Consider the following 123,500-nt stretch of genomic DNA (forward strand, 5'->3'; position numbering starts at 1 on the left):
CGAACTCCGACCCTGTAAAGGGCATGCCATTGCCTGTTACTACAGTGCGCGGTAGTCCGAACTGGCTGAAGAGCGTACGCAGCGTGTTTACCATGTTGCTTGACGTTGAACGCGCTAGTAGAATGGCCTCGATCCACTTGCTGTGGGAATCTACCACGATTAGCAACATTTTGTCTGATAGGTCCAGCAAATTCCAGGAGCAGACGGGCCCACTTTTATTCGGTTGCTGGCCAGTTCACTGGCTCACACCCTGGTGCCATTGGTAAAGCCTGGACACAGTTTGTGCATTGAGCGACAATTTGGCCTATGTCCATGTCAATCTCCGGCCACCAAAATTTAGACCGCACTACCTTCTTCAATTTTAACGTTCAATTTTAAGGCGCTTTAACATTAAGCATTAGTGACCATATGCCTATATTCTGTATAGTTCCGAGTCAACCAAAACAACACAGGAGAAACCGGAAACTTCTACATTTAGAAGAATTGATGAAAGCAGCTTATCAGAGTTTCGACGTCTTTGTGCTAGCACAGATTGGAGTAATATTTTAAGACAGGAGGATGCATGCCAATCGTACACAAATTTTATATCTACTATTCAAGAACACTATAATACTGCATTTCTGCAAGCAACGCACACAACTCATAGAAAATGAAGAAAGCCGTGGATTTCAAAACAACTATATGACCGCATAATGGAAAAGAACAGACTTTTTTCTCGTTTTGTGAGAACAAAATACACTGACTTTCTTTGTCAATTCAAAACGTTCTGCAATAAGTTAGGCACTGACATTAAAAAAGCAAGAAGTGATTATTACGTGAGAAAGTTCTCCGTGTGTGATGGCTCGAAGGGAACATGGAATACACGTAACGATCTTCTAGGTAAAAAAAGAACCAACACACCAGTCTCACTCCACATTCATGGTGCGATCTATGATGGCGCTGACCTAGCGAATGAATTAAATGGCATTTCTTATCTGTCTTTCCGCCAAAATCAACTGATGGTCCACATCAAGATGCCTCAGTCTATATAACCAGTAAACAAAGTAACTCCATGTTCTTGTTACCATGCACTGACTCAGAAATAATTACCATTATTCACTGCTTACGCAGTAATAGTGCTCCAGGTGTCGATGGCATAGCTCCAGTCCCGATCAAGAAAGTAGCAGATGCCATTGCGATACCATTAGCACATATAGTCAACCTAATGTTCACGACAGGCACATTTCCACATCAGTTGAAAATAGCTCGTTTCACTGCCATTCATAAAGGGGTGACATTAATGATTTAAATAATTATCGGCCGATCTCCATTCTTTCAGTTTTCTCTAAGATTGCGGAACTTGCAATCAACACACGTCTTTCTCAATATCTCGACAAAAACCATGTCATCTCCAAGCAACAGTACGGATTTCAAAAAACAAAACAACTGAGGCCGCCTTACTGGAAATCAAAGAAAAGCTAATAGAAAACATTGAAAATAAACTGCTAACAGTTGGCATATTCCTTGATATGAGGAAAGCGTTTGACTCGGTGAGCCATAAAATATTGCTCGAAAAAATGCTGTGTTATGGAATACGCGGCGTTCCTTTAACCTTATTTGCTAGCTACCTTGACAACCGATCTCAAACAACTATCATTAACGGTATTTCATCTGGGATCGGTCAGATTGTGTCTGGTGTGCCACAGGGCTCCGTTCTAGGACCAACGTTGTTCTTATTATATATTAATGATATCGTCAACCTTCGTCCAGCAGACAACATTATAATCTATGCAGACGATACTAACGTATTTTTTTCAGGGCAAGATAGTAATATTTTGCAAGCAGCCTCCAAAAGTTGGTTATCCCAATTGTCTGTTTGGTTAAAATCAAATAGGTTAGAACTTAATGTCAGGAAAACAAAGTACATACTGTTTAGAGCCAAAAATAAGGAAGTTCCGAACAACTTCCAAATTCACTTCGAACAAGCTCCGATAACTCGTGTCAGCTCTACAATGTTCCTTGGAGTCATTTCTGAAGAACATTTACTCTGGACAGATCATGTAAACTACGTTTGCACTCAAATGGCTCGCTCTGTTGGTATCCTAAATAAATTTCGCACAATACTGCCTCGAAAATTCAGACTACAAATTTATTTCTCTCTAGTCTTTTCGCATGTACAATATTGTTTGTTCATCTGGGGAATGACTACCTCAACCAATCTTGTGAAAGTACTGACTTTGCAAAAAAGAGCTGTACGAGCGATTGATAATTTACATTACAGTGAAAGCACGGGTCCTTCCTTCCTCAACCATAAACTGCTAACCATCATGGCCGCTTACCACAAGAAGCTTGCTGTTTATGTCAGAAACCTTATGAAAGGAAACTGGCAGACTTTTGAGAGCACATATTTAATTGCCCAGACAGCATACAGTCTTAGGCACCCTCAATACCACGCATCAAAATCCCGTACAAACTATGGGTTCCAAAAACTAACTCACATAATTCCTCATACATTAAACACCTACCCATACTTAACAGAATTGTCGCTACAAAATATGTCCGATGTCAGATTTAAGAAAACTGGTCACGAATATTTTTGTTATAGCTAATTGTGGTGTGTTTTTACCTAATCAGTTTTTGTCTTTGTTATGTTTTGCTCTTAGTTTTGTTGTGCTTAGCTCTATGCATGTCTGATCTCTGTTTCGTTGTCAATATATCCGCTGCTTTTCTAGTTTCTGTTACTTATGGAAATTTTGTACCATTGCCAAGTGGCACTTTGTTTATTTTTTTTCCATGGGGAGGGCAAGCCTCTGTCAGGCGCTACTAGGCGCCTTTAGCTTTCTCTTCCTTGTTTGCAGTCTCTGTACTGTCCAAAGAAAACCAATAAATGAAATGAAATGAAATGAAATGGTGCAGACGCCCTGCTGGGCTTCGTGCAGCATCATCAGCAATCTAGCGCGGGCCAGTTTGGGGATTACTACACGATGTCCACACAGTAGGAGGTCATCTTGAACAGATAACTCCTGCCGCTTTTTCAGACAGCCATCATTTCAGAGTTACCGGTGGAACATGCGTTGGGCCAACCCTCATGGACGTACCAGCATACAAGGGATAGTACCTCGTCCGCTGCTGTAAGTGACTGCACTTCGTTTATCGTGTTGGCCGACTGGTCCTACTGGTCGATGGCGTGGACAAACTCTGCATCGCCTTCCGGTGCAGTCTCGGTTTCCTGCAAGGCTTGAGGTAAACGGCTTAGGACGTCCGCGTTAACCATCGCTTATGGCATTTGCAAAGCAGCTTATATTTGTAAGCTCCCAGTAAGAGAGCCCATCTTTGTATTCTTGCGGCGGCCATGACTGGAGCCTGGCGATCCATTCGCAGAAGGCCAAGCAGAGGACGATGATCCAGGACCAGGGTGAACTCCCTGCCAGGTAGGTAGCCACGGTAACGTGAAACACCGTAGACGAGAGCTAAGGCTTCACGTTCTATCTGAGAATACTTCGTTTGAGCCGAAGTCAAGGTCCGGGACTGAAATGCGATGGGCCTGTTTTCTCCATTCATGCGATGGAACGGCTCCGCTCCTACCCCGTGAGGCGAAGCCTCGCATTAAAAAGTAGCTCGAGCTTTGGGTTGAAATACATTAACACAGTGCCTGCGCAAAGCACCTTTCTAGCCAGCTCGAATGCAGCTTGCTCTTTTTCGCTCCACGTCCACCTGGTTCCTCTCATCAGCAGCTTGTACAAAGGAGCAAGTAATGTGGACAGATTAGGGTGAAACTTTTTGTAGAACGTAATAAATGAAAGAAATGACGCAACTCTGCAACATTACGCGGAGAAGGGGCTAGTCTGATAGCATCGATGCTCTTCTCAACTAGATGCAACCAGTTTTTGTCAATGCGATGGACAAGATATTGTCACGTACTTGTTGACGAAGGGGGCTTTAATACCAAGTGCGAAGACAGACAAGGCCTCCCAAACTGGGACCTCACAAGCCCTACTTCGTCGTCGTCAGCTATGCGCCACCTGGAAATGCTAGGTGCCATTATTCCTCCCTTATGGAAAAGAGCGCTGTCGACGTAACGAAAAAAAACGAGCAACGTTCTGCAACTGAAGCGTTCCAAGACACCAACACGTCTGCGTCACCAAGTATAGTACGGCGTAAGCCCCAAAACGTGCACAGTATCAGAGCTGGGCTGTCGGTGTCAGGGTTGCGCAACTCCGTCCGGAATCACTTCATAGTTAAAGTTACTCACACGCCGTACCACTCTGTAAGGGCCAAAATAGTGGCAGAGCAGTTTCTCTCACAAGCCTTGGCGAAGAGCAGGAGTCCATACCCAGACTTCGTCACCGGGTTTGTAGTTAACCTGTCGGTGGCGATGGTTGTAACGGGGCTCATCGGTGCTCTGCTGTTGCCCGATGTGCACGCGGGCCAGCTGACTGGCTTCTTCAGCCCGTTGGGCAAATTGTTGAGCGTCTGGGTCGAGTTGGTCATCCTCTGGGCACGGGAGCATGGCATCAAGCATGCTCTGGACTTCACGTCCATACAAAAGGCGGAACGGTGTAAAGCGCGTATTTTCTTGCAGGGCGGTGTTGTAGTCGAAGGTGACATACGGCGGGACCTCATCTCAAGTTTTGTGTTGGACATCTACGTACATGGACAACATCTTCGCAAGGGTCCTGCTCAATCGCTCGGTCAAGCCATGGCTCTGTGGATGGTAGGCCGTGGTCTTGCGGTGCGTTGTGCAGCTCAGCCGAAAGATGTGGTCGATTAGCTGCGCTGTAAACGCTGTCCCTCTGTCGGTAATCACGTGCGAAGGGGCGCCATGTCGCAAGACGATGTTGTGCACGAAAAACTCCGCGACTTCGGAAGCTGTGCCACGAGGGATCGCTTTGGTCTCGGCGTAGCGAGTCAAATAGTCGGTAGCAACTATGATCCACTTGTTGCCGCTCTGCGACAAAGGGAAAGGGCCGAGGAGGTCCATGCCGATCTGGTCGAACGGAGCGCGAGGGGCTGTAACGGGATTGAGAAAACCGGCCGGCTTAAGTGGTGGCGTTTTCCGGCGCTGGCACTCTCGGCAGCTTTTAACGTAGCGTTTGACATCAGCAGAAAGTCCAGGCCAGTAGCACATGTTCCGGACTCTGGCGAGCGTACGTGATAAGCCCAAGTGGCGAGACGTAGCCTATTGTGGCAGGCGGAAAGAACGTCAGCTCGGAGATCGGCTGGAATGACGAGAAGGTAACGTCTATCATTGCCTCTCGAGTTCTTCTTGTACAAGAGACCTTGCCGCAAACAGAAGGAGCGAAGACGTCGAGAGAAGTGGCGAGGTATAGCAGTATCGCTACCTTTAAGTCCGTCAATGAGAGGGCGAAGGTCCGAGTCCGCCCTCTGCCAGGTCAGTAGGTCGGAGGCGGTGAGAGTACCAAGGAAGCCGCTGTCGTCATCGGGCGCTGCGTCGCCAGCACCAACTGGTGCACGCGACAGTGTGTCGGCGTCTTCGTGTCTGCGGCCGGACTTATAGACAACAGTAATGTCAAATTCCTGGAGCCGTAAACTCCAGCGTGCCAGACGTCCAGATTGGTCTCGCAGATTCGACAGCTAGCATAGGCAGTGGTGGTCGGTTACGACTTTGAATGGGCGGCCGTGTAGATAAGAGCGAAACTTCATGGTGGCCCACACGACCGCAAGACATTCTTTTTCAGACGCGGAGTAATTGCTCTCGGCGCGGGAGAGAGTACGGCTAGCAAAGGCGATAACCCTCTCAAGGCCCTCTTGGCGTTGAAGAAGGACCGCGCCAAGACCGATGTTACTGGAGTCGGTGTGGACTTCGGTATCGGCATCTTCGTCGAAGTGCGCAAGAACGGGAGGAGTTTGAAGGCGCTGGCGGAGCGTAGAGAAAGAGCTGTGTTGCTTTCTCGGTTTGTCTGTGGTCCAGACAAAGGAGGTGGTATTCCTGGTGAGGCGCGTCAGCGGGTCGGCAATCGTGGAAAAGTCTACAATAAAGCGCCGATAATACGCTCAGAAACCCAGGAAGCGCTGGACAGCTTTCTTGTCCCTTGGAACGGGAAAACGTGCGACGGAGGCAGTGTTTTCGGGGTCCGGCCGCACTCCCTCAGCGCTCACAACGTGACCCAGAAATTGGAGCTCTTCGTAACCGAAATGACACTTCTGGGGCTTCAGGGTAAAATCAGCCAAGCGGAGAGCGTCGAGGACAGCCAGCAGGCGCTGGAGATGTTGATCAAACGTTTTCGAAAAAACGACGACGTCGTCCAAGTAAACAAGACAGCTTTGCCACTTGAGGCCTGTGAGGACGGTGTCCATCATCCTTTGAAACGTAGCCGGGGCAGAGCACAAACCGAAAGGAAGCACTTCGAATTCATAGAGGCCATCTGGAGTCACAAAGACAGTTTTTTCATGGTCCCGCTCGCCTACTTCAATTTGCCAATAGCCGCTCTTCAAGTCAATAGATGAGAAGTACTTAGCGCACCATAATATATCCAGCGAGTCGTCAATGCGCGGCTACGGGTAGACGTCGTTTTTGGTCACACTTCAGCTTGCGATAGTCGACACAAAACTGGAGAGTGCCGTCCTTCTTCCTCACGAGGACAACAGGCGAAGACCACGGGCTTTGGGAAGTTTGGACAACGCCGTCGTCAAGCATTTCCTGGACCTGAGTTTGAATAACTGCCCGTTCTTTAGCAGAGACAGAATAAGGCTGCTGTCGTATAGGGCGAGCGTCGCCATAGGTGATGATGCGGTGCTGCGTGATGGTTTTTTGACGAAACTTCGAGGAGCAAGCGAAGCACGGCTTATATTCCTTCAGCAGCTGCTCCAAAGCCAGTCGTTGCTCCCAAGCCAGGTGGCAGTTTATGTCGACGTTTTCAAGGGAGGGTTCTTCAGTGCTGGCTGCCGCGGGCGCAAAACAAACAGGAATGTCGAGAACAGGTTCGGCAGAAGCGATAGCAGTTCCTGCAAAAAGGTGCCGGTATTCATTAGAAAAATTTGTGACCAGGACCGCAGACCAGTCACCACGAAGCGTCAGTAGACTGCGAGCGGCACAGATGCCTTGAGTAAGCAGGAGTGAACAGTTAGACTCGGCGACTGCTTCTGCGTCATGCAAGTCGTTGCAAGTGACTTCAACCAAAACACTGCTCCGTGGCGGCAACGTAACACTGTCTGCAGAAACACGAAGGGCGGCACTGCGGTGGCAAGTTTCGGCGAGGTGGGTCGCTTTACTGGTCGAAAAGGTGATGATTCGTTGGCGGAGGTCGATGACAGCACCATACTCCCGCAGAAAGTCAATGCCGATAATGAGATCGCGGGAGCAATTGCACAGAACTACACAACTGACGACGAACATAGATCCCTGAATCTGAACGCGAGCCGTGCAAATACCCTTTGGAGTAAGGAGATGACCACCGGCAGTACGGAGATGCACTACAGAACAAGGCGTAAGCACTTTTTTTAGAAGAGTCGCCAATTTATCACTCATAATTGAATAGTCGGCCCCGGTGTCCACTAATGCACTGACTCTGTGACCGTCGAGAAGAACAGGTATGTCCAAGGAAACGCAGCTGTCTCGGTCAGATGACGGCGCTATCTGTTCACGGTCGGAGCGTAGCGGCGGCGGCGGGAGGTCTTCAGCGCAGCGACTCCCAGCGACCTCGCCCCCGAAGGTCGCTGGTCTCAGTTTTCCCGGCGAGGGCTCGGCGAGCAACCCTGTACTGCTCGCGAGGAGCTGTGCGGGTTCGGGGAAGAGCGTCTCGGAGAAGATGAGCGCGGCTGATGCGGCGCACGGGCTGAAAGTCGCTGTTCCGCGAGGAAGTCTTCAATGGCTGGAGGCCGGTGGCCAAACCGGGGTCTGGGCGAATCGGCTCGAAATCCCTGCAGACCGAGGCGTCGATAAGAGCAATGGCGGTAGAGATGACCTGTTTCTCCGCAGTGAAACCAGAGCGGCCGGTTGTCAGCTGTGCGCCAGACATCGGCCTTCCGCAAGGGCGCTCGGTGACCGTCGAAATATTGCATGGGTGGCACTGAGGACCGCGGCTCAGGAGGTGTTACCGGAAACGATGGTGGCGAAACCGCAGCCGGGCGCCTCGCAATTTCAGCATAGGTGGGGCGGTGGCAGTCTCCTGGCAGAGGAGGTGTTTCGACAGCAGGAGCCCTGAATGCCTGTTGCACCTCCTCGCGAACAAGAGCAGGAATCGAACCGAGCGCAGGCTGCGAAGGGCTGCAAAATATCAGAACCTCTTCCCGCACGATGGTGCGAATGAGTTTGCGCAGATCGTCAGGGTGGCTCCCGCAGGCAGCAAACGATGCGGTGACAGCAGCAGCATGCACGGGCCGGTCGTAGGTCGCAGAACGTTGTTGCAGCCCCTTTTCCACCGTTGTCGCCTCTGTAAGGAATGCAGCAACGGTCAATGGTGGGCTGCGCACGAGGCCTGCGAAAAGCTGCTCTTTGACGCCACGCATCAAATGCCGGTGTTTATTTTCTTCAGGCATGGCCGGGTCAGCTCTTCTGAAGAGGCGCATCATGTCCTCGACGTACATCTGAACACTTTCGTTCGGCAGCTGGATGCGAGATTGTAGCGCACGCTCAGCTCGTTCGCGACGATGCACGCTTGTGTAGGCCTCCAGCACCTGACGACGGAACTCATGCCGCGAGATTAAAACGTCCTCTCGGTTTTCAAACCAGGTGCGAGCACCATCCTCGAGGCTGAAGTAAACGTTCCGGACTTTGGCTGCGTCGTCCCATTGGTTAAAAGCAGCTACGCGTTCAAAGTGAAGAAGCCAATCCTCCACATCCTCAAAAAGTTCCCCACGGAACGTCTTGGGAATCCGCGGAGTCTGCAAGGTGCAGTGGGATGGCGCGGCAGCGGCGGTTTGCAGAGGAGGAGGAGCGGCTGTCGCCATGGCGCCGCTCTCTAATGGTCCAACCTCCGAAGGCGGTCCCTGGATCCTCCGACTGAAGCGATGTACCGGGGCGTCAAGCGGTCAGGCATGACGGCTGCCTGGGGGGGGGGGGGGGGGGGGGTCTTTTGCATGGGCTCACGGGTACCCAGCACACTACACCAGACTGTAACGTACTTGTTGACGAAGGGGGCTTTAATACCAAGTGCGAAGACAGACCAGGCCTCACAAGCTGGGGCAGCAAAAGCGACAGATTCCACACGGCGCGAGCTCTACTTCGTCGTCGTCAGCTATGCGCCACCTGGCAATGCTAGTTGGCAATATGTTACTGCTTGCTCGGTGAAGCGACATTTGTCAGAGCGCAGCTTAATACCATGTTGCCTGAAGCGCTGCAGCACTGCTTTCAAGTTTGAATCATCTTGGCTCTTATCAGCTATCAGCACATCGCCAAGGTAGTCCTGAACGCCGGTTAACCCTTGGAGCACCGGTTCAATTTTCCACTAGACGGTTGCTGGCGACTACGAGATACAGAACTGTAGCCGATTGTATCAGTATAGCCAATTGTGAGTGTTAATGACGGTCAGATTCCGCGAAACTTCGCCTAGCGCGGCCTGGTTATAGGTATCCCGCAGGTGTAGTACAGTGAACCGTTCCGCTTCTGCTAAATTGGCAAACATATCGTCAATAACTGGTAGCGGGTATTGCTCAATCTCACACAATGGATTTAGTGTAGCTTTAAAATCTCCACAAATGCGCACCAAGCCGCCCTTCTTCATGACGGGAACAATGGGCATGGCCCATTCCGAATATGGCACTGGAGATATTATCCCCGCTTCCGCGAGCCTATCCAACTCCTGTGGCACTCGTGAAAGACATGAGAGCGCAAAACGGCAACACGTTCGAATAAGGGAACAGGACGAGCGCTGCACTTTCAACAGGATTTATTCAAAGAAGAACGTTTATCGAGCCTTTGCCCTTATCCGTGCTCTTGGTCGCAGACAATCACCTCTCACAGATATGCATCAAGAAACAGCATTTGACTGTGGCGAAGAACAACGGACGTGTCACTAATGCAACTATCACCTCTCTTCTTGATATAGAAGGCTTCCACAAGCTCACGTTCTGTCCGAGATAGGAGAGAACGTGAGCTTGCGGAAGCCTTCTATATCAAGAATAGAGGTGATATTTGCATTAGTGACACGTCCGTTGTTCTTCGCCACAGTCAAATGCTGTTTCTTGATGCATATCTGTGAGAGGCGATTGTCTGCGATCAAGAGAATGGATAAGCGCAAAGGCTATATAAGCGTTCTTCTTTGAATAAATCCTGTTGAAAGTGCAGCGCTCGTCCTGTTCCCTTACTCGTCCGTGTTGCCGTTTTGCGCTCTCATGTCTTTCACGAATATGCACCAACAAGCCCAGCTTCAAGTACTTCCTGTGACACTTTCTCTTTGTACGCTAAAGGAACCTTCCTTGCCTTGAAAAACTTCGGAGGCGCTCCGTTCTTGAGATGAACCTGGGCTGGCCAGCCTTTCAGGAGTCCGATGGTCTCGGTGAAAAGATCGGCGTAGTTGTTCATTAGTGCCAAAGCCGGTGGAGCGGCGGCTGGCGAAATTGCGCTGGCCTTGTTGTTCCCGTGTCATTCAGAGTCTGCAATAAATCCCGGACATAAAGACGGGGGCCTTTGCAGTTTAACACCAACAGGTTGCATTCAACTGTCGCTGCTTGATAAGGCACGTACAGGCGCGGCCACAAGCAAACGGAGCACGCTATTGCGTTTGAAGTGAAATCACTCTTTCTCCACTGGTAACGAAGAAGCGTTGTTTGTCTACAAGAAAGCCCACCAACCTCCTCTACCAGCATGCGCGTACCACTGCTAGAAATTTCGATTAGGTGACGCGTGATAAATATTCTAAGACAGTTGCGTGCTCCGTTTACTTTTGTCCGCGCCTGCACATGTTCATTACCCCAAGCACGGGCAGCTTCCCGAGATAGCCCGACAACTTTATCGGCGATTTCGCAAGCGGAGGCCATTCCTTACGATGCTTGTCATAAATAGCTTTTGAAATTACGCAGACTGGGGACCCAGAGTCAACGTCCATGTTTAGGTCAACGCCGTTCCATGTGAATGTTTTCTGAATGGGCGGTAGCAGTGTCTCCTTCGTGCGGAGAGATCAAATCTGCGATGTACTGCTATGACTCTCCTCCAATTCCTGCCGCGTTTGCTCTTCCATGATACCGGTTCTGTTAACGATGTCCGATGATGAGCAGATCCTGGCTATATTACCGTACTGTCTACATGTGAAACATTGCCGCCTGTTAAAGCGACACGCTGCCGTCTTGTGGCCATAGTTCCCGCAGCACTGGCATTGCTTTTGTGGCCGGAACTTCAGCTTTTCGCTCTTTCGTTGGCGCCCACGAGTTATATTGAAGACGTTAGCATCCTGAGCCTGTCCGGTTATGCCCCGTGAATAATGTTTGGCTCTTTCTGCAGCTAGCGCGAGAGCCTCGGCTTCCTTCAGCGACAGGTCCTTTTTCGCCAGAAGCTGCTTTTGCAAACTTTTTCGATCTGACGCCGCACACGATGCGGTCTCTGATCATTCTGTCTAGCATAGAAAAAAAATGCACTTCTGTGCTATTTGTCGTACAGCTACAATAAATTCACGAAGACATAACTTCACCAGCGAAAGAACGAGACACGAGGAGAAGAAGAACACAGGACAATTCACAAACGTATTCCTCTTCTTTCTAATAGCGGTTGAATAACTTGAAACTTTCGGCTATTCCGTTTGGTGTAGGATCATAGTAGCTGTTCAGTCTTGACCACCTCATCGTAGGTCAGCGAACTTGTTTTTGCTGGCGCTACTTTGCTGCATAAAGCCGCCATGGTGGCTCAGCAGTTACGGTGCTCGGCTGCTGACCCGAAAGACGCGGGTTCTATCCCGGCCGCGGCAGCCGAACTTCGATGGAGGCGAAATTCTAGACGCCCGTGTACTGTGCGATGTCCGTGCAAGGTAATGAACCCCAGGTGCTCGAAATTTCCGGAGCCCTTCACTACGGCGTCTCTCATAGCCCGGCTCGCTTTGGGACGTCAAACCCCGGAAACCAAGCAACCAACTTTACTGCATAAACTTCAACTGTCTTTGTCCCAAGGGCGGCTACGAGAAAGACCCTTTTCTTTGCGTCAACTGTGATTTCATTGACCTCCATGTACGCTTCAACTTTCACTAGGTAAGCTTGCCACATATCTTCTTCATCGTCGAAGTCCGGTAGCCTGTGACCCATGTGTGGCGCTGTCTTGGGCCGATGCTCCTGCTTCAGCCAGGTCGCCACTGTTGTAAAGGCGTTGTCGGTGGACAAGCCGCTCCCGGTCGATGCATCAGACAGCTAGCCAGGCCGGAGATTGACGCTTTATTCTCGAATCAAGGGGTATTATATAGCCAGAGGGGCAAGGGAAAGAGGGCAAGAAAGAATGAAAGATCGGTGTCGTCATCGGTTCATAGTTCGTGGTTTATCGCTTCTGCTATCAGCAGCACTTTTGTTTGAGCAAAGAGGATCAAGAGCACATAAACAATCTTAAAACGACACGAACTAAACCTCCAAAAGTTTGTGTCAGTCGCCACTCTTGACCAATGCATCGGTGACCGAATGGTTTGTCCACACGCCTTGCATATGGAAGGTGCGGGGTTCGACCCCCAGTGCTGCCGGGTACCGGCTGGTAATACAAGTAAAAGTTTTCCGGTGGACTCCCAGGTAGCACATGACAGCGGGCCAATATTGGAATATTGTTGGCAAAGCATGGCCCTAAGTAGGCCCCGGGTTCCCAATGAGTTTCCAATATTGTCTGAACCACTCACTGCCGCATCCAATGATGGCCCTGGTTGTCCATCGCTTTCCCAATACTGGCTGTGGCATTACAAAATCCTGGCTATCGTGGGCCAGGTTAGCCAGAATTTTCCCACTCTTTGCCATTGTCGGTTGTGCCATCACAAAATCCTGGATATCATGGGCCAGGTTAGCCAGAATTTTCACGCTTTTTGCCATTGTCGGTTGTGCCATCTTAAAATCATGGCTATCACGGGCCATGTTAGCCATAGTTCTCCCACTGTTTGCCAGATTTGGCTATGCTATTTAAGAAAACTGTCTATTTTATTCATTTATTTATTTATTCAGTGTACCTAGAGCGCCCTGAGAGGCATTATTGTAGGGGGCAAGTACATTAACAGTAAATTTCAATACAGCAAAATAAAACAACAGAATAAAGAAGCTACAGACAAATGTTAGGAACTTCCAATTTTGACAACGGCTTTCTGATTACACCCGAGACGCCTTCAACAAAAATCAAATAAGTTTCATTTGATTAAATTTTTGGAATAAAGATAATCACTTTTTTTTTATTCGCTCTAGGAATTCACTCCCGCAGTGCGCAGCTGGTGTCTGCTTCATGGAGATCTCGATACAAACGTAATAGATTAGTGCAAGTGCGTTCGGTAAACCGAAATTGTGCGCAGTTTTGGCAACGTCCAGACACGAAGCAGTCGCCTTGTAATTTCGAATCATGCGTTGCGCGCGTGAAATATTAGGCGGGTGCATCATAAACGCACGCGGACACGTGCTAAGCGATTCCTACGCTTCCCTACGTCGTGTGCTGTGATCGCGCCTTTCCCGTGTTTTCTGATTTGCTATTTACTTCCTTTTAAGCAAATTGTAGCGCTGGAAATTGCTGTTTTTGTCCGTTTTATTCTTCTGTTGAGTAATTTGTAACAGGGGCTATATAGCTCTTGCTCACGTCTTTGCATATTTACTCGCAAGTTTTTTTTTTCTTTCGAACATCACCTTTATTGATGAAAGCCATCGAAAGTAGTTGCGAACCAGAATTCAACATGCCTTTGTTTGTTTTTGCTTTTTTTGCGCGAAACTTCCACACGAACAAAGAATTTCAGGATTCTTCGACGACCAGCGAATAAATCGACTGACAAATGGCGTTAGACGCATGTTAACCTAGCTGTAGGGTACATGAAACTATGAAAGAGCGCGCATTCTGCTTGGATTTTTTTTTGCTTTATATTTTTGTTATTATGTGGTAACATTTTAAGCCATCTTGAACTAACAGAAACCACATCATACGGCCCCGCAAAATACGCGAGTGTTTGAAGTTGTTTTGGCGAAATTGGGACGTTAAACCCCATAAACCAAACCAAACCAAACCATCTTGAAGCTCCAAGCTTTTCACTTCAAAGTTTTTATGCTTTTCCTGCGGATTTACAACAATACTTTGACGCTTCCGTATTTCCCATCCACTTGTTTCTTGTAGATATTGCCTTTTGTACTGCCTGTGACCATGTGACTCATTTTTCGAAAATTGCAAACATTTTTCACGAATTTTGGCCCCCTTCCCTCTCTCTCTCAAGTCCAATATCTCCCCACCTGTTCTCCCGGCCGCGCTTTTTTCCAGGTAGCGGGCTGACCACCAACCCCGCGAAGGGCTATTTTTTCTTTTTGAATGTCACTATCTCGAAGCTGTTTTTCCTCGCGCGCAGCTACGCGCTTCGCCGTTCGTGCATCCTTCCACGATCTCCGTTTCTTCACCTTTCCGCTCGAGGACTTTTCTCGGAACCACAAAACCTGTGTAAAGGAAAATGACTCTCTCCCCTCCAGCCAACCTAACCAAAAAGATGGCGCTGACCCAACCCCCCCCCCACCCCCCAAAGGCAGATTAGGAAAGAATTTTTCTACGACAACTCAAGAGGCAGTGCCCTACTTTTTGAAGCTAGGTCAGGGTGTCTTAGAACGCGCAGCTACAAAAAGAAATTAAACGAAGAAGATGACACATGTGCAGTGTGTGGTAGATCTGTGGAAGCAATTGAACACCTCATAATCAAATGTGATGGTATTCATCCGGATGTCGATGCAGGCACAGTGACTCTTCCTGAGGCCTTAGGGTTTAAAGATAACAATGGTAATGTAAATAAATCTGCAGTGGAAGTTAGCAAAAAGCGATTGGAAGATTGGTGGCTGAAAAGCAGAGATGTGGCATAAGGTTAGAAGTGTAGGAAACCGTAGGGAAAGATGATGGCGAATCTTAATCAGAATTGCCAACACAGTAAACAAAAAATAATAAATAAAGAAAAGCTGAGCATGGTGGCAATCGCCACCACCCCGTTTCAAAGGGTACGCTTCTATCCATCCATCCACCATCGTCTCCCCTGCTCGTCTTGGAACCGCGCGAAGCTTCACAATAACACATCCTTCACTGCATGGCGGAGCCCAACCACGTGCACAACCAACGCGACGAAAATGCATGCTCACTCGAGCTAGCACCTTTCACAGTCTGTGCACGCGAGAGTAGGGTGCCTCGATGACAGCACCGCCGTTCGCATCGAGGCACCCTACGCGAAAGCCGATAAGGGCGCCCCTCGCGGCAAAAAGCGGAGAGCTGGCGGGAGACGCGCACCGTGAGGCTGTCCGAGCGTGCGTGTGTTTCAGTCCGTCGCAGCGTCGGTCGCCCATTGCGTTGGCAACATGTCGCGTTCTAACATCAATTGCTGCGTTGTAAATTGCAACAGCAGCTACGCGAAGTCACCTGGAACAAGTTTTTTTAGGTTTCCAAGCAAGCCGTACGAAGCGAAGAGACGGGAACGCTGGGTTACTCTTGTCCGTCGGCAAAAGTGAGTCGCATCGCCATCCTAGCAAACGTTCGTCGGCATGTATTGTTCCGTTCATTTGTTCATGACTCAGGATGCTGTGGTGACTCCCTTTACATACTTCATCAGATGCAATGCATTATTTTCATACTCAAATGCGGTGTTGTAATGAGGTCGCCTGTTGTTCGCCGTAAACTTTTGCCTCAGCAAGGCTGTAAACATTATCCGTTGAGCTTAGGATATGCGATTTTTGTACTTATTAGTGTGCGCTTGTGGCACGTAGCCTTAGGTTGCCTGCTGTGTTAAGCTTTGAGAACATTTTTTGTTGTTATTGCCCCGCTATCGTAGCTCAGGGATTCGCCGCTCGACTACTGCCACGATAACGCGGGTTTGCCCCCCTCTGCATTTTGATGGAGGCGAAGCGCTAAACGCGTTTGGTACGCGATGTCAGTTTAAGTTCTCTTGCCCTAGGTGGTCTAAATTATTCAGGAGTCCACCACTGCGGCGTCCCCCTTAGTCGCTTCGGGGCGTCAAACCACGCAGTTTACAATTCTGAACACACAGAGATTTTTTTTTTAAATCCGCATCAAAGACGGCGCAGACTGGCAACCTACTCCTTACACAAGAATCTGCAGCAAACACTTTGTGGGCGGTGTGAAGGCAAATGAAGAAGGACATCCAGCCTACTACCTCTCCATATTTCCTGTTACGTACAAGGCGGCACCTGGGCCACTCTCTGAAGACCGCTATGCGAGGTTAAAGGGTTCCAATTACCGTAAAAGGTCTTTGCTCACAGTTATTGAAGATATTCATGATATTTCATGTGATGCATTCATCTGTAATTTGAGAAGATGAACATTGGAATTTTCGTTTATTTTGCAAAAATACTGTTGTTGCACCAGGAAAAGAAGAAGACAAGGACAACGGATGCTGCGGGACAAGCAGGCTGCTGAAGCGGTAATGAATTTATTAATTTCTGTGAGGGATGAAGCCTGTCAGGCGGTTATTGTGAATATTTTTTTGATCACCTATGTTTTCTGTGCAGCAAAAGTTGAACAATGGTCATTTACTCATTCATTCAATAGGGTGCTAATGTTCAAGAAAACTTTGCGCAGAATAACACAAGACGGAAGGGAGAAACACGTACACACACGAGCGCAATGGAGGCCATAGTTCCGGACACTCAAGCTGCTTGCGGTGGCAGCGGTCTTGTGGCTTTTGACAGCAGTGAAGAGGCTCAGTGTGATTCTGACCTTCGACGTGTTCACGTAAGAAATATGGCATATTCTGCGTCAGGGGCGGGTTTAAAGGCTGGGTCTTGATTTTGATTAGTAATTGTGTTTTAATTTATTGTTTCCAGGTGTCAACAATGACAGAAGATGGACACTCGTCCTTCAGCAGTGAAGTCACGTTCATTTCTGAGCTGGCGGACGGGCATGCCTCATGTTACATTAGCCATAAGGAGGTGTGCACTACAAGCGTGGGCAGTTTTTATACGGTTTTTACTGACAAAAGCTGTGGCCCTTTGTATAAAAAACCTATTTTTGCTGGTCACAGCTCACTTTCCAAAGATGAAGACAAGCTTCATGCTTTAACAGCTGTTAGTTTCAATGTTTTTGCTCTTTTTAGCGTTTTGCCACCCATGAGAAGGGCTGTGAGCTAGTTGTGTACTGAGAACAAACTTCTGCTATTTCTGATGAAGTTAAGGCATTGCATGCCATTTACTGGTCTTAGAGCACTTTTTAATGTACACAGAACTACCGCAGCACGCATTTTCAAGGCAATCCTTGTGAATTTGAATGCGGCTACAAAAAGTTGGGTTTACTGGCCATCACAAACCGTTATTCAGTCAATAATGCCACCCGCATTCAAGGAGCACTACCCGAGTTGTAGAGTAATAATTGACTGCACAGACCTTGAAACTGAAATCTCACATGGAGTGGAAAAACAGAACCTATGGTATTCACATTACAAAAGCAGGCATACCATCAAATATGTAAATGGTATTGCACCCAATGGACTCGTAACTTTCGTGTCAAGAGGATTCGGAGGGCGAACAACAGAATCAGTAGCAAGTTTTTAGTCTGGATTACTGTCACTTCTAGAGCTAGGCGACCTGGTCTTAGCAGACAAGGGTTTCCTGGCATAAAGACAGGTGTCGGTGCCCATAAAGCGACATTGGTAATGCCACCATTTGCTAGTAGCCAGCAGTTCACTGAGTCAGAGGTAAACGCCACATACGAGACTGCCTCTGTGTGAATACATGTCGAGAGGGTCATTCAGCGGCTGAAAATATTTGATATTGCCACGTATCATTGTAGTGTTTGTTCGTTCACGCTCAAGGCTGCAGGAAAGGGCTGTTATCATTTTTGTTCGTGACGCGAGAAGCGACCAGTCTAATCTCGATTGATCGCAGCCATGAAAGGCTGCATCTAGGTTTTTCCAGATTACTGTAGATGATCTTGCCCTGCTATCTTGAAGTTTCTTTGCCATCTTTAAATTGAGCGATGCCGCGAGCGGCGGGCATTCGTAGTTCGACGACCGCCGAGCACGCCTGTTGCTTACGCCGCCGCCGAGTGATTCAGTTCTTTTGAGGGCGCAAGTCAGCCCAAATAAAGAGCTTCGTTTGAAAGTCTTTCCTGCTGTCTTCCTGACCGCTGGACTGCCGTCACTACAACGTGACATCTGGTGGAGGTGCTGGGTACATTCCCCGGTACTGCCCATACAGGAGAATGGGCATCCGAGGGTTCCCTTACGACGCCTCACGACCCCGACCCGGCCAGCGACCAGCCGAAATCTAGGAGTTCTTGCGTCGGGAAGAATACTCAACGCCCAGCCGACTATCACGTTCCCCGTCGCCATCGTCACCGCGCTTCGTATCTCCTACCTGAGGCTACGCAGTGCGTGGACGCTTCCCCAGCCCCCGAAGGTTAAACTGAATAAAGCAGCCTCTGAGGTTGCTTCTGAGCGCAAGAACTAAGATCCTCCATCGACGAAAACAGAATACCATACCCCTACGACGACGACGACCCCTACGAAGACGACGACCCCTACGAAGACGACGACCCCTACGAAGACGACGACCCCTACGACGACGACGACCCCTACGACGACCCCTACGACGACGACGACCCCTACGACGACGACGATCCCTACGACGACAAATACGACGACAAAAACTACGGCAACACCGACGACAACACCGACGACGACACGGCCAGACTTGAAGCTTTTACCGCTGCCCTTACACCTTATCAGGAATGCTAAAGGTCTCTAAGTTCTCGAAACATTCTCCGTGTTTAAGTTCATTCTAAAGCATCGAGACGATGCTTCTTTGAAAGGGGGGTAATGCCACGTATCATTGTAGTGTTTGTTCGTTCACGCTCAAGGCTGCAGGAAAGGGCTGTTATCATTTTTGTTCGTGACGCGAGAAGCGACCAGTCTAATCTCGATTGATCGCAGCCATGAAAGGCTGCATCTAGGTTTTTCCAGATTACTGTAGATGATCTTGCCCTGCTATCTTGAAGTTTCTTTGCCATCTTTAAATTGAGCGATGCCGCGAGCGGCGGGCATTCGTAGTTCGACGACCGCCGAGCACGCCTGTTGCTTACGCCGCCGCCGAGTGATTCAGTTCTTTTGAGGGCGCAAGTCAGCCCAAATAAAGAGCTTCGTTTGAAAGTCTTTCCTGCTGTCTTCCTGACCGCTGGACTGCCGTCACTACAACGTGACAATATCACACATGAGGTTCCATGCTAATTCACTGCTTATGCTGATGCAATCTTGCATATGATAGCTGTAATAACCAATTTGAAGAGTTCTATGTTTGCAAAAGACAGCATTGGGTGAAAAAATTGCCGTGCACATGATATATGAACTGTATTTATTGTGCAACCTACATAAATGTAATTTGGTACAAAACTGCTTGGTTTCAGCCCTTTCACATACGTGCACTCATGCACATTTTTTATTTCACAGTCCATATTTGCCTCATAGGCCTGCGCATTCATGCAACACCTTTAAAAAGTGCTGAAAATAAAAACTCCTCAGCTTTGGCAGTGCGGACAGCAAGGGGTCGTTGTCTTTTTTTCACAGGTATCATTAGCGCATCCGCGCTAGAGTACACATAAAAGTGCACACTTCGAGCCCAAGCACATGCATACAGAGCTGAACTTGTGTGAAGTATTGATGACTGCTTCGTAGGGAGATGTCTTCATCACCACACAAATAATTCAACATATGCTTGTTTCTCAGCGTGGTGCTTCTGCGGCTGTGTGGGCACTTAATTTCAAGCAGGATGGTATCTCCGTCCTTGTCCCTGAAAAAAAAATATGTGTGCTCTGAGCAAAATAAATTTTTCAAACAGCTTACCTAAATATGCCGTCAGGTGAGCATGCCAGCCAAGGCTCCTCGGGGCACACAACTAAACCAAACTCGGCTACCCTCACGTCATACCGTTTTTCAAATGCTGCACGAGCTTTTGGCTACATTGCCACTTGATACCGCACAGAGGGACCACTGAAGGACACCTCCGTTACCATGCGCTAGGCGCGGTCAGGAAGGCACTCGTCGCGGCAGGTCAGGATCCTATGTGCCTAAAGGAAGTTTTAGCAGTGATAATAAATACCGTCTCAGTATTGTGAAAACTTTTTTTCTCTGCTTTGAAAATAAAGATCTGTCGCACTTTTGTTGCGGTGATTCTGGGAAACCTTTTGGTTCCCCAGAGAGCTCTGTTCACACGTGTTTGTTCACACAAAGTGACGACATCCTCTGGTAGAATTGCTACGTATTTTTGGTACACCTGCAGCAGACGGCCAGGCAACCTACACAGAGTATGTCAAGAAGAGCTTGGTGGAATTTTTGCAAGTTTATGCAATGTATAGGTCATTTCACTCTGCTCAAAGGGTGGACTGCCTCTACAATTAAAAGCACTGGTCTGACATGCACGCAAAGAGAATACTGACCTCTCAATGAAATTGATCCTCTTCAGAATGAGCCTGCCCTCATGCAGCTCAGAAGAAAAGCAGTCAATTTTCTGGTAGGTTCTTTCCCACTCAAATAGGTGTAATGAGCGGGACTGCGCAGAAAGAGCTTGTAGGGGCTTAGGGGATAAGCTCTGGAAATCAGCGCGAAGGCATCCACTAGTGGGCAGTTTATGCTGCCGAAGAACTTCAGGACATGGGTGGCTGGAACACTCTTCGCACGCACTGAAACATGAAAACAGGGTCATTAATAACTGCCCTATAATCCGGCAATCTTATAAACATTTTCAGTAAGATGAGCGTTGTGAAGGTTCCCTACCTTTTTCTTTCAGAGTGTCTCCAATTAGTAAATATTTGGGATAATATTTTTTGGGCGAAGGCACACCCCACGCTCGTGGACGGCTTGTTTTGCTGTCGCACGTGGTGGTGTGTACAAACAGCGCGGCAGCAGCAGCATGTTTGCACTTCCCGGCCACTCCTGCTTGACAGTCGCAACTGGCCGCTAGCACGCTTCGGTTTTTGTCAACCTGGAAAATTTAATTTTTCTTGGAGCTCTGAACAATATTTTTGTTCAGCAATTTTACCTGAATGGTCACGCACCGCGCCGGAGCATTCAGCCGAGTCTGCGGCACGCACTTTGCGGTAATTTCTGACCCATCTGCTTGCAGCCACTCCCGCACATCGAACACATGACAGCTTCAAGAAGCAGCCGTCCTTTGCGCACGTTTGCACCACGAAAGAAGCTATCCAGATGTTTCAGTTCGCTGAAACCTGCTGTAATTATCGTAGGTACGCCGCTTGACATGGTGCTTGCGGGCTGCTGCTGCTGAAAAGCATGCATACGCGCACAACGCAAACGCTCACAGACGACAAAAAAGGCGTGAATACCCACAATGAGCTACGCTAAATTATAAATTCAGGAAATAGCGACACACGGATGCAAAAATAGAATTCCGGCACATGACAGCATTCCCAAATCTCCCCTGTCCGTACGTGAGATGGACGCACTTCTCCCTCCACAGTTTATCTGGCGGCCGCTAGGTAGCGCTGCTTGTTCACGGACAGATTAGGCGGAAATGTAGTTGAGCAGCGACTCCCGGGTTTGATCTATGCGGACGATATTGTACTGTTAGCAGATAGCCAGGAAGATTTACAAACTTTGGTTAATTGCTGTGGAGACGAAGGAGACGCTCTAGGATTCAGTTTTAGCGCAACTAAATCAGGTGTGATGATTTTTAACGATACAACTGATCAGGTGCTTACAATACAAGGCCACGAAATACCCAAAGTGGCCGAATACAAATACCTCGGGATATGGCTAAACGAAGGGCAGATATACACGGAAAAGCATGAACAGGCTCTTAGGGCAAAAGGACGAAGAGACGCCGGGATAATGAAACATAGGGCATTATGGGGGTACAACAAATATGAAGTACTCAGAGGTATTTGGAAAGGAATAATGGTGCCGGGACTTACTTTCGGCAATGCGGTTCTGTGCTTAAGGGCAGAAGTTCAGTCGAGCTTAGACGTAAATCAGAGAGCTGTTGGAAAATTAGCACTAGGTGCCCACGGCAAAACCACAAACGAGGCAGTACAAGGGGATATGGGCTGGGCATCGTTCGAGGCACGGGAAGCTAAGAGTAAAATACTATATGAAGAACGCCTGAGGAAATTGGACGATAACAGATGGGCAGCTAAGGTATTTAAATATTTATACAGAAAGAACGTTGACTCACAGTGGCGGAAAAGAACTAGAAAACTAACTAGTAAGTATGCCGGTCATGAGGACGGAGAAAGAAAGAGCATTAAACGACAGGTTAAAAACGCGGAAGTTAAAAATGGGATGAATTAAATGGAAAAGAAACATAGTGTAGAACTATATCGATTCTGGAAAAGGCAGATCAGGAAAGAATTTTTCTATGATAACTCAAGAGGCAGTGCCCTACTTTTTGAAGCTAGATCAGGGTGTCTTAGAACGCGCAGCTACAAAAAGAAATTTAACGAAGAAGATGACACATGTGCAGTGTGTGGTATATCTGTGGAAACAATTGAACACATCATAATCAAATGTGATGATATCCATCCGGATGTCGATGCAGGCACAGTCACTCTTTCTGAGGCCCTAGGGTTTAAAGATAACAATGGTCATGTAAATAAATCTGCAGTGGAAGTCAGCAAAAATCGATTGGAGGATTGGTGGCTGAAAAGCAGAGATGTGGCATAAGGTTAGAATTGTAAGAAACCGTAGGCAAAGGTGATGGAGAATCTTAATGAGAATTGCCAACACAGTGAACAAAAAAAAAATAATAAATAAAGAAAAATGAGCATGGTGGCAATTGCCACCACCCCGTTTCAAAGGGGGCGCTCCTATCCATCCATCCATCCATCCATCCATCCATCCATCCATCCATCCATCCATCCATCCATCCATCCATCCATCCATCCATCCATCCATCCATCCATCCATCCATCCATCCATCCATCCATCCATCCATCCATCCATCCATCCATCCATCCATCCATCCATCCATCCATCCATCCATCCATCCATCCATCCATCCATCCATCCATCCATCCATCCATCCATCCATCCATCCATCCATCCATCCATCCATCCATCCATCCATCCATCCATCCATCCATCCATCCATCCATCCATCCATCCATCCATCCATCCATCCATCCATCCATCCATCCATCCATCCATCCATCCATCCATCCATCCATCCATCCATCCATCCATCCATCCATCCATCCATCCATCCATCCATCCATCCATCCATCCATCCATCCATCCATCCATCCATCCATCCATCCATCCATCCATCCATCCATCCATCCATCCATCCATCCATCCATCCATCCATCCATCCATCCATCCATCCATCCATCCATCCATCCATCCATCCATCCATCCATCCATCCATCCATCCATCCATCCATCCATCCATCCATCCATCCATCCATCCATCCATCCATCCATCCATCCATCCATCCATCCATCCATCCATCCATCCATCCATCCATCCATCCATCCATCCATCCATCCATCCATCCATCCATCCATCCATCCATCCATCCATCCATCCATCCATCCATCCATCCATCCATCCATCCATCCATCCATCCATCCATCCATCCATCCATCCATCCATCCATCCATCCATCCATCCATCCATCCATCCATCCATCCATCCATCCATCCATCCATCCATCCATCCATCCATCCATCCATCCATCCATCCATCCATCCATCCATCCATCCATCCATCCATCCATCCATCCATCCATCCATCCATCCATCCATCCATCCATCCATCCATCCATCCATCCATCCATCCATCCATCCATCCATCCATCCATCCATCCATCCATCCATCCATCCATCCATCCATCCATCCATCCATCCATCCATCCATCCATCCATCCATCCATCCATCCATCCATCCATCCATCCATCCATCCATCCATCCATCCATCCATCCATCCATCCATCCATCCATCCATCCATCCATCCATCCATCCATCCATCCATCCATCCATCCATCCATCCATCCATCCATCCATCCATCCATCCATCCATCCATCCATCCATCCATCCATCCATCCATCCATCCATCCATCCATCCATCCATCCATCCATCCATCCATCCATCCATCCATCCATCCATCCATCCATCCATCCATCCATCCATCCATCCATCCATCCATCCATCCATCCATCCATCCATCCATCCATCCATCCATCCATCCATCCATCCATCCATCCATCCATCCATCCATCCATCCATCCATCCATCCATCCATCCATCCATCCATCCATCCATCCATCCATCCATCCATCCATCCATCCATCCATCCATCCATCCATCCATCCATCCATCCATCCATCCATCCATCCATCCATCCATCCATCCATCCATCCATCCATCCATCCATCCATCCATCCATCCATCCATCCATCCATCCATCCATCCATCCATCCATCCATCCATCCATCCATCCATCCATCCATCCATCCATCCATCCATCCATCCATCCATCCATCCATCCATCCATCCATCCATCCATCCATCCATCCATCCATCCATCCATCCATCCATCCATCCATCCATCCATCCATCCATCCATCCATCCATCCATCCATCCATCCATCCATCCATCCATCCATCCATCCATCCATCCATCCATCCATCCATCCATCCATCCATCCATCCATCCATCCATCCATCCATCCATCCATCCATCCATCCATCCATCCATCCATCCATCCATCCATCCATCCATCCATCCATCCATCCATCCATCCATCCATCCATCCATCCATCCATCCATCCATCCATCCATCCATCCATCCATCCATCCATCCATCCATCCATCCATCCATCCATCCATCCATCCATCCATCCATCCATCCATCCATCCATCCATCCATCCATCCATCCATCCATCCATCCATCCATCCATCCATCCATCCATCCATCCATCCATCCATCCATCCATCCATCCATCCATCCATCCATCCATCCATCCATCCATCCATCCATCCATCCATCCATCCATCCATCCATCCATCCATCCATCCATCCATCCATCCATCCATCCATCCATCCATCCATCCATCCATCCATCCATCCATCCATCCATCCATCCATCCATCCATCCATCCATCCATCCATCCATCCATCCATCCATCCATCCATCCATCCATCCATCCATCCATCCATCCATCCATCCATCCATCCATCCATCCATCCATCCATCCATCCATCCATCCATCCATCCATCCATCCATCCATCCATCCATCCATCCATCCATCCATCCATCCATCCATCCATCCATCCATCCATCCATCCATCCATCCATCCATCCATCCATCCATCCATCCATCCATCCATCCATCCATCCATCCATCCATCCATCCATCCATCCATCCATCCATCCATCCATCCATCCATCCATCCATCCATCCATCCATCCATCCATCCATCCATCCATCCATCCATCCATCCATCCATCCATCCATCCATCCATCCATCCATCCATCCATCCATCCATCCATCCATCCATCCATCCATCCATCCATCCATCCATCCATCCATCCATCCATCCATCCATCCATCCATCCATCCATCCATCCATCCATCCATCCATCCATCCATCCATCCATCCATCCATCCATCCATCCATCCATCCATCCATCCATCCATCCATCCATCCATCCATCCATCCATCCATCCATCCATCCATCCATCCATCCATCCATCCATCCATCCATCCATCCATCCATCCATCCATCCATCCATCCATCCATCCATCCATCCATCCATCCATCCATCCATCCATCCATCCATCCATCCATCCATCCATCCATCCATCCATCCATCCATCCATCCATCCATCCATCCATCCATCCATCCATCCATCCATCATCCATCCATCCATCCATCCATCCATCCATCCATCCATCCATCCATCCATCCATCCATCCATCCATCCATCCATCCATCCATCCATCCATCCATCCATCCATCCATCCATCCATCCATCCATCCATCCATCCATCCATCCATCCATCCATCCATCCATCCATCCATCCATCCATCCATCCATCCATCCATCCATCCATCCATCCATCCATCCATCCATCCATCCATCCATCCATCCATCCATCCATCCATCCATCCATCCATCCATCCATCCATCCATCCATCCATCCATCCATCCATCCATCCATCCATCCATCCATCCATCCATCCATCCATCCATCCATCCATCCATCCATCCATCCATCCATCCATCCATCCATCCATCCATCCATCCATCCATCCATCCATCCATCCATCCATCCATCCATCCATCCATCCATCCATATCCATCCATCCATCCATCCATCCATCCATCCATCCATCCATCCATCCATCCATCCATCCATCCATCCATCCATCCATCCATCCATCCATCCATCCATCCATCCATCATCATCCATCCATCCATCCATCCATCCATCCATCTCCATCCATCCATCCATCCATCCATCCATCCATCCATCCATCCATCCATCCATCCATCCATCCATCCATCCATCCATCCATCCATCCATCATCATCCATCCATCCATCCATCCATCCATCCATCCATCCATCCATCCATCCATCCATCCATCCATCCATCCATCCATCCATCCATCCATCCATCCATCCATCCATCCATCCATCCATCCATCCATCCATCCATCCATCCATCCATCCATCCATCCATCCATCCATCCATCCATCCATCCATCCATCCATCCATCCATCCATCCATCCATCCATCATCCATCCATCCATCCATCCATCCATCCATCCATCCATCCATCCATCCATCCATCCATCCATCCATCCATCCATCCATCCATCCATCCATCCATCCATCCATCCATCCATCCATCCATCCATCCATCCATCCATCCATCCATCCATCCATCCATCCATCCATCCATCCATCCATCCATCCATCCATCCATCCATCCATCCATCCATCCATCCATCCATCCATCCATCCATCCATCCATCCATCCATCATCCATCCATCCATCCATCCATCCATCCATCCATCCATCCATCCATCCATCCATCCATCCATCCATCCATCCATCCATCCATCCATCCATCCATCCATCCATCCATCCATCCATCCATCCATCATCCATCCATCCATCCATCCATCCATCCATCCATCCATCCATCCATCCATCCATCCATCCATCCATCCATCCATCCATCCATCCATCCATCCATCCATCCATCCATCCATCCATCCATCCATCCATCCATCCATCCATCCATCCATCCATCCATCCATCCATCCATCCATCCATCCATCCATCCATCCATCCATCCATCCATCCATCCATCCATCCATCCATCCATCCATCATCCATCCATCCATCCATCCATCCATCCATCCATCCATCCATCCATCCATCCATCCATCCATCCATCCATCCATCCATCCATCCATCCATCCATCCATCCATCCATCCATCCATCCATCCATCCATCCATCCATCCATCCATCCATCCATCCATCCATCCATCCATCCATCCATCCATCCATCCATCCATCCATCCATCCATCCATCCATCCATCCATCCATCCATCCATCCATCCATCCATCCATCCATCCATCCATCCATCCATCCATCCATCCATCCATCCATCCATCCATCCATCCATCCATCCATCCATCCATCCATCCATCCATCCATCCATCCATCCATCCATCCATCCATCCATCCATCCATCCATCCATCCATCCATCCATCCATCCATCCATCCATCCATCCATCCACATCCATCCATCCATCCATCCATCCATCCATCCATCCATCCATCCATCCATCCATCCATCCATCCATCCATCCATCCATCCATCCATCCATCCATCCATCCATCCATCCATCCATCCATCCATCCATCCATCCATCCATCCATCCATCCATCCATCCATCCATCCATCCATCCATCCATCCATCCATCCATCCATCCATCCATCCATCCATCCATCCATCCATCCATCCATCCATCCATCCATCCATCCATCCATCCATCCATCCATCCATCCATCCATCCATCCATCCATCCATCCATCCATCCATCCATCCATCCATCCATCCATCCATCCATCCATCCATCCATCCATCCATCCATCCATCCATCCATCCATCCATCCATCCATCCATCCATCCATCCATCCATCCATCCATCCATCCATCCATCCATCCATCCATCCATCCATCCATCCATCCATCCATCCATCCATCCATCCATCCATCCATCCATCCATCCATCCATCCATCCATCCATCCATCCATCCATCCATCCATCCATCCATCCATCCATCCATCCATCCATCCATCCATCCATCCATCCATCCATCCATCCATCCATCCATCCATCCATCCATCCATCCATCCATCCATCCATCCATCCATCCATCCATCCATCCATCCATCCATCCATCCATCCATCCATCCATCCATCCATCCATCCATCCATCCATCCATCCATCCATCCATCCATCCATCCATCCATCCATCCATCCATCCATCCATCCATCCATCCATCCATCCATCCATCCATCCATCCATCCATCCATCCATCCATCCATCCATCCATCCATCCATCCATCCATCCATCCATCCATCCATCCATCCATCCATCCATCCATCCATCCATCCATCCATCCATCCATCCATCCATCCATCCATCCATCCATCCATCCATCCATCCATCCATCCATCCATCCATCCATCCATCCATCCATCCATCCATCCATCCATCCATCCATCCATCCATCCATCCATCCATCCATCCATCCATCCATCCATCCATCCATCCATCCATCCATCCATCCATCCATCCATCCATCCATCCATCCATCCATCCATCCATCCATCCATCCATCCATCCATCCATCCATCCATCCATCCATCCATCCATCCATCCATCCATCCATCCATCCATCCATCCATCCATCCATCCATCCATCCATCCATCCATCCATCCATCCATCCATCCATCCATCCATCCATCCATCCATCCATCCATCCATCCATCCATCCATCCATCCATCCATCCATCCATCCATCCATCCATCCATCCATCCATCCATCCATCCATCCATCCATCCATCCATCCATCCATCCATCCATCCATCCATCCATCCATCCATCCATCCATCCATCCATCCATCCATCCATCCATCCATCCATCCATCCATCCATCCATCCATCCATCCATCCATCCATCCATCCATCCATCCATCCATCCATCCATCCATCCATCCATCCATCCATCCATCCATCCATCCATCCATCCATCCATCCATCCATCCATCCATCCATCCATCCATCCATCCATCCATCCATCCATCCATCCATCCATCCATCCATCCATCCATCCATCCATCCATCCATCCATCCATCCATCCATCCATCCATCCATCCATCCATCCATCCATCCATCCATCCATCCATCCATCCATCCATCCATCCATCCATCCATCCATCCATCCATCCATCCATCCATCCATCCATCCATCCATCCATCCATCCATCCATCCATCCATCCATCCATCCATCCATCCATCCATCCATCCATCCATCCATCCATCCATCCATCCATCCATCCATCCATCCATCCATCCATCCATCCATCCATCCATCCATCCATCCATCCATCCATCCATCCATCCATCCATCCATCCATCCATCCATCCATCCATCCATCCATCCATCCATCCATCCATCCATCCATCCATCCATCCATCCATCCATCCATCCATCCATCCATCCATCCATCCATCCATCCATCCATCCATCCATCCATCCATCCATCCATCCATCCATCCATCCATCCATCCATCCATCCATCCATCCATCCATCCATCCATCCATCCATCCATCCATCCATCCATCCATCCATCCATCCATCCATCCATCCATCCATCCATCCATCCATCCATCCATCCATCCATCCATCCATCCATCCATCCATCCATCCATCCATCCATCCATCCATCCATCCATCCATCCATCCATCCATCCATCCATCCATCCATCCATCCATCCATCCATCCATCCATCCATCCATCCATCCATCCATCCATCCATCCATCCATCCATCCATCCATCCATCCATCCATCCATCCATCCATCCATCCATCCATCCATCCATCCATCCATCCATCCATCCATCCATCCATCCATCCATCCATCCATCCATCCATCCATCCATCCATCCATCCATCCATCCATCCATCCATCCATCCATCCATCCATCCATCCATCCATCCATCCATCCATCCATCCATCCATCCATCCATCCATCCATCCATCCATCCATCCATCCATCCATCCATCCATCCATCCATCCATCCATCCATCCATCCATCCATCCATCCATCCATCCATCCATCCATCCATCCATCCATCCATCCATCCATCCATCCATCCATCCATCCATCCATCCATCCATCCATCCATCCATCCATCCATCCATCCATCCATCCATCCATCCATCCATCCATCCATCCATCCATCCATCCATCCATCCATCCATCCATCCATCCATCCATCCATCCATCCATCCATCCATCCATCCATCCATCCATCCATCCATCCATCCATCCATCCATCCATCCATCCATCCATCCATCCATCCATCCATCCATCCATCCATCCATCCATCCATCCATCCATCCATCCATCCATCCATCCATCCATCCATCCATCCATCCATCCATCCATCCATCCATCCATCCATCCATCCATCCATCCATCCATCCATCCATCCATCCATCCATCCATCCATCCATCCATCCATCCATCCATCCATCCATCCATCCATCCATCCATCCATCCATCCATCCATCCATCCATCCATCCATCCATCCATCCATCCATCCATCCATCCATCCATCCATCCATCCATCCATCCATCCATCCATCCATCCATCCATCCATCCATCCATCCATCCATCCATCCATCCATCCATCCATCCATCCATCCATCCATCCATCCATCCATCCATCCATCCATCCATCCATCCATCCATCCATCCATCCATCCATCCATCCATCCATCCATCCATCCATCCATCCATCCATCCATCCATCCATCCATCCATCCATCCATCCATCCATCCATCCATCCATCCATCCATCCATCCATCCATCCATCCATCCATCCATCCATCCATCCATCCATCCATCCATCCATCCATCCATCCATCCATCCATCCATCCATCCATCCATCCATCCATCCATCCATCCATCCATCCATCCATCCATCCATCCATCCATCCATCCATCCATCCATCCATCCATCCATCCATCCATCCATCCATCCATCCATCCATCCATCCATCCATCCATCCATCCATCCATCCATCCAGTGCTGCCGCCTGGGTAACTGCACGGAGCCTATAGGTGTGCGCTGAGGCTAGCAGTATCTAGACACAGCTGACGTCCAGCCAATATTCAGGCTTCGAGGCAGCTTGGAGAATGTGGCTGCGTCCTCGCTCGTCGGCTTCTACGGCTACGATGACACTGCGGGTGCTTCGAAGCGGAACTCCCTGTTGTAACAGCTCGGAAGGGCGGACAAAGTTGCAGGTTGGTTCCGGGTTGAGGGTATAGAAGATGTTGGCACAAACAACGTCCATAGCCTGGTAAAAGGGGTAGCCCAGCCAGTCCCCGGCATTGTGCTGCATTTCTGGTGCCGGAACACGCTCAAACGAGAAAGACTTTGTCAAATGCTGTCGCGGCGGCATGAGCTGAGTGCACGCTTGGACGCCCGGTAGGCCTTCCACCTCTTTGCGGACGGCATGAATGTGGAGTCGCTGCAGCGCGCGGCACCAGTTCATGAGGAGCTTGAAGAACGCGACGCTTACAGGTGTGGCTGCGACTTCGATGTACATTTCTTCCAAGCTCAGTTGCGACGACGCTGTTCCGACGCCCATCTGCCCAGCGGCTTTGTCCAGCCAAGATTCATAGAAGCGTTCCTCGTGGAGAGTCCATTCGAGCTTCCGCACCACTGCAAGGTTCAATGCGAGCAACTCAATCAACGGTACGGGCTCGACAACGCAGCCCACAATGCTCAATTCTAGGAGGTTGTTGCAGGTTTCGACGAAGCCAAGGATGGCTCTAGATGGAAGGACTAGGCAGTTGGTGAAGTGTAGTACTTGCACGTGGCGGGACAGACGATACCGAGGGAATTCGTCCAGGGTCCGCTTGTCCGTGTCAATGGCGAACGTCAATGTGCGGGCGTGTCTGGGCTGCAGGACTGCGCTCTTGAGGCTGGGAGCTGCTTGGGCAAAGGAAAGCAGGGAGGCTCCATCGAGGAAGCAGAATATGTCGTCCCATATCACTTCAGGCAAACACTGGATGCACGCCATGACACAAGGCAAGAGTGGTGTCCCGAGGAAGTTCTTGCCACCAGGGCCCTTCGCACGCACAAGGTGGATGAAATAGTTCGCAGCGACGACCGGCTTTCGTCTATGATATGGTTGGGAGAAAAATGTCAAACAGGAAGGAGTCCGCACATTCGAATGACAACTTGCACTCTCATCGAACGCTAATATTGCTGCGAAAAGAACGCGATGACTGCAGTGCAGGAGAGTGACTATCTGGGCTAGAAGTCTCAGGTTTTATAGCGTCCAAGCAGGTGGGAAGGATCCGATGAGAGAGGAGAGTGAGAAAGCACGTGGAGAGGAGGAACAAAGGGCTCATCCAGACAGGACTCGAGGAGGCAACCCTAAATTCCCCCAGAGACCCACTAGCCAGTGCCTCTACAGGTACCCGTGTCGTCGCAGTTGATCCCCGAAAGTGAAATCGCAGCTGACTGGAAGGTGCCTCCGCGAAATGGGGTTAACTGCGACGTCATGACAGTCTGTCTACGCCACGGTTTCGAGAACTTCCCTTGAGGAGTATTTGCAGCAATTTTTTTTTGTATGAGAAAGCTGGTTCTGGTAGTCACCTGCAGGCGTTAAGCCTTGCCCACTGAACTAAGCATCGATGTTTCAAAGACCGTGAGCTTGTTATGCGATCTTATCTTGGAACCAGCTTAGAGAAGCTTCCAACTAAACAGCAGCACATTTTAGCTCTTCAGCTAGTGCAATGAAAAAAGAAACATGGCCTCTTTCAATAGTAGATATTGTCCGGGTTCTACACATACACTCTAAGAACTGCTACTCCTTCATTAAGAGTAAAAGAGCCTCGCTACTCCTGCAGGTCTCAATCTACTCTCTCTACAAACGAGAAAGAGTGAAAGGTCCTGTTCACTCCTCTTGACAAAAGAGTAAAATGGCATTTCCACTCCTGCGTACTTCAAGGGAGTTCAGTGCTTGTTTTACTCCTCCGCCCTTACGGCCATACATTCGTAAGGGCGCGCTAGCTTCTCGGGGCCGGCCTGCCAGCCTGGATGCCGGCGTCAGAAAAATGCACTGGTATTGTTTGTTCACGACCAAAGCTCTGGGATAGAGTATCATTAGCCAATGTCGAGTTGTTGGTAGAAGCGATAACAGCCATACAAATTTCCTCCCATAGCCGCTTTGCTGCTGCTCTGGAGTTCGCCTGGCCTCTGCTATAGCTCCGCTCCTGAAGGGGTCGCGGAAACCGAGCATATATTTATTTCCCTATGACGCGGGGTTCAGAGTAAAACGGTGCCGAGGGTAGCACCTAAGTGCTGGCCAGTTTCGAAGCGCATTCAGCTACAGCATCTATGTGAAATCAGCTAGGTTTAGCGACGACAAGGGCAGCCAGCGAGCAGCGCACAGTTCGTCGCCCGCGGCGACCGCGGGCGGCGTCGTTGCCGAAAGCTCGGCTCGCTCAATGATTCGCTCCGTAGCTTGCGAATCGCGCACGCAAGGCTGGAAAATCGAGCAGCGACTGGCCTGCGATTGAGCGAGCCTTTATGCCCACGTTTGCAGCACAGGTGAACAAATTTAGCACACATGTATGCATGGAATATCGGCTGCGTTGCGGCGATTCTTAAGCTCGTCCTCGACGCCATCATCACCGTTCGGGTCGACCCGAGCATATCTTTATTTCACTACGAGACATAGTTCACAATAAAACGTACTTACAATGCAAAGAGTAGCACCTCAGCGCTAGCCAGTTTCGAAGCGCTCTCAGCTCTGGCATCGAAGTGAAACATCCTAGGCTTAGCTACGAATACGGCAGCCAGGGAGCAGGCCGAAGCTCGTCGCGCGGCGCGCTCGCGAGCAGCGTCATTGCTGAAAGCTCGGCTCGCTCACAGATTGGCTCAGAAACTTGCGAATTGTACTCGCAAGGCTGGTAAATCGAGCAGCTAGCGGCTGGCCTGCGACTGAGCGCACGTTCGCAGTACAGGTGAACAACAATTAGCGCACGAATGCTTGGGATACCGGCTGCGTTGCGGCCACGTTAAGGCGATTCTTAAGCTCGTCCTCGACGCCATCGTCACCGTACGTGACACACAGGCTGAGAACTTGAATTCGAGTACGTGCTAAAGTAAGCTGCTCGTATTTCTCGGAACAATCTGAACTCGAAAAGACAGTTGCTTCTGTCGGCTTCCATGCATGTGGGCTCTTGATAGTGAAAGTACACTCGAACAGGATGCGGCGAGTGCGGGCCGCTGTTGCATATAAGCTAAAGTGTGAAGCAAGTATCGTCGTAGTTCCGTAACGCAGTTGATATCAGAGTAATCCGCTTGTACGGGTCACATTTAAGCTCTGTTTCATGTCTCCGTCGAGCATGCCAGTGTCGCGTTGAGTAATGCATCGCAGCAGCTCTTTGTCCTACCGCTCGCGTCGAACATATCCTTGATATGGACCAGTTTGCGATACGGTGCGTTTCTTTGCGTTTTTTGTCGCATTTAAGGGATTTTCGCTGCCGTCAATCGAAATTGCATTCCGTCAACAGCGTCGTCTGCGCCGTCGTCTGCTAGGACACCCGGGGATGGGCTCACAGGATCGCAGCTTCTACAAACGACATGTCAGCAAAAGTATCTAAAAGCGCTTTGGTATTCGCATTTAATAAAGAAATAAAATGAAAAAATATAATTTGTTTTTGTTGCGAACACAATTCAAATATTAGTAATAAAAAAAGCGCATTTGTAGGTTTTTTCAACGAAGCAAAACTGCAGCCGTCGTCACGTTTTGTGTTATTTGGGTTTTCGTAGCATTGTTTGAGTGCTCGTGCGGTGGACGTGTATGAAGAACACAAGTGTGTTTTGGAAACCAACGACGAGAATTACGCCCTGTCAACACTGGTGATTTTGAACGGGTAAAGCCGTGAAGAAAGGTAGCGCTACGACTTCTTGTCATCTGGAGAGGCAACGAAGAAGAATGTGCGGTTTTGCTAAGCCTTGATGAGCCGTCTGAACGGTGAGTCCCGTGTACGTTTCTTTACTTCTGATCTCTATTCGCACGCGTTATTAGTGTGCGCCTATATAGGGATGGCAGTGCAGGCAGTCTGAGTGCGGTTGCCTCAGCTATAATGCGTTAAGGCCGATTCACACGACGGTCCGTTCGCCCGCGGCCCGCGCACTACGTATTCAGGCGCGCTGTCGGCCGCGGCCACCAGTTATCACAACAGAGTTATGCGGTCGCTTGCTAGCGCTGCGAAAAACAACAGACAATGTTTACTACATTCCAATAGCAAAGATTTGTGCTACGTAGGAGAGGATGATGAGCGTGCAGTGCCACGTTAGAGAGCGCTCTTGCTAGGCCAGCTGCGGACAGACAAGGGAACTGACAACGGTCGAGTTGCCTCGCGGCTGGTGACCGTCGGATTGATTTGTGCTACTTAGAAGATGACGATGAGCGGCAGTGCCGCGCGACAGAGCACTCGCGCTAGGCCAGCTGCTAACAGACAGTGCTCAGTGTGTGTACTCGTCGGATTAGTGCTTACGCCTTAATATTTGTCATACAATTTTTTCGGGGACAATGATCGCGTGTAAAAGGCTGGGGCATATCCCTTGCCTAGTCATTTGTAAATTTTTATCTGTGCTTCCCCATGGAACAGAATTTGACACAGTATTATGTCAAAGTTAGATCGTTCTTGCGTCTGCCCTGAGGTGTAGGTGTCGATGCTTCCTCGCCTTCAGATTTTGAGAACTGTTTCGGATGCAACTGCGCACTTATTTAGGATTTCAAGCTTTTTGCTATATCCCTCGTTTGTGCGGCCCGCTTTCAAGTCGTTCGCTATATCGGTGATGGTTTGTTATTGATTTTCACTTTCTCTTATTTATTCTTGGTTGACTGCCACCAGCTGTGCTGCCGGCGATTCTCCGCGCTCGGAACTATTCCCAGGCACGAGACCCTACCCACAGACCTCCCTGCACCACACTCACCAGTTTTCTTAGGTATTTTTTTCCCTTGCTCTTACTTGCATTGCCACTAGGCAGTTTTTATTTCTGTGCAGATTTGTTAAATGCAATACCAATTTTCGTTTCATGCTGTGATGTGAGATATCGTGCTTCTTGCTAATGAATGCATGCCTTTTCCATCCTCTCGTCATTTGTGCAAAGCAGACGGGTCTACTGGTCGCTACGTTCAATTTAAAAATACCTTCGGTGCTGCTCCAAAGCACCCTAGTAGTAATAATTAAATCCTGTGCATGCTATATTCGAATAGTTACGCTCTTTTCATCATGCATAAAAATAGTGGTATTCCAGCCTGCTCATCTTTCTATGCGGTTGTGACAGTCATGTAAATCTACTGAAAAAATGTATATCTGTGCATCACATACAATCTGTTCATTTCTTTTGTCATGGGCCATCTCATTGCTTTTTGTGTTCCTATGTGAATACCTTATTCTAATTTATGAAGCAGTAGACAATTTCTTCTCTTGTCATTCATGACATTGTTACGGCCACTGACAACAGTTGCTCTGACATATTTATTTGCAGTTGCCAGCTGCCAGTATCTACTGGGCCATTCGTGCTTCCAGCTTTTGGCTGTGCTATCTCTCCTCAGCTGTTTGTGGTAGGTATTGTTTTCCAGTGATGCATACCTTACCTGCCTATTTAGAAAAATTTCGTAGACATAGACTCACAGCCGGGTTTAGAAATGCATGCAGAGCTCTACGTGCACTTAGCAGCAGTACCTCCCTGTATAATCACATGAATCTGATCCTGAATTACATGAATGTAATTACACGATCTGTATGAAATAGTCGCTCATGAAGCTTTTGACTGCTGCTGTTAACATAATGGAATTTACACTGCTTCAGGTGGAGTGACTATTTCACACATGTTGCCTCTTATGCATATGTGCCCTCTGAAAGGGCGAACATATTCCTTTATCCCTTTAAAAAACATTGTGTTCTATCATGATGCTTTACCGGTATTTCCGGTGTATAGACCAAAATGCCACTCAGTATTGTAACATGAAGCGGGAACTCAGTTTGTCCAATGTTTTAGAGGTAACATGAAGCGGGAACTGAGTTTGTCCAGTGTTTTAGGGGTCCTAAAACATTGGACCAACACAGTTCCCACTCGAGTTATTGATCACTTCGCTCTCGCCCTACCATAAGCTTGCCGTCCAGGTTGGACAAATTGATAGAGCGACTGCTCCAGTGAAGTGGTGGTTCTGAGTTCGAACACCGGACCAGGACGAATCTTTCTTTAACTACGAAGTTTCTGTGAAATCTGTATTGCTTTCCTTTGTAGCCGTTTGGCTGTGCTCGAGTGGATGTCAATGAGTAATTACTCCTTATTACAGATCTTTTGTCAACGCCAAACTGATTCAGTAGCAACAAATAGTAGAAGGGTAAAAGCATGCTGCTCCCAAAAATTCGTTAAGCATGTTATAAAATGTATGCTGTATTGTTTTAACTGCTGCAAAGAAATAACGGTGATGTTAGATGCCCAGCCCCTATTAGGTAAACATAGCTCGCAACTAACACAGTGGATAGAAAAGAAATATGGACTTCAACCCTCACGACGACCCTCACCCCAGTAAAACAAAAAGTGCCAGTGTTGCCATACTTGAGAGCTTTGCTCTTTAAAATTGCAGTAGACTGCTACTCAAAGTTGACAAAAAAATGCGTCTCGTTTTCTGCATGTGCATTCCATAGTGCTGGTGCCTTTTTCACTGGCCATTGACATTCAGTCGCATGATGTGCAACCCGCTCCTCGAGTTGATTTTGTTTGTCTTGTGAACCTACCGTCAAAATCAGTGCAGGATAATGCTTCCCCAGTTGATCTGCAGTTAACCTTGTCCTTTGCCAGCTGCTGTCACCCTTTCTCCACAGAGAAGGGCGGTGGGAGTCCAAGCCAGGTGGAGTTGAAATATTTGACTAGTAGTGGACAGGGATCCTGCGGTTTGTTGAGGACACAGGCAAATTGGAGACTTATGGAAGAATTTTTTTACCAGCCAAAAAAGACGCATACACAAGAGAGAACCGCACAGGACTAGGGCTGGTAAAAGCCGTAGTCCTCTGTGGTGTTCTCTTGTGTATGCGTGTTCCTTGGCGGGTAAAAAAATTCCTCCGTAAGTCTCCAATTTGCCGGTGTCCTCCACAGATTGGTGGATCCCTGTCTGTTACTAGTCAAATTTCACTACTCCACCTGGATTGGACTCCCACTGCCCTTCTCAAACTTTTGAAATCCTGTTGCCCTAGCATATCATCAGCTGTCGGTTGTATTACTTTCGCTTCAGTGAAATTTGACGTGTAGCGGACAGGGATCCTAGAATTTGTGGAGTACACAGGCAAACTGGAGACTTATAGAAGAATTTTTTTACCAGCCAAGGAAGACACATACACAAGATTCGTTGTCTGTGTTTCACAACTGAAAGTTCTAAATACGTGCAAAAGTGTATCGTGCATTCGCACGTATTTTGAAAACTCAATTTTTGCAGCGTTAGGTTTTCGGAATTGGAGCTGTAGCATTGCTGCCAAAGAATCCCGCTCGTTAACAAAGCGCACACTTATTTGCTAGGTATATATTCCGTATACCGCAACCAGTACACGTCACTGTTTGGAAGGTTCTGTCGCGAAATTTCTGATTGTGCAAGGTAGCTTTTCTTTTAAATTCAAGCGCTCTCTATTTGCTTTTTCCTGTGCATATTCATCGGTCGTTTCAATTCGGAAGCATTGGTGCTGCAAGACGTGCATACGGAAGCTACATTTGTGCACAAAGCTCCTGAATTTTTGAAAGCGCAGCTCTGACAGTTCTCGTTGTCATAAATAAGTACAAAGCAGCCTAATCTTTTTGGACACACCATTTCATGCTCTTAGCTGTTTCTGAGAAACAGGCTGCCTTTTTTTCTGTTTTTGGTGTGAAACATTCCTAACAACTTCTTTCTTTCTCCATGCACAGATAGTCTATGCATACACGGGCAGCTTGATTGCAATATTTAGGGCAATATTTATAACAGGTGCAGTGAGCCTTGGTGCATGTGGACAGAAATTAAGCTAGGGTGGGGTGGGGTATTTTCGCACAGGGTAATGTTATGCGGAGGGTCTGGCGTATTGAAACCGAGTCTTTCTGAGCTCTTATTAGACGTCCCAGCACCAGTCCCAGTCCCAGCATTCGTATACATACAATTGTTGCATAGTATTTGTCTCCAATCGCTAAATAATTACAACCAGATTTCTTTTCTTCCCTGTTTCAATAGCATAGCAATTGCTATGACATCAATGTTCAGTATAGGTTATGGAAGGCACAAAAAAGCTACGATATCGCTACTTCATCGTTTTAATTAGTTACAATGCTAAAGCCAGCCTGCCTTAAGAGTCTGAATCACAATGAATGACGAAGCCGCAATTATATTGCAGTTTTCCTCATGCCTCCCCTGGCTTATACTGACCTTTGATGCCATTGCCATTGCTCAGTTTTTAAAGGTGAAGCAGGAGAGAGAAGATATTTAATTACAAATTATTTAGCAGTCATAGGCGAATACTGTGTGGTTATCCGTGCATAGTAATGCCTTATGCATCATTAAAAACAAAAAAAAAATGTGCAACTGAAATTTGCTCGGCTGCTGACCCAAAAGACGTGGGTTTGATCCCGGCCGCGGCGGCTGGAATTTCTTTGGAGGAGAAATTCTAGAGGCCCGTGTACTGTGCGATGTCAGTGCACGTTAAAGAACCCCAGGTGGTCGAAATTTCCGGAGCCCTTCACTACGGCGTCTCTCATAGCCTGGGTCGCTTTGGGATGTTAAACCCCATAAACCAACCCAAACCAAACTGAAATTTGTTGTCTGCCTCTTTGAGATGAAAAATTTTGAATTTTTCCTTCACTATTTTAGAGCATGAAATTCAGTTAATGGTATCTGAGAAACAGGAATTGCAACAGCCATTTATCTTCAGCAAGAAAACTGTCATTGGTTTAAGTGTTTTCCCGATTCAAGGTTACCCTGAATAACACCATCTGTCGGGCTAGTTGGTTGCGATCCATATGTATTAGCAGCGCGAACACAACACAGGAAGAAGGAGAAGAAGGTAAAGAGCGCTGAACTTCCAACTTTTATTTGAGCAAAAATTGAACCCGCACTTTTATACACATACCAGGTAAAATCCCACCAGGGGGGTAATCAAGGCGTGCTATCGAATTGGGACCAACACGATGTCCAGGGCATCAAAATGATATCTACTATCACACTATACAAAGACTTCCATGAAAAGCACGAATGACATGCGGAAAAAAAAAACAAGACAATGTAAAAAACAGGGTTGAGTGTGCGCAAATGGAAAAAATGGAAAAACAGGGTTGAGGGCGCGAATTTTGCTAAAAGAAGAAAAAAAACATGAGAAGGCGGGACACGGTAACAACGTAAGCGATGCGAAGGGATGAGCGCCAACAATTAACACGGCTAGAACTAAAATGCAGTGTGCCCCTAAAAGCCAGGTAAAATCAGGTAAAACCAGAGGGAAAGGTGATTTCTTTTTCAGATAATGAGATGGAAGGGGTGCTTACGCAACCTTCTTTGAGCCCTGAGATGTAGGTAGCTTCAATGATTTCGCATGTTAGTTGGTTTTTATGTTTCTTTAAGACGGTTGCTTTCTTAAAATGAGGAATGCACTTCTTTTGGCTGTCACATACGCTGCAATGGGCGGGCAGGTTCCTCAACGGCGCCCCAGTTAGATCGTTCCTATGTTCCATTAACCTTTCGTTTAAGCATCTTCCTGTTTGGCCTATGTACGCCTTACCGCAAGCTAAAGGTATAGAGTATACAACACCCTCCGCACAAGGCACAAAAGGATCTCGGTGCCTGGTTGTGCAGCTACTATTCTTTTTCTTTTTATTAACTTTGTTGCACAGGCTTGACAGGCGCAGAGGGGCTGAAAAGACTACGTCTACGCCTGCTTTTCTGCCAATTTTCTTCAGATTATGCGAGATTTGGTGCAGGTATGGCAGAACGGCGACCTTTTTGTTCCGCTGTCACGTATCATCCGGGGCTTCACATTCATGCTTCATACTTATCAGGACTTTTTTTGCAACAGACGAAAGGAGAGATTGCGGGTATCCTGATTGCGTCAGCCTCAGCACTTGGCTCGAAAAACTGTCCTGCAACCTGTGTTCACAAGATTTTGTGAGTGCGTTCTTAAAAGTTGACTTCACGATGTTCCTTTTTACAAGTTTTGAATGGGCTGAATCGTAGGGTAGGATGGGCTTATTGGCTCTTGGTTCAAATAACCAGCACACATGGTCCTCTCCGAAAAACAACTTTAACTCTAAAAACCGCATGGCGTTTTGTTCTGGGAATTCATGAGTAACTTCAAGAGGTGATATAGTATTAGAAAAAGTGTGGAGGACTTGAGTTGCTTCTGTTTTAAAGGCTTCAGTGTCGCAATCTAAGAGGACCAGGAAGTCATCGACGTACCGGAAAATTTTTAGAACGCTTGAAGACTCAAGCTTGTCCTTCAAGGATCTGTCATGCATAGCGAGGAAAAGGTCGCTCAAAATGAGGGCGATGCATGACCCTATACATATGCCTTGCTTTTGTATGAATCTCGAACCGTTCCACTCTGCCACTGTTGATTTTAGGTAAGCGCATAGCAATTCAATGAAGCCATCCGCAGAAACGCCACACTGCGGCCTTCCAAAATGAGTGTGGCGTTTCTGCGGATGGCTTCATTGAATTGCTATGCGCTTACCTAAAATCAACAGTGGCAGAGTGGAACGGTTCGAGATTCATACAAAAGTAAGGCATATGTATAGGGTCATGCATCGCCCCCATTTTGAGCGACCTTTTCCTCGCTATGCATGACAGATCCTTGAAGGACAAGCCTGGGTCTTCAAGCGTTCTAAAAATTTTCCGGTACGTCGATGACTTCCTGGTCCTCTTAGATTGCGACACTGAAGCCTTTAAAACAGAAGCAACTCAAGTCCTCCACACTTTTTCTAATACTATATCACCTCTTGAAGTTACTCATGAATTTCCAGAACAAAACGCCATGCGGTTTTTAGAGTTAAAGTTGTTTTTCGGAGAGGACCATGTGTGCTGGTTATTTGAACCAAGAGCCAATAAGCCCATCCTACCCTACGATTCAGCCCATTCAAAACTTGTAAAAAGGAACATCGTGAAGTCAACTTTTAAGAACGCACTCACAAAATCTTGTGAACACAGGTTGCAGGACAGTTTTTCGAGCCAAGTGCTGAGGCTGACGCAATCAGGATAACCGCAATCTCTCCTTTCGTCTGTTGCAAAAAAAGTCCTGATAAGTATGAAGCATGAATGTGAAGCCCCGGATGATACGTGACAGCGGAACAAAAAGGTCGCCGTTCTGCCATACCTGCACCAAATCTCGCATAATCTGAAGAAAATTGGCAGAAAAGCAGGCGTAGACGTAGTCTTTTCAGCCCCTCTGCGCCTGTCAAGCCTGTGCAACAAAGTTAATAAAAAGAAAAAGAATAGTAGCTGTACAACCGGGCACCGAGATCCTTTTGTGCCTTGTGCGGAGGGTGTTGTATACTCTATACCTTTAGCTTGCGGTAAGGCGTACATAGGCCAAACAGGAAGATGCTTAAACGAAAGGTTAATAGAACATAGGAACGATCTAACTGGGGCGCCGTTGAGGAACCTGCCCGCCCATTGCAGCGTATGTGACAGCCAAAAGAAGTGCATTCCTCATTTTAAGAGAGCAACCGTCTTAAAGAAACATAAAAACCAACTAACACGCGAAATCATTGAAGCTACCTACATCTCAGGGCTCAAAGAAGGTTGCGTAAGCACCCCTTCCATCTCATTATCTGAAAAAGAAATCACCTTTCCCTCTGGTTTTACCTGATTTTACCTGGCTTTTAGGGGCACACTGCATTTTAGTTCTAGCCGTGTTAATTGTTGGCGCTCATCCCTTCGCATCGCTTACGTTGTTACCGTGTCTCGCCTTCTCATGTTTTTTTTTTTCTTCTTTTAGCAAAATTCGCGCCCTCAACCCTGTTTTTACTTTTTTACCGTGTTCTTGCCTTCTCATGGTTTTAGCAAAATTCGCGCCCTCAACCCTGTTTTTCCATTTGCGCACACTCAACCCTGTTTTTACTTTTTTACCGTGTTCTTGCCTTCTCATGGTTCTAGCAAAATTCGCGCCCTCAACCCTGTTTTTCCATTTTTCCATTTGCGCACACTCAACCCTGTTCTTTACATTGTCTTGTTTTTTTTTTCCGCATGTCATTCGCGCTTTTCATGGAAGTCTTTGTATAGTGCGATAGTAGTTATCTTTTTGATGCCCTGGACATCGTGTTGGTCCGAATTCGATAGCACGCCTTGGTTACCCCCCTGGTGGGATTTTACCTGGTATGTGTATAAAAGTGCGGGTTCAATTTTTGCTCAAATAAAAGTTGGAAGTTCAGCGCTCTTTACCTTCTTCTCCTTCTTCCTGTGTGGTGTTCGCGCTGCTGATACATAAGGTTACCCTATATTTTAAACTGCACAATGTATTACGTGACAAGAAACCGTCAAGCACAATAGGTGTGGTTTTAGAAATGACTGGAAGTGATAAGGGAATACATTTACTTAGAGCAGGCAGTGACCGCTGATCCGGATCATGAAGGGTAATAACTAGAGGAATATGGATGGGGCGGAGTGCATATAGGCAGGTTCTCTCAGATCATGAATGGCAGTTTTCAATACCCCTCAAGAGAAAAGTATACAATAGCTGTATCCTACCGGTATTCACCTATGGGGCAGAAACGTGGAGGCTAACGAAGAGGGTTCAGCTTAAGTTAAGGACAACGCAACGAGCTATGGAAATAAAAATGATAGGTGTAACGTTAAGAGATCGGAAGCGGGCGGAGTGGGTGAGGGAACAAACGCGGGTTGAAGACATCCTAGTCGAAATCAGGAGAAAAAAGGGTGCTTGGGCAGGGCATGTAAGACGAAGGCAAGATAATCGCTGGTCCTTAAGGGTAACGGAGTGGATTCCAAGAGAAGGCAAACGTAGCAGGAAGCAGCAAAAAGTTCCATGGGCGGAGGTTTGCAGGAACACGGTGGACATAGCTGGCGAAGGACAGGGTTAATTGGAGAACATCGGAGAGGCCTTTGCCCTGCAGTGGGCGTAGTCAGGCTGATCATGATACTTGCAGAAGAGGTTGCTCATGTTAAAATTTTCATTTGGTAAATATGTGCTTGTTTTACATGCACACAGCTTTTGAAAGGACTAGCATAGTGATAATTGTATTGGGCTTCATAAAATTGTAGCTCTGAATGAAGGTTTGCAATGAAAGGTGTCTGCACTTGGTAACAATATAGGTACACACTAGTGGCGACATGACACACACGATCAGTACATTCTAGTTGTATTCTTTCTTTTTTTTCATGGGGTTATATGCAGGATAGTATGAAAAGGGCATTGGAATTGACTCTTACTTGCATTATTTTCATTCATGTTTGCAGGCACCCGGAGAAATGCACGCATAGCCAAAGCTCCTTCACTCAGCCGAGCAAGCTACGGCATCATCCAGCATCTTAGTTTCTTTTGAGCGCTTACAGCTCACTGCGGTGGATTTGGTAGATGGGTTTACTTTGCTTTTGGCAGTGTTCTTGGCATTTAATGTCAAGTACACCCCAAAAACAAAGCGGGCTTGTCTGCTGCTTGAGACACTAATGGGGCTTGATCCTAGCGAGTGCCTCCCGAGCGTGTTTTGGGCAGCCACAGCAATCACAGCAATGACTTGAGAAATAAAAGTTATCAGTGTTGTACATTTGTGTCATTATTTCTTGAACCATTGTTATTCCCAACGCAGACAGAGCACCATACTAATGTGCAAACTGTAGTGTAGCCATAAAGTAGTTGTATGAGCAAAAATTATAATCCCTTTTGCTCATTACTCTTTTGTAGATGTAGCGCAGGTGGATCCTGCAAAACATATGACCAACTTGCTCTGAAGAATATGTGAAATAAAAAAATTAGTAGGATACATTGAAAACACGTGAAACTCCTTTTGAAGGAGTAAAATAAGATCTGGGCTGATACTCCTTGAAGGAGTATAGTCACTCTAACAAACGGAGTCCTGGAACTCTACCTGAAAGAGTAGTAGGATGCTGTTTCAATGTGGTAGCTTTACTCCCTCGGAGGAGTGCCTGTACTCTATTGCAGGAGTAGTACAGTACTCCTTGAGTAGGTGTTGGATCACTCTTTGTCCAGAGGGAGTAATTTTATTCTGGAAAAAGGAGTGGAATATGGGACAAGCGAATACTCCTTCAAAGTGTGTTCTGGGCACTCCTCTGCACTCCTTTAGTTCTAAGAGTGTATGAAGAAGACAGAATGAAAGCATACCTTGTAATCCTTCTCTCATGCGGCTCAGACTTCACTGCACGAGGCGCACGTGGGTGCAGCTTTACTTTGCGGGGCGACCCCTCTCCCCTGCGGGGCAGTCGGAAGCGATAGGAAGGCATTCTCTGCGTGCAGAAGTAACAATACTGACAACCCATTTCAGGTGACTCACCTTACTGTCCCATGTGCAGGGACCTTCCTGCTTTTTCTTTCTTCTATTTCTCTCTCTCGCTCTCTGCCTAAGAAAACTAGGAACCACACCCGAATATCGGTGACTTGACATGTTCAGACAGAGATTATGTGCTCACTGGCTGCTTTTCTCCCAAGAAAGTGCGGAATAAAGGTGACCAAGAACCTACGCTTATGTACCAGCTCCTCAGTGCGTCTACAGCCCGCGCTTTTTTTTCCGAAGCTCAAGATTTCGGTGCCGAAGATTCAAGGCAGTATTTTAGGCACGAGAGATGCAGGGGCTATTAGGGGGTCATTCTTGGAAGAGCGGAAGTTGGGCTTCGGCCAGCCCGCTTTGAACATGTATGCTTGAAAATTTTCCGCTGAAAACTTGTATCGAGAGTGGTTTTTCTGTTTGTAGTTTTTGGGGTCTCTATAGGCGCCGGCTACCGCGCCCTCCGTCCTATCCCCCCATACACCTGATACATGGAATAAATTATGGGTACGATTTAAACCGCGAAGGTCAGGCTGATAGCCAGGGAATGGGTCATCATCAAGCAGGCAGAAAGAGGCCGTGCTAAAGGATGAACAAAAAAATCTCCATCTATTGCGCTTCTGCATTGAAAAAATGAAAATGGTTTATTTTTTTAGGAAAGCAAACTGTGCAGTAATTGTCTCACATGTCGGTGGCAAATTCCTGCTTGAACGTTCTGTATGTTCCCAGCACTGATTCCGTCCGTATCCCTGTTTCCCACACATTACTCTCCGTTTTTTTAACCTTTTTTTTCTTAATCGATAATTCTTGTTTTTCCCCTGCACTGCACATATTTCGTTCACAATTTTCTAATCCGCTTTCTCCGATGTATGTACAAGTAACTGCAAGATTTCCTAGTCCTTTGCTTTTCCCTCATTTCAAGGTGCGAACACGTAGTGACGCCCCCTAGCAGTCCACCAGAATAACCTGTTAGGCTTACTTCCGGGAACAGTTGAAAAAAAACGCCGGTTTTGCCCAGTGAGACCAGGCGTGCGTGACCAATCTATGGACATGCCTGTCGCGAAGTGCGTTGTCAGCACTGCACCTAATAAGCTTTCTTTCTTTCTTTCTTTCTTTCTTTCTTTCTTCCTTCCTTTCTTTCTTTCTTTCTTTCTTTCTTTCTTTCTTTCTTTCTTTCTTTCTTTCTTTCTTTCTTTCTTTCTTTCTTCCTTTCTTTCTTTCTTTCTTTCTTTCTCTCTTTCTTTCTCTTTTCTCTCTTTCTTTCGTTCTTTCTCTCTTTCTTTCTTTCTTCCTTTCTTTCCTTCGTTCTTTCTTCCTTTCTTTCCTTCTTTCTTTCTTTCTTTCTCTCTTTCTCTCTTTCCTTCTTTCTCTCTTTCCTTCTTTCTTCCTTTCTTTCTTCCTTCCTTCCTTCCTTCCTTTCTTTCTTTCTTTCTTTCTTTCTTTCTTTCTTTCTTTCTTTCTTTTATTTCTTGCTTAGTCGTTTGCATAAGAAGGAGCTGAGGCTAAAGGCAACGAACAAGTATTGGTACCCTAGTGATGGGACAGAAATCGCCAGGGAGCGTTACCTCAGCCTTCTTCGGAATAAAAACCGTGCGCTCGCTTTGGAGACAGGGAGGTACTCTCCCATTAGCATGGACAACGTGAGCAAAACCTTGAGTACCATACTCGAACTAATGGTAGGTCTGTTGACTGAAATCCATCAGGTCCCAGTGTTGATCACAAATGAGGAAAGGCTGCTCGTAGTTCTTGAGTGGAGATCGGACCGAAAGGCGAGAGGTCTTTCAGTGCTGAAGAGGAAACTGTTCTTTGTTGGTACCCAGAATCCTGCACAGGTGCCTCCACAATCTTTCGCCACTCCTCCAAAAAGGACCCGAGGTCTCCTACCTTAGCATCTATTGGGCCCTGGAGCATATCTTGAGCACATTGGCTCCTGTTCTTCTCGAACGTCTGCTGTACTTGAGCGTACTCCCACCCAGTATAACTCCCGCCTAGTATAAAGGCTAGTATAACTTTCACAACATTTCTTGGGCGTTTGCCTCGAGGAGAGTCTTATTTTCTTGGCTGAATACACGTTTTACACCCAACAATATTCAAGCCAAGCAAGAAACCTCGTCAGCATTCCTGCGCCTCTCCGTGGTGATGAATTGTAGCGCAGCTAGCTTTTCCTGTAGTTATATTAAGAAACTTTATGCGGCCGGCCATGCAAGCAGGAGCCGGCAGCTAGCGTCAAGCAAGCCGCGAAATACTCATACTGATTGCATAATAGACATAATAGTTATATTAATGGCATAAGCGCCGCTGGCCGCATGCTGTGAGGGAACACGAACATATTAGTTATTTTATAAAAAAACTGCGGTACTTTCTAACCAAATGCACAATTAAAACACTTTTAAAGGGAGTAATTAAAATTGTACTTAAGATAGTTATGAATTACAAACAAGTAATGAATTATTTTTCTCTTATTTGTGTTTATGCGCACACTTAATTTTGGCGCTTCAGTTCCGCAGCCTTACTCATGTCTCTGGCGCTTGGTTCTAGACCGCGTTCAAGCTCCGCCTTCGCGACCTATGTAAATTGACCCTGTGAAGAGCATGATAGTCCCGTAGTTTTTTGCAACGAGTCGTGCAGATCGCCTGAAGCTCGAAAGTTTTCTGGCTGAGGCATACTCGGCTATGGTCGCACTGCGGGCACGCAGTGAGGATCAACAGTAATTCATACCAGAATAGACACTGGGGGATGTGTCGTACAAACCGAACCAGTGTATGTATAGAGCATTAGGGAGAAGCTGTGAAAGAAATAAAGCGATAACATAAGAAGGTGGGCTAGCTGGTACGTATTGATGGCTAACGAGCACAAAAAAGACGAAGGGAAGAGGACAACAACACGACACAAGCGCTTCTCGTAACGTTTATTGGGAAGAAACAGCAGTTGTTGAGAGCTTGCGCCATGTCACGGTCTTCTTCTCTTCGACTTCGTCTGTTTCTGCGCTCATTAACCACGGATGCATAAATAAACCGAACTTTTCAAGGAGCTGCTGCGTCGTAGACAAAGTGCGCGCGCCTTTGGCGTATATATGTTCTCATGGATGCGGCTGAGCACAAGCGTTTTATGTAGAACCCAAAATGAACTGGGAAAATGATTGCTAAACCGAGTCTTAAAAGCACCGATCCCATGGTTTTATACAAGCCTGCACACTGCTCCACATGGCAAATGCGCTGCTGCCTTTACCACACATATGCGGCAGCTCGTACTACCAGCGTGCACAACATGCTTTCGAGTTTACAAAAGTACGTTGCGCGTCGGACAGCATTTGCAAAAGGAGGGGGGACCCCTTCCAAGCTGCGCGATATCACTTTGAGCAGTGAGTAAACATTGCTTTGTGGAATACACCAAAGCGAGCGTCGACACGGCCCACTTGATAGATGACGCATTGTCTAATCAAGTGCGAAGTTTTCCTCCCCTGCTGGCTCGCTGCGCCGTGACGGCAACGAATGCGGATGCTTTCCAAGAAGCGCCATCTGCACAGCGGTCGGAAAGGTCCTCCACGCGTACACACGATGCTCGAAGCGCAACCATGTGCGCAGCGAAGACCGGCAACAGCGTCTGGCGAACAACGGTGAGTGGCCGAGCCACATAAGCCTATTCCATGCACAAGCTTTGTTTTGAGAGGCAAAACTCAACTAACCGCTCTTCTATTGTCGGCAGGCACGACGTAAACACTGTGGGGCTCTGTTTTTTCGCTCGAAAGGGAGGACAGTTGGACGAGGTGGTTTTTGCTCGTATTGAGGAGTGTGATTTAAGCCGAACGTTATAGAGCATACCGGATGAAAAGATACATCGGCACCTTTATTGTATCAGTCGTTCTCTGGTAACATGTCATACCCTTCAGCGTACTTGTTTTCGAAATTGGGCTGCACGCGCAACCAACGCTGCTGGAGCTGCGCAAGCATCGGTATTCGAAGCCCAAAAGACTTATTTCCGCCCAGTCTTCTATACGCACAGGCATTGGCGCCAATTAACTAATCTGTGCTAATTAGCAGACCCGTTTTTTTGTTGCTAGAACAAGACTGTGTATATTTGCGCGATCGACTTCGTTGAATGGCAGTGGGGGGGGGGGGGGGGGGGGGGTTGTGCTACAGAATAAAAAGAACAGTAATTAAGCTTCCTGTTTTATTACCTAAGTGATAGTAGCTGCAGACACAACTCCATTTGATTCTTCGTGCTCAAAAGCAACAAGCTGTTCTGTATACGTGCCGGCTATAGGCCATGCTGAGATGCAGCGTGGCAATAATACATTTCCTGAGAAGGCATACAATTCGTGCAGGTGCTGACTCACTTGGTATTTAAAAAGGAAGGTTATGGGCGCTTAAGAATACCGCATTTAAGACGAAATGCTGAATATAAGCAAAATGTGCCAAAGAGAAATAACACAAAGAAGTGTTTGGAGCTCGTAGCTGATGAACAGAAAGTTATTAAGATTTAATTCTAATGCAAAGTGATAACACCGATAACCTTGTAAGATTTCCCAAGCCGTTTTGTTGGCACACAGAAACAGAACACTTATGGAACAGATTTCATTGTACTAAAGAGGTGACGATGTGCTCTTAAATGCGCATTGAAAGAGCGGGCCGTCTGGCCGATTTCACTAACGATCGCGAGGTCTTGTAGAACGCCCTCGACAAGCTCGACATAGAGCTCGTAATATATGGAATTTGCGGCACTACTACGGTGGAAAGCATTCGTCTGTTTCATAATAAAGTGTTTGTGTCCGTTGCTCACGAAAACAAGCACGTGCTTCTGCAGTCTGTTTTGCGTGTGTTTGCTGCGCATTTTTGCCGGCGCGGTAGCTCAGTTGTTATAGTGCTCGGCTGCTGACCCGAAAGACGCTGGTTCGATCCCCTGCGCGGCGGTCGAATTTCAATGGAGGCAAAATTCTAGAGGTCCGTGTGTTGTGCGATGTCAGTGCACGTTAAAGAACTCCAGGGGGCCGAGATTTCCGCAGCCCTTCACGACGGCGTCCCTCATAGCCTGAGTCGCTTTGGGATGCTAAACCCCATAAACCAAACCTTGTTTTGCGTTTGATTCTTGCACATCGTCTGTATATTAAAAATGGCAGAACCTGCCTCCCCCCGCCCCCGCCTCCCCTTAGGTAGGCGCCGAGTGTTCAATCTGCTGGGGGGGGGTTAGCACCCTCTCTCTTTTTATTCATCCCCCCCTCCTCCGGGCATGCTCTATGACTAGAGATATTTATTTATACATTTTACTATCAGGATACAGAGTACATTACAGAGCGGAACGGCAATTCACAGCAATGTAGAAGATAAAAAAAAAGTTAAGGGGGGTCAAGTACTGATCCTTGAGGAATCCCATAACCAAATGGTAGAGTGAAAAAATCAGCGTCATTAATGCTGAAAAATTCAATTTGAAAAGAAAGAAGTCCACGGATCCAGTTAAGAAATGCGGGGTCAATGTTCAGCACACTTATTTTATGTAATAGCCGTGAGTTAAATTTATCGACTGATTTAGCGAAGTAAAGAAATATGCAGTCAGATAAAAAAGTGGAGTCCAAATGGAAGTGCAAGTCGTTAGTGAAGGAAAGTGTTTGAATGTCACAAGAAAAAAAACTTTCGGAAGCCATTCTGCGTTAGAGAGAATAAATTATTATCCTCCAGAAAATTAACAAGATGTGGAAATATATGTACCTTTAGTTTGCGTGGTATTGATCTCAAATATATGGGTGATATCTTGGATGGATTCTATTTATCTCCGGGTATGTGTACTGGAATGATCACAGCATACTTGCAGTCTTCAGTACACGTTGATGATATGATTGTAAGAATTTGCATTTCATGATGGTAGAACTATACTCTTGACCATTCAGTATAAATTTGCCATGTACACCACGAATTCCGCTAGACGATGTTAGTTTCAAATCGATAATCGGTATGATACCTTGCAAGTCGAACATGGTGAGATACATCTCGAAATTATCGCACAGTTGGAGATCGGGACGTTGGATAACATTGGATCAAGGAGGAAACGACTATCGAAGGCATCATTTAGTATAGCAGCACAGAGGTGGTCTGGTGCACGTTCCCCAGTGGGTGCAATAACAACACTTTATTGCTGTTTCCAGGATTTATTATGCTCCAAAAGCGTTTTGGATCACCCTCAGTCTTCAGAATGTACAGGAGGGTTAATTTAAAGAAGGGGGCGTTTAGGACACTTCAGCGCTCGTTAATATGCCGAAGCAGCTTCTTGTATGCTGCCCAAAGGGCAGGAATGTGCCTGTCCGTAGCAGAAGATATGGTGTCACCTGACCCCGTCGCTCAGTCTCTGGGGGGGGGGGGGGGGGGGCGGGGGGGCGCTGACTGCCCACCGCAGTCAGCGCCTACGCCCCCCCCCCCCTCTTTCTTTATGATACGGGGCAAAATAACTGAAAATTAGGTTTTGGCTACCTTTCGAATTTTCAAAAACAAAAATTGACGAAAATTGTTGTAGCCAGTCTTGAAACATTATCTTCAAATCACGAGTTTTGAGTTATCGATCGTCAGAACCATCGCACAATTTTTTGAACACTGACGACATTCGGTTGGCAGGCGCAGGTGCAAGAAAGCATTTTCGCTTTTCTGAATGTCAGCATGAACATGAAGTCGTCGCGCATGTTCTCACATGTGGATGCCGAATGCGAGACGCTTAATAAGTGCACGTCTCACATGAACAAAAAAAAACTTTATTTGAGATTAACGGCTGTTATTTGGGTGAAGAAAATCGCAAATTTCTCAGCGCAAATTTTTCTCGCAAATTTCACACGCGGAAGGAATAAACAACGATGGGAAAATTGTAGATGCCTCATCGCCTGTAAATGTGTTCAGTTTCGCGCCAATATGAATCCCGTAACTACGAATGGGACAGTCTCCTCAATAAGTATGTCAGGGGCTACAAGCAGGTTGCAGAATTTGAAAAGCGGCCTGCACCGTCATTATTCCTGACGCCATATTATTATACAATAAGGCAGCATTAAGAGTCTGCATGTTTTTCTGATATACCTGTAATAACCTGGTTTGAAAGGCCACGTGGAGACGAAGCATGGTGCCCACTGTGGTGCATTGAAGTCAGGCGCAAGTCATTTGCGAGCAGTGATTGGAATAAAGTAGACGCCAGATGTGCAGTTCTTGCGGTGCATAGCGGTGCAAGCCATAGCAGAGACTACTTTATTCCTAACTATTCAGCGGCTTAGTTGGGAAGTTGGATGCGCAAACGACTTGATTTACCGGATACGTCTGGTTATCCTGAAAAACATGAATATATCTATGTGCTTTCCTTAGAAGCGGTCACACAGGCCCTCTCTGTGCTCAGCACCGGAGGAAGCGTATTAAAGAAGAACCTCAAGAAGGGCTGCTTTTTTGTTATTTGTGTTTGACATATCAGAATTAAGGGGTTCAGTTCAAGATATATGAATTTTTCATTTACGAGATAAATTGACAAATGACCGGCAACAATTGTTTTTGGATTGAAATATACTTGCTACTTTATTCCTTCAAGGTTTTTCGGTATGCAGAACGCCGCACTGAAAGAGTTTCAGGCATTTCATTAGCGCTACGGTTTTTAAGTTTCTCAAGATGCTGCGAGAACTGACGTTATGTGAAGTGCGGGACATATAGAGGCAAAGTATTTATGCGAAGCTTTGCAAGTGTAGCTTTTTTCTCTCCTGGGTCAACAGTAACATATCATTAAACAAGAAAATATTTTTGGAAAAGTTAGCAAAAAGCCATTAGTTTCAAAACGTTCCGCTTCCACATCTCATACTAGCAAGGTTGAGTCCTTTAATATCCTCTATCACCTCAACATAGGTATTGGTTTTAGCCGCAGATTGAGGAGAACTACAGGAGTTATTTTACTAGCGATATTTGTTTAAGAAAAAAATGCCAGGCGCTTTAGCATTGTTAAGCGCAAAAAGCGACGTTTTTTGCAGGTGGACACCACCCCCGCCTACCTGAAAGCGCGATTCAGATCTCCACTGACCCAGGGGGGCCAGTTATGCCCATTGTCAGTGCAAGTTTACCCAACGTATACACCAGCGGCCTATGCTCCACAGCGGCGCTTCTGCAGCAATGTTGCCAACGCGTATTGCTCTAGTGCCCTGTTTCTGCCAGTTTCTGCCACAACGTTGTCCATGGCCACGAATGCGGCTCACATCTTTCTGTCACCGCCGTAACTTCGCCCGAAGTGGGAATACTCGTTTGATGGCAGTATTAGTTGACGAAGAAGATGATGTGGAATGCACAGCACGATAGTATGAGACCAACGTACCAACCAATGTTGCAATTTAACAGGAAGTGTGTTGGACTGCCACAATAACCTAGTGCTATGCCAGCGAAGCTGATCTGTTGGCTCAGCCGCCGGTTCGAATGCCAGTCGAGGATATTTGTTTCTTTCACTTGGTACAAGGAGAGTAACATCGCAATGCCACAGACATCACAAGATCTTCGCAAGCGCAAAAACATCCCAAGATCTTGTTCTGGGATTACGCATCGGAATAGTGGTTTCGCATCACTTAGCAAACGGCATTCATTTCACACATTTTTAAATACGTCAAAGCATCTTTCTGGGTAGACAAAATGGAGAAATGAACATAAAATTACATTACACTATGTTCACAGCTTATCTTTGCTGATAGTAATTAAATGTATTCTCTGCACATGCCTGGCACGCCTGGACAGAAGACCGGCTTTCTTCTTTACGCCTTTGCTTTACTGTGGGTGTTGTGGATACTATTCGGCTACCGGAACGATCTGCTTCCGCAGCATGGTACGTAGTCACTGCAATTTGCTAATTTAAAATGAGACGCTTTTTCGTAACGAGGATACAGCGGTTATTGTTGGCGTGTTGAATGTCCACGAAATTGCGTTCAATCAAAGAATCGAAAGCAAATCAATCAATCAATCAATCAATCAATCAGGTTTCTGGGTACTGAGTTGGTCACCTTTATATAACATAACCGCAGCGCGAATATCTCATACACATAAGGAAGAAATTGTCGATGTCTCTGGGCGTTTCATCCCTATGTGTTCTTGGTTTAATCCCAGAAACCGATGAAAAACGGCGCGAGGGCTAAACTTTCACGAAGCCACACTGGTATAGAGAACAGAAGTACTACTGCTTCAGTACTCAGCACCCCAATAATTTCAACAGCATTTAGCGTTTAGTGATTGCCTCTAGAGCGCATCCCAGCATTGATAATTGATCGTTATAGAAAGGATGACAACAGCCTGGACCGCAAGTATTAAGAGTACCTCACACCACGTACCTGTTCACTGAAAGTCCTTACCTTATACTCCAAACGCTTAGCTGAGCGTCCTTCGATTCCACTAGCAGGACGGAGTTATGCTCATACTTCTGTGCATTTTACGACCGAGTGCACTGAAACTGCATTCTAGAGGTGCCCTACCCTAGCGCGAAAAAAAAATTATAGAGGGAGCGGAGGATGAGCGCGATTTTTTATATCATGTTCCCATACACACCCAATTAAAACTTGGCGCCAAGCCTGGTCGCTTTCACGCAGGGGTCATTCCTGTTTTGTGCTGAATTTTGAGCACTGCGCTCTAATTTAAGGAAGTCTGTAACACCACGTATTGATGCAGTACTCAGCCATACCTTCCAGACCAGTAAGGTTAAAAATTACGTGAAATATCAACGGTTATAAATCAAAGCTTGCTCAAAACTTAATTTGGAGCTCTTTGATATGCTGGATTGTTCGTTCCCTACCACCTTCAGCGGGTAGCACTACCAGTCGTGCTGCTTCAGTTCGGAACGTTTTCTGACCTGTTGTCTGGCTGAGACGGGCAGCATTCAACTGTGTGTTGGTGTAATCACTGCTCTAGTTTGACGTTGTATTAGCAGTAAACAACAGGTTGGCCAAATGTTTTAGGGGAATCCCCCAAGGTGGAGTAGATTTGTAATAAGGGAGTAATTACTCATTTGCATCCACCTGAGCGCAGCCATACGGCTACAAAGGAAAGCTATACAAAGGAAAGCAAAGGAAAAATTTGTCCTGGTCCCGGGTTCGAACCCCGGACCAGGACGAATTTTTCCTTCGCTTTCCTTTGTATAGCTTTCCTTTGTAGCCGTATGGCTGCGCTCAGGTGGATGTCAATGAGTAATTACTCCCTTATTAGTAAACAACAGGTGAAATAAGAAAACTGGGAAGAAATGTTAATTTCTTTTCTGCTTGACAAACTTAGCATAGTTATGAATTATATTTAGTCGTATACTGTGATAGTATCTGCTTTTATTTCTGGGAGCTCGGAATACTCCATGGAGTCAGTGTGCACCGAAAAACATAACTGGCTATCCGATGTTCTTACAAAACTACTTAAGCATTACTGATGCACCAGGATGTTGTTCGAAAAACAACCATCAGCAGGGGTGTCATTGATGTCAGCACCTCTCGCCGATCATCACTCGAGCTCAGTACATTGACTGTGCGTTTCGAGCGAACCTATTTCATATCTTCGACATCATGAAGCGAGGTGCTGTGTTTTGGGACTGAATAGAAGTGTGGCATAACTAAAGGTAATATTTTATATTGTCTACTGAATCAGAAAAACCTATACGTGCTCTGAAATGAAAGCGAGCCGATAACTGGATGACTAGATTCTGTCTTACATGCACTCATTTAAAACGGGAAAAGACAATGCTGCAATTTCATTCCACGCCTATGTTGGCTTTTCACCCATCCGTGGCTAAAGGATGCACAGAGCGCAGTGAATAATTATAGCGGCGTATCTATTTCACGAACGGCAGCACATCGAAAGCCACCTGATGTGCTTCCACCCATGGAAACAACGACTCCAAGTTTACCACAACGTGGAGAGAACGCCACCTCACCTTCAAAAAAAGCAATCGTGACAGCCCCTACTACAAGGCGTAAGTATGACCATGAATGAGAGTATGCGCACAGCATGAGGCAAAAATAGGTGTCCACTGGGAAAGAACATTTTCTACTCTATATTCGAAGGAACGCGCTTTGTTTTCCTGCATTACGTATCCTTTTTTCTTCATGAATTAGGCTTATCGAATGCAGCATTCTACATTCGCTACGTCTCGTCATAAGTTCGAAGGGAACCAGACCGGTTAATAAGAATAATGTATTGCTTGTTAACAAAATGTGTTCGTTATCTTCTAAATTACCTTTATCAGCCACATCTTCCATGACCGCGGTGGCAAAATTTTGATGTGCAAGATTTATTCGGCAAGGCTTTCTTGCCCACCTTCACTTCGATTTCAACACGTACTACGTGCACGAAGTACTCCTGATGTGATGCCAGCAAAAACGATCGTTTCGTGCCGTCACCAATCGCCTCCGCCTCATATAACTCCCTGCGCTCTCCCACAGCGCCACAGCACCTAATCCGCGGCTGTCGTCGACGGTAGAGGCAGATAAACTTGATTTGGCAGCGCGGATATTTGCTCCGCATTCCTTGTAGACAGGATAATCAACTAGTTTCTGCTTTTTTTTTCGTGGCGCAGTGTAACTGGGCGGATATTTTCTCCACCAAGTAAACTGTCCGAAATGCATGTCTGTCAATGTTTCTGATCATTTCAGACAAGAGTGCCCGAGTTTTTGGTCTTATAAAGGGCTTTTGAAAATCATTATGTATTTTGTGTGCCACAGAAAAAAAGCAAACAAAGTTTCACGCAGATTTACGTTATACTTTTCTGCTCTTCCATCAAAAAAAAGGCTTGAAGGGAAAATTGGTATGGCTTGGAAGCAGCTAAAGAGGAGCCCATAGAACAGTCGGATAGAGAATTCACTTTCCATCTCACACAAAGGTTTAATGATTCGGACGAGGGGAAATGGACTACTTGTAGTTAAATGTGTGTGCCTTGCGTCACGGCTGACGTAGCTGCTACTTGCAGCGTTGCCGTTTAGTATTTTATCATGCTACTGTTGACATGTCTCATCGGCATTGTGAATGATCTCTGCAGTCGGGTGATCCTCCTGACTTGTCGCGACATCGTGAGAAAACCTCCCTGAGACCATCCATGTTCGGAACTTCCCTATAGCCGTTTTCCGTCCAGCTACCTTCTCACAGAACTGTATTACATGAGCCATTATCTTGTGATGGCGTTTCGGTAGAAACCGCGAGCTAAAGCGAATGGTGCGCACTCAGCTGTGCCCAGTTCAAACATGCACGGCTGGGAAAATGCGTCTAGAGCATATTTCTTTCGCCTTTCCATGCGCAGTTTTTAATTCTTCTCCAATGAGGTTGCGACTTGCGCATGGAGGACAAAGATCTTCATGAACACATCAGATGGAAGCCTACGTTGTTTTGCAATATCGAAGCTTCATTAACTGCCGTATCAGTGACGCGCTAGTATTCCGAAATCTAAAGGAACGTATTCGGGGGTAGACAGTGCGCATTTAATGCGGAAAAAGGGAAAGACTGCGGTGATGACAAGGGTGCGAACAACACGCATGGAAGTGTATTCGCTTCAGCTTTATATTTTTGCGCTGTGGGACCTGACCGATGCCGACTCTTAATAAACCGAATGGATTTTGAAGTAAATGCTGTATTGGAATCGCGTCACAATGAATTTCGCATGATTTGATAACTGCGGTCTTCTCTTGATTTCGAATGTTCTGGCGCAACTCTGACGTACTTGCTTCTTCCAGGGCGCCCGAAATCGTCCCGGTTTCGTGACATTTGTTGGAAGCCACAGTGCATAGCCCTGGGTGAGATGTTTGCATTTTATTCCTGCTTGTAGGAACTGAGTGGAAGTGTACGATGTGCGAAAAGAAAATTGACAGGCGATTGCCATAGTAGGTAATGAGAGGTTTGAGCGCAGCTCTTTCCACGCCACCTGCCACCGCATATTACGCAGCTAGCCAACCTCCGGGACCTTGTTCCAGCGGCAGGCATCTTTCAGCTGTCCATTCCTACGCTTTCGCCATGGTAGGTGGCGTTTCCCTATGCGGCTACATGCCACCTCTCTGGCGACAAGGCAACCTGTGGCTTGCCAGGTAGCGTGTTACGCCGACCACACTGCAGACGCAGCTGTGGCGTCTCCGGGATCTTCCCGTGGCAGCCACCTTCCAGGTGGCGTTGCGCTCGGCTGTTCGGGCAACCGAATAACGCCAGATGTGTTAAAGGTGCACTAAAGAGGATTCTGACCTCATCTTTTACCAGGGGAACTCGATCTGCACGTTCTCAGCCTTCTTAGAAACCTCCAGTCATTGCCCTGTGCAGCCGATTTCCCTATTAAATCGAAATAAACCTCCTGACTCCCGCCGCCTTCTTGTTTTGTTCTCTAACTCATCTTCAAGAGAAGAAGCAGTCAACCGCACCGCAGCGGTGGCTCAGTGGTTACGGCGCTCGGCTGCTGACTAAGCGGGCCAATTTCCGCCTCTACCTTGAAACTTTCGAGTCCTTACCAGCCGTGGTTGCCCTCCAAGAGCCAGGCCTGGGCGCCACAATTTCAAATTACACGACGTTCCAACAGGATCCCGCGTCTTGTCTTCTCGTTCACAAAGACTACACAGCCAACCTAGTGGATCTCAACCTCCAACTAGAGTACTCTTACGTAATGGTGACCCTCATACCAGTCCGCCGCATGGACCCACCGTTGCATATACTCAACGTGTACTGCTCTCCCAAACTAAAGCGAGTGACTTTTGCGGACCTCTTTAGCCGCGCGCTAAGAGTAGCGGGCCGCGATCCCCTGCTGATTGTGGGCGACTTTAACGCTCCCAGTCAGGTGTGGTGGTATCGCAAGGAGAAGTCGCGCGGGCGTAAGCTGGCGGAGGTTGCGTCCACGTTGGGCCTAACCCTCCACACGGACCCTGTCCACCCAACCCGGCTAGGAAATTCCGTGACACGGGATACATGTCCGGACTTAACCTTCACTCGCAACATACGACACGCAGACTGGCTCAACACCGAGGAGACCCTCGGTAGCGACCACTGCATCATTAACACTACACTACGCACACGCCCCCTCAAGCATCCCAGAACACAAGCCCATATCCCAGATTGGACGAAATTCAGTTAAAATTTTAACTCACTTGACAATACACCCATTTCCGCGCAAGGCTACACAGCATGGTCCCAACAGCTGAAACACACATGAAACACACATCCAGCTCTCAGAGGCGGTCACAGATGTGGATAACCACCTTCTACACCTCTGGGAAGCCCGTCGCAGCCTCGTCCGCCGTTGGCGACGCCAGAAACACAATAGAAAGCTTAAAGCTCGAATTGCCGAGCTTACCCAGAAAGCGGCAGAGTACGCGGCCCAACTCGCCGACTCCAACTGGGTAGATAGATGCAACACGGCCGCGCGACAAATGTCCAGCCGAAACACGTGGCGTCTCTTTCGAGCCCTAATCGACCCAACCCAAACACGAACCGAAACACAAAAACATTTGCAGCGAGCCCTGCACGCTTTTCCTGGCAACATGACTCAACTGGCACACAAACTTCGGGACCAGTATCTGTGTACAGCCCAAGACCCCCGTGGATCTGCGTACTCTTATGCAGGCAGAGAGAACACGGAGCTGGATCAACCTTTCCAGCTCCATGATCTGCGGGCGGCTCTCGCGAAAATGAAACGGGGCACTGCGCCAGGACGGGATAAGGTCACCGTCAAGCTTTTCACGAACCTGCCCGACTTGGCATACCAATCCCTCCTGGAATACGTCAATGCGATTTGGCGCAGGGACACCCCCTGCCTATCGAATGGAAAACAGCTTTGGTCACTTTTATTCCTAAAGCTGGTAAACCAATTGACACAGATAACCTCCGCCCTATCTCTCTCACCTCATGTGTGGGCAAACTAATGGAGACGATGGTGCGGGATCGGTTATCTACATATCTTGAACACAAGCAAGTCTTTGCGAGCACCATGTTCGGATTCGGCATACACAGATCCGCACAGGATGTCCTCCTGCAACTCAATCGGGAAGTCCTTGACCCCCTCGAATGCCCCCATAATGACCGGGTAGTACTCGCCTTGGATCTTAAAGGGGCATTTGACAATGTAACACATGAGTTCATACTCACTAACCTAAGTCACACCGACTGTGGCCTCAACACATTCCAATACATAAGCCAATTTTAATGGATCGTCAATCCTACATTCTAATTCAAGATAGAGACCATGGTCCTTACCTACTCGGCACGCGGGGAACCCCTCAAGGAGCGGAACTTTCCCCGCTGCTCTTCAATCTGGCCATGATGCACCTGCCGGCCCAGCTGAGTGGTGTCGCCGGCGTGCAGCACGCCCTGTACGCCGTTGACATCACTCTGTGGGCCACGCAGGGCAGCACAGGAGACATTGAACCCAGCCTGCAAACAGCGGCGACGATAGTAGACCGCTACGCCCGCCGCTGCGGTCTTCAATGTTCCCCTCAAAAATCGGAATTTGGGCACCTCCGCCCCTCACAGAAGTGCACAACTAAAATATCTCTCTCTCTTGAGAGTGGTCCCATACGCGAAAGTGATGAGATACGGGAACTCGGACTCTGCATCCACAAACACAGGCGGCCAGACACTACATTGGCCAAACTCCGTAAGGCGGGGGACCAGGTGGGCCGCATGGTCCGCCGGGTTTCCATCAAAAGCGGAGGGTTACGAAGTAAGGATGCCTTGCGGCTGGCAAACGCCTTCGTAACTAGTCGAATTCTCTATTCGACTCCTTATCTCCACCTACGGAAACAAGAGGACGACGCCCTTGAGGTCATCCTTCACAAAATTGTTAAACGTGCCCTTGACCTCCCCATCACTACTTTAAACAGCCGGCTTATGGCTCTTGGGGTGGTGAATACTTTCCGGGAGCTCCGGGAGGCGCACCTTACAAACCAGTACACGCGCTTGTCGCTAACGGAGTCGGGTCGCCGCCTTCTTGCTCGACTCCATATCCAACACTCCCCTCCAATGGAAGACAGGTTTCGCATCCCGGAACTGTGGAGACGTGCCCTCCACGTGCGGCCTCTTCCAGCAAACATGTCACATGAAGACCGTAATGGTCGGCGCCTGGCACGAACGGAAGCGCTAGCCCGATATTATGGCAACAAAACAGGTGTATACTACGTGGACGCCTCCGGCCCTCACCACGTGGAACTACACGGCCGCGGTAGTTCACAACAGCAACACAGTTAACGGCCTAACTTTCAGAGCCCGCAGTGCAACACAAGCAGAAGAGGTCGCGATTGCTCTCGCGGCCTCACACTCCAATTCAAAATACATAATCACCGACTCTCGAGGGGCCTGTCGGAACGTCGAACAAGGCTGCACTCCCTTCCTAGCCTATCGAATATACCAAAATTGCATACGGGATACGGACCCCGCACACCGTTACCTTATATGGGCCCCTGCTCATCAGGGGTTGGCAGGAAACGAGGCAGCAGACGCAGCCGCCCGCGCGCTCTCTCACCGGGCTGTTTTCTCCTCCCCATCCGATCAGGGACCCGATTTTAATCCGGTCTATACATTCAAAGATATTACCACATATTATCAAAATTGTCATCGCCTTTACCCTAGCCCATGAAAAGGCCTGAAGAAGGCGGATGAGCGGCTCCTTCTCCGCCTTCTCACCAATACATTGCTGTGCCCGGCACCGCTAAAACATTTTGGCCCCTCCTTTAGCGGCAGCTGCCCACACTGTAGTGCAGTGTCTTCTGACACCTATCACGTGGTGTGGGCCTGCCCCTCCAACCCCGCTATTCCCCCCATCCCCAACCCATCCCGGGAGGACTGGGAGGCGACCCTGCTCAGCTGCCACGACTTACAGGCCCAACAAGCCTTAGTCGGGCGCGCCCGACTAAGGATCGGTCCTTTACGGGCTGATCCAAACATACCTCCTGTTCATTCGTAATAAATGTTTTCACCACCACCACCACCCGAAAGACGCGGGTTTGATACCGGCCGCGGTGTGCGAATTTCGTTGGAGGCGAAATTCCAGAGGCCCGTGTACTGTGCGATGTCAGTGCACGTTAATGATCCCCAGGTGGTCGAAATTTCCGGAGCCCTTCACTACGGCGTCCCTCATAGCCTGAGTTGCTTTGGGACGTTAAGCTCCAATAAAACTAAACCAAACCAAGAAGAAGTCAGCCAACGCGTCGAGATTCTTTAAGTCAGTCGTGTGCGGGCTTCGCTTTCGCTTTTGTAATGTTTTTTTACGGTTCCGCGAATAAATATTTTTCGCCGCAGACAACATAGCTGCAAATTAGGTCAACGGAAATAAAAATGCGCGCAAACTCTGCTCTCGCAGACCACTCCGCGTATTACCAGGTATCACTCCGCCGATGACAGAGTGGTATGCCGCCACGCGACTGGCTGAAAGGCACTCCACGCGTTGGTTGACTGTTCCTATTGTCGGAGGTGAGTAAAAATATAAAGAAAGGCGGGAGCCGGGACGTTTAATCCAATTTGATGGGGAAATTGGCCGCGCAGGACAATAATTAGAAGTCTTTAGGAATCCTTGGAGAGTGCGGAAAACTTATGTATTCAGCGACACAAGCGCGACATCCGGCCCTGAACAACGAAGCTGCAAAAAAAAAAAAAGCTTTCAAGCTCGTTGCACGCACGCTCAACCAAAAGCAGGCAAAAGCGCGTTAAATAAACTGTAATTCACTCCGAAGCACAGCATTTAGGAAAGGTCAGTGTTGGCAGCTTTAGAGAAGTAACCCAGGGATTTTCCAAAAGCGGCTGGAAGTTTTCAGCGAACTCCGCAGTTTCTAAGAGCGCGCTTGCTAGTAGAGCTCTGCACGGGCCTAAATCTCAGGCCCAAGCCCGGCCCGGGCCCGAGACCTGAAGCCCGAGCCCGGCCCAGGCCCGCGGCTTCAAGCCTGGGCCCGGCCCAGGCCCGCTAGATTATCGCTCTAGCGAGCCCGGCCCGGCCCGTGAATCCCGGAGTGAAGCCCAGCCCGGACCCGGCCCGGCCCGTTTCGCAGTATCATTTGAGGTATACTGCTCACTCTGAGGAAGTACACTGCTACTAGACGGATAAGAAACTGGCCGACAAAGGTTCTGAAACCACAGTTTGGCTTACAGAAGGTTGGTTCTTTTTAACCCAGAAGGAAGTGATTAAGAGTTGTGCTCGCCAGGCCCATCTTTTGGACAGTGATCTCGTGTAGGTGCGCAAAGATAAACTCGGAAGTTCCGAGAGTCAAATAAAAAGGGCTGCATGCGCGCGTAATGGACTACTTTTCATTCCCACATGATTTTAATCAGTTATATTTTGGCGCCCACGAAGTATAAACATTAAAGCTGCCTAACAAGCAGTGGGATGACATTTTTTTTTAGTGAACGCGATCTCACAGGTTCAACTTAGCCGAATTGGTCGCCTTTCCGCACAAACGAAAAGCTAAAAGGCTTGTGTATTTCACGGTGTGTGTTTGAAGACTATAAGCACCCTAAACTAACATGCTCTTCCCGAATGCATTTCTAATAGTGTGCTGGTATGTTTTGGGATGACGAACGATCAATGACCAAATAAAACCGGTTGAATTTTACTCTTACTGGTGGAGCAGAAGATAACGCGAACCACGTGATAACTTACAGGGCAGCACTTGTCATGACAACCAGGCTCAAGAAGCGAGGAGGGATAGATGGGGTTATGAAATGAGCTTTACACACTTTCGCGAGCTTTTTTGGCTAATTCATTTACGAGACGTTCCAGTGAGCCGATCAAAAAGAAACCCAACGCGCTTTAGTTTGGAAATTTTTCGACATGAGAAAAATATAGCTATAAAATAAAAGCTATGTTCCAAGGGGAGTCAGGCTGTGAGAGACACCGAAGCAGAGGGCTCCGGATCATTTCGACCACCCGGGTTTCTTCAACGAGCACTGATACTGCAAAGTACATGGCTGTCGTGCCTGCCGCCTAAACAGAACTGCGGTCGCCGACGCTAGGAGCAAACCTTGGTTCCCCGGCTGAGTAATAAAGAGCCTTGACCACTAAGCCACCATGGCATGGAAATAAGGAAATATATAAGTCAATGAATAAAGCTTAGTTTTTTTCTCCGCGCATACTATAACCCACAGCTCATCCGTGTCGCTGCTCCAATTCCGCAGTTGTGTATTTCACTCTGCAATAGTGAATGAATAGTCGGACACCAGCCGTTTATGTACGGACCCAAGCCTGACTCGGGTACGCATCTTTAAGCCCGAGCCCGGCCCTGGCCCGCAACTTCAGGCCCGGGCCCGGCCCAGGCCCGGCAAAACAGATCATGTCCCGGCCCGGCCCGGCCCGCGGGCCGGGCCGGGCCCGGGCTTTCGGGCCGGCCCGAGCCCGTGCAGTGCACTACTTGCTAGAGCATTCTGCGACGCGATTTGTCCGACGCTCGCTTGGGGCGTGTGTGCTTTGATTCCAAGTTTCTAAATGGTGCTAGTATATAAAGTGGCGAGTGATAGGGCGCACAGGATTGCTGTTCATAACAGGCGACTGGATGGGGAATGAGAATATAACGAACGATGGGTTCAGGAAAACGTAAGCCAAGCGATTATGAGCTCATAATATTATTCTGCTCAGACTCGGCAGAGAAAAATGCGTCCATTACAGTGGAAAATGGCGGCCTAGGCACGACAGCCATGAACAGATGTTAAGGGTCGTATAAAGGCTTTTCTCGGCTACGTTTAGCGGTTATCCTGTACATACAGCCACAGACGTACAGTCTCTGTCAAAAGTAAGCAGGCTGCATGGTTGGGTTTGCTTCTAGCTTGTATAGTGTAGCCCTTGTGACTTTCCTAAAGATCAAAAGGTGTTTCAAGGTAAGAAGACCCCCCAGTCCTTACCTTTAACGACCATTTCAGCTTCAGGGATGTTGTAAGGGCCCCGCTGTACGAGATAGAAGCAAACAATGCAGCCTGGTTACTTTTGACAGAGACTGTACTCTCTCTCTCTCCTCTTTACGTGCTTTCAAAAAGGTGGGTGTCATTGGGAGTACGTTTTACACTTCGGGAAAAACTACGATAACAGATTAACTGAAGAAGGGGTAAAACACATTTAGATATTTATTAGTACTTGAAAGTGCGACGAAACTTCTAAATCTCTTTTCTGCTTCAGAAATTTAACTTTCTCTGTACTGGAGATTTCTCACTACACACCTAGACAATCCAAACGCTGTAAATATACTTGAATCATGTTTTGCAGCCTAAATTTCCATCTCCTAAATGTTTCAAAAACATTAATGACATTTTATGCTCCGGGCCGCAGGAATATTTTCAACGAAACTGCTTGGGTGAACTTCGCAATGTTATGTTTGAGGAAACTGTCTGGATTTTGACATTAACGTTTTCTTCGTTCGCATGACAACAACGACGACGTACACGCTCAGCGGACATCATCGCCGATGGCTTGGGGAAGGCGAATCCTTGCGAAGACTTCCACTCCTTTGTGTGTGGAGAACAAGAGCAGGGCAAACGTGTGCTGCCCTCAGTCATGAAGAGCTCTGCACTGAGGGAGCTTCAAGGTACTTAGGGGTGCAGTACTAACGTACAATGCCGTGTCATTTCTACGTGAGGGCGTCAGCCTGGGCTCGTTTGTGCGCCTGTAAGCGATAGTGAACGATAATTCTTCGATCTTGAACAGCCTTTGCGTACCCTCGTTATTATACTGCTTCCCTCCATAATAGTTCGGCCTCCTAGCCTGTAATTTATTTACACTGCAAAGGACCACGTAAAGCGATAATTCTCTTTAGGGGATCAGTAAGGGGGATCAAGAAATGGAGAGTCACCAAGTTTTGTTTACTGATGCACAAGCGCCAAATCGATACGTAGGGTACGCTTCAAAAGTTATGGTTCGGTTTGGTTTGTGGGTGTTTAACGTACCAATGAGGATAATTTCGGTCACCAGCGGTTCTTTGACGTTCACTTACATCGCATATTGCACGGGTCTCTAGCATATCACCTCCCTCTAAATTCAGCCGCCGTGGTCGGGATCGAACCCCCTCTTTCGGGTCAACAGCCGAGCACCATAACCACTGAGTCACCGCGGCGATCCGTCTAGAAGTGATCTTGACGCAACTTCATAAGACAATGACTAGAGTATGCGTCCAGCGGGAAGTCGCTTTTGTAGACCCCACTTCTCACGTGTGGCGAGTAATCACGGACTGAACGCAGTAGCAGTGAAATGTCAGCTTTCAGATTGGTTGTGTCTGTGCATAAATAATGAAAAGAAATAGATAGCGCACCTCAATAATGAGTAGGACGACGGGAACACAAACGAAGGACGCACAAAAATCGCCAGGTACACATATACCTCATCGGTTAATTCTCAGATATGAAGAAGGTCATTCTCTACTTTACATTCATAGATCCTTGGGAGTCCTAGTACTCTTCCTGATGCAGCTCTGCAGCGGTTAAGCGACGCTCCATTACCCAGCGATGGCAGGTGCTCCCAGCGGTCGGCCTTGTGTGGCACAGGTTGCCCTACCGGGGCGACCAGTCATTAATTTAACTGCCGCTTGCTACGATGGGCAGTTTGCTCAGTATCCGGTTGGTAGGTTGTGATGACGTCGAATGGTCTCCTGACTTAGGTGGCCCACCAGCCTCTATAGGTGGCTCTCTGGACACCATCTGCCAGAGTCGTAGTCGTGATTTTTCGACCAGGACGCCTACAACGCGGACGCCGGATTTACAGGGAAACGGGGCATTAAACGCTATTTCGCTAACATATACCGTGATATTTAATGATTCTTAACAGGGTTTATGCAAAAACAAAAACACAGAAAAATGGCGTGAAAGAGATACACGCCTTCCTGAAGACATGAACATTCTTTCACATGCAAAGGAACTCAGTTTTCGCTGACACATGCATCCCATTGTTGGTAGAAGTGAAAGGCCTCAAAGATTTTGGCTATGTCCTGATCGTGGTGGTCCGTAAAGATTAGGCATTTTTCAACTCCGAGGAGCACATCTGCATATGCGTCGCAGCGTGCTGGGCGGCTGCCTAGCTCTCTAGGTAACCAGCTGGTAGGCTCGTTAGACGTATCACGGATGCAGTTTCCCTTTTATTTATTTATTTATTTATTTATTTATTTATTTATTTATTTATTTATTTATTTATTTATTTATTTATTTCAAGTTACCCTCCTGGCCCAGAGGGCATTACAGAGGGCGAGTGATACAGTGAAAAAAAAAAACAAAAAAAGAGTGCAACATACGTAACAAACAGTTCGAAATAATGTAAGAGACAAAAAATTAACAGAGGCTAATGTTATGGCACAGTATTCCGGGAAAGCGGGATAAATAAAAAAAACGACATATACAAAAAGACAGGCAAAACTGAATACAGGCGTGAACAGGGGATTATTCCCGGGGCTCGTCTGAAAAGCAGACGGTAACGGGGGATAACAACCTAAAACTAAACAGAAAGCACTGACATTGTATGAGAAACATAGCTAAGAAGTGGCAACACTCGGTAATGTTGGTCGTTAAAAATGGAGAAAGTAGAACGCAATATGAAACTACATAAAACACACAACAATATAACTGAAAACTTTCAAACTAAAGAAGTTAGAACAAAAAAACTTCTATGCTTTGTAATGTAAGCATAAGTTTTTCAAACTTCGACACTGTTTGTAAGTATTAACGCGGAAGGCAGACGATTCCACTCTGTTGCTGTTTTAGGAATGAATGAATACTGATAGGATGTAGTGCGGACGTGGGGGATACCTACTTTGCACGGATTATCGATGCTCGACGATACACATGTGGGTGACGTGATCAGTGCATTTTTTAGGATTGGATTGGTGTGGTAAATTTAATGAACTTAGCAACGTAGAATTTAGAATTTGTAGAATTTGTAGAATTTTTTAGAATTGGATTGGGGTGGTAAATTTAATGAACTTAGCAACGTAGCAAAATCGCAGTGAATTGCTGGCCTCTGATTTGTGTTTCCGTCTTCTGTTATATTGTTGCTGTCCCGTGTTATTTAATTTCCCCGAATAGACGCTGTGCATATTTTTTTTTTGGTGACAAGTGCCTGGGAATACTCGGTGAAGTCGGCTTGTTTTTTTAATTTTCTGGCTGATGGATCGTGTTTATTTTTTGTAGATATCATGAAATATTCAGACGAGGCGGGGCAACGACCACTGAGCGCTACTGACAAATTCAGGGCAGCCTACAAGTCTTGCTTGGCGAGAGGTAAGACATCCTGAAAATCTCATCCCTAAAAACTGTTTTGAAAGCTCTGTGCTGATGGAGTTGAATGAGCGGCGAGTTGTTGTAAACTATGCACCTTTTCACATCTGTTCTTGGGACACGCTCTCGGATGTGCCGAGTTTCCTGATGTCACGCGAACAGCGCCAACGCTGTACAGTCGTCCAACATGCATTGTACCGCGTGCTCGGGCTGCGCAGCCACTTGGGACAGGCACTGAGTCAATCGTCGTGCGCAAGCGAGTGCGATTACACTGTCATTGGGCGTGCGGGGGCTCATGAAGGTTGCCTCCGCCAGCGCCTCAGGGACAGCTTCCGATCGTTGTCCATAGCTCTTTCAACACCTACCACCCAACGGTTCACTCTTCCCCACAGAGATAAACGATGTGATGCCGATTTCAACAGAAGCGCTGCAAGGTTGCCCATATAGCTGGCACGTAAGTTAGTTAAAACCTTTCAGGCGAACACGCTGCTGCCTTCTTTCCCATCATGAGAAAGAGGCGACTGGCTTCAGTTTCCTTTTGATTTTCGCTTAAAGAAGCAATAAAACATCCTAAAATTGTTTAACCAACTTGTACAAATCAGAACGGTCAGGAGGCAATCATGAGTCAGACAGCCTACGTTTCGACAAGTTTCTGGTCGAAACGCCCCCGTCGCCTCTTTTGCCCACTCTTAAATTTAGTATGTACTGCCATTTTTTTTTGCTTTCTCTCTATCACATTGAACAGGTAAGACTACTAAAATGACTAACACATTACGGGAAATTTGGGAGACTGCAAAGCCAGAGCCGTTAAGCCTAGCGGCCCATAGTGCTTCAGGGGGAGGCACTTGGTCATGCTCTTTGTTACATGACAGATGAAGCCTGCGTGTTATTTTTGGTGTTAAGAGCAGTGCGCCCAGTTTTGCCACTTAAGGCAACTAGAAGGGCTTGTGCTGAATTCCTGGTAACGGAGATTTGCAATGAAATGAATGCAACCATGATCAATTCCATTAAGCATGCAAGCGTAGAGTCTGCACCACTGCTTGTTCTGCTTGCGTCTTGAACGACTGTTTTAAATTTTTAAATACAGTATATCTACAAGAGATGCCCAGAAACTTAGAATTGCGTGGCGCCATTGATTTTGTGCCTTAAATGACGTCGGTAAAATTGGAGGGGACTTTTAAGTACCCCGTCTACGATATGACGCGATAGGTTTAATGAGCTAATGCCCATATATGCGGAATTGGTTTGGTTTATTGGGTTTAACGTCCCAAAGCGGCTCAGGCTATGACGGACGCCGTAGTGGAGGGCTCCGGAAATTTCCACCACCTGGGGTTCTTTAAACGTGCACTGATATCGCACAGTACAAGGGCCTCTAGAATTTCTCCTCCATAGAAATTCAGCTGCCGCGGCCGGGATCGAATCCGCGTCCGAGCGCCGTAACCACTGAGCTACCACGGAATTGATCATCCTGAACTTTACATTCATATGTCCCTAGGAGTTCTCATACCGCTCCTTATGCATTGGTGCAGCCGTTGAGGGATACACAGCTGCCATGCGATGGCAGGTGCTGCCACCGGTGGGTCTTATGCGAACTAAGTTTCTCTTACCGAGCAAACCCCACCGATCAAGCATTAATTTAACTGCCACCTACGAGGGTGGTTAGTACGCTCACAGTCCGGTGGGTAGGTTGTGTTGTCACCACAAGATCACGTGATCTACTTAGCCGACCTAGGTTGCTTCTCCGGGGATGGGTGCTTGGGCCACTCTACGTCACCCTATTTATCGCTCACAAAGCCGACAGCTCCAACGCCGGACTTTGTGCGTAACGTGGTGTTTAACGTTATCGCGCTAATAAACACATCAAATAAGTTTATGTAAGATTTAGGACATGCGGAGATGCCCTATATAAAACCATTGCTTTAAAGTTGTAGGGCTCTTAGCACTCAGTCAAGCCCAGCACAAATACAGAATTTTGCTTGAATTCCTCGCTAGAAATCATTTCGGTAATCTGCTGTGCCTCTTGTAGGAAACGATAGCAACCAACTGCAGGCGGTGGTTCTAGGAGCACTCAAGAGACTGGGCTTTGAGGAGTGGCCTGCGGTAAAGACAGAACCAGATGAAAATACGAATGACAGCGGCCAGAATATTTTGAAGAAAATTGGTCTTCGGCCATTTTTTGACTACCATGCACGAGGTAAACTAAAGCACGCCAAGCAGAGACCGACCATAACCGTAAGGCACCTTTCTCATCTCGCATTTTATTCAGGCTTATTCTGTGGCTGTGTCGGTATATTTCGGGCAGATAACAAAGCAACAACAATGTAGGGTTGGAGCTCGCGCTCTGGCGGAAAGATTGGATCTTGTCGTCATCATGATACATGTTGGAACAGGGGTTGATGCGAAGGTTAAGCGACTGTTTGCTGACCGCAACAGGTGAGGGGTGGGGCCGATTAGCGAATTTAATTGTTCTAAAATACGCGCATCATGCGCACACGCTGCTGATTTCTATTTGCTGCAAATATTATTCTACGAGCAAAAGCTACGCAAGCGTTTGTATAAAGCTTTTTAGAAGATCCTGAGACTGAAAGTGAGTGTAAGCAATAATAACACAACAAAGTTCTTTCTTAGGAACGGGGTACGACTGGGGATTTCGCATTACTTAGCGAGCAAAATGTTTATGGTTTGGTTTATTGGGGTTTAATGTCCCAAAGCGACTCACGCTATCAGAGACGCCTTAGTGAAGGGCTCCGGAAATTTCGACCGCCTGGGGTTCTTTAGCCTGCACTGACATCGCACAGTACACGGGCCTCTTGAATTTAGCCTCCATCGAAATTCGACCACCATGGCCGGGATCGAACCAACGTCTTTCGGGAAAGCAGCCGAGCGCCATAAACCACTGAACCGCCGAGGCGGCTCGTCAGGGGATTGAGTTAGCATGGCTACTTTGTTTCCTGTCTACTTCAGCAACAACAACCACCTTCCTGCCTCTATCCAGGAGGTAGTGTCGGATGCTTTGTTCATTGTAGAATTAAAAAAAAATCACACTACAAGGCTCACAGCTTTGTACAGCCTGTAATGTGAATGCCATGAAGCTATCCTTGTCTACCGCACTGCAGTGATACAAAATATAGCGGGGACATTTTCCCGACTGGTCAAACAATGAAGAAATCACGTCGCCTTAAACGAGTTTGTTGAGTTTGCCTGTGTAGCGAATGAAAAAAATTCGCTGTGGCTTAGCTTGGTTAAGCCCGGCAATTGCCATAGCAATATCCGTACCTACGCCATGGTTCAGCTGGTAGTGTAGCTGGTGGTGGTGCTTGTGGTTAGACTTGTGGCGATGCATCTGTTATACAATCCAATCCAATCCAATCAAATGCAATCCAATCCAATGTAATATAATGTAATGTAATGTAATCTAATCTAATATAATATATTCTAATCCAATCCAATCCAATCCAGCCCAGTACAATCCAGTCCAGTCAGGCCGCCGTTCATGTGCACCGCCGTCGCACACGGACGGCGCGAGATCGCGAAGCAATGTTAGGCCGCAGGTGGTTGGCGCAGCTACTGCTTTCTAGCGACGTAAGTCGAGCCTAATCTCTTCAGCGTAACGCCACAATCGCGCTTCCAGCGGAGAGCGCTGGAGTTAGGCGCCGGTGGTGGCACCGCCGCGGCTTGCGACGGCGCGAGTCGGTCGCCCTTCTCTTCGGCGTGACGTCACCAAGCACCTGTTGCGCTCCTAGCGGAGAGCGCAGGAGTTAGGCGCCGGTGGTGGCACCGCCGCGGCTTGCGACGGCGCGAGTCGGTCGCCGTTCTCTTCGGCGTGACGTCACAAAGCACCTGTTGCGCTCCTAGCGGAGAGCGCAGGAGTTAGGCGCCGGTGGTGGCACCGCCGCGGCTTGCGACGGCGCGAGTCGGTCGCCCTTCTCTTCAGCGTGCTGTCACACATGACGTCACACAGAGGTCAACTAAAGGTCAATGGTGGCAGCGCCGCGCGACGGCAAAGGCTGAAAGGTGCAAGTAGTAAAGCTTTCGCTTTAAAAAGGAAGGCTACAAGTTCTGCATTGAAGTCATGCTACAAGGAGTAGATGGAGGCATAATAAATAAATAAGAAAATAGGCCTCTCCCACACCACTACTGTCTCGCGGGTTTAAGCCAATCAAAATAAACGAAATGGCCCGTAGGCAATTATAATTTTGCCACCCGAAGGTGGAAAGAAATCAATAAGGGAATGCTACTATAGCGACCCACAGCCTGGGGAGCGGGCCCGGGGAGACTCCGATGATCTGCTTTCTAACTATAGGCCGATCTCTTTAACTGCACATTCATGTAAGATCCTAGAGCACATTATTTATAAACACAATATGGAATTTCTTGAAGCAAATAATCTTCTGTCCAGAGCTCGACACGGGTTTCGTAAGGGGTTTAGTACAGTGACTCAGTTAACCGAATTTGCACATGACATTCTTCTCAGCATAGACGTCGGTAACCAAATCGATGCTATATTCATCGATTTCTCAAAAGCTTTCGACACGGTCCTTCACTCTAAATTGTTATGCAAACTAAAAGTAATTCTCAATAACTCTCAACTCGCTGATTGGATTGCCGATTTCCTCTCACACCGCTCCCAGTCTGTTCGCTTCAATTCCGTCGATTCTTCTTTAGCCGATGTTACCTCAGGTGTTCCCCAAGGCTCTGTCCTTGGCCCTTTGCTATTTTTGCTCTATATTAATGATTTACCTGACAGTATAACCTCCAAGATCCGTCTATACGCCGATGATTGCGTACTGTACCACACTATCAACTCTGTTAATGATCACCTCCTTCTGAATGAGTCTTGGTATGTTCCGTGACTGGTGCAATACGTGGCAGATGAACATCAATTTCAGCAAAACAGTTGTCATGTCTTTCACCAACCGCCTATCACCTTCTAATTACGACTATGCATCACTGCAAAGGGTTCATGAATATAAATATCTTGGCGTCGTTTTTTCTCACAATATGCAATGGTCAAAACACATCGATTACATCACAGCTAAAGCTCTTAAAAAGGTAGGTTACTTACGGCGCACAGTACGGGATGCTCCTAAAGAAGCAAAATTGCTAATGTACAAAACTCTAATTCGCCCTATTCTTGAATACGCTTCTAATGTCTGGAATCCATACAAGCAATGTGAAATCGATCAAATAGAATCTGTGCAACGTAAAGCTGTAAGATTTATTTTTCGCCGCTACGACTTTCATTTTTCACCCTCATCTGCGATGTCTTCCCTAAACATAAGCCCGCTTGCATCCCGCCGAAAAACTGAGTCCTTAAAACTTCTTCACTCCATAGTACATTCTGCTAATTGCCTTTCAGAGGGTAAGCATATCTCTTTTTCAAAACCATCTGCAACCAGGAGCCATCACGATCTTAATATCCAACCTTTTTTTGCCCGCACTAACGTTTTCAAATACAGTTTTTTTCCGCGCACTGTGGAGTGTTGGAATTCTTTGGATGGCAACATTCGTGCACTATCAATCTCTGATTTTCCGTCGGCAATTCAGTCGTAGCATTGTATGTTGTTTTTCTAGCGTTTATATTTGTAATGCTTGTATGTACTTTTGTATGCGTGGAATTGTTCCACATTTTTGTACCCACTCCTGCTATAGCCCCTTGAATGGGGCTGCAGTATTTTCAAATAAATAAAATCTGCCCTGGGAAGTAGCGGAAGGGATGGACAAATGGATGGGATGAATGGTTGTAGGAAATGGGTTGGGAAATACGAGGGGAATGGGGACAATGAGATTTTTGTTCAGATCCTTCGATTATCTCGACTCCATTTCTGGCCTGCCTGGCCAGGGCAAGGAGAGCATCGAGACTGCGCAATCGTGCGGCCCCACTCACGGGATGCCCGACCACCCACCAAACGCAACGGGCTCCGACCGCTGAAGGCAGGAAAACCTAACACGGGGTCAGCAGCTATTTAGGGGCCCCTCAATGACAGGGTTTGTTTCCGATCTGCCAACTACCAACCGAGGAGTGCTTTTCACGGTTTTTAAGACTCCGGAAATATGTGTGATGTGATCCTGCCAGTAGAGGCTCTAGGTTGTCGTCCTACACGGCCCTCCGGCCCTCGGCTCCAGACCTAACACCTCCGGGAGGACCCATCTGTTCTTCCAACCAACCAACCATGCACTTATTTTCTCCCCTAGCTTGCTCTTCTCCTACTGAGGGTGGAGTGTTCAAGGCCGGGCGGCCGGGCCACAAACCAAGAACGGGGCTTAGGGTGAGATGACCGGGCCTACTTCGCCGTTACTCCACAACATCGCCGGAGTCACATGGACGCTTCGAGGTCGTACTACGCCCCCATCCTCGGCGTCCAGCAAAGGCCATAACAGCCCTGCGGCCGGCTGTGAGGCCGCTTCCCCGAGGCGTCGTTTCAGAGCCTGGCTGCTATAAACCCCCGCGCGGGCCTGGTTTCTCCGTAACCAGAAACCGACGCGTCGATAGCCAGACTTGCACGCCCCCGCGTGCGGAGGGAAGTAGCATGTATTTGAAACCTTTTGATCCTTGGACATGCCTTCCGGGCCGGATTTCGTGTGTCCAACCTGCGTGTAAACCCAGGCCTGCCTCCGGTCAGGCATCGGACTTCACGCGCGCGACTCTCCCACACAGTCGCCTGGGAGTCGCTGCCACTCCCATGGGGCTTTGCATCCCCAGAAGATGGGTCCCGGCCGTCCCATCCCCACTGCTGGCGTTGCACCGGAACAAAGCCTAGTAGCCGAAACTACACCGGCCCATATCCGGTGGCGGGGGGGTGCGGGGGGGGGGGGGGGGCACGAGCAGGTTGCACAGTCAGATTTCGTGCTACATTTGTTAGGTTGGGGCAACCAAAAGGAAATAAAAATAATATGCCCCCGCCTGCACCGCTTACGCACAACAGGCTCAACCCAATTGGAAAATAAAAGAGGAGGCCCGTAGGCAAAACATATTTTCGCCACCCTTGGGTGGAAAAATAAAATGATAGGGAAAATGCTCCATCAGCGACCCACAACCTAGGAAGCGGGCCCGGGGAGACTCCCCTGATCTCCCCTGGGAAGTAGCGGAAAGGATGGGATAAATGGATGGGAAATTGGACGTTGGATTGGGTTATGGGAATTAGGTGGGATTGGGGACAGCAGGATTTTGACCAGATTTGGCTTGATTTGATCCTGAGTTCCTTTTCAGGCCTCCTTGAAGGGCGAGCACTCAGTGCACTAATAGTGGGCCCTCGGCGTCGAACGTACTCCCACACCACAGAGAACGTTTTGCCGGCGATCTCCCACCGTCCGAGACAGGGAAAATCCTACAGGGGCTCGACTAGGATCCCCTCCCCCAAGCCAGGTTCCGCCGCCCCGACCCTCCCACAGTACTAAGAGACAGATATTTCGCAGCACTCGTTCGGTACTTCGGCTCTTACTCCTGCAGTACTCGCACAAGCTGCAGCCATCCTTTCACGGTTTTCGCGGCGATCGAGACCGATCACCCTGGCAGAGTATGTGAAACTTCAATCCATACTCCCACTCTTTCATGGTTGAAGTCTCGGTTGATGTCCGCAGTGACAACACGTGCTACCACAAGGTATATCTGCACGAGCCCGGGCCAGGCTTGATGCCCTCTGCGATTTCACCTGTCTACTAACCGTTACTCAGACAGCCGCCGGGCTTTCCCGCGTTTCGGAGCTTACTGGCCTCGGAGTTTGCTGCTACTTACTCCATCTCTTTTCGTGCTTTCAGGCCAAGGGCGGCTTCCCCAAAACCCAAGCTTGGATCGCCCAGCCGCATGCCCCCGCGAGACACCGAGCTCTTCGTGATCGGAAACCAACGCGTCCGCGGCTGGGTGGTACGCCCTCGTACCGAGAGGGAACCGTGACTTTCAATTTTGCGAATTTTGGAACGACCGCGTCTGCCCGGGCGATCTCATCGCTCGGCAAAACAGCTAAGTCAGAACCGCGTCTACCGCGGCGCCAGCACCAACGGCAAAACGACAAAGTTCCGACCGCGTCTACCGCGTCGACCACGCCAAAAGCAAACAGCCGTTCTAGTCACCAGTTCTGCTTTTAAGCCGGATTCCACGTGCCCAGTCCGTCTCCCTTCTCGGACCTGCCCTCCCACTCAGGCATAGGGCATCGTGGGCGCGACACGCTCACAATGGTCGGATACAGCTTAAGTCTGCAGTAAAGCTCTGCCCACATACAGCCTCCGCGCACAGAATTCCTCCACGACGAAAAAGTGGACCGCTGCTTAATCGTTTCTTGTCACGTAAACTAGAAGCTTAGCCAGGGAGAAAATTTTGAGCTCTAGAATTTCGATACGTGGATTGTTTGATATTGTCAAACATTAAAAAGCTGATTGCTTTTACATTTGCGACTGGCGAGCGGAGTAATACCGGACGCCGCAGTCCACGGTCCAGTGTTAGGAACTACTTTTTTTTTTTAAGTTGTATCCAACTATAGCTGCTTTTTGGTGTTGTTTATCATAAGGGTCGCAGAAAATTTCACATTATGGTTACCACTGCGTAGCGCGAGATTCAGTGACAGCTGGTGAAGAACTTAATTTTCAGAATATATTGAGGTAAATAAGTTGAGTGATATGAATGTGTGTATAATTATAGAGCATTGTTTCTTGTTTTGTTTTGCACACATGTTCTTCGACTATCGCTACTGTCTAGTCCGCCGTTCGAAGAGCACGGCTCTACCGCCAAGGAGCCTATCTTCGAGCAGCGCGTTTTGCAGGAGCCGCCGCAGCCGGACCCTACTGCATTCCTCCGCTCTCGCCGTGAACTCTCTCCCACCTCTGCGGCACCTGCTCTTCGGACGGCTCCCGGGGCATTCACACTCAGCTTGCCAATCCTCGCTTTCGCCACACCCTTCTGCTTCTAAGATAGCCACCCTCTGGGTACACATTCCTGTGCTCTCGCCATACCTTCCGCTCACCACGGCAATCCTCCGCCTCCTAAAATTTTCCGAGTGGATCGCGAGCCAACCACACTCCAGTTGAGCGCTACTACTACTACTACTACTACTACTACTACTACTACTACTACTACTACTACTACTACTACTACTACTACTACTACTACCATCACTACTACTACTACTACTACTGCTACTACTACTACTACTACTCTACTACTACTACCACTACTACTAATATTCCTACTGTTACTACTTCAAATACTGCTACAATTACTACTACTACTACTACTACTACTACTACTACTACTACTACTACTACTACTACTACTACTACTACTACTATTACTACTACTACTACTACTACTACTACCACTACTATTGTCAACACTACTACTAATACTACTACTGCCGTTAGAGTCACTGTTCGGTTGTGAATTTTCCGGATATGCCTCACACTCCTCCTTCCACGGTAATCACCTTGCAATTTTTTTTTAATTTACAATCCGGTACAGGCACAATAAAGCCACAAGAGGGCTTGTAGGGTCTCGCCCGGCAGCAGCGACAATCCGAGTACACAATATATACAACAGAGAACGAAACACAAAAAATTATCTACCTATGTAAACGTGCACTGAAACTTGTCCACTAAAATAAAGATGAATTGATTATAGATACCAGCAAAAAAAGAAGGAAAGTAAAAGATGAAAAAGATATTTCGCTAAGGGGGAGACAAGAAGAAAAAGAAGGCAGAAAGTTACATTAGTTAAATTTCTAGCGATAATATAGCGTTTCCAGTCGTTGCTTATCGGGTTTATAAAGGACACTTTTAGCTATTTTTTCACATGCCGGAACAGTTATGGAAACAGCAGATACCATACCTTAACACGCTATAGCCAAGGGCATGCGCTATTAGCTTTCTAATTGAGAAAGGCATGACCTGTTTAATGTTGTGGAGTAGGCATGCTAGGCTACGAAGTCTTTTATACACATATGCCATGTGTGTATTCCAAGATAAGTCACTATTAATATGAATGCCTAGATATTTCACACAAGGAACCCATGTAACAGGAAAACAATAACAAGGTGAACAATTAGATGCATGAAGAAGAACTGAGCAGTCCGACGGCACTGTTCTGTGAGGGTTGTGGAAGCACACGAGCCTCGTTTTAGCTGGATTATTTTGTATCAAATTGGATTCACACTAATCGAATATTCTAATAGTATCATCTTGGAGCTTGGAGACTGCAGTGAAACAATCCGCATCATTTGAAATAAGCACCGTATCGGCAGCATATTGATACAGTTGAGAAGTCGTGATAACATCATGGGCATCGTTAACATAAAGGTTGAAGAGAAGATGAGCTAAAATTTAGCCTTGCGGGACTCCACATTCAAGGCTGACAGATTTGCTTTGAACACATCCCAATGAACCTATTTGCGAGCGTTCAAACTTTAGCTTTTTAGAAACGATAGAAAGGGGCCTCTGAACCCGTAGGAATATAACTTAGTGGTTAATATTTCATGATTAACTGTACTGAAAGTCTTCTTAAGATCAAGGAATAAACCAAATAATACTTAGTTTTTGTCTAAACTGCTATGTAGGGAGTCCGAAAATTTTTCTAACAGCACTTGTGTTCCAGAGCCGATACGAATCCACGTTGGTGTTTGCTTATTATATTGTGCTTCATTAAAAGCGCACTCATAACACACAAGATATGTTTTTCTAACACATGCGATATGCAAGAAATGATGGAGATGGGACGATAGTTCGCAATTTGGTTCTTAGATCCAGCTTTGTAAAGAGGAATGATGCGTGCTTGCTTCAGAGAGCTTGGCCATATGCCGCTCTCAATTACCCCGTTTACAATGTAGAGTATAACAGGTTTCAACGTCGTGAAGTTTCTGTAAATGTCGTCTATGTATAATCCATCCATTCCGGCGCTTTTATTGTGCTTAAGACTAAGGATATTGCTGAAAAGATCGGGTTCAGTCAACTCGGGAAGAAAGGCAGATGACAATACCTGACATGGTGGTAGAGTTGTGCTTACATTCACCACTCTAATGCGTTGTTCTGTAGAGAAATAGTTGTTAAAAGCATCTGCTAAAGATGGCGTTATATACCCAAAGTTACGCTGAATTGAATCCTTCATTGGTAAACGTTGTTTTCCGCGCAGCTCATCTACTAAAGACCAGGTTTTGCCAATACTGTTCCGTGATTCACGAAATTGGTTTGCGTAGAATTTGCGCTTCGATAAGCGAATTAATGCATTTACTCGGTTTCTTACTGTACGAAATTCTGCTCTAACATTTTGATTGTTCGGAGCTGCACGACATTTTTTCCATAGAATTTCCTTTCCCTTAATCACCGATAGCACTTCAGCTGTAAGCCACTGGTAACCGGTGTTCCGTTTTTTGATGACTACTTTTTTTTGACAATCTTCTTTGAAGTCCTTGAGCATTACGACTAAATTGTCGTACGCTGCGTGTATACTGTTTTGGTGAATGAAGTATCCCAGTCAAAAGAAGCTATCTTGTTGTCGAATTGATTCTTATCAGGAATTGTGGCAATATGCTTAGCAGGCCCGACTTGGTGATCGCTGTCCCTAGTCATGCGACATGCAATAAAGTAGTCGTCTGCAAGTCTTTGCGTGATGATTGCGCCTGTGGCAGAAGAAAGATTAGATGCGCGAATATTGACGTGGTCAATACATGTTCTGGTCAGAATATTGTTCACAAATTCTTCTCTTGTTGGCTCCTGAATAAGGGCTTCAATACCGCAACCTGCCAGCATGTTCAGGTAACTATCAGCAGCAGACCGTTCGGGTCTAAGTAGATCAATGTTTAAATCCCCTACTATACACAGGTTACCGGCAGAGAACTTGTGGGTGTCACCCAGACTTCGCGCACTTTTACGTGGGAAGCTCCCAGACACCCTTAGAGCCTGTGGGGGTAGCAGTCTCGGACTCGAAGGAGATGCCCTCGACTCAGCGTGGCAAACTCAGCGGAGACCAGCCACCAAGTGACAAGAGGTTTTTGGGCGTTCGGTGCCCAGCATTCGCTGGTGGCAAGCCAGAGAATGAGTCGGAGCCAAAGGTTCACAAAACAAAACAAGGTTTATACAGAAATTGAGACGATACAGAGGATTACACAATCACTAGTACAAACACATACAAAGTGATTAACAGAACAATGCAATTCGTGCAAAGTTAAACTCGAGAGAGAATGCAATACAAAGGCAATATTGCACCTAAAGTGCACTAACGCAAGAGAGAGAGGTAAACAAACAAAACACAATTTGTTCACCGGGCACTGCGGCAGTCCGACGACCAGAGTTCCGCGACGATGCCGTCCCGCAGACAGGCGAACGTTGCCTCGTTGGTCCGATGCTGGCCGAGTGGTGTTTTCCCCGGGAGTCGAACGGGCGCGCTTCGATGAAGCTTAAACGGCGGTCCGGACTGACTGATAGCTGTCAGCGTCCTTCTTTTATAGGCTCGCTCTCACGTCTGTTTGTTGTATGCGCCAAAGTAGGCGCGCACATACACGCAGTATCTCCCGTGTAGTTTCCCTTCCTTTCTCTCGCCGGCCGCGCGTCCTCATTGGTTAGTCAGGAGTCGTTTCGCGAAGGTTCCAGCGTGTTCTAGCGTGGCGCCGTCGTGGCGGCGTAGCCGACGTCCGAGTGCAGAGGAGGGGGACGTGACTTAGTGCACGCAAGGCTACGCCCTTTTCCTCCGGTCAGCAGTAGAACCGACTCGCATGTTCGAGAATCTTCGGCGTGGATGACTCAATCCTTCGGCGCACGCCGTGGCGATGGAGAGAGAGGCACGCGCTCGGCGGGGGCTTTCCCTCTCTCCCGTTGGGCTCGCGCCGGCGAGACGCCGTGCGCGCGGCGGTTTTTCTTTGTTTCTTAAATGCGCCGAAGTTTGTGACACTGCCCCTTCCTTTAAGAATATTGTGTAACAATATTCACAAATCACAAAATTCGCGCGCTCATGCATGCGCTCACAAAGTCAGTGGCGAATGCCAAAATGCATACATCAATACCTTGATGCTTTCACATACATAACCCAGTGCAATAGACAGGTTGCACTTCAAAACACGCCGCAGTTCGGCGGTACAATTCGCGCGCACATGCATGCGCTCACAAACTATATGTGAAAATATATACATCAACACCATGATGTTTTCACATACACAACTCAATGCAGGGTTCACAATGCACATAAAAACACGCCGAGATTGGGCATTACATTAACATTGCAAACAGGAAGCACACAAGTATGAGGCATACTTTCGCCTATACTTCCAGGTTTGGCCTACAAAGTTGGTTCGGAATAGGAATGTTTCGCTCAAGCTTTCGGCCGCACTCGTGGTTCTCTTACGCACGCGACTCTGACTTTTCTTCCTGTCGTGCGTTCTAGTCTTCTTCCGCCTTATGCTGAGGCTTCTCTTGCGAACGCTGTTGTAGCCCAGCTTCCTATTCGTACTGCTGTCTGGGTTTGTGCCCAGACTTCGAGCCCTTCTTCCTTTCCTGCGGCTAGCGCGTCTGTTGCGAACAAATTCAACGCCTGTTCGCTCATGACGGCTGCGCTTCAGGTGTTTTCTTTCTTCTCGGCGCGCACTCTTCTGTTTTCTTTTGCGCCTCCAGACTGAGCCCTTGCTGAAGGCTGGGCTCCTTCGTGTGAACTTTTTCACTTTGGTGCGGTGCTCGTGCAGCTCGCTTGCATCCGGCTGTGCTGTCTTCAGCTTGGTTCTCTTCCTGTCCATTCTCTTCCTAAATTTTCTCCAGGGCTTGTCCGGTTCGATTTCACCTTTATCGGTGGTGCCTATTTCGGTTCTCTTTCTTTTTCCATGCTTCCAAATTGTCCTTCGAGTCAAGCCCGGTTCATTGTCAATTGCGTCATCCGAGTTGTTACGCGATGAAGCCTCTGGTTCAACTCTCTTTTTCTCTTCGAGGACTGAGCTTTCATCTTCCAAGTCCTTCTCCTTTTTCTTCTTTCTGCCTACTCTTCGAGCGCAATGCTCAGAGCTCGGCTCAGGAGTCATTGGAGAATTATTCTCCTCACTGCTAAGTTTTCCTTTCCCAATTCCTTGCTTCAGTTGGTCATTTTCCGTGCAGCCGTATACAGACCTTTCCTGAGTCTGCTCCTTTCCTTCTGCTGCACCCACTCCTTCCTCATAGGCGAAAATTTCCTCGCACTTTTCATAGGCACCAATTTTCCCGCCTTTCTCATAGGCAAAGGTTTCCTCGCTGCTCAAGGGTTCTCTAGGAACGGTTTCCGCGTTTTCTGTGGGTGACCTCTCTTCAGCTATTACTCCGTTGGAGCCTTCGTTCTCTTTGACATTTGACCACTCTTCCTCATGGTCCCTACTGCAACCCTCAGGCGTGCAGGACAGTGATTTGTCGCTGGAGCTCCAACTCTTTTCCTCATCCTCAGGCGACTGCCCTATGGTGCCCTCTGACTGAAGTATCAGTTTGGCCTTCTCAGTGCTTACTACCTCTGTAGTAGCTACACAATCAATCACCTGAGGAAGCGACACTCCGGTCTGTTCTTCACTCTCGGTGGTTTCAGTTACAGGAACCGGCTGTTCCACAACCTCATTCTGACCAGTGGAGCTGGCTACAACCTTTTCCGTGGTTGTCAACAAATTAGACTCGTTAGTCTTCCACCCGGCCTCTCCGGGGTTAAGCTCCACTGGATCTCTGACGTTCCTCGAACGCCGCATTTCAGCAAGCTTCCTCTGAAGGATTGCCATCTCTCTTTCAAAAGCCCTTTCGGCTTCTTCACGTTTCCTTTGTCTCTCTTTCTCTCTCTCCTCTCGAGCTCTCTCTCTTTCCTGGTCTACCCATTCTCGCAGTTCGGCTCCGGTCATCCCCATCTGGAGACCGACCTCTATTAGCTCCTTTAGCTCCTTGAAACTCATATCTGGAGACCGAACTCAACATTCAAGGCAATGGATACCTCTAAACGGTGAACATCACTAACCGCTTCGGCGCGGCACCTCACAATATCGCTCTGCTGCTAACACTCGTTTACGATTCGTAAACTCCTTCTGACTCTTGCTCCGTTCTCTGTGCTTGCAACACCGAACGTCCTGTCGCGGACGCCAGAATATATTGTCACCCAGACTTCGCGCACTTTTACGTGGGAAGCTCCCAGACACCCTTAGAGCGTGTGGGGGTAGCAGTCTCGGACTCGAAGGAGATGCCCTCGACTCAGCGTGGCAAACTCAGCGGAGACCAGCCACCATGTGACAAGAGGTTTTTGGGCGTTCGGTGCCCAGCTTTCGCTGGTCGCAAGCCAGAGAATGGGTCGGAGCCAAAGGTTCACAAAACAAAACAAGGTTTATACAGAAATTGAGACGATACAGAGGATTACACAATCATTAGTACAAACACATACAAAGTGATTAACAGAACAATGCAATTCGTGCAAAGTTAAACTCGAGAGAGAATGCAATACAAAGGCAATATTGCACCTAAAGTGCACTAACGCAAGAGAGAGAGGTAAACAAACAAAACACAATTTGTTCACCGGGCACTGTGGCAGTCCGACGACCAGAGTTCCGCGACGATGCCGTCCCGCAGACAGGCGAACGTTGCCTCGTTGGTCCGATGCTGGCCGAGTGGTGTTTTCCCCGGGAGTCGAACGGGCGCGCTTCGATTAAGCTTAAACGGCGGTCCGGACTGACTGATAGCTGTCAGCGTCCTTCTTTTATAGGCTCGCTCTCACGTCTGTTTGTTGTATGCGCCAAAGTAGGCGCGCACATACACGCAGTATCTCCCGTGTAGTTTCCCTTCCTTTCTCTAGCCGGCCGCGCGTCCTCATTGGTTAAAGTCAGGAGTCGTTTCGCGAAGGTTCCAGTGTGTTCTAGCATGGCGCCGTCGTGGCGGCGTAGCCGACGTCCGATTGCAGAGGAGGGGGACGTGACTTAGTGCACGCAAGGCTACGCCCTTTTCCTCCGGTCAGCAGTAGAACCGACTCGCATGTTCGAGAATCTTCGGCGTGGATGACTCATTCCTTCGGCGCACGCCGTGGCGATGGAGAGAGAGGCACGCGCTCGGCGGGGGTTTCCCTCTCTCCCGTTGGGCTCGCGCCGGCGAGACGCCGTGCGCGCGGCGGTTTTTCTTTGTTTGTTTCTAAAATCCGCCGAAGTTTGTGACAGTGGGTAATGGTATCCTGTAATTCACTAACAAAAGTAGGCACGCTCTCCGATGGTGGACGGTAAACTACAAGTTGTGGGGCTACTGGCACGGTTCGGACCCTGAACTCAGGGCCAACGCCACTCCGCTAGCTCGACCACACTTGTGGCCGCGAAGAACACACCTCCGAGGAATAAGCCCGCACGCAAAACCTTTAATTGGGATCTCCCAATGTCTTTCCTCGGTCGCGCGCAGGCAGCAGCGGCAGGCAACAGGCACAGGACACAGGCACAGGAGACAGGCACAGAGCAGTTCAGGTCACCTGGGCCGCCGCTGATGTCGCGTCCGCTCTCTCTCAAGGCTCGCTGTCAACTCTCCATCAGACTGTGTCCCGTGGGCGCGGCCCGCGCGGCCGCCGAAACCGAGAGGGGTGGGTAAGGAGGGCTGCCCACGTGACGACGCGTAGTCGCGGGCGCCTCCCCTCCGCTCCCTCCACCGCTGCGCCTAGTCGGGGGCCATGTCGGGGGCCGCCAGAGGAAGAGCCGCGGTAGGCCACGAGAGAGAGAAGGGTGCATCCGGCGGGCGAGGGGCAACGTGGATCCCCACACCCTCCCTCTCTCAATAGTGACCTCCACCCGCTGAAGCGAGCTCGGCGGATCAGCAGGTCCATGCCGCCTTTCCGGAGACTGGGCCCCGGGATGGTAGCTCTGCGCCTGGGGCGCGGGCCAGACCAGGATGGCGCCCGCGAAAGCCGGCCTGCTCCGCATTCAGGCCGCCCATCGTCAGCTCGCCCCGCGCTGTTCCGGAACCGCCGCCGAGGCCCCGTGCGATGGTGTGGGGGCGAAGTTCGGCGGCTCGACCCCGGCCGCGCGCCGCTCTCCGTGCCGTCGCTGAAGCCAGGGCCGTAAATCAGGGCAGCCGGAGGGGGCTCAGCTCCTCCGAGCGGGCGTCTTGCAGTGTTCCGGGCACAGGAACTACACCGGCTTGTGTATCCACACAGGCAGGGTGGGCACGAGACCTCTCGCACCAGGCTTTGCCGTGGTCGGCATGGGTCACATTCGGCGATCTCGCCCAGTTCGGATATTGTGACGTCGGGGGCAAGGATCTCCTTGCATGAGGTCCACCGTGCGCGATCTCGCGCGTCTGGCGTTCCTTCGCCGTTTGCTCGATCTCGAGCTGTTTTGGCAACCGACGCCGCCGTGTGCGTGATCTCACGCTTTCGGCATTCTACCGTTGCCCCAGCGAGCTCGCTGGCTTCGGGTATTATAGCGATGCCTGTAGAGATCTCTCTGGGCTTCGCTCGCCTCTGCACAATCCTGCGCGGGTGGCGTTTCTGCTTCCACAGCAACCTCCCTCTGGAAGTACTGTTTCAGCTCTCCCACGTGAATGGGTCCGCTGATTCGGCCCGATCTCGGGTCTTTCAGCCGGTAGTTGAGCCGCGAAAGCTTCTCAGCGATCAGGAAGGGTCCCACCCATTTGGGCGCTAGACTGGCCGCGAAACCTGCGGTTGCATCGCTGAGTGCGTGATTGCGCTTGAGAACGAGGTCTCCCATCTGAAAGTCCACGTCTCTGCGTGCGCGATCATAAGTGGCCTTTTGACTTGCCCTGGCCTTCGCGCGGCTGCGGTTCGCCTCCTTAATGGCATTTGCCAAACGCTCGCGCAATCGCCTTGCGTAGTCGTCAACATCTGCCGTGACTTCGCGGACACTCTCCGACCCTTCCATGAGAATTGTGTCCATAGGCGAGTTCAGCTCTCTGCCAAACATGAGAAAAGCCGGCGTGAAGCCGGTCGAGCGATTGGTGCTCGTGCGCAGAGCGAAGGAGATGGCGTCCAAGTGCTCGTCCCAATCATTGTGCGATCTCGCATATGCGCCCAGGAGCGGCTTGATATCTCGATTTCGGCGCTCGCTCACATTGGACTGGGGATGGTAGCACGTGGTTTTCTGCTGCCGGACACCCATTGTGCACACGTATCACGGAAAACTTTCGATGTGAAATACGTGGCATTGTCAGTGATCAGCCTCTTTGGGAAGCCGTAGCGGCAAAACACTTCACACAGCTTTGCCAGGATCTCCCAGGCAGTCGCTTTTCGCAGCGGGTACAATTCAGCGATCCCACTGAAGTGACACGTGACTACCAGCACGTATTTGTACCCTCGTTTGCTGCGCGGCAGCGGCCCCATCAAATCGCACGCCAGGATCTCCCAGGGCTTGGTGCTTAGGATGGGTTGGAGCAAGCCAGGTGGCTTTCCACCTCTAGGCTTTCTCTCTTGGCAGACGTGGCATGTTCGTACATATCTACATACGTCAGCCTTCATTCCCGGCCAGGTAGCAAACCGACAAAGCTTCTGCCATGTCTTTGGAGCGCTCCCGTGACCGTCTGCGTCGTGATAGTGCCGCATAGCGGCGCGCCGCAGTTTGCGCGGAATAACGGCTTTGAAACTCTCATCCGAGGCCTCTTTGCCTGGCACGTATTTTAGCAACGCTCCATCACGGTCCAGCAGGAAGTTCTCCAACTCACTCGCCGCAATACCAGCGACACTAGAGTTAGCGCCAACCACACTACCAGTGGCTTCACAGCGCAATTTGGCCTGACTCGTCAGAGTGTCTGTCTCTTCACTAAGACTATTGATCAACTCCTGACAGAATGAGTCTTCCTGCTGAGCCTTGACAAGCTCTTCTCTGCTTAACGCAACCTCGAGAGGGATCCCCGCTCCAACGAGGTGCACGTGCTCTCGGGGCTTCGAAAACGGGGCACTCCCCGCAACGAGCTCCTTCCGCAGAGGGGGAGACAGCTGCCACTCTGCCTCCTCCTCGTCCTGGCCGGCCGGTTGGGTGTCAGTGACCGGCGCCCGTGACAGCGCATCGGCGACTACATTTGCAGTGCCTTTGCGGTAACGCACTTCGAACTCGAAGCGTTGCATTGTCAGGGCCCATCGCGCAAGCCTCCCGCTGGGCTCACGCAGGCGTTTCAGCCAGGTTAAGGCCATATGGTCGGTCTCGACCGTGAACTTTGTTCCCTCTACGTACATCTCGAACCTTCGAAGTGCGTAGATGATGGCCAGGCATTCCTTTTCTGTCACTGAGTAATTGCGTTCTGCCGGCGTCAGGGCGCGGCTCGCAAATGCCACAGGTAGGAGTTGATGCCCCTCCATCTGAAGGAGTACTGCTCCCACCCCGATATCACAGGCATCTGTCTGGATAACAAATGGGCGGTTCAGGTCGGGCAGCTTCAAAGCCGCCGTCTCAGCGATAGCGTGCGAGAGCTGATGAAAGCTCTTTTCCTGCTCGTCTCCCCATATCCACGGAGAAGACTTTCTCAGCAATCTTGCCAAGGGCGCTTGCAGTCGCACACAGTTAGGAATGAAATGGCGATAGTATCCCACCATGCCAAGGTAACGGCGAACACCGCTCACATCTTTAGGCGCAGGAAACTCCAGGATCGCCCGAAGCTTCTCTGGATCAGGAGACACCTGTCCCCGTTTTACTCGATATCCAAGCAAGCTCACCTAAGCCTGGCAGATTTGCACCTTTGCGGGATTGAGCGTGATGCCAGCCGCCCTGAGATTTCCCAGGACATCTCTCAGGTGATCGAGGTGCTCCTCGAAAGTTTGAGAGTAGACGATCACATCGTCCAGGTATGCGAGAGCGTGATGCCATCTGGCGTCTCCGAGTACACGGTCCATCAGCCTTTGGAATGTGCTCGGAGCTCCGGACAAACCGAAAGGCATTCTCGTGAAGTGAAACAGACCTCTGTGACACGTGAAGGCCGTTTTGCACTCATCGCCCGGTCGCATTTCGACCTGCAGGTACCCCTTGCTTGCGTCAAGAATCGAGAAGAACTTAGCGCCACCGAGATTTGAGACGATCTCGTCTATTCTCGGGAAGGGGTACGCATCTTTCTTTGTGACCGCATTCAGCCGCCGATAGTCAACGCACAAGCGCCACGTGCGATCTTTCTTCGGCACAAGAACCACTGGGAACCCCCAGGGACTGGAAGAGCGGCATATGAGACCAGCATCGAGCAACTCCTGGAGCGCCTCGTCGATAGCTTGCCGTCTGGCAGCACTGACGGGCCTTGGGTTACATTTCCAGGGCAGCGCGTCACTCGTATCTATGCGGTGCTGCACCAAACTAGTGCATCCCGGCTGGTCTGTGAATATCTCGTCAAAATCATCCAACAACGACAAGAGGCGGTCACGTTCGAGCTGTGTCAGCGCACCGGCATCTGCCAGTAAGTTGTGCATTTTCGCCCCCGATCTCGGAGGAAAACCGTGCTGACAGGCCGCCGCTGCCGATCTCGGCATTGGGCGGGGAAACCCGCTGTCTCTTAGCTCGCCGACATCTGTCGGTACAGCCTGCTTTCCCTTCTCCGACCTCGGAGAGGGCGCATTGAAGCGGGCCGCTGCTGCCGATCCCGGCATTTGGCGGTGCGGGCTTTGCTCGTGGGAGGTATTTCGCTCCTCCGCGGGCGTGTCGGCCGTGCGTTCTGACAACGATCTCGTTGCAGTCGGCGGGTCGACAAAGGGCCTCAGTGGGGCGCACGGGTTCTCCCGATATCCGCCACGGGCGATGTCTACAACCAGTCCAGTTTTCGCCAAGAACTCTCGGCCTAGAATAACTGGCACTGTGAGACCAGGCAGGTGAACGAAACGCATTCTGCGCACACGCTGATCCCAGCGAACTGCGAGGCGAACGTCACCACAGGACCGCACCTCTCCGCTAGCTAGCTGGAGTGGCGTCCTTCGCTGTCGCAACCGAACGGATCTCCGCCGGAGCTCGGAAACGACCTCGTCTCCTATTAGCGAGATGCTTGCCCCCGTGTCCAGCAACGCCTTAAAGGTTCTCCCCGCAACTGCGAGGTCCATGAAAGGAGCAGGCGTGTTAGTTGGTTCTCCAACTTTGAATGCGGACGTGACGGGGATGGGCTCCCGAGCGTTGGTAGCCTCCGCCGGTGCTGCTACCGGCGGCCTGCCTCGTTTCCCGATCTCGAGGGGCAGTTTCTGGCTATGTGACCATTCTGGCCACAATTAAAGCAGCGCACAGATCTCCATGCTTCTCGCTGCGACGCTCGGGGGGTCTCAGTGGCACCTCGGCCATCCAGCCGTACACGGATCTCCGTGGGTGCTTTCTGAGCAGGTGTGGGCTTTTGTGGCGGTACCCCGCAGATCTCCGGGGGTTGTGTATCAGCACTCCGCAGCCCGTACCTGTAGGGATACAGAGCACGATCCGACATTGCGAACGGCATCCGCTCGTTCGTGAACGCACCTGCCATGGGAGTGATCTCACGCCTTATCGCTGCAACGCCGCTCCAGGCACACCTTGGCTCGAGGCACTCCTCAGCCGGCGGTGGGGGCCGGTATTTACGGGCCGCTGAAATTTGAGCCTGGACTCGGCGCGCTTCAACGGCAAGCTCGTTCAAATCGCTGCATCTGCAGCCCCTCAAGTAGAGGGAAAATGTCGGATGGCTCTGCCGGATGACACGTTCCACTCGCTCCGACTCGGAGCTCCTTTGTCTGCATATTCATACAGCTCTTGCATCGCTCGTACGAACTCGACAAGCGATTCATCCGGGGCCTGTGTCCGCAGTTCAAGCTCTCGTCGCATACGCAGCTTGTAATCGTATGGAAGGAACTCCTCCCTGAACAAGCGTCGAAAATCAGCCATGTTGCCTGCTGTGTGGCCAACCAACTGGTACCACCGGGCGGCTTGATCAACGAGTGCGACGGGGAGAACTCGTCTCAGAATCTCGCTCTCGCTCAGGTCACTCGCTAGCTCGTACCGGCGTAGGGCCAGCAGAAAGTCATTCGCACTTTGCTTGTCGCTGTAGCCACTGTAATTCGGTATCGGCACTCCGATCCGAGGGCCGGGCGAGCGCGCTAATTGCAACATCTGCTGCAAAGCGTTTGCGAGGACGTTTGCGATGTTCTCTCCTTCCGCCGGACACACTGCGCGCTCTTCAGCCACCTGGCTGGGTGCGCGTCCCACATTTGCGGGCGTAATTAGAGCGGGGCCAACTGGCCAGCTTTTGTCTGAGGCGGGAAAAGGGTTGCCTTCGCCAACTGGCGGTGGCTTGTAGTGGTGCTCGGGACCTCCCGGAGCAAGGTGCGCTGCGTCACCCTCTGCCATCTGGCGGGGAGCGCTGCCCGCATCTGCGGGCGTCGACGCAGTTAGACCACCTGGTCTGAATGCGTGCGCAGGAGTTGAAAGGAGCGAGTAGCCGACGCCAACTGGCAATGGCTCAACGAGCAGTCCAGGATCTCCTGGTTGGAAACTCGGTTTGCGAACCGCATCTGCGGACGCGCCTGAGACGTAGCGGAGCGTTTGGAAGCCACTGACACATGACATTGGCTTTCTTTGCTGGCCGGGATCTCCCGGCGCGTAACCAGCTGCGCGACCCGCATCTGTGGGAGCGCAGCGGAGCGTTTGGAAGCCACTGACACATGACTTTGGCTTTCCTTGCTGGCCGGGATCTCCCGGCGCGTAACCAGTTGCGCGACCCGCATCTGCGGGAGCGCCTGGGGACACGTTCAGCAGAACGGAACTCCTGTAGCCACAGCCATCTGGCTACTCCAGCTCGGAGTATTCACCAGGAACTCCTGGCGCAATATTTCGGACGCCAGCCGCGCCTGCGGCTTCATGCATAGCGCCCGACGGACCTTGCGCTACCGCATCCGCGGTCGGTTTAGATGTGGCCACGGAAACGATGCTCGAGATCTCCCGTGCATCGCCGCATACATCAGCCAACATCATTAGGTCCGGCAGCCCGTAGCGCGGGCTGGTCATGCTGTTCTTCGTGAGCTAGCACCCCACCTGGAACTCCAGAGGGGCCCCACGTTGGTGCGCCAAAATGTGGGGTTACTGGCACGGTTCGGACCCTGAACTCAGGGCCAACGCCACTCCGCTAGCTCGACCACACCTGTGGCCGCGAAGAACACACCTCCGAGGAATAAGCCCGCACGCAAAACCTTTAATTGGGATCTCCCAATGTCTTTCCTCGGTCGCGCGCAGGCAGCAGCGGCAGGCAACAGGCACAGGACACGGGCACAGGAGACAGGCACAGAGCAGTTCAGGTCACCTGGGCCGCCGCTGATGTCGCGTCCGCTCTCTCTCAAGGCTCGCTGTCAACTCTCCATCAGACTGTGTCCCGTGGGCGCGGCCCGTGCGGCCGCCGAAACCGAGAGGGGTGGGTAAGGAGGGCTGCCCACGTGACGACGCGTAGTCGCGGGCGCCTCCCCTCCGCTCCCTCCACCGCTGCGCCTAGTCGGGGGCCATGTCGGGGGCCGCCAGAGGAAGAGCCGCGGTAGGCCACGAGAGAGAGAAGGGTGCACCCGGCGGGCGAGGGGCAACGTGGATCCCCACAAAGTGAATGGGCTGATATGCTGCTACGCATCCCATCGAATGCCAAAATTTTCGCAGCAGTAAAATTAACGTTGACCGCAGAAGCAGACAGAGATTTGCTAAAGTAAGCGCCTATGCCACCACCTTTGCCAGTTTTATGCGTAAAAAATATTGCGAAAAGCCAGGAAAGTGGAAATAACTTGTGCAGTCGTCGGTAACATTTATTTGGGTAAATGAAAATACATCAACAGTATCAAGGAGTTGAAGAGCGATTATTCTAAACTGGTCCCAGTATTTCCTAATACTGCGAATGTTAATGTGTACAATGGTAATTGAACCACTGGGTGCAGGTTAAAATGTGTCAGCAAAGGTATTAAAATCTCGAAATGACGCCATTTGAACTGTAGCGCTTATCTCATATTATCAATATCAGATAGTGACAAGATTTTCAAGACTGAAGCACCCTCCGTCTTCCTGGCAAATATCCAGCCGTTTCACACCCAGACGAATTTGGAGGACTTTTCTTTAGCCTTCACCCCGGCTCTCCAAAACAATTCACTGCTAACACGTGTCAGGTTCTCATTGCAAAAAATATCCTTGACTTTATCGGCACTTCTCAGGTCTTTGAACTTGTTCCTCGTTTGCAACCATTTTTCACGTACAAGTCGAGAGGAAAACTGAACTAGCACCACTGGAGTTTTCTTTTCCCGCGACGGGAGACGACGAATGGCTGTTATTTGATTCGCAGAATGGTCAGTAATTTTTAACTTCTCAGCCAAATCTGCAACTCTGGAGAGCAGGTTCTCGTCCGTCACAACAGGTAAACCACTAATTTTCATATTGCATGATCGACTGTAGTGTTCGAGGGTATTCAAGTCAGTCTACATGCATTTGGTCTGCGCAGCTTGTTCGCTTACAGTTGCTTTCAAGCATGCATCTTTTCATCATGTTCTTTTGTTTGTCGTGAGTTTTCATTACATATTTCGAGCAGCTTCTGGTACACAGCTGACATGAATTCGACAGAGGTCTGCAACTCTGTGCTTTAGTCTGAAGACCCTGAATGGTTAGCGTAAGCGTTTCCACTTGCGCAGGTAGCAAAAGAAGGGTGTCAGTGCTTGTTTTATGATCTAGCAGGCACGAGAGTTCCGCCTCGAGAGCAGATAGTTTCTCAACTATTTCTGATGATTCAGTCTGCTATCGCCCCTCGCTGGCCGATGGCAAACGTGAGTCGCCACGGCATGCCAGACAACGCCACTTTTCTCGCTTTGCGACACCCATGGATACAAACGTGGTTTCAGCAATGCCAGAGCAAGCTTGACCAAGATGAAATGACAAGCAATAATGAGAGCAAGCGGTGCGCTTATCATCATTTGAAAAGACATTGTCACAAGAACCACAGTTCACCGTAGACATGACTGAGATGAAAAGCAGAAACAAAACACAACTACTATACAAAAATAGGTAAATAACGAAACAAAAAATGTGTAGTCGGCGGGGGAAAGCATAAAAAGAATATTTAAGATTCACATCAGGCTCACCTGCCGAAGAACACGTATAAAGTCAGTTCACGGCGAAGAATTTCCGGCGACTGCAAACGGAGGTTGGTGGTTGCCGGCTTTATAGGTGTCCTCGCAGGAGCAGCGCCATCCTTGACCATTTCTTGTCTCGAGCGTTGAGCCAAGGGCAGCTGCACCCAAAACGTCGAATTGCGAAATCTGACGCCGTCGCCATATCCTCCATCTTCCCAGTCACAACCCTCCGCTTGGGGATGCTTTCTCTTTTTCCGTACCCTCATCCTTCCACGGCAACCATCCTCCAAGTTGTTCCCGAGCCAACCACCCTGTGGCTACGCACTGCTGCTGGTGCTGCTATTACTACTACATGTAATACTACTGCTGCTGCTACTACTACTACTACAACTAGCAGACTAGCAATAATATTACGACTGCTACTGCTTCAACTACTACTACAACTGCTTCAGTTGTTACCACAACAACACTTATACTGCAACTACTACCATTAGTACTACCAGTAGTTTCTACTATTGCTACTAATACTGCTACAGTCCCCGCTTGGTTGTGAATTCTTCGCACACGCCGGACACTCCTTACGCGGTAATCACCGTCTGATCGCGAAAGCTGACGCTGTCAATATATCCTCCATCTTCCTAGTCACAATCCTTCACTTGGGGCTGCTTTCTTTCCATACCCTCATCCTTCCATGGTAACCACCCTTCAAGAGGTTCCCGTTCCAAACACCTTCTGGTTACCCACTGCTGATGTATCCCTACTACAACTACTAATGCTACTACTACGACGACCACGACTACAACTACTGCTACAGCAACTGCTACCAGTTCCACAACTACTGCTGTCTAATACTATACTGCTGTTACTCCTAGTATTCCTACTCCTACTACTGCTACCACTGCTAGTAGTTCTACTACTACTACAAGAATCACCCTGTCGTTGTGAATTCCTCGCACTCGCCGTACCCTCAATCTTCCATGTCAACCACCCAATGGTTGTGGTTTCCTCCGCTGTCGCCATATGATCCTCTGACCATGAGAACAAACCTCGGAATGGTTGCCGTACCAACCAAACTCCAGTTGCGCACTACTGCTATTACTGCTACTATTGCTACTACTACTACTACTACTACTACTACTACTACTACTACTACTACTACTACTACTACTACTACTACTACTACTACTACTACTACTACTACTACTACTACTATTACTACTACTACTACTACTACTACTACTACTACTACTACTGTTGCTGCTACTACTATTACTACTACTACTACTACTGATACTACCGCTCCTACTAGAAAACAACAACAGAAACAACAACTACTACTACCGCTCCTACTAGAAACAACTACTACTACTATCAATACTACTATAGCTACTACTACTACTACTACTATTGCTAATACTAGCGCTCCTAGTGAGAAAACTACTACTACAACTATTACTACTGCTACCGCTCCTAGTAAAAAGCAACTACTACTACTACTACCGCTCCTACTACATCCACTACTTCTACTGATACTACTACTACTACTGCTACTACTGCTACTACTGCTGCTACTACTACAACTACTACTACTACTACTACTACTACCTCGCCACGGTGGCTCAGTGGTTACGGCGCTCGGCAGCTGACCCGATAGACGCGGGTTCTATCCCGGCCGCGGTGGCCCAATTTCTATGGAAGCGATATTCTAGAGGCCCGTGTGCAGTGTGGTGTCAATTTTGACATCAGCACTGTGATTCGAAATTTTCGAAGCCCTTCACTACGGTGTCCGTCTTAGCCTGAGTCGCTTTTGGAGGTCAAACCCCAGTAAACCAACCAACAAGCTAGTACTATTACTGATAAGTCACCCTACAGTTAATTCCTCGCATTCGCCATACACTCATCGTTTCATTGTAATCACACTGAGATTGCGAATTTTGGCGCTCTCGCCATACATTCCATCTTTTTAGTGAAAACCCACCGGTTATGCATGCTTCCTCTCTTGCCATATCCTCATCCCTTCATGGTAACATCCTCCAAATGTTCCCCGTGCCAACCCCTCTGTGGTTACGCACTGCTGCTGCTGCTGCTACTACTACTACTACCTCTACTACCACTACTACTACTACTACTACTACTACTACTACTACTACTACTACTACTACTACTACTACTACTACCGCTACTACTACTACTAAAAGAACAATAACTACTACTACTTCTACTACTACTGCTACTACTACTTATACTGCTGCAGTGCTACTACAACTTGCTACTATAATGCTACTACTACTAGCATAGCTACTGTTACTGCTGCTAGGAGTGCTAGCGCTGCTACTACTACTACTATTACTACTATGACTAGTACTACTACTACTACCACTAGTGCCGCCGCGGTGGCTCAGTGGTTATGGTGCTTGGCTGCTGGCTCGAAAGACGCGGGTTCGATCCCTGCCGCGGCGGTCGAATTTTGATGTAGGCGAAATTCTAGAGGCCTGTGTACTGTGCGATTTCAGTGCACGTTAAAGAACCCCAGGTGGTCGAAATCTCCGGAGCCCTTCTCTACGGCGTCTCTCATAGCCTGGGTCGCTTTGGGACGTTAAACCCCACAAAACCAACCAAACCAGCCAACTACCACTAGTACTGCTGCTACTAGTTATACTGTTACTACTGATGCTGTTGCTACTACCGACTACTAATAGACCATGACTACACAAGAAGCGAGCGCGTCTTCATAGGTATCATTGAACGTTTACTAATAAAAAAGCTTTATAAGTGGCACTCTAACGCATTAGCTGATTCCGATTTTACGGCGCATAAGAACAGCTTGAGTCAATTTAGTAATAAACGAATGCATTCATAGACTACAGCTTGTGTTCTGGAATGCTGCGAAGTTAATGGATTGCCACTGCCGCGCAATCGTCTTGTATAGTCATAGTTTCTTAGTATTAGTTTTGGTTTGTAGTTTTGGTTTCTATGGGGTTTAACGTCCCAAAACGACTAAGGCTATGAGAGACGCCGTAGTGGAGGGCTCCGGAAATTTCGACCACCTGGGGTTCTTTAACGTGCACTGACATCGCACAGTACACGGACCTCTAGAATTTCTGCTCCAAAGAAATTCTAGCCGCCGCGGCCGGGATCGAACTCGCGTCTTTTGGGTCAGCAGCCGAGCACCATAACCACTGAGCCACCGCGGCGGCTTTTATTAGTATTAGTGTATTGATATTAATATGCATATTCATGAATCTATAGTACCCAAACAATGCAGCTGGTGCGTTACAGCCACGGCAGCCAGCACTAAGTCATGGCGCCTGCTAGTTCAGATGGAATTAATTATGCGCATTTGTGCATGGCCATGTCGCCGCCACCAAAGGTTTGGACTGCAGTCGTTTGTAGATCCGATGAGAGATGGTTTGAGATTTAGAAACAGCCCGGGTATGGTGATTTTTATCTGCTTTTTGGCAACGCTCTACAACGACAAACTCCTTCACTTGCATTTCAGTTCGCTTTTTGAAATTTAGTATGCTTCAGTATACGCAGTATGGTTCAGTATGCTCAGAATGCCTCACTATACGCTGATGACATTGCTTTGCTTAGTCACTGAGGAGATTTACTGTAAAGCCCGATCAATAAGTTAAGAGAGGCAGAGCAGAAATGTGGGGCTAAAAATAAACATACAGAGAACCAAAGTAACGTTCAACAATCTATCAAGGAAACAGCAGTTCACAATTGGTAGCCAGGTGCCGGAAGTGGCAAATACGTCTACTTAGGGCAGGTAGTGACCGCTGATGCGGATCGTGAGAGAGAAATAACTTGAAGATTAAGAATGGGGTGCAGCATATGGCAGGTTCTCTCAGATCATGAAAGGCAGTTTACAATATCTGTCACGCGAAAGGTGTACAACAGCTCTATTTTACCGGTGCTGACCTACGGGACAGGAACGTGGAGGCTAACGAAAAGTGTTCAGCTTAAGTTAGGGACAACGCATCGAGCTATGGAAAGAAAAAAATGATAAGTGTAACGTTAAAAGACCGAAAGCGGGCCGAGTGGGTGAACGAATAAACGCAGGTTAGTGACATCCTAGTCGAAATCAAAAGGAAGAAATGGGCTTGGGCAGGGCACGTAATGCGACGGCAGGATGACCGCTAGTCCTTAAGGGTAACGGAGTGGATTCGAAGAGAAGGCAAGCGTAGCATAGGGTGGCAGGAATTTAGGAGGGCGGATGAGATTAAGAAGATCGCGGGCATACGGTGGTCGCAGCTGGCAAAGGACAGGGTTAATTGAAGAGACATGGGAGAGGCCTTTGCCCTGCAGTGGGCGTAGTCAGACTGATGATGATAATCAGTACATGCAGTCTGGGAGATTGAAAATCAGGGCGAGACTAATAATGTTGGAAGTGCATCAACGACCAACAAGCCATTACGTGCTGAGAGGTAAAAGACATTTCGACCCCGTGGTTAGTGGTTGATGCATTTATACCCTAAGGGTAATTAGCTGTAAAGCAGAAAAAGTAATAAAATATGGAAAGGAAAACTTAGCTGGACACTCAAGCTCCGCCTTAATGGACGACTCGACAGCGTTAGCGGGATCCCCTCAGTATCCTGAGTCCTTCTTTCCATATCATTTCGCAGACAAGGACACTGTTGTTTCCCCCACCATTCCATAACACTCTACTTACCCTTTAAGGGGCCCTGGAAGGGGCTCTAATAAAGTTACCGTATGCCTGTGATTTTAAAGGACACCGTTTCACGAATATCTTCTGGCAAGAATCTTTTTTATGCGCTTTATAGAAGCTAAGTTACCTGTGGGCCAAATTTTAATTTCAGCGTCTGCGCGCCTTTCCCTCTCCTCCCGTCACTTTTTGCACGCTGAAAGGTCGGCGCTCCACCGCCGATCACAACCCCCTTCCGGAAGCTCCGCCTACCCGTAGCTCCCCCCCCCCCCCCCCGTAGCTCCGCCCCGCCGGCGTATCCCCACCCGCCGGAGCTACGCCGCTCCGACGTTTGAAATAATTTAATCCATGACCATCTTTGACCAGGTGTACGGAGGACCGGTGTGACAGGAGGAGGGTGCGAGCGTGAAAAAGTCGCCCGAAAGGCCTCACCAACTTTAGCTCTTGATTGTAGGTTGTCTGCTGTGTGTAGAAGTGTATTATTTGAGTCAGGTGTTCACAGCAACGCAAATCAGCGATTGAGTTGATGTGCTCTCCTCGGAAGGTGTTTCAGAGCCCCTTTAACAGTGCGTTGAGATAGCGTTAGGGATCCCTCACACGCAAGTACTCCTTCTTCGTCGTATAGCTTCTCCCTAAATGCCCATATATGCGGAAGTGGTCATTCCATACTTGGTATTAATAGATCCCTGGGAGTCCTCGTACCACTCCTGGCACAGTAGGGCAGCGGTTAAGCGATGCGCCACTGCCATGGCAGGCGGCTGCTCTTAGCAAAGCCTCCTGTGAGGCTTGTGAGACCCAGGTTGCTCTTCCCGAAGACCTTTTCCTGGCCACTCATTAATTTTACTTTGACCTGCCATGGTGGGTAGCTTGCTAAAAATCCGGTAGGCAGGGTGTTATGATGTAAAAAAGCTCACGTGACTTAGAAGCTGCTTTTCTTGATACAACGACGCCGGGGGTTGCTACTCAAAGGGACAGCTACCGCTATCGCATTCACAAAGGGCTGTACGTTTGAGAGCGCTGACGTGCAACAATATCATTACAAATAAACAAACGAGTAGCAGCAGTCGTAGTACAGCACAACCTTCCTCTGCTGACTGCCAACCATGACTATGTGCTTTCTTGCAGATAACAAAGCCTACGTATTTCTTCGTCTCCAATGACACGCCCTCTCAACACAGCGTCCTCGTTGACGCACAGAAGCTAAGGAACACGTCTGAACTGAGAGCATTTCGTAAAGAATTTAGTGATCCTGGCCTTGTGAGGTACAAGAAGTTCATTGCGCGAGCTATTGCCCTACTAAATTCCAGCATCACCGAGAAGTCTATGCTGTTGGCCGATGACATTATAGCATTTGAAAAGAAGCTTGCTCAGGTAAGAACCTCATTGTACGCGCTACGAAACTCCTAGCAACAAAGCTATATGGCCTTTCTGATTTTGGTAAAACTGCTGCACATGTGAAGAAAGTTAGTCTCGAGGGATTTTACTTGTTGAGGCGACTGTTTACGGGGTTATACAAATCAGGTTATACGTTACCGATCAATTTCTTCGCCATGGGAATCACCGAGTTCCCTATATATATATATATATATATATATATATATATATATATATATATATATATATATAAAGCATGTTTGTGTACAAGAGAGTATGAAAAATGAGGTATTATGACTTATTATTATAACTATACATAAAGCATATAAAAGGATGTATTATAATAAAAGCTGAAATGGGGCCTGCGAAGACTGTGGAGATTAACAGCGACCATGTACCGTCTTTGCCAGATCTAGCTACGCATTGGGATTTGTTTCTCAGACATACAGTCGAACCCTTCATCACCCCTAGTGAAAGGTCGGAAAAGATGGGGTGAGTGGTTGTATTTAGCTTACAGAAATTTATAGCTCCACTAAATGGTTAAAAAACAAACCCCTGTGCCTCATTACTTTTGGCAAAGAGAATACATGCACACCATGATGAAATCAAGAATGTAGTAAACATCACAGTAACAACAATGACGCCCTGACGAATGTAGCGAAAATAAGTAAGTTGGCAAGTCGACCTGATTCGAGTTCCAGTACGTTATTAATGCGAGAAATATGTGCACAGACAAACTGAAATTTCAAAGATGAAAAATGATTAGATAGAATTATCTAAAAAAATAGCGCAGAAGACCATATAAGCCTCGGCTATTAGCCTGAGAATTCGTATATTTTTAAAAGTTTGAGATGGTTAATGATGTACCGCTAATGCATTAAACTGCAGACAGCCTCGGAGACCACAAAACGTGTTACGTCCCCCCTGTCAAGGTGTGCGCAACCCAGCTTTGCATTCGAATTCCGCTCTGAGTCCTACCGCGCGCTGTGTTGCATCCGGGTTGGCATTCTGGCTGATTGTGTTCAGTAAGAAGGCTGCGGAAATCAGCGGTATGCCTACTGCCATTAGCAGCACCTTAAGAAAGTAGGTTTGTTTAGCATAAACTAGTTGAAGCTGCAGTTATGAAACTATAGTATGGTAGAACATCAGCTCGAAGGAAGTTTCTGATTTCATGTTAAACATTGAATTCTCTAATTTCCAGTTGTCGCAGCGAGCCACACTGAAGAAGGTAGAAATAAAGGTCATTTCAAGCAATTCTACGCTTTCTACTCGGAATGTAAGTGTTGAAACTCCGTTATACATTACAATTTTGGCGCGCCCTTTCAGATCTGACTGCGCATCCACTTTACTCTGCTGAAGCCACTTTTGCGATTAGGTTTTCACACAAAGGAACGGCACTGAAAGTAATCGCTTTGAGAGAAGACAGTGCTTTAACGGAAGCAGTTTAACTAAGCTTAGGCCTAAGGATCATTTTATTTATTTTTTATTTATCCACAGTGCCATCTCTGGCATTGCAGTGGGGAAAAGGGGAAAGAATAAAAAGTACCACAAGAAAATACAGTAAAATGTCCACCAGCAACAATCCAAGCAAGAATCATCACAAATTTACAGCGGCGGTTTTATTATATTATTAATTCCCAGCGATGAGAGACCATTCCAATCGCGCACAGTCTTCGGAAGGAATAAATTTTTTAACAACTAATTTTTACATCTGTAATCTTCGCGTTCGTGGCCGACACATTCAGACCTATTAAATGGTGGCAAACTATTTTTCGCGTTGAATACCAACTTGACTGTGATGAATATTACTGAACAGTTTAAATCTAAATTTTTTACGTCGTGTCTGTAGAGGCGACCATTTCATTTCCTGTTTCACATTCGTTATACTGACTTTTCGGTCGTACCTGCCAGAAACATAACGGGCGGCTAAGCTGTGGACTCTTTCCAGCTTGTTTCTATCTAGATTTTTCACTACGCCCCATAAAGTAGATACGTATTCAAGAATCGATCTAATGTAAGTTTTATACAGGAAGGCTTTGGTTTCAACTGGAAATGATCTTGTATTCCGTCGTAAAAAGCCCAACTGTTTGCTGTCTTTTTGCGGTTATATAGTGAACGTGAGGGTGCCAGCACGTTTTGGATGTCAAAATTAATCCAAGATATTTGCATTCTAGAATGGATTCCAATGTGTGTCAATTTATAATATAGCTGTTCTGCGGAAGTTCCGTCTTTCGAGAAAAACTAAGTGAGCGATTTCTGAAAGTTTGAAATCAGGTTCCATTCTCTCCACATTCTTCAGTGTATTCTTATGCCGCAGCTAGTATTAATAGAAAGATGTGTTTACCGCAAGAAGGATCTGTGATTTCCAATATATACTGACTTTTAAGGCGGATTATGGCCCCAAAACTCGGCTGCGGTGTCAGTTCTGTGGCGCATATGTAAACATGGGACAATTCTGCCATGTCCATTTAATGAAATTTACAACTGTGCCAAATTTGGCTTCTTTCTGATCGAGAGAACCAAGTAACAGTGCCTTAGAAGAATCGCCCGAATTTGGCAGTGAATGTAACTTTTACTTAGTGCCTCCTTGGCTTGCTCTTGCCAGGAACTCTAGTAGACCAGCTTTTCTTTTAGTCGCGTGCATAAAACAAGCATTGCAGCACATCAAGGCTAATTCGGGGCAATGACACTGAACGCAGGCTCCGTCGCACACCAAACAAGCACTATAACCACAACCTAGATAAAAACCGCATAACAACGGTCGCAAACTTGAGGTCTTTAGCAACACCTCTGGCTTCTTCTTCTTCTCCTGTTGACTGAGTTAGCAGAGAAGTTCTGGCAGCATTTTAAGGTTCACGCTTGCTCCCTGCTTTCCGCGGCTGTACGAAGAAAGTACGGAAAATATAGTTTGGCCACAAACGGCCGACAGCCTTCTTTTAGAGCAAGCAAGTACCTTCCGCTATGCCTCTGAGTACCACATCGAGGAGTCGAAGCAAGGACACGTGGCGCCTTGAACGTTGACGGTGAATTGGTGCTGCTGCTCTTGTGCTTGCTGGATGGCCTAAATATTACGGGATGACAGCTGGAGAGCGGATCCGAGGTATTCACCACGTGGCGTCACGGGGGCCTTTCTGTGGTACAGCGCGTAGCTTCCGCAGTGCAAGCCTGAGAAGGTGGCGATAAGCCGGTTAGATATGCCTGCAGCCTTTCGCTGTGTTACGTGCCTACTCCCTCATCGGCCATCGTCCGAAACCTCTGTACAAGACTTCTATGGCAGCTTACTGTAGAAAAGCGCGGTGGCTTAGCGGTTAGGGCTCTCGGTCGCTGAGTCCGATGATGCGAGTCCAATCCCGGTCGCTGCGGCCGCCTTTCGATGGAGCCAGAACGCATAAGACAACCATGTGCTGTGGGATGCCAGTGCATGTTAAACAATAGTAGGTGGTCGGAATGTCTCCAAAGTCCTTTACTACGCGTCTCTCAAAGCTGATATGTCGCTTTCAGACGTTAAACCATACGTACCGTAGCTTAATCATCCTCGCATAAGAACAGCCAGTAAAGATTCAAGTACATTGTTCTACATATATATGGCACGGATGGCGTACCGTACTTTGTTGGGACAGCTGGCTTTGCAGTCCAGTAGTTCTTGCGAATCACCAAAACAAGGACATCCAGAAAAATTGGAAGACGAACACAGGGCTGTGTTCGCCTCCCTTTCTCTCACAATCATCATCATCAGCCTCACTACATCCACTTCAGGAGAAAGGGCTGTCCCATCTCCGTCCAGTTAACCCTGTAGTGTGCCAGCTGCGGCGACGTTATCCCCGCAAAGTTCTGAACTTCAAATTTCTGCCGCCTTTTCTACGCTTGCCTCCTCTTGGGAGTTCTCAGTCCATGTCTTAATGCGCTGCAAGAACTTAACAGATCGGACACGTTCACGAGGCATTATACATGGAGACGAAGCAGACAGTGAGCACGGCTGTATGCATGTAATTCTTGTGACCAATTACCATCTTTACCTTTCTCAGTTTACAATACGTTCAGCGCTACAAAAGGATCTTGATGCTGTGAACATCACGCTGGACGACGGGATTCAAGTGATGGTGGAGTATCCAGACTACTATACCAGCTTTTTGAATTCCATGAGCAAGATGAACGACACGTGAGTCATCATTTATTCTGATCTCCAGCTCCTTTGTAAACACCCTCGAAGTTTATAATAATTGGAAGCCGCTGCGCTGGCTCAGCGCTTCTAAAGCTCGGCTATTAGTTGAGCCCGAGTGCCCACTGCGGCTCCGATACGCATAAGCGTCAACTGTGGATGCTGATCGCGAGCTTGGCCGTGCACGGGATGCGATCCTGACTGCGGTACGAATTCCCGGGTAGAAGAATTAAAACCGACCGCCCTTGCTAGACGTAGCTTCCGGTCCTAAATATGTCCGCGTTTTGATTACAAGAAACTAATGAATCACATAAACGAGATAGTATGCGTGACTTCTCACTGGCATCCGCCCGAGAGTAGTAAGAAAGCATGAACGCAAGCGATCTTCATGTAGAATGACGAGGGCATTTTTAGGGACCCCTGAAGTGACTGCCTAAACTTTTGAAGAAACCTTTCGAACGCCTCCCGCCACCAGAACATCACCCGGAAGGCTGTCCTAATCAAATGCTATGTTCAGAAATAGCATGAAAGGGCCAGCTTTGCTCATGTGGTTCGTTCGGACTTGTCGCTAAATAAACGTCAGTAGAACTATTTATCGAGTGCAGGTTAATCCTAAAGCGATTTTCTTGGAGATGATACTGGCTGTACGTCTCTTTACAACAGTACCGTGTTACAACTTTTACCGTGTTATTTGTTGGTGTCGGTTTCTTGTTTTCGCTTTTAGCCTGCTGACTGTGCCTATTGCCTAGCAACTTTTACTTTCTTCATCGCCATTTTGCTCATGCTTTTCTCATGCTTTTATGCCTTCTCGCTCTCTTGAATGTTTTTTACGTAGCCCAAAGATTCCGCTTTGCTTTGAAGTACTCATTTTGTTGCCTATCTGAGCTGCAGTTGTCATTGGCTGTAGCTGGTCCATGCACATCTTTGTATCTGTTAGTCCCTTTATCATTAGCTTGGTAATGCTATATTTTTTGATAGTGCATGCACGTTTTATGAGCTCTGTCGAGCTGTGTGATGACTCCCCAAACGTGTGAAGCGTTCCTTCGCTGTGTCCCGTGGCTGACAGTGCATCACGTGGTCCAGGAAATAGTATAAATCTGTGCTGGTTTATCACGCAATAAAGAGTTGGTAGTCAGCGCCCGTCCTGTGTTTTTCGTGTTCCTTCTGTCCTTGTTCCGTAGCGCTGTTGTGAATCTGTTTATTAAGCATGAACCAACTAGCCCACACCAGAATCCTCTTTACAACAGTATTTCTCCAAAACCTTAGCATGCTACGGTTTTAAGATACGTGCATGGTACGTGAGATTCCGGTGCCTTTCAACCCTGCCTATGTGTCAGTCCTTCACACTGCTCCGCTTCTTGAGAGCCTCTGGCCTGCACAATACCCAAGTAGAACAGGCAACCGGCCCAATATTTCAAATGGATCGCTTCACTCTGGTTCTTTGTACGACCGGCAGTTGCCAATGCATTTCCAATATTGGGCCCATTACCTGCTGCCTGGGATAGGGTGTGACTCTGCCGCAGGCTTATCGACTTGGCATACTGACGTTGTTTCCACTAGTGGAGGAAATCAAACCGATTTTTTCTTCCGTTAACATCCCTCTCTTTCTTCCTCCTCCTATTCGCATTAGCCAGTGTAACTCGGGCTACTTGACAGCTAGGTGGAGCTTTGCATGTAAGGAGCGTATGTCCACTGAACAGCTAAAATTCTTGAATGCTCTGATCGCGTGCATCGCCTGTTATGCTTTCAGAGCTACAATAATAAACTATGCTGCTTGGACGTATGTTCGGTCTTTGGCTGAGATGGAAGGGACTCCCTTGCACGACCTGTATTTAGCGTACAAGAGCAATGCGACACTCAGCAAAGGCTTCCAGAAGAACAGTGACTTGGAGGCGTCCTGTATTAAGAAGTTGTTGCAGCCACACATGATGCATATTGCAGGCGCCAGTCTCTACAGCAAATACAAGTTTAACAAGTACGACAGGAGCAACGTAAGCAGTTGTTACTTTAATCATGCAGTTCACGCTCAATGGGCCGTGTGTCTGGCAACAAGGTTCTTAGTATTACAATCATTCTTTGCAACAGGTTAAGAAGATGGTCAACTTTATTATGTCATCGTTTACAAAGATTCTCACAGAAAACGAATGGATGTCTGCTATGACGAAGAAAAAAGTCACAGAGCGTGTGAGTAGGCGTTTAATTCAATGATTTACGACTCGCTGTCCCATGACTCGCAGTAAGCTCAATGAAGCTAATGGCAGCTTTCATTCGTTTCAGCTGTCAAGAATGGAATTAATCATTGGGTATCCGGACTGGATGCTCGACGACGCTGAAGTGAACGGACTTTACAAATTCGTTAGTAACTCATTAGATTATTCTTTCACTTCATACCTTCCCTCAAAGTTTTAATTATGCTACCCGGAAAGAGAATGCGCTGAAATCTTCCGTCTAAAAGGGAGCCATTTCATTTCAGGAACAATAAATCTCATGGCAGTAACTTTTTACTTGGCAAATGCTTCCGCAAGAAACCTCGAAGCTATAATACAGTTATTTTTCTTCTCCAGAAGTGCGGCATTAGAACTCTGCTTCCACTTTCATGCAAAAATTGTGCCACCTATGTGACAACATATAATGCTTGAGGCTAAAGAATGATTAGCATTGGAAATTTTCAAACATGTCGAACCAAAGATGTACACGAAAATGACTAGCCGACAGCTTCAGCTGCTTCTCGTACGTATCTGGAGGAGGGTGTGACAATTAGAGCAAAACAGTTCAATCGCTGCTACACTGCTGAGAATTGCGTCATAGCGCATGCGTTATAAAATAAAACATATAGCGAGAGTCCTTACAGTAAATTGATTGCTTGTCTGCCTTTGCTTGTAGCGTTCTCGGCTACGGTTTTATGAAAAAAAAAATTGGCAGTGGCTTAGCCCAGCAATGCCAGGATATAAGTAACGAGAGCTACCTTGGAGTTTCCGCTTGGCAAGACGTTCTTCTCTTTGCTCAGGTGATGGTGGTGAAAAACATTTTTAATACTCAGTGAGAGTTTGGGGATTAGAAGACCCCGCTACATGGTCGGTATCCTTAGTCCGGGACACCACACGATGAGGCCCTGTCTCGCGCCCGCTTTACTAGAGCCCTTTGAAACTCCAGTGTGGAGCAGTTGAGGACGGCAGTCTCCCATGCCTCTCGGGTGGGGGTGGGGGTGGGGGAAGGAGGAAGGTGAGGATTCTTAGTACGTGCCCACACCATGTGAAAGATGTCTCAGATCTCTCCACAGTGCGGACAGCGCCCATCTGTGTTCGGATCGAAGTGTTTGGCGATGGCAGGACAGAGAACAGTTCCTGTCTGCAGGCGCCGCAGAGTTCACTCCTACGCCGTACTCAGCCCCTTGGCAGGTGCCGGGTAGAGGCGGGGGCTGTCGCAATAATGAATTAGGATTTCGCGGAACCGCAGAAGCGGTTTATGAGCTTATGAGCCAGGAGAGCTAGGATGAGGGTAGTGGTGGTGAAAACTTTTAACTGATGAAATAGAGTTTGGGAGCCACAGAGTGGCCCCGCTACATGGTCGGCGTCCCTAGTCCGGAGGAGCCCGGTGTGCGAGCGCTCGGGCGGCCGCATCAGCGGCCTCATTGCCCCGTAGACCCTGGTGGCCAGGAGCCCAGATTACCTTTGTGCGAGTTGGATCGGCGGGAGCCCGTCTGAGAATTTGGGAGGCAAGAGGTGATATTTCCCCTGCAAGATAGCGTTCACAGGCCCGGCGGGAGTCTGTGATGACCGTTCTCGATTTTGGATCGGCGGCAGCGAGAGCTATTGCGACTTCCTCCGCTCGCGTTGAATTTGGGGCCCGAAAAGATAGCCCATCGACATTCATTCCCCGGTGGACTACGGCAGCCGTATAGAATCCTGTTGGCAACGGCCCTGTGATGTCCACGTAGTAGACGCGCTCTTTAGATCCATATTGCCTCTCAAGAGCGCGAACCCGCGCTTGTCGTCTGCCTTCATGTGAAGTCATGTCCATGCTTCGCGGGAGCGGAGCGACCCAGAGCATATGGCGCCACAGCGCCGGAATGTACTCCGTCTCCTCCGGTATGCATGTGTGTTGGATGTGTAAGCTGTTTAGCAGGCGGCGACCAGGAGCCGTCTGCGAGAGCCGCGTGTATTGGTTCACGAGGTCAGACTCCGGCACTTATTCATGCGTGGCGCCGGTGGGCGTAGTCGGGCAGTCGCGCACCTGCTGCTGCTCTCTGGTTTCGCGCATGCGCACTATTGGCCTTCCAGGCCAACGGTGAAATGCTCGACTAGGTAGCGTAGCGTAGCTCTCGCTACAATAAACGTGTCTGCGGTCATCTCTTAGGCTAACGCAAACATATTAGGACAGGCGGAATGCTTTGACTCAGTACTACGGGTGAATATGCAGGCCAGTTCATGCAAGACATAAATTGATACCTTTCAGATCCCAGACCTAACAGAGAACGCATCCTTTGCCGAGCACTTGATCTGGACGCAAGAAAACAGTCGTAACCAGCAGCTGCTGAAGCTCAAACCAGAATTTGAGGAAAAAGAGTAAGCTGCTCCTTTCTTTTATGTGTACCTCGGCTACCCTGATCGAGCGAATCGCCGGTGTCGGCTGCTACTCTGCTTTGTAGGCGCTGCATTGTTCTGTTCTCCTCTGGCTTTGTTTTTCGTGCACCCTTATCGTGCACGACGCGATTAATTAATGGGAGGCTATGCTGTGAGGCGCCTACTCTGTTTTCATAAACCTCTTGACACTTCTTTTCTCTCTCTCTGTCTTTGTGAAAGTGACCTTGGTACTGTCAGTCTAACTGGTCATAGACCAGCTTGAACGTGTCCAATATTATAGGGCAAAAATTTTGAAAATTGGAAAATTGTAACACACTCTTATGTGAATATTGAATTTAATGTTCTATTCTTCTGATATGTACCAAAATATTTGTTATAGACTTTTTCCATCGATCGCATCGAACATTTAAGACTGTGTTAGAAAATCAGTGGGGAACGGTTTGATGATGGCAAAAACGTTAATACAAAAAATATACAAGACTGCCGTGTGGTGTTCTGCGCATATATTGATTACTATAGTGAAATGTTGCATTATAGGAAAAAAATTGCGTTCATAAACGGTTTTCCTGCTAAAAATTGCTTTTTTCCAGAATTGCTGGGTATGCATGTCACATTATCTCGATTTGACAATTCAGTGTAGCTCACACGCTACTTTTAACGATGTGATAACGTTTGGGTCCTGGCGTGGTAGCAAGGCACTGTTTTAATTTTATTTATTTATTTATTTATTTATTTCATACTGCATATCATATTACAGATCCAAGCAGAACAAATACAGACGTAGATATTACCGATCCAAGGCAACAAGTAGAAGGGACAGCTAAAAAAAAAGAAAGCGTGCAGAACGACTATTCGCTGACAATCATAGTGTCCGAGAATTCCACTCGGTTATGGTACGCAGGAGAAAAGAAAATTTAATGTGTTAGTTTTAGCAAAGTACGCGGTAAGTGAACCGGGATGACGGTGACGTATTACGCGTGGAACTAAAAATGATATGTAGGATGTAGGATCAAGCGCCAGTTTGTTATTTATGAGCAAGGAAAAAATTCTGGTCCAATATTTTTTCTTCTTGCCTGAAGAGGTTGGATACAGTTAGATTTCTTTAGCTTAGGCAGAGAATGAAACGGCGAAAGTTTTGAATAAATAAATATTGCGGCTTTTCTTAGCATTCTTTACAGTTTCTTAACATTCGTTTTAGTGCAAGGATCCTATACCACGCATGCATATTTGAGCTTAGGCCCGATTAGTGAGTTATACGCGAGGAGTTCAACCTGATCAGGGGCTTCGGAAAGTTAATTTCGTAAAAAACAAATAGTTTCCGAAAGGCGGACTAGTAGATATTTTCCACATATCAATTGCAAGACAGATTGTTAGTTAATGCTACACCTAGGTACTTAAAATTGGAGACATGTAATGAAATTTCTCCAGTTGTACAGCTTTGCGAAAGGCCTTGCAATGGGCATAGTCAGGCTGATGATGAAGTGGTGCTATAGTTCTTCAGACTGCGGAACAAAGCCTTGAAGCAGATGAAAAAAAAAACATTTTTACATATCGATCACTCACTCACTCACTCACTCACTCACTCACTCTTTCACTCACGCTCGCTCGCTCGCTCGCTCTCTCAATCAATCAATCAATCAATCAATCAATCAATCAATCAATCAATCAATCAATCAATCAATCAATCAATCAATCAATCAATCAATCAATCAATCAATCAATCAATCAATCAAACAATCAATCAATCAATTTGCAGAAATTCTCAAAAGCAAAATTTTCAACGAGGCGGTGCTTAGGAACGCAATTTTTTTGTTACATCGCAAGACTTCATTATATAATTAATAAATACGAAGGTCTGCCCTCGTCAGGATTGCATTTTTTTGGTATTTATGATTTTGATGTTGCCAAAAATGTTTCCGATTGTCTTTCAATGGCCGTCCTAATACTCGATGTGAGCGACGGACAAATTTTCTTCTGCTACGCATCAGAAGAATGAACCATTACCTTCTATATTTCGACAACAGTTCCTTACAATATTCCACAGTTTCCTCGCAATTAAAATTGATGTAGAAAGACCCTGGATTTCCAATAAAGAAAAACTTCGAACACAGGGTGTGGTCTAGAAACTTTAAGACGCCAAAATGATGAGATTTATGCCGTTTCTGTAGATGCACCTCCATCATACTCAAAAGTCGCACCGTGAAGAGAAAACGGAGCTTCTAGTTTTTTTTTCATCCTTACTGGCTACCGCGTTAATTTTTCTTGTTTCTTTGTCCCTTTCTAGGTTTGTAGACGTAGCACTTTTTCCACACATGTACTACATTGAACGAACTGATACATTAGGTACGTTGGCCCTATATATATATATAATTTCCTGCAAATGATTGCAAGAAGTGCTCTGGATAAAGTAGTAAAGATGCTAGTTGAGCAATGTGTTAAGCTGCTTGCTACATTTTTATCCTAATAACTAAATAGCAGTTATAGAGCACCACGCACGCTGTAGAATTCCATGGGTCACCTTGTATTCATTTATTCCCAATATCAACAAGAGCTTCTGCAAGCAGATCATGTTAGTGCACAAGGTATGAGGAGCTACAACATTCAAGACAGAAAAAAAAATGTGGTCAAAATCTAGAATTCCAGGAAATGATGTAGGACAGACAACCTGTGTCAGCTGGATAGGTGAAGAAGGCAGCTGTAAAAATTTATTAAAGTCATCGAGCAGAGCGTCTTCATGACCCAAAGAGATGGCGCGCGATAAAACAAATCTCCCGTAGAGCGACAATCATATGATTAACAGCATTGTTAGTGCGGAACATGCTGTAGGCTTACAGAACAGCTTCGAAGGTGCTGGTTTCGAATCATCGTGCCGAAAGGTACCAACGACTTTAAACTGACACTGAAGATAATAGACAGTTTTAGTTTTATGTACGTAGAACCTTCACTTACGTAAACGTGAGCAGTCTACGTAGCTTACGCTTGTGTCGCTTCGCACAGTTTTAGCTACATGTACGGGACGCAAACTGTGTAGATCTGCCATACAACCTAAAAAATGCGCTAGCGTGTTATGCCGCACCGTCTAGTACACATAAAACATAAAAAACAAATTTTGTTTAGTCAAGCTGCTTGTAGCCGAGCCACAGTGCGGCTGTAGCCAAGAATTGCTGTTGTGCACTGAGGAAGTTGCAGTTGTCGGTATGCCTCCTTCGAGTGTCTTGAGTCGTCATGACATAGTGGCGAGATTGACTTGGCAAGAAATCGAAACACGTGTTGACAACGTGTGTATGGAGCCAGAACGTGCACTGTTTTGCTTTTCCCGTTGACTATGCCGAGGGTCTCGCGATATCTCGCGAGGTTTCGAGCCTCGTGTAATCTCGCGAGACCCCCGGCACACTCGGTCTCTGTTGCTATGACGACCACAAACGCTTCTTCGTCAGGTTTAGGAGCTGCTGAAACGGATTTCTATCTGGAAAACAAAAACTAGTTCTCACCTAGAACTTGATGCGAGAGCAAGAATGGGCCAACTGAAGGTAAATACAACAGTTTACAGCACGATAGCACGTCGAGGGACAAGCGACGAAGCTGTATTCATTCTGAAGCGGGTGGGCAGGGCGCCGCCATATTGCTGACGTGACGTACGCAAGCAACGTGAAGACCGCAGCACAAAGATCCGAATCTCACGTACGTCCGTGAGACCCACGCAGACACTTCACGTTCTGCGCATGAGCACTGGCGAACTGTAAGCGCTCTACGTACGTGAAGCTTCCACGGACGTGAAACTAGAACTGTCTAATGTGAAGTTTGCGTGTATAGACAACTTCTACGCTGCATTAAATAACGTGGCTTTTATAAGCTAAAAAGGCCAATAAATGAAATGCAGATATCTTAAGCGCACCGAGATGACATTGATATAGTACATTTAGTGCAGGTCCCTGCAGGGATCACGGAGTCTCTTTCGATGTTGACGCCACGTGTTTGAATCCACCACAGCGAGAACCAAGTTCCGAAATCCAGTTTTTGCAGCAACAAATATCCTTGGCTACCCAGCAAAAAAATTAACATAGTTAGAAAGAGCCATTGATCGATTTTCATTAATATCTATTTCATCTATTTCGCATCTATCTCGTTTATCGTATCTACGGCCAACTACATGTGCAGCTGAACGTAACGTCAAAGCGAAAACCAGCTGCATAAAAAGTATGCGCCAATTGCTCGTCAGAAAACTTCACCGCCTGGAGCTTAAAACGTGCCATCAAATGTTTCCTAATCGCATGTTTCTTTGGTCTACGCGATACATCTCGGGAGTAATGGCCCCCCACAACTCTCATATGTCGGGCGAGCCGTGTGGCGCCTTCTACGTTGTAAGCTGTAGACTGCAGGCACACATGTATGTGTTGCATTAACGCAATTCGCTCACTGCGGAGCTCCAGCTATTGAATCTTGGTGTCATACGCCAAGCTGAAGAATTATGGGTCGTTCTGGTTGTGGGCTGTATTAGTATATAACCTGCAAAGTTCTTTGCCTTTTCTTTGTTCTATGCTTTGTTTTCACATTTATTTTGAACACCGTAACGCACTATTTCAAAAGAAAAAGTTTTAGATGGGCTTCTTTGAACTGGGAAGCAAAAAAAGAAGGCAAGAAGTGATGAAAAAAGTAAAATACCTCAAGCCAAATTGTTTCCAGCTTGAAGGTGTTTTATATGCTTATTTTACAGCGCAGCTATTATCAGGAATGTTCTCTACGCTATACGGAGGCAGCTTGTAGCTTATTGTCAGGGTGGTGGCAGCACTGCCGTCAGGAAAAGGGGAGAATTTGCGTGAGGCTCTATTGAAGTATGCAGAAAATGCGTCTCAAACCTAGCCGCATGGGGAGGCTGGAAGTTTTGTACAGTCAGGCTGATGATGACGATGATGATAATGTTGCCGAACTGTTTTCAGTGCTACCGGCGGCGGCACTCGTGCAATACTACAAGAGACCACCGATGCCAAGGTATGTTTTATGGTTCCGCTTCTATCAAGACTCGCAGCTTTGATCTTAATCCTTTTTTTCATTCTGTTCAGGGCATTGAACTTCGGAACGGTCGGAGCGCTCGTAGGGTTCCTTATGGTCAACGTCTTCGACAGGTTTGACAGTACGTGAGTACGCAAAACCAGTTGTGTTGCCATTTTTATTGCGCATTTATCGGCTTTGTTTATGTACGCCTTGAGAACTGTTACGGAGAGAAATAATTTTTAAGGTACATTTATCTCACTCTCACAAAGAAAATAGAGAAGTTTAAAAATACTGCGAGGACTCAGAAAGGCTGATCGATTAGGTTTTCTTCTCGGAGCGCCTCCGTATCTTTCCCCCAATGAAAGCAAAAAAGGGATGTCTTCCTTCTGGAATTCTTTCTCTCCTTTTTTTCCTGATCTCTCCGCAGGATAAGCGAGGCAGCAGAATGGGCTTCATCTGCGTTTGGAACGGAGATTGCCGCTTAGAGAGTCGCATGTTTGAAGGCAGTTTATTTTTGTGCAGTGGCAGCCATAGTCTTCAGCTTGCGTGCTGATCGGCACAATTCGTTTCTTCCACTCGCGATTGAACTATTGTCGTCGCAATCTGCGAATCATGCTTTTCCTGGCTTCCCACAAGTATAAGAGAACAGACAAGAATTGCAGGAAGGGCAGGAAAGTATAAAGTATCGTGTAGCCAGACTACATGCAGAGCCCGGCTGTAGAACTGCCTGGACTGTAGGAGGCCGTGGCGAGAAACTGTGGCGGGTTTGTTCTATGCGCGGTGTCTGTAATTCCAATTTACGCGAAAATTTATCGTGATGTACACTGAGGGAAATTTGTGTTCATTTCTTGCAAGGGTGAGTAATGTCTCGATTATGAAAGGGCGTCTGATTTCACTCTGTGCACTGTCCCATTTTTACACCGACCCCACCCCCCGGGTAGGACAAAATGCAACATTTTGAGATTTCAAATATAGATAGATTTACTGTGTTAACGTTCAGCTGGTCCTTTCACATTACGCAAATTTGATTCTGGAGTGGTAAGAAATATTTCGGCAATATTTGTTTTTTCATACCTGGGAATAAAAAATAATGCGACAATTTGCAAAATGGTCCTGCGTTCTACCCCATTCTCCCCTATTCAGTAAATACTGATTGATTAACTTTTAACGCAATCAAACGCACTATTCACAGCACCAAATGCAGTTGGCCGACTCTTTGGCTCAGAGTGCTCTTCCAATCGTAAAACCAAACCATTACTTGCGTTTTTCACTGAGTCATGCCCTTTCTATGGTTTTCAGCGTTTCTAGTCGCCGATAAGGAAAACTCGACGGGTAGAAAGCTAGTCACTGAAGAGTTCTGGGATCCGGAGACTAAAAAAAACTTCTGTGAAGCATCCGACTGTTTGAGAAACGAAGAATGCAAGGAAATGAAAGTAAGGGATTTTGATTCACCGTGGAGGCAGTCGCTGTATTTTGCGCTAAGTATTTTCTTGAAAAGCAGTGAGCTAGCTATAGCAGATAAAGCCCTTTGACTTCTTCCACATCTCTTGCAGCTCCTTGCACTTACGGAAGGTTACACCAGCAGACTTACAACAGAAAAACAAATGGTTCATTTTGAGGGTTTCCTACGCAAACTGCGATTTTATGGACACTATAAAAGGATACTGTTTCACTGTTTTCCTCATCGGTAGCGGCCTTGATTGCAACAGATTACGCACAGAAAAGTAACAGAAAGATTAGGTGGTGAACAGGTTTCTTATGTGAGAATAGATTTCAAGTAAAACTTGCTGCTGGGCTAGTTGGCGATCCATTGACGTGAGAAACAGGTTAGCGCAGATAGTACAGCGTTCAGAAGGCAGGAACTTAGAATAAATCACTACATGCAACTGATTCGTTTATTGAAATACAAGCAGTTTACATTGGCAACCACTGTGCTTATAAGCGGTAGGTAGTGTAAATAAGGAGTAAAGGACCACTAACGCGGCAAGAGGAAATAGAAATGAGTACGTTTTGACTGGCTCAGAAGCGAACACCGACTAAAGCAAGGGAGTGACTGTTTAAATGAAATTAAAGATAATATGGCACGTTCTGCAAAATCACCAGGGGCATATTCGACAAGAATGTAGCCTTAATGAAGACAAGCAGTCTTATTTCCACCATCCCGACGTTTATGGCAGTTCATAAGAACAGTGCCTCTTTATAGAAACTGCTTGTATTTCATAAATGGATCAGTTGTCAGTATCAATTAGTCCTGTGCGTCTCTCTCGCGAACGTTTTTCAGTGTTGAGGTAACCTGTTTTCTATGATAATAGCCTTTTTATATTTTGCTAAACGTTGATTGCTTTTCGCTCGTAATTTTGAGAGCTTTATTACGAGAAGCTGTACAAGATGCGTAATGCTGGGAATATAACCCAAGGCTCGGCGCATTTTCTCCAAAACGTATGCGATCTAGATTTTATCCCAGGCAAATATCAATGAGGCTGTCTCCAATTCATGTCATGGCGACTATTGCAGAACGCTTATGCAATTGACGTTTGCTCTATTCCTGTCATCTTTTTTTCAGCGCTCCAAGAACAATGTGAGCGACGCTCGACTTGGCGAATATATTGGGCTGCGGGCGTCCTTTATGGTATGTGCGGCTTGCTCCTTCTTGATCGTAATGGATTAAGTATTCAGGGACATTCACGAATGGCGACATTCAAGGTGCCTTATTGCCGGAGACAGTAAGATAAAGATGAGGTGCAGTGTTTGTTAATAATACTCAGCCCCAGGGGCTTGCTTCTGATATATGTACCACTGAAACCATAAACTCGGAGGGCTGAGGAGAAGATTATTTATTTAAATTATAGCAGGCCCCCTATACCAGGCCCTAGCCGGTAGGCACGCCCAAAATGTGCGCTAATCAGGTAGTAATTACTCATTGTCATTCACCCAAACGCAGCCATACGGCTACAAAGGAAAGCTTTCCTTTGTAGCCGTATGGCTGCGTTTGGGTGGATGCCAATGAGTAATTACTACCTTATTACAAATCTACTCCACCTTGGGGGATTCCCCTAAACATTTGACCAATATGTGCGCTGTGTCTAGAGTTACATCGAGACAACAAGCGCCAAACTCACATGCTGACAAGAACTGATACATCAGTAGCGCAGTTAAAAATAAGGAACAGAGGACCATGCCGAAGAGGGGTAAATATGTACTCCACGTAAAGACGCAAAGTGAGCGCAAAAGGAATAAGTAGAGCAAAAATAATAACTATATAAAATAATCTAAATTTTTTTTACGTACGTAATCAATGAGAATGAGAAGCAAAGTAAGGATCACACAAACTTACATGTGCTGTTTGTTCCGAAAACTGATACCGCAAAACTATGCAGCAATATTCACAACCCAATGTATACATGACTGAAAATATTATTCGGTTTATGTTATGGCCTCTACTTTTGCAGTAAATGCTTCCAAATTCTGCGCATGGGGAATTGAGGGGTCTAGTTATTTCCATTTTATGATGAGAAGAAGAAAAGTTATTTCTTATATCCGCTTTATTGTACGAATATTTAGTTAGTTTCTGTAAATGTACCGTGCCGGTAGAGTCTGAGAGAGGTATACATATATATATATTTGGATAGTAATATTACACCCGGTTGTGTAGCAGTCTACACAGAAAGTTGGCCGTGCGTTCCTAGCTCTAGTGGACAGAGTCGCGAGGCTTGAGATAACTGCATGGTCAGTCGAGAAGTCAGTGCGCTTTTGCTTTTTATGGTTGTATCGGAGTGTCTGTCTTTGTATATTTTCCAATTTCACAATGCCAGCCGCTGTTCTACTAAACCAGGCAGTGTGAGCGTATTCTAGTATGGCTCTTATGAATATTTTACATGCTATAAGCTTAGTTGATGGTGGTGCAAGCCGGATGCATCTTCCCAGGGAACGAAGTATCCGTAATACTGTGGATGAGATGTTAGCAATAAGAGCATCCCCTTCAAGGCCAGCGGCTAATGCGACACCGTGGTATTGAAGCTGATGAACTGTATTAGGTGGAGTGCACTCAATATTTTAAGGGAAACATAAGTTTATTGTGGGTGGCATAGCGTGAAACAGATGAAAGACTAAGATGAAGACGACACGGACGAGCTCTGACTCCCAACTAGATTTTATTGACGAAAACTCGCATTTTATGGATCAGAATAATGTGACGCTAAGAGGCTAGCACACAGCATTTTCAAGAGATTTCACATTATAAACTCATCCGCCGCGTAATAAACACCTGTCAGAAACCGAGTTGTTCCTCCTACACCACCTCTTTCTACACCATGCCATCACCAAGAATTATAAAGAAACCTTTTTCTCAACCAGGATTAAAGAAGTCTGACTTACACATTGTAGCTGTTGATTTCGGGTGAAATATGCTTCCGTTTTTTCTCTTGTTTTAACAAGAAGAAAACTGCTATTACCCGCCCACAATGAACCACTATTTCTAACTCGCCCAGCTATCCATCGCTCTTCAAAGAAAACATGAGATCCGTTTTTTGCGCGATACGGAAACGCATACAGATTTTATCGAATTAATTGTCATCTCCCATCTGTGGCGGCATTCCGCAATGGCATCAATTAATTTGCTAAGCGCTTTGTGGCTGTTATGGCATTTTATGTCTTTGTTCTAATGCAGTCGTCTACAAACAGCTTGATATTGCAGAGTGAAATATAGCCCACTTCGAGGTTTGTCCCACTTCGCATGAATTTGCGGTGCTGTCGATCAAAACCGAGGGGAACTACATGACTCACAACAAAAACCCGCGGATCGTATACTTTTAACAAAAATCAAACTTTATTATCTGGGTACACTATTTGTTCTTACACGGCAGCATCTTGTATTCTGATTACGTCATGACATCCTATCTCGAAACTAAAATTTTCTAGGTGATATCCACCCTTCTCGTAGGAATAAATGCACTAAGAGCTTAGGGGAACTCTTCTTGCAGAAGTTTTCATAATTCCGTCGGTCGTAATAAACTGTTCATGCACAGCCTTCTGAACTGCATCGAACTTTCACATTTCATGTTGATAGCACTTAGTTGCATGTTTGGACAGTGTTGTGCACGATCTAATTTAACCAAATGAATGTTAGGCATTTTGGCGCTCTTCGAAAGTTAATAAAAATACCAGTGTGAAAACAGCCCTACTATCGTAGTGGTGTTTGGTTCACTACGCTACACCATGCTTCTAAAACTGGTTCATTCTCTGTCATAAAAAAAAAGACTGTATATACCACTACAGGCCTTGAAGAAAAGCATTGAAAATTACACCAGGCCACACCTGCTTCCGGGAACCAATTTGGATACCGAAGATAAGATATTCTTTTTATCCTTTGGACATGTGAGTGTAATTGATTTTCTTTAGTCGTTAATAAGTTTTCTGGAAAACTACCAGCGTGCTTTTTAAACATATGGCCTTTTTTACAGCTGTTTTGTCCATTTAACATTGTAAAGAGCCTTGCCAGAAGTAGGTCGGATGATTTTGCAGCCATTCAAGACGGCAACAGTTACAAGAAACGGTTAGTTTTCTTGCTATATCTAAGGCAAATATTTACCCAGTTTTATTATTACTTGGCACTTTAGTACGAAAGTATAGGTCTTACAACGGCACCTATTACTCTATTGCTTATATTTGCTGGTACAATAACTGTGCCATGTATTTGTCCTAAAAAATCGAATGGATATTGCTGAAATGAAAACTAAGCTGGAAGCCCAATATAAATGAGCAAGTTATGCAAGTCATTTAGTGTTAGCGTACCACAGCTTAACAAATTAGCCTCTTATCCACTGGGAGTATTAATAGTCCGCTTTCGTTGAACCTCATATATAAAACGTTGTGCGTTTTTTCCTTTCAGACTTAATGACGTCTTGAAGGGTTACTACGGCTTTCAAAACACCTTCGGGTGCGCTGTCACAAAGGACGAGTGCAAGCTTTTGCCCCCAGCCATTCGCCGCTAAAAGAAGTTTCATTTCAATTTCTCTTCACTCACCCATCAAATAATTTCAGTGTAATGAGTGGCTTAATAAAACTCGAATCATTAAGGTGACACTCTACACTGGGCTCTAAGGGACACCGACGTGCAACTCTGGAGCCATAGGGGATAATCAAAATTCCGCATGTGCGCTTTCCACATAACTATGTTGCCAAAGACAAGATGGCCGACTTCTCTATAAAAAAAACTGCGGGGGCTACAGCACATGCGCTAAGGGTGTCCATAGAATGTAAGAAACGTATTTTGGAGGTATCAAACAAAAAACTAGCCCTTCTTGCTTTATTTCAGCTGGAAACGCCTGACCAGCCATTTTGTATTGAGCAACATTTGTTATGCGTGAAAGCGCACTTTCGGAATTTTGAATACCACTTTTGAGCATCCGGAGTTCTTTAACGCACCAGGTTATTGACCAACACAGGGGCGTTTTTTCCAGCTCATCATTACCATTAGCCAGGCTACGTCCACTGCAGTGCAAATGGCTCTCCCATGTCTCTCCAATAAACCCTGTCCTTTGCAAGCTGCGGCCACCGTATCCCTGCAAATTTCTTAATCTCCTCCGCCCATCTAACTTTCTTCCGCCCCTTGCTACGCTTGCGGGAGCAGCCAGAGCAGGAATTCCATCCCCTCAAGTCGTACTACACAGCCGATAGTCAAAGACAGGGAAGATGCTTTGAGTACCACTTCAATTATTGCAAGGTCAAGAAAAAATTAAAAGCCAGAACCCCCTGTCATTCGCGCAGCTGATGCTACCAGTACGACGGGCATCGGCCATTAAAAATACATCCCGCCTCTTCGCCTTTGTGGTGTAATGATTCAGCGATCGATGTCCTTACTTTAAACGTGCCTTTCCAATTTCTTTTCACTCTTAGAGCCCAATGCGGGGCTCACAGGTTGCCTGACGACACATTGCTCATTCTCATTGCCGCCGCGGTGGTTCAGTGGCTATGGCGCACGGCTGTTGACCCGAAAGACTGGGGTTTGATCCTGTCCGCGGCAATCGAATATCGATGGAGGCAAAATGCTAGAGGCCAATGTACTATGTGACGTTAGTGTACATTAAAGAGCCCCAGGTGGTCGAAATTTCCGGAGACCTTCACTACGGCGTCCCTCATAGCCTCAGTAGCTTAGGGACGTTAAACTCTCATGAACCAAAGCAAACGAAACGACCGTGGGAAGGAAGTGAATATGTCAATGGGCAGTTCTGTATGACGAGAAGGATATTCTTTCATTTTGATAGGGTACCATTATTCAGCTTTCTCCTGAACCTAATTGGCAAGCGTTTCCTGTTGCAACCATTACTGAAAATAAAGAAAAACCCTATGCAGTACTGTGTTTCAAAGTGTTTGCGCACCCGTTTACGTGTTTTTCTGTTTCTGTGTGAAGAAGTAAGGATCAAATGATTACGTGACTGTCTTCAGCGTCAGGAAGCATTCGGCTATGCAATCCACGAACAGTGGCAGCTGCGAAAGCACGCGACCACTCGTAATCAAAATGCCTTCCCTTAGAGCCGCTGCTGAACCAAATGGGGATAAGCACATATAAGTCGTTATCATCAGCGCTTACGATAATTTAAAAGCCCCTAAGTGAGTCATTACTAAGAGGGCTGGATTAATACAATGGGATTAATCGGCGCATAAAAACGTAGAAGAACAAAAATATTAAAAACGCCTTGCATTAGGGCAATGCGAGCATACCTGAGTACCATGACAATCAGAGAAGACATGGAAGGACTTATTGTGAAATACATGGGCCGAAAAATTGCTGTGCATTTTTTCTAGCTCCATTCGTATCATCAAGCTTCTGAGAATTTTATATCACACTATTAGTAAGGCTTGGAACTAGCGCATAACCGATGAGGTCGAAGAACGAGAGAGTCAACAACAGCTGGGGGTCAGTCCGGGGGCTTAAAGGAAGTTTGGTGGGTGCTCTAACGTATGGAAAGAGCGGCCGTTCACCCTACAAGGTGATCGCAAATTCAGTCAGGTACGACGCTTAAATATCCCCGCGTGTTGCAATCTCTCGAATATGCAGGGTGTTTTGAAAATGACCGTTAGCAGTTATTAAATAAATGGATCTCCGAGCGAAAGGAACATTTTCTTCGGTCAAATATTGCTACCAAAGGTGGATACCAAGAAAAATTGATGTGGTTAATAGCAACATGGTGAACTAAAGAGTAAGGGTTAACTTTTGGATTATCACTGCTAGCTTTCTCATTGACTAATTTATTTTTGGTTAATTATTACTGGTGCTCATATCATTTTTGGATTGTCAAAAATGCGATTCTCAAATATTGATTGCCAAAAATGCGGCTAAAGAGGTCCGCGAATGATACATTCGGCAATTTCGGATTGCAGTATACGTTATGTCTAACGGTGGGTCCCGCTTGCGGAGTAGGAGGAGGGTCACCATTACATGGGAGTATTCAAGCTGTATGTCTAAGTCGATCTGGTTGGCTGCATAATTTCTATGTACGCATAAACAAGACGAGAGGTCCTGCTGGAACGTCGTATAATTTGCTAGTGTGGCGTCTTTCCCTGGCTTTTGGAGAGCAACCACCACTGGCAAATGCTCAAAGGCTGATAGGAAAAGCCGGAGGCCGTCCCGCTTGGGACGGGACCGAAGCCCCCGACAGTTCCATTGAGTAATCGTAATGGGGGAAGCCGATTTGGAAAGGGGGGAGCGCCTACACCGAGGGTGTCCCGCCATGCTCAGACTTAGAGGTGAGAGGTGGAAGTGAGGTTGTCCGCGAGTCAGATAACAGGGGCTGAAGCTCAGCACCTATAGAGGGATACAACTTAAGAAGGCAGCGGCTTTTCCCCCTCAAAGGATCCCCTGCCAGCCAATGGAGTCGGCCAATTCTCATGACCCTGCTAGGGTGACAATGCTGGTAGCGGTGCCACAAAGGAGAGAGGTGTCTATCCCCGACTATGGAGCCAGGGGACTATCATCTTTCATCTACCACTTCCTGCTTTGTGACACTAGGATGGTAATGAGGATCGGTTGACGCCATTGGCTGGAAGGGGATCCTTTTTCGGGGGAAAAGCCGCTGCCTTCTTAAGTTGTATCCGACTATAGAAGAGGGCAGCTGTCCGTCAACGTCGAGGTCATTGACTCGGTGGGACAATCTGGAGGGCCGACCAGATACGCCCTTAAGGGGAAGGGCTCTGCGAGAAAGGCGGGGGTTAGTCGCGACGTGGTGAGCGATCATAGAGGGGATAGCCTCCATGACTCGAGCGATGAGGCGTTCCATCGCTGTCTCCAACAGGGTGTCAAATTTGGCATTAATACGGGCTTAGAGTTCGGCAAGGGAAGGTTCCAGAGCCGGCGTCGTCGCCGTCTCGCTCTCCATAGCTTCCGTGTCGGGGGTACTAGGGGGAGGGGGAGTTGTTTTATTCTCTAAGGCTTCAATTTTGGCAAGTAGCATCTCGTTTTGTGCCCAGAGCGAAGCTACAAGGTTGTGGAGCTGAGTGTCAGCCACCGAGCGAGGCGGAGGGGAGAGGGGGAGGGAGGAGGAGGCAACCCTGCCTGGACCGCTCACCTGTTTGCCATGTTTGATGGCGTTGTCCCTATAGGAACCGGCCGTGCCATTCTTGTCTTGGGAGCGGGCTTGCTTCCCCTTTCCGCCGGGTTTGGGTGGTGGTGGCACTTGAGAGCCCTTGACGCCCTTCCCGCTAGTAGGCG

The 123,500-nt window shown here is 47.7% G+C and overlaps 1 protein-coding gene, 1 long non-coding RNA gene and 1 pseudogene across 8 annotated transcripts; all 3 read left to right on the plus strand.

Annotated features, from left to right (window-relative positions):
- Nucleotides 1-15,352: 15,352 nt before the first annotated feature.
- Nucleotides 15,353-17,876, plus strand: LOC149328622 (uncharacterized; annotated as a pseudogene). The gene is made up of 5 exons (XR_016285675.1): nucleotides 15,353-15,551; nucleotides 16,115-16,309; nucleotides 16,430-16,484; nucleotides 16,613-16,795; nucleotides 16,888-17,876. The product of XR_016285675.1 is annotated as an uncharacterized LOC149328622 (transcript).
- An 18,909-nt stretch (nucleotides 17,877-36,785) lies between these two features.
- On the plus strand, nucleotides 36,786-45,184 carry LOC149328623 (uncharacterized). Its single transcript, XR_016285676.1, has 2 exons — nucleotides 36,786-37,021; nucleotides 44,879-45,184. It is a non-coding gene; the product is annotated as an uncharacterized LOC149328623 (long non-coding RNA).
- Nucleotides 45,185-49,431: 4,247 nt separating this feature from the next.
- Nucleotides 49,432-121,143, plus strand: LOC149328624 (neprilysin-2-like). Of its 6 annotated transcripts, none has more exons than XM_089558894.1 (22): nucleotides 49,432-49,534; nucleotides 54,633-54,732; nucleotides 56,728-56,850; nucleotides 58,601-58,660; nucleotides 66,263-66,397; nucleotides 68,982-69,071; nucleotides 71,095-71,300; nucleotides 99,812-100,057; nucleotides 101,262-101,336; nucleotides 104,086-104,219; nucleotides 105,970-106,210; nucleotides 106,305-106,403; nucleotides 106,497-106,574; nucleotides 108,675-108,784; nucleotides 111,087-111,145; nucleotides 113,740-113,791; nucleotides 113,863-113,933; nucleotides 115,094-115,227; nucleotides 116,358-116,423; nucleotides 119,069-119,167; nucleotides 119,254-119,345; nucleotides 119,682-121,143. In XM_089558894.1, the coding sequence occupies exons 1-22, from the start codon at nucleotides 49,496-49,498 to the stop codon at nucleotides 119,782-119,784; spliced, it is 2,412 nt and encodes an 803-aa protein (XP_089415020.1). In that variant the 5' UTR covers nucleotides 49,432-49,495; the 3' UTR covers nucleotides 119,785-121,143. The 6 variants fall into 6 exon arrangements, 5 of the variants coding, with proteins under 5 accessions (XP_089415020.1, XP_089415024.1, XP_089415025.1 ...); XM_089558898.1 differs by having other exon boundaries at nucleotides 116,358-116,372; XM_089558897.1 differs by having other exon boundaries at nucleotides 49,439-49,537; nucleotides 54,648-54,732.
- Nucleotides 121,144-123,500: the final 2,357 nt, after the last annotated feature.

The sequence above is a fragment of the Amblyomma mixtum genome, chromosome 9 (genome assembly GCF_055824585.1).
Source record: "Amblyomma mixtum isolate Tamu chromosome 9, ASM5582458v1, whole genome shotgun sequence".
In the NCBI taxonomy this organism is placed as follows: Eukaryota; Metazoa; Arthropoda; class Arachnida; order Ixodida; family Ixodidae; genus Amblyomma; species Amblyomma mixtum.

Bases quoted from the DNA above. Each gene is read 5' to 3' on its own strand.
- LOC149328624 (XM_089558894.1), top strand. From the start codon at position 49,496: ATGTGCGCAGCGAAGACCGGCAACAGCGTCTGGCGAACA. The intron at 106,575-108,674 runs GTTAGTAACTCA...GATACCTTTCAG, and splicing joins TGAACGGACTTTACAAATTC to ATCCCAGACCTAACAGAGAA. The intron at 119,346-119,681 runs GTTAGTTTTCTT...TTTTCCTTTCAG, and splicing joins GGCAACAGTTACAAGAAACG to ACTTAATGACGTCTTGAAGG.